The sequence below is a fragment of the Phascolarctos cinereus genome, unplaced genomic scaffold (genome assembly GCF_003287225.1).
Source record: "Phascolarctos cinereus isolate Bilbo 61053 unplaced genomic scaffold, phaCin_HiC Scaffold_7;HRSCAF=346, whole genome shotgun sequence".
NCBI lineage: Eukaryota > Metazoa > Chordata > Mammalia > Diprotodontia > Phascolarctidae > Phascolarctos > Phascolarctos cinereus.
In genome coordinates this window covers 66,315,063-66,443,664 of record NW_027556180.1, presented here as the reverse complement: position 1 = coordinate 66,443,664, position 128,602 = coordinate 66,315,063, and the positions used below count along the sequence as shown (strand labels likewise).

Below are 128,602 nucleotides of genomic sequence, written 5' to 3'. Positions count from 1 at the left end.
TCCATTTGTCTAACCCTCTCTTTTTCTTTTTTTTTTTTAGTAATATTTTATTTTTTCCCCAATTACATGTAAAAACAATTTTTAACATTCTTTTTTTAAAATTTGAGTTCCAAAATCTCTCTCTTTCTTCCCCATTTCCTATGCGATTTGATATATAACACTCTCATTTTAGAGATTAGGAAATCACTTTCCCAGGTTCATACAGGATTTGAAACTGAGTTCTTTGACCCCAAATTCAGTCTTCTTTCCACCATAACATTCTGCCTCTCCACGCCACGCTCAGACTTAGTCTCTCAGGTGGCTTTTGTTTGTTTTCCCCAGACATCCTGACTGTTCTCGTTATTTAGTCAGACCAAGACCAAAGGATGAGCTTATGTCTAATTATGACTCACATTTATATAGGATTTTCTTCACAACCACCCATTTTCCAGATGAGGTAACTGATGCTCAAAAAGGTTAAATGATCTGCTCAAGGTCACACGGCCAAGAAATCTAATACTACAAGGCCAAAACTAGTAGGAAGCTGTGGCCCAAAGAAATAAAGGGGAAGGGAAAAAAATTCACTTACTATGTGCCAAGCTTTTTGCAAATGTCTCATTTGATCCTCACAACAACCCTGTGAGGTAAGTGTTTTTACAGCTGAGGAAACCAAGGCAGAGACTTGTCCAGGGTTACACAGCTATGTTGGTGCGTGAGGCCACATTCAAGTTCCAGGTCTTCCTGACTGCAGGCCCAGCACTATCCCTTGCACACCTAGCAAATGAGCTGCTCAAGGTCACCCAGGTCATCAGTTGACGAAATATCATAGGTTCACAGAATAATGCATGTAGAGATGGAAGGTGCCTTTAAGGTTACCTAGTCTAACTTTTTTCATTTTACAGCTGAAGAAACAGCCCAAGTTCTCTGATTCCAAAATCCAGTGATATTTCCATTACAGCACATTGCTTCTCTGAAGGAGGTGGGGAATGGATCTGGGAGCAGGTAGCTGGCTACACCTATTATCCTCAAGAAACCATCTGATCCAGACTTACCCAATACTCTGAAAACAGTACAGAAAAGTGTGTGTGTGTTAGGAGGAGGGTGGGGGCCGGACCTCCTCCACCATTCTCCGAGTCCTCCCAGCAGCCCATTGGTTGGTACTGGGGGGTGGGGGAGAGCAGAACTGGAAGCTCCTAGGCAGAAAGTTCAGACAGGCTCAGGTCTGGGCACCGAGGGCTCTGTCTGATTGGTCACAGTGGCCCTGTTAATCTCTTGCTATTGGTCGAGTGGGTATACTCGAACTTCACTCAGAGAATTGCACTTTCTGCGTTTATCTTCCCCAAGTGTTCTGCCATTGGGGGTGGGGGAAAGGAGGCGGGGCGGTGTCTAGCTGTCCAGCTGTCGGGTAGCTGACGCTATGAGGGTCCCAGTGGCACTCGGGTTTCCCCCCACGGGTTAGCAGCGACGGCTGAGCCAGCATCCCTGGAGTCCTCGGGCATAATAAGGATCCAGCTCGGGTTGGGTAGGCGAAGACTGGGGTCCCGGAGGGACCAGGGGCTACCATGCCAAAGAAGGCGAGGAGGGAAGATGTATATAAAGCCAGGGGCGCGGGGCCACCTGCCCTCCCCGTCCAGTCCTGTGCTGTCCTGGGGACTCCGCGCGGAGCGCTAACCTAGCCCTTCGACTCAAGCCCTTTCTATCGGTCCCTTTGCCCCCAGCTCCGTGGTGAGTTCGGACCCCCCAGTGTCCCATTCAGTTTCTGCTCTGGAAGGGAATGGCTGGGTATTTGGGGAAGGGTTTCTGTCTAGGCCTTGAATTCCATGATTACCATCTGCTCCCCCAGATGTCCAAAGCAGCTCCGGCCAAGAAGCCGGCGGCCCCACCTCCAGGCTGCACCCTGGACATCAATGACCCCCAGGTGCAGAGCGCTGCCATACGCATCCAGGCCTCTTACCGGGGCCACAGGTGAGGGGGTGGGAATGTCTTGGGGTCGGTCCTGAGTGACCTAGGACGTTCCAAGGATCAGTAGGACATCTCTGAGAAAGCTAGGAGGGAGGGAGGGAGAGAGGGAGGGAGGGAGAGAGGGAGGGAGGGAGAGAGAGAGAGACAGAGAGAGACAGAGGCGGGGTGGGGTGGTCAGGAGAGTGTGTTTGATCTGGGTCAGGAGGCGTCCTACTGAGGACATAGGCTATGACCCAGAGGTCAAATGAAAAAAAGGTTTTTAATTAGCGTATGGGGGTCAATAGTTTGAGGAAAGACTGGAAGAGTAACCCGCCTGGTGATCCGTCTGTTTTGGGGGGAGAATTGGTCTGGAAGTTGCGCAGAAAGGGACGGGATCGAGACTGACGTTGATCTGAACAGGTCCCGGAAAGAGTTGAAAGAGAAGGGGCCAGCACGCGTGCTGCAGCCACTGCAAGATGTCGTGCTGATTGAGGGAAGTGCAGCGAAACTCTCCTGTCGGATCTCAGCTTTTCCTGACCCTTTTATCCGCTGGAGCAAAGACCGCAAGGAGCTCCGTGATGCAAGTACCGCTACGTCATCGAGGACCCCGGCGTGGTGGCGCTGGTGGTGCGCGACGCAGAACTAGCTGATCTGGGCCAGTACAGCATTAAAGTGTCCAATCGCTTCGGCGAGTGCTCGGACTCCGCGCGGATACTCGTGGAAGGTACGACCTTCTAGGTCCCTAGTCACGTCCACCTGCACTTGGAGTTTGTTGGGCATTTCGGGCTTTTCCTTAACACACCCGTTTCCCCTGCATACCACAGCGATCTTCACCACCAGCCTGGAAGGTGGGTGGGGCAGGTAGTGTTACAAAGGTCATTAAAACAGCTTACCCAAGGTCACAAGAAGTTTCCTGACTTCACGTTCCCCCACAGGGACTGAGGATGTGTGCTAACTTTCCGCACCACATTGTCTTCATCTGTAGATACATAATACATATTTTTCGAGCTCTTGAAGATTTTAAAGAGTGCCCAGTGAATTATGTGGTGCAAGTATTAGCATACTCATTTTTACAGATGAGAACCTTTGAGGCTCAGAGGTTGAGTGACTTGCCCAGGGTCACACAGTTATCAAGTGACACGGCTGGGGTTTGAACAAAGATTGGACTATAAGGTCCTTTTCAGCTCCAAATCCCATGATGGGCACGTTCCGGGAGAGGAAGCGGAGAGGGAAAAACTTCATCTCTTTGTCCCCTTATCGGTTTCCTTCTTACATACCCTACAGTCCCAGCGAAGATCAAGAAGGGACCAGACAACACCAAGGCGCGCAAAGGAACCACGGTGACGCTGACCGCAGAAATCCTAGGCGAGCCACCTCCTGACGCAGGATGGACCAAGGACGGGCTGGACATTGATGAGGATGACAGGCGAGAGACAGGGCTCTGGGCAGAGGATGGAGCTCTGGGTGGGGCCTCGGGTAGGGGTTGGGGGAGGTCACCTGGGGCACGGCCAGAACAGATATCCTCTCACCTGCTCTCTTCCAGGGCGTACTAAGACATCGGCAACACTAACACTACGCTGACCATCCGCCGGGCCACCGCTGAGGACAGCGGCAAGTATGAGGTCTACGTGGAGAACAGCCTGGGGATGGACCAGAGTTTCGCCAGCTTGGATGTAGCCTGAGGGGAATCTTCGGACCTTTCATCCGCGCCCCCGGTGTCAGGGCTATCACAGCATCCTTTATTTCTCGGCCTGCGGATAGTAAAGTTATGGTCACTCTGACGTTCCCTATGTCATCTTCCTACGGGGAGCTGGGGGGGGGGAAAGGGGAGTCCCATTTCCCAAGCCAGACCTAGCTCCTCCGCCTCCGTATATCATACTAGTGAAGGTCACAGAATGTCAGAGCTGGAAGGGATCTTAGTATTCATTTAGGCAGCTACCTGGTGTAGTGGAAAGAACACTGGACAGTAGCTTCAGGGGACATTGCTGTGTTACCTGGGAAAGTCATTTAGTGAAGCAATTAGTGGTGCAGAGGATAGAGTGGTAGGCTTGTCAAGTTTGTATCCTGCTGTGTGATCCTAGGCAAGTCACACTAACCTCTCTAAACCTCAGTTTCTCCATCTGTAAAGTGGGAATAATAATAGCACCTACTTCTTAAAGTTATGAGGATCAAATGAAATAGCATGTAAAAATGAAATAACAAAATATGCAAACCATACAGCTATACAAATAGTAGCTATTATCTCCGAACCAAAGTTTCTTCATCTTCAGTAAAGAAGCATTTACTACCTATAAAAGGAGACAAAACAGGTTAACTGATTTCTTTGTGCCTCAGTTTCCTCGCCTGCAAAATGAGGGGGGAATTGATTTCTAGGGTCTTTTCTAGCTCTAATCTATGATCGTATAAAACCTTGGAATAGAATCGAGTTTAAGGTTCCTCCAATTCTATCACTCTCCATCACCAAATGAAAGCCTCAGGTCTAGCCTCTTCTTCCTCCTTCCCCCTCTCTTCCTCCTCTCTCTCCCCTTGTTCCTCTTCTTCCCATTCTTCCCCTTTCCTCCTGCCTCCTCCTCCTCTCCACACTCCTCTTCCTCCTCCTCTTTCTCCCCCTCCTCCCCTTTTCCTTTTTCTCTTCTTCCCTCTCCTTCTTCTCTCCTCTCCTCTCCTCCTCTCCCCTCCTCCTCCCCCCTCCTCTTCTCCCCCTCCTCTCCTCCTCTTCCTCCCCTCACTCCTCTTCCCCCTCCTCCTCTTTCTCCCCTCCTCCCTTTTTTCTTTCCCTCTTCCTCCCTCTCCTCTTCCTCCTCCCTCCTTCTCCTCCCCCTACTCCTTTTCATCCCACTCCTCCTTCCTCTCCCCTCCTCTTTTCCCTCTTCCTCCCTCTCCTCTTCTTCCCCCTACTCCTCCTCATCCCACTCCTCCTCCCCCTCCTCGCCTTCTTTTCCTCTTCCTCTCTCTCCTCTTCCTCTCGCTCCTCTTCCTCTCGCTCCTCCTCCTCTTCCATTAACTCGTGTCAGGCCACCCTTCGTTCACCCCACACGATCTGGGTGGGCTTTTTCTAGCCTTTATCTGCTTGCGTGGAACCTACTCTGTGAGCCCGCATCCCCGCTACGCCTCGCACCCTGGAGGGAGACATGGTGGGATGGCCGAAAGAGCCCTGGGCTGCGTGTCAGGGGACCTGATTAGCTTTGTGATCTTGGGAAAGTAACATTCCCTCTCTGGGCTTCAGTCTGTTCATTCCCCCTCCCCCCCCCTTTTATTTAAGAGGTTAATCTATGACTAGATTATCTAGGAGGTGCTTGACGGCTCCAAATCTACAAATTGCTTTTCACATTTTCAGCCCCCAATAGTGAGGCCCTGCCCTCCTTCGGATTCTCTCCCCGCCCCCTAACTATTGAGGCCCCTTCCGAGGCCGCCTGTCTGTAACGCCCTGTGGGGAAGGAAGGAAAACTACAACTCCCGGCATGCTCTCTGGAGAAGTTATCGCGAAGACCGAGAGGACACGTGTGCGGAAGGATCTTGGAACCGTCGAGGAATCCCAGTGCGACAAATTGATGTGAGGGGCAGTAGGGACTCCGGCGTCGGGCTGCTCCCCCGCCCGCGTGAGCGTGCGCGTGCACACCCCCCTCCGCGCGCACCCACCGGCGCGGGGCGGGGTGTCAGCGTAGGTGGAGTGTGGGATGCGGAACTGGGGGACAGCAGCCTGGGCAGGGGTCCGTGTCGGGGTTCTTTAGGGAGAGGTTGGGAATTTGAAGGGGTCATTCAGTTCCGGATCTGTGGAGGGGTCAGTTTCAGGTTCAGGGTCTGTGGAGTTTGGGGGGTCCCCTCAATTTGAAAAGGTCATTGTTGGGGTTCACGGTCTATACCGGTTGGGGAGTTGTATTTGAAGAAGTCAGGGTTCAGAGTCTGCTCCAAGGGTCATGCTCAGCCTCCATAGAGATGGGGGGGGTCAGAATTTGAAGAGGTTGGTCAGGGTTTGGGGTCAGTGTTGGGGCTCAAGTTCTGTAGAGGTTGGGGTTCACATTCTGAAAGCGTTCACTAGGGTTCAACGCCTCGTGTCTGACAGGAGTCTTTTTGGGGGTTCGGTGGATTTAGGGTTTTGAACTCTAAAGGAATTAGGACGTCTAGCGGAACAGTGTTGAGGTCCAGAGTCCTAGGTTTGGGGCTCAGCATCTGAATGGGTCTGGGTTCGGACTCAGGGTAATGAAGTTGGGGGTCTGTAGTGTGATCACTTTGAGGACTTGGGGGTTCAGGGTCTGGAAGACAGAGACCCGGGAACCTTTGGAGTGTGAACAGGGTCTGCTTGGGGTTTTTAGGGATTAGGAGGTTACCTTCATCATGCTGAAAGCGGTGATCCTGATCGGAGGTCCCCAGAAGGGTGAGGCCCCTGGGGGTGCAGTCTGTCCTGGGTTTCCTCTTGGCTCCTCTCTGTGCCCTCACCGTTGGTGATGCCCTGACTTCTCCACCACCAACAGTCTGGGCTACTTGTAGCCTTCCACCATCTTTCTACCGTGGGAGGGTGGCTGGGTATCCTGGTGGGCCGGAGGCTGAGAGAGGGAGGAACCTAAGGCCTTTGCCCTTTACTCTCACCCCAGGGACAAGATTCCGGCCTTTGTCTTTTGAAGTGCCCAAACCACTTTTTCCTGTGGCGGGAGTCCCCATGATCCAGCATCACATAGAAGCCTGTGCCCAGGTAACCCCCCCAAAGCAGTAGAGACCCCCATACCCCAAAGAATGCTCTTTCCAGGAACTCCCCATATGCTTGAGTGGATCCTTCCCTTCACCTTTCTCTAAGAGTCCAAGAATCTTGCTCATCTGGTGCGGAGTCTAGAGTCAAGAAGACCTGAGTTCAAATATGACTTCAGGATGCTAGTGGTGTGACTCTGGTCAAGTCACTTTACCTCTGCCTCAGTTTCCTCGGCTGTAAAATGGAGATAATAACAGCACCTACATCGAAGGGTTGTGAGAATCCAGTGACAATATTTGCAAAGTGCTTGACACAGTGCCTGGCATACCGTAGGCATTTAATAAATGCTTGTTTCCTTTTTTCCATCCATAGCTTCCTTCTCGGTCCTGCCTTTTTCTGTAACCCTAAATATTTCTCTTCCTAACCTTCTCCCCATATGCCTTGAAAGGTTCCTGGGATGCAGGAAATTCTCCTCATTGGTTTCTACCAACCCGATGAAGCACTGACCCGTTTCTTGGATGCTGCTCAGCAGGAGTTCAACCTTCCTATCAGGTGTGTGTGCGTGCAAGGGAGGGGAGTGGAGATTCTGCCTCAGTGTCCTCCACGTTGGGTTCACTTAGATATCTCTGTTTATCAACCTGAAGAAAAGAGGCTCTGTTGGAATTTTTCATTCCATTGGATTTCCAAAGTCTGAGCAGGAGGGGGTGGTTTGAGTGGAGATGTCCCTGGGAATAAGATGGATCAGGGGCTCAGGCCCAAGGGAGTGAGTGATTCTCATTAGACCTCATCTGGGGGGGGTCCGATCTGGGCTTCAGGTACCTGCAGGAATTTGCCCCCCTGGGTACAGGGGGTGGCCTCTATCATTTCCGAGACCAGATCCTGGCAGGGGGTCCTGAAGCCTTCTTCGTTCTCAATGCCGATGTCTGCTCTGACTTCCCACTGGGCGCTATGCTAGAAGCCCACAGACGCCAGCCCCGTCCTTTCTTGCTCCTTGGCACCACGGTGAGAGAGATGGAAGGGCTGGGAAACGATTCAGAGGGGATCCCAGGGGTCAGTAGTGATGGGGAGGAGGGGAGGAGCTTCACCTTACCTAAGACAGCATAAGGAATTGAAGAGAAGCTAATCCAGGAAAGTAACTTGAGAAGCCACTGGTCCCCTGGACTCCCTCCTGTTGCTCTTCCTTCAGAGTGAGGTATAGGGAAGGCCATGGTTAAGCAGCACCCTTTATTGGGCGGTTGCTTCTTGTGGAAGTGCCGTGGCTGTAAGGGATGGAAGACAAAGAGTCAAGGCTCTCCTCCCGACTTGCTCATGCATCTTTGTCTGTCAGGCAAATCGGACTCAGTCCCTCAACTATGGTTGCATTGTGGAAAATCCAGAAACGCACGAGGTAAGGAGAGGCAAAGATGGAGAGGGAGGTGGAAGCCTGGCTCCTGTCTTCTAGGCTGATGGAGTTCTAGACTTTTCTGTGTCCCTACCCTTAGGGGATTTGGGTTGCATGTTGTTCTCTTAGGGTGCTCCCTTAACCAATTCCATCTGTGGGTGCTTGGGAAAGTGATTCTTTTTTTTTTTTTTGGAGGGGAGGAAGTGATTTTCTTCTGGCTTTGATTTCTTTCCCTAGCTTTTGCTGCTAATCTCAGTGACTCCCCCAGGGGGAGCTCTGCTCCAACCTGAATCCCAGTAGCATCACCAAGGTCAGGGACCCTTAGGGGAGCTTGGCAGTCAGTCCCTTCTCACCATTTGTCCTAAAGTGAAGCCCTTGGTTCTGAGCCTCAAGGACTCCCCATAAATCTTGTGAGCAGCGGTCATCATCCCTTTCCAACCCTTCCTCCCCTCCCCATTTCTTCTCACCACCTTCAGGTTTTGCACTATGTGGAGAAACCAAGCACATTTGTGAGTGACATCATCAATTGTGGCATTTATCTCTTCTCCCCGGAAGCCTTGAAGCCCCTTCGTGATGTCTTCCAGAGAAACCAGCAGGACCAGCAACTGTGAGATGCGTCCCAAGTCCTTGATGCAGACCTTTAGACAGGCTCCGCCTGGTCCTGTCCTGCCTCCTGCTCCTTTTCTTCTTGTCCCCATCCTGTCTCCCCTTGCCCAGCTCCTGCTCTCTCTTCATCTTGTGTGCCCTCTTCCCCTTTGGGTTTCACCCCTTCTTGGTCATATGACATTAGCAGCACGGTACCTCAGAGCCCTAGGATTATCCCTGGATTGTATTGTTCCATGACCTCAGCTCCCAGGGATTGGGGACCCTTCATTCTCCTGGAGGCTTCCTGTGATCCTCTGTGTTGGGCTCCTCACACCCATTTTCTCATCGCACGCAGCCCCTATTTCATGCCTCATTCCTTCACATTTACCATTCTTCCTCTGCCTCATCTGGTTGATCCATCTCCTTTTGCTTCTCTGTTTATTTCGGGTATCTTTTGTCTCTGCCATCTCCCTCTTCATCTTTTTCTGGCCTCACCAGCTGCCTTGATCTGGGGTGAGTGTCTGTCTCTGAATCCAGGGACAGGGGGAGGGATAGAAACTGAGCAGGGCTTTAGGACCTGTGAGTGCATAAGGAAAAGATAACAGAGGTGAAGGGGGATTTCGGTTCTTGGGTTTTTGCCACTCCAGGCTTTGTCACAGGGTTGGGGCTGCGTGTGAGGATAGAGGCTGGGGAAGGAGCAGAATGGATGTGGCATTGTGATTGCCTCACCTCCCTGGGTGGTGGTGTGAGTGCCTCATCCCTAGTGTCCCCAGGGATCAAAGTCAGGTAGAAATAGGGCCCACTAAACCATGTGTAAACATTTGTGTGGCTGCAGCTGACCTAGAAGACCATATAGGAACATTATCTAGGTTATATTGTATTTTTATTTATTTTGTTAAATATTTCCCAGTTACATTTTAATCTGATTTGGATGCACTTGTGGAGTCTTTCAGGCTACAGGCGTGTTTGATATGTCTGATGTATGATTCTAGACCACCAAGTCCTTGGAATGTGCCTAAGTACCTGGACAATTCACACTGGGGCTAGAGAATATGCTTGGAAGAGGGACGGGCTTCCTCAGACATCACATCTTGGTCCCTGATTCCAACACCTCTTCGATTCCCCTTAGGGATGGCTCTTCAGGCAGTTGGCCTGGAGCAGGGACCATCCGGCTGGAGCAGGATGTATTCACAGCACTCTCTGGACAGGGCCAAATCTATGTCCACCTCACTGATGGCATCTGGAGTCAAATCAAGTCTGCAGGGTATGGAGGGGCTAGCAGAGGGAGATTGCTGTTGGAGTGCAAACTGGGGATTCCATATGGAGAGAGCTTGGGTGGAAGGGGATGGGCTCAGGACCTGTTTGCTTTTGACCTCCTCCTTCCCTGTCACCGCAGTTCTGCTCTTTATGCGTCTCGTCTCTATCTGAGCCGATACCAACTCACTCACCCTGAGCGGCTGGCCCAGCTCATTCCTGGAGGCCCCTGCATCCGAGGTAATGTCCTTTTCCTCCCTGGAGTCAGTTCAGATACCAGCCCTCTTTTGATCTATCCCTTATCATCTGAAACATAATTCTTGGTATCTTTCTACGCCTGAGACCCCCAGTCCTTCCCCTTCCCCTTCTTAGGGCTGGTTTGGAATATTTTTTCCCCAGGCTTTCTCTTTTGCTTATAGGAAATGTTTTTATCCACCCGACGGCTAAAGTGGCCTCATCTGCAGTGGTGAGTGGGGTCATAGATTCAGGGAGCCTAAGGAGAGGAAATATCGGGAGGGACCCCTTGTCTCTAATGTCCCTTATGATTTTAGTCCCTGCCTCTGCCACTAACTAGGTATGTGACACAGCTAAGCCCCAGTTTTTCAGGGCCTCCGTTTCTTCATTTGTAAAATTAAGACGTTGTACTTGATGGTCTCCAAATCTAACATTGTGTTCTCTCTGTAGCTTGGTCCTAATGTCTCCATTGGGGAAGGTGTGACTATAGGGGAGGGAGTTCGGCTCCGAGAGTCCATTGTCCTCCATGGAGCAACTCTGCAGGTATGGGGTGGGACTGGGGGCTGTGAGAAGGGAGCTAGGAAATAGGGATGGGAGGGCTGAGTGAAAATCCCATGTTCCCTAGGGTAGAGAGGAGAGGGAACAGTCCTTTTGTACTACTTGATTGAGCCCATGAGGGAATCATGGTCAGGACTAGAGCCTTGTTTCATTGCAGGTTACTGCTAATAACGGCTGCCATACTTTGCAAAGTCCTTCACATATATTATTTCCTTTTATCCTCATAACAGCCTTGTGGATAGGGTCCTATCATTATCCCCATTTTACAGATTTAAGTGTTAAGTAGTTTGCCCAGGGTCACACACACAGCTAGAAGGTATCTGAGGCAGGATTCAAACTCAAGTTTTCCTGACTCTAGTCTGTGATACCTTGCTGCCTCCTACAAGGCTGAGACCCCATGAATTTGAGGCCAAAGCTAAGAACGAGACTGGATAGGAGTCAGGAAGAGGCCACCAAGAAGCGTGAGGCCTTGTTATTGGCATGGAGCATTGGGATTCAACGTTATTGAAACTCCCTCTTGTATATGCTTACTTGTACTTTGTAGCAGTAAACCCTTAGGGGGCCAAAAAAAAAAACCTAAGAAAGATTTTGTGCTGTTTTCAGGGAGGAAGGAAAATGGTTGTGACTTCTCTTTCAGACTGAGCTAGGTGGTGGCAGTGGGCAGAAATTGCCATAGGCGGCACCAGTGAGCTGTGCTGTTGGCCTCACACATAGGAAAGAGGAATGGGAGTGGGAGAGGGACAAGGGCACAGCAAGGCCTGGGAATCTCAACTCTCTGGGGGTCAGAGGGCTGAGCCTTATCTGTTCTCTGCCTGCTTCCTGGATCCTACCCTAATCTTCCTCCCCACAGGAGCACACGTGTGTGCTGCACAGTATTGTAGGTTGGGGGAGCACAGTAGGACGATGGGCCCGAGTGGAGGGTACTCCCAATGATCCCAACCCCAATGATCCTCGGGCTCGAATGGACAGCGAGAGCCTTTTCCGGGATGGGAAGCTACTGCCAGCCATCACCATCCTGGGTATGGGAAATGACTTCCTGTGTCGGAGTAGGACAGAGAGTGGGGAGGAAGCGCTGGTGCTGGGGGAGGCTCTGACTAGGGCTGCTGGTGTATCCCAACGTCCCTGATACTGGTTCGATGAGACAGGAAGCTGCCACCCATTCTGTGGTGGGTGTAGAACTAATTTAAGTTGGCTGAGCAGGGGTATTCCCAGAAACTGCCCTGGGCATTAATACCCTTCTAGGGCGGTTCATTCAACAAACCTTTATTGGCTACTCTGCCTAAGCTGTGGGCAGTGGACTGGGGCACTGATGATATGTGTCACTCCCAGATGCCAGTGGCCCCTGGGCTCTCCCTCTAATGCCTTCTCCCTTCCTTCTCTGACATCTTCTTGTGCCCATTCTACTCACCCTGCAGGTTGCCGGGTTAGAATTCCTGCTGAGGTTCTGATCCTGAATTCTATTGTGTTGCCACACAAGGAGCTGAGCCGGAGCTTCACCAACCAGATCATCCTCTGAAATGGGGGGACTTGGGGAAGGATGTCCCCCCATGTCCTCCGTGAGTCTTCTGCTCAGGCCGACTCCTTTCTCTGGAGAGGAAGGGATGGAGTCAGTTGAGCTGAACCTTCAACTGACTGGTACTTGGGTTGTGGAGGATATGTGGGTGGCCAGGGCACTCCTCCCTTTCTACCTCCCAATAAACCCTGATGAACTGGAAGCTAGGACTGTCTCCCGGCTATGACTGGAGTGAGGGGGGCAGCTGAGTCAGGGCCCCCCCCCAACCCCCCACCCACATTAGCATTTAAATTGGAGTCTCTGGGCTGTAGGCTCATGAATAATGAATCTGGATTCATGGTAAATCTCCCCCCCTTCATCCTCTTCTACTGCTCAGGAGGGAGACACACATTGCCTCATATCCCATCCTATCTTTCCCCTCCCAAAAATTCACCCAATAAACAGCCCATACTCAACGCTGCAACTGTTGCCCTCCCCACAATGCTGAGCCTCCCCTTTGTGGGTCTGTCTCCTTGCTTTCCTCTGTCTCTGTCCTTGGGTCAGGAGCAGAAGGAATTGATTACCAAGGATAGTGTGAACCATCTAGGTTGGTTGGTTGGTACTGGGGAAAAGCTGGGGGCAGGAGATTGAGTCCTGGACCAGTGTGTATGGACAGGCTCCCCCCTTGGTTTGAGCTACACTACAGCCCCCACCCTGCTCCGCTTTGCTAGCTCCATCTGCTACCCAAGTTGCACTGTTAGCAGAGAAGAGATCTTTCTCTATCTCCATCTCTGTGTCCCCGTCTTCTGCTCCTTGGGCTCTGGGTGGTAGATGCTGCCATGGCTGTGTGCCTCCCAGTGGGAGGTACTGTTTAAGAGGGGTGGGGGCAAGGAAGGCAATCATCCAAATTTCAGCAGCCATTATAGTTGCTCTGGTCATCATCTCCTTCTCTGCCCTGATACTTGAGACTTCTTCATCTCCTCACACCAAGGGACCTGAACTCGGGAGAAAAAAAAAACATTGTCCCTACCCTATGTGTTCCCCCCTCTCCCCCTTCCCCCAGCTGTGGGTGCAGGGCTTAGTTGCCAGATGAGCTGGTAATGATCGTAATCTGCTAATTGAGAGGAATCTAATTACCCGAAGAGAATGGGGGGGGTAGGGAGTAGGGAGGAGGAGGGTACCAGCAGCAGGAGGTTGTATGTTTTGGGGAGGGTTACCAATGTGAGAGTCTAAGCCTGGGTCCCTGGTAGGGTTGGGGAGGCTCAAAGAATATGGGCAGTTTTGAGGGACCCACTTGAAGGCCAGCTCTGGGCATCAGGCAAGTGCCAGGTTTAGGGGTTCATAGAAGTTACGCTGCTGTGGAGAGTAGAAAATGTGTTTTCCTGGCCCTTAACCCCTAGAGGCTGCTCATTAAAGGAGAACAAGAAATATCAGCTGCTGTCCCTATCACTGTTTCTACCTTTCTGTTCCTACTTTTGCCTCCTTTCCCTCCAAAACTTGGGGTTTCCACCTCCCCCCTTTTAGGAATGGAGCTATAGTTTTCAGCTTGGTACTTGAATTCCCTCCCAGGTGCAGCACATGTCCCTATGACTGGAGGGAGTTGGGGGGTGCAGTTGGTGGGACTGGGGTCTTGCCTCCCCTTCTGACCCTGCCATTCTGTGTGACTGGTAGAGGCCATGGCAGCTCCGTCATAAATATGATAATTTAATTATTTTCTCAGCAAAACACCGTGAAATCCAATAAGTCTGTGTCAGGCCCTGGCCTCCGGGACAACCCTCCCCCCCCCCGCCCCCATCTCTCTCTCTCTCTCTCTCTCTCTCTCTCTCTCTCTCTCTCTCTCTCTGTGTCTCTGTCTCTGTCTCTGTCTCTGTCTCTGTCTCTCTCTCTCTCTCTCTCTCACACACACACACACACACACACACCACATTGGGGGAAGGGGGAGAGGGTCTGGATATTTTGATGTGTGTGTGTATTGGGGTGGGGGTGGGGAGCTGAAGGAAGGGAATAGGAATGGAGAGAACCTCAAATGTCTTCCTCACACCAGCTCTCTCACTTTAGAGTGGGAGTTGGTGTGGGGGGGCATTATGTTCCTGTGGGGGCAGGACAAGAGCTTAAATGGAAGAGAAAGGCATTGAACAGAGGGCAGAGCATAGACTAGTACAGGAGACATAAGGAGAACATTGAGAAGAAAGAAATCCTTTTCTGGGACCTAGATTCCTTCTTGCTTCCAACCTGGGATTAAATGAACTCTAGGAAAGAGGAATGTTGGGGTGAGGGGAATTTACTAGGCTGTAAAATAGGAGGGAGTGGGTGAGTAATGGAGAGTATGGAGATGGGGAACAGAAGATACTGGGAACAGGGTTGGAAGATGGGGATGGGTAGATTGATGAGGGGTGGAGGAGGGGAGAGGGATGCGGGGGAGGTGAAGCTCTTGCCATTAGAGCTTTTTCTCCTTTTCCATAAAAAGATTATTCTGTAAAGTCAGAGAGGGGGAGAGAGTACTAGTGCGGGAGAGAGGGATGGGGTGACACATGGGGAAGAGGTGGGGACAGGGATTCCAAACAGAGATAGATATGGACTGGCATCAGGAACCAGAAATGGCCATTCTGGCATGGAAACAAACACAACCCAAAAGGTGGGACAGATAGGCCCTGGGCTAAAGATGAAGACTAGAATGGAGATTAGCATGGAAGATAAGGGATGGGGAAGGGGCAGAGCCCGGCCTGAGACTCCTGGGATCCTGCTAACTGAACAACTAAGTTACTCAGCCTGGATCCACGTTCCCTTCCCCCCTCCCTCCCCCAAGCACTTAGCAGCCATTAGCTGGGGAGCAGATTGCAGCACCCCCCCTTCCCCCACCCTGTGGAAGCTGGCACAGCTGGGCGCTCCTCCACATCTGCCACATCAGCACTGAACACAGCTGGATGCATCCAGAGCTCCCCCTCCCCCAAAGGAGGGAGGAGGCCGGGTAGGGACAGTTCTGGGGATATCCTCCCTTTTTTGCTTTCTCCCCAAGACAGAAAGACACACAGAATCACACTATGACACACAGGCACACTGACACACTCCCAGTGAAACACAGATACACCCCCTGACAGACATACAAACACAATGTACTGATAGACACAGATGTGAAAACTGACAAAAACACACAATTACTCTGACAGGCTCACACACCTTCATTTTTCTCTCCCATTCTTTCTCCTCCTCCCCTTTGCCTCCCTCACTAGTCTGTTCCCTGTTTCAGCACCCTCTTCTTTCCCTCTACTTCTTCCAGGACCTGAGCCCTTAGGGAACCAAAGCATGTTCTATCCCTAGAATGAGCCTGCTCTGGTCTGAGGCTGGGGCAGGCAGCGTCCCAGCAGGCTCTCAAATGCAAAATTGCTGGGGAGGTGTCCGAGGCCGCAGAGAGGAATCAAGATCCAGGGAATAACCACTTGCGTCCTAGCCTCCACATGCCATGTAATGGCCAACCAACCCTTCTCCTTGCATGACCCACAAGGCGTATTGAAGAGACTCCCCCCGCCCCACACCCCTTGCTACACCATCCCCATAGGTCTTGACTATGCCCCTGGCCTCACCTTGTGTCTGCCCTTGACTCTGGGCCGTATAGGTGGGGGGCTGAAGTAACCTATTTCCTAGGCTTCTCTATGTCACTTTTCTAGCATGTCCCCTAAGGTTAAGCACCTGCCCCTCAGCAATGTAGGCTCTGTTATCCTTCTTCCTGAGGAATAGCTGCTCTCTGGAGTATGAAACAGTTCAGAGCTCTGAGCTTCAAACTGCCTCCCTTGTCAGCTGCCCTCCTCTCCAGAGCCGCGTGGTTCCCTTTTCCTTAGGTCCTTCCGCAGCAGTTCATCCATCTCCCTTTGGGGCTCTGTTCTGTTTGGGCTGAGGCTGCCCTGGGAGGTTGGAAGAGGGAATTCTCCAAGGTCTGCTACTTAGTGGGGAGAGGCTTTTCCTCTTTGTCCCCTTATTCTGAAGGGCTCCCCACATAACTACAGATCGATTGTCTAACCCATCTCCTCTCCTTTTTTCTTTTCCTGTCCCTTATGATTCTCTCTTCCCCACCCCTGACTTCTCTCTCTCTCTCTCTCTCTCTCCCACACACACACACACACACACACACACACACACACACACACACACGCACTGATTAAATCAAGACCCACCTCCCTCCCCCCATTTTCCCTCCCAGATCTTCACCACTTGGTTTTCCATCCCTCTCCTGTCTTCTCCCTCCCTCCCTTTATCCTTTCCCCTCTCTTCTCCCCTCCCTTTGCTCTCCTGCCCCTTAGAGCTTTAATCCCTCCTGCTGCTTTGCTGCCTTATCTTCTCCCAGCAGCTTTCACTGCTGCAAAGCCCTCTCCCCCTCCTTCTCCATCTCCCTCCTCCCCCCACCTCTATCCTTCTCTTTTTTCCCTTTCTTTGACTCCCTTTGCTCCCTGACCTCACCTCTTTTCTCTCTCCATTTCCCCACCACCTCTGACACTCATCTTGTCCTTTGTCACCCTGGATTTCACTCTGTCCTCTGAACCCGCGTCTCTCTTTGACCTCTGCACCTCCCCTTCCTCTATCTCATACCTTTGATTTCAACTCTGAACCCTACCCCCTCCCTCCACCCCATTTATCTGACCCCTGCACCTCATCTTTCTCACCCTTTTCTGAACCCCATTTTTCTCTCCCTTCATCTCTCACTTCTCTCCTTCTGTGCTCCATGTTTCCCTGTATTCCATCTGTCCCTCCATGCCATCTCTCTGTCATCCTTCTCTGCTTTCCTATTTCTCTGACTCTTCCCATCTGCACTTATCTAACCTTTTCCCTCTGCACCCCTACTTCATATCTGACTCCTCCCTCTGCACTTCGTGCCTACCTCTGCACCCCATTCCTCCCTCCACATTTCTGTGAGCTCTACTTCATTTGAATACCCTAGTCCCTCATTCTCATACCATCTCTGACCTTTCCTTCATCTTCATCCCCATTTCATTCTGACTCTTCCCTCCGCACCCCATCTCTCTGACCTCCATATTCCCCAATGTATACATCCACTCCATCTCTATTTCTGACCTCTTTCTCTCTGCCCTTTCCCCTGTACGATATCTCTTGTCTCTGATCTCTCCCCTCTAGTTGTCCTCGGTTTCTGTCTCTGTCCACCTCCCCCCCTTACCTCCCTTGCCCTGGCTCTTCTCCCCAGCTCAGTCTGGTGGCACCCTTCCCCCACTCCCCAAATCTTGGCTCTAGCCCCTTTCAGCCTGAGTCACTGTGAAGTGGCTAGGGGTTGGGTGGGGGGACAGCGACGGCAGACGTTAGAAGCAAGAGTAGAAGGTTCAGAGTAGAGGATGGGGGTGTTTGGGGTGATGAGGTAGGGCTGTGCGGGACTAGGGAAGTGGCAAAGTGGGGTGGTGTCAGCGTGGGTGGGCTGAGGGCAGAGCCTCTCCTTCCGGGACTTTAACCCTCTTCAACCGCCTCAGATCACGTCCCGGCCTCCCCGCCCCCCCTCCTCGGGACTCTCATTAACCGCTTCTGCTGCCTCGTCCGCGGCATAAATAACCCAGATAAATCAGCCGCCGTCCGCCCCCCGCCCCCCGGCCCCCGCACCGCCCGTTTGTCACCGCCGAGCTCGCCAGCCCCGCTCACCAGCCCAGCCCTTGTGTGCCCCCCCATCCCCTCCCACCCGCTACCCACTCCAGGGTACTGGCTCAGCACCGCCTCTCCTCCCCCCCCCCCTTGGCTAGGTAGTGGGACACACTAGGGGCTGGTGGGGAAGGGAAGTCCTTGGGGGAGGGGTGACTTGAAGGGGGGGGCGGGAATCCTTGGAGGTGAGGAATTAGAGTCGGCCTGAAGAAGGGAGAGAAAAATGAAGCCCTGCAGTGTAGGGGTTTTTCGAGAGTTTTTTTTTTTTTTTGGAGGGGGGGAATGAGGATGGAAATTGTTCTGGTCTTAAATTCGGGGATGTGCATACACAAATCAGGAGTAGGGACCAATTTTGTCACATTGAAGGGTTGGGGAGGGGGACCATAGGCCAAGGGAGGGGCTGGGGGTGGTGGTAGGATAGGGTAGTGTGGGGGTGGGGGGTTGGGGAGGAGAAAACCACATAAATTCTGACAATTGGTGGAGGCTCCCTGTCCTGTGCTTGGGAGGGAGAGGGCAGCCCCAGGGAGGGGCCCTGAGTTTTCCCTGTGAGGGTTGATGGGGTGTATCTGTGTGTATTTGGGGAGGTAGTTGTAAGGGATTGACATGGCTCAGGGGAATTGTATATAGCACTTTGCTGCTGTTTCCCAGGTCACAGGGTCTTCCTTTCAGGCAGCTTGCCAGAACTGAATCACAGGTTTTCTAATGGACCCCATTCCCACTGTGATAAGCCCACCTACCTGCCTGTCCCCCAAACCTGGATTTCTCTGTTCTTACCTCCCTTTCCTCTCCCCACTGATGCTCCCAGTGCTGTCACCCAGCCTAGCTGTGCAGATGCCCCTCCTCTAATCTCTCCCTCTCCAGTCCACTTTCTATTTTCCTTTAATCACTGTCTTAAAGCCCAGTCCATCATCTCTGGGGGGCCTTCTCAGAGGTGGGGTAAAGGGAGGAGGACTGGAATATCTGCCAGCTTCCACAAGGGACAAGAAGAGGACAGGGAAACATACCCTCTGGGCTTGATGTTAACTCCCAGTAGTACTTCAGATCATCTTTCAGGAGATGCTCCCATCATACAGAACCAGGGTCTTTATGATGTCCCTATCTCCATAGCCTAGTCCAAGCTAGGACCAGTTCTAGCTGACTTTGATACCCCTTAAAGAGGTCTCCAGAGATGGGGTGTGTGTGTATGTGAATATAGGACAAGTCTGCATTCATGTGGGGGAAGCAAAAAAGGAACTGGGGGGGAGGATGGGCTATAGGGATTGGGGAGGGGGAGGAATCTGGGCCCCAGGGACCGGCTGGGCAATGAGCCGGGGAAGCAGCCGGGAGGCTAAATGAGGGAGATTATCACCCAACTGCAGCCGGGCAGGGAGAGAGAGCAGAGAGGAGGCAGGGAAGTGGAGAGGGGGGAGAGCGGGAATGGGGGGCTACAGAGGAAATGGGGGAGCAACCAGGGGTGAAGAGTTAAGAAGATGGGGGCTTTGGGAGGGTGGTTTTGGAGGAGCAGTGTGGTGTGGTGGTGGATGAAGTAAATGAGCAAAAGGAATGGGGGGTTGAATAAGTGGGGACATTTCTGTGGAGATGGGAGACAGGTGATCGGAAAACTGGAGAACGGTGGAACCGGTTGGTGGTGCAGAGGTTGTTGAGGGTTGGGTGGGAACTGTTCACAATTGCTTTGTGTTTTAAGGATTAAGAGCTGTCCCTTGCTGGTGCCAGCTCCTCTCCACCACAGAAGCCCCCCCTCAAACATAGTGATACCCCTCTTTTCCATCTGCATGTGGAATTTTACAGCCACATTACTGTTTGAGATAGAACTTTTTCCTGCTTTTCCCTTAGGGGAAAAGAGGGGGGTGACATGGACTTACTATGCATGCCAGTGGGGAACAGGGAAGAGGGGATTTAAGGTTTTGAAAAGACTGGAAATCTGGGGAGCAAGTTAAGGACATATAGGTAATTGGGGATTCAGTATGGGAGACTGTGGGAGTTTGAGCTTGAGATGGGGAGAGGTGGCCAGGCCCCTCATTTCCTTGGCAAAGACCCAGACTGAAGTAACCTTAAAAAAGCAATTAAATCACCTTTAAAAAAACCCAGTAAAGAAAAATCAATACTGGGAGAAAGGGGAGGAAAAGGAGAGAAGAGGGTAGAGGAGGATGGGGGGGTGGTGGAAACGAGGGGGAGAATGGATTGGAGACGGGAAAAAAGGGGTAGTTTAGGACTCGAGGGAGTGGGGCATTGCCAGGGGGCAGGAGGAAAGAAAAAGGGGGAGGTTGACCCATCATTCGGTCACCTTAGCAATATTTGCATTTTCCACAACATATCGCTTCCAGCTCTCTGAGGTCCCCATAACGGACTCCTCCCCGCAAAACCCCACATTCAGCCTTCAGTTAGAAGCTGAGGCCCATGGATCCTGACGGTCCTATCCCTAGGGATTCTCCGGGAAGATCAGCTTGGGGAGCCAGGTATCCAAGTCCCCAGCTTCCATTGCTGTAGATCAGCTTCTTGGTCCCAGTCTCCCTAGCCGGTCAGTCAGGGTACGTTTGACTAGAAGCTGGGGTCAGAGCGCACAGAATAGAAGATGCAGGGTATGCATACTTCTGCATGGGGAGGCACCTGATGTCTCCAGAGAGTGCAGGAGAGACACAAGAGAGGGGTGGAACTGAGCTGGCATGGAACACGGACCATTTCTCCGACAGGGACCCCCGGGGAGACATTCTCTTTTCTCCCTACAGGGGTTGAGTGCCCCTCGCCCCTAGGAATGCCCAGGCGGGTGTAGATGGGCAGGCCTGGTGCATGGGAGGAGGGAGGGGGTGGCGGCAGGCGGGCTTTGGGCTCTAATCCCCAGCAGCTGCCGTTTCCCTCAGATCGATTCCCTTCGCACTTTTTTTTTCTTCTGCTGCTGGTTCCGCGGCGCTGGATCGATGGAGCGGCCTCCCCCCCGCCCCTCCGTGCTTCCTCTCCCTGCTGCTCATTAGCGCTCCTATTAATCAGCCCCCCCCTCCCCCGGGACATGCGCTCCCTCCCCTCTGAAGGCACATGCTCCCACACACAGCTCTTTCTTACCCCCTCCTAATATCCCCTCCCCAAAGCTCATACCGTTCCTTTCTTGCCACCCCCTATCCCTGGAGTGCACATCCTAATGCTCCCAGGCCAGCCCACATGCTTCTGTACACAACTGCTAGGCTGCCTCACTCACCCCACATCAAGATAGCCCATCCCATCGGTTGTTCCCCTGTTAGGGTTTGGGCCATGGCATATTTCTAAGCTTGACCATCTCACTAACACAAGCATTCCTCCCCCCCCCCCCCCCACCTCCCACCTCGGCTCTACCTGGCATTGATGTAATTTTTTTTTTAAACCTTAAGGTGTTGTGATATTTCCCTAGTGCTGCCACAGTTGTGAAGACAGCACCCTCCACCCCCACCCCCCAAAAATGCTTAAAAAGCATTTTCATCTTACCACTTCAATCCCACACCCAGCAATCTCTCTACAGAAGTTTCTCCTCACTTCCCCAAGGGAGACCCGCCAAAGACATCTACACCCACACCCACACCCCCTCATCCAGGTAGGACCTCAGCTTCACTCTCTACCTGAGCCTAGGCAGCACTCTCACCAGCCTTGCCATAACATCTGGGGAGGCAAGGGAGTCACAGCTGCTGCCAGTCAGCGGGGAGGACCCCCTCTGCTGCTGCTGCCTGTGAGGGTCTGGGGACTTGGTGAGGCAGGGGAGGGCCGGGGGCTGGAAGAGACCTGGCTGCTCTTGGGGCAAAGCGTTGTAGCCAGAACCTAAAGGGAGGGAGCCTGAGGGAGGCGTAGAGGAGCTAGTGCGGGATTCCGTACCCTCTTTCCTCCTCTCAAGTTCATGAGATATTCAAACAAGTGGCTCAGGTAAAGCAGCTTGGGAAGCTGAAAATAGGGCAGCTGGGTCAGATGCAAGGCCAGTGGTAGTCGTGGAAGCAGTAGAGATGTCAAGTAGTCCACAGTGGACGTGGGTGGGGCCTGCGGAGTGGTGCTCATCCGTGAACTAGCGTGGGGGCTTCTCAGGGCCACGGCCTCAGGCCCAGCAGGGAATAAAGAGAGCAGGGCAGAGCTGGGAATCTGTCATGTGATTGGGAGTGGGGGTGGGTAAGACGCACCCTGTGGCTGGGGGCGCAAAGAGAGTTTGGGGGTCCTGAGTGAGGTGGCGGGCACACGGAGCTCCCCAGTACTGGGCTGGGGTCCGCTCCCGCCCCTGGCGCTCCCCTCCTCTGGCCCGGCTCCTGCTGCCCGCCCGCCCGCCGGTGAAACGCTGTTGACATGTCCTGAATTATTAAGCGCGGGGTGGGCTTCGGAGCACATGCTGAGCGGCGCGGGCTGAGCGGCGTGGCGGAGCGAGCGCTCGCAGGGACACACGCAGGGGCTGACAGCTGTGCTGCTGCTGATAAGCGAAGCCACAAGGAGACGATCGAGGAGAGAGACAAGCGGCGGCAGCAGCCAGGGCTGCGGAGCTGCTGGGAGTGTGAGCAGCTCCCCTCCCTAGTGCCCCCCTCCCCCTCCTCGGCGGGAGTTTGGAGGAGCGGCTGCTGTCCCCACCACTTGGGGAGAAGAGCCCGGGCTGCTAGGAGGGGAGGGAACAGCGGGCAGGGACTCTCTGGCCGGCCAGGTCCAAGCAGCCAGGGACAGATGCCTATCGAGATAGTGTGCAAAATCAAATTTTCCGAGGAGGATGCAAAACCGAAGGAGAAGGAAGAGGGAGACGAGCAGAGCCTGTTGGGGGCAGCATGCCAGGGGCCGCCCCCGAGGGACCTGGCCACCTTTGCCAGCTCCAGCACCCTACACGGCTTGGGGCATGCCTGTGGCCGGGGGCCTCGAGGGCTGCGCAGGAGCCTGTGGGCACTGGCCCTTTTGGCCTCCCTGGCTGCTTTCCTTTACCAGGCTGTGGGCCTGGCCCGTAGCTACCTGGCTCGGCCTCACCTGGTCTCCCTGGACCCAGCCGGGGTAGCCCCTGCCCTGGGCTTTCCTGCTGTCACCCTTTGCAACATCAACCGCTTCCGACACTCTGCTCTCAGTGATGCTGACATCTTCCACCTGGCCAACCTGACAGGGCTGCCCCCTAAGGACAGAGATGGACATCGGGCAGCAGGCCTTCGATACCCTGAGCCGGACATGGTGGACATTCTGAACCGCACTGGCCACCAGCTGGCTGACATGCTCAAGAGCTGCAACTTCAGTGGCCACCACTGTTCCGCCAGTAACTTCTCTGTGGTGAGTCCCACCAGCTGGCTTGCCCCTGGCACTAGAAGGGGCCATCTGGGTTAGGGTGGCAGAATGGGGCGGGTGTCCTGGAGAAGGATTCCCCATTTCCTTTGCCACCAGAGTCCTTGCTTGGTGTCTCCCCTGGGCTTAGAGGTCCCTCTCTCCACTCCATAGGCACAGAACCACAGCTGTGGAAGCATTGAGGGGCTTACCATGTTCTTGTTGCTGTTGCCACTGCAGCACTGCCATGGTTTGGAGGGGGCATCCTGCTGCCAAGGGGTTTTTTCAGGGCAGGTGTGCACTGAAGGGATGGGGCAGCTCCTGGCTGGAGCACTGTGGGAGGCTTCCAGGTCCTGCCACTCAAGAGAACATTCTTTTTCCAGAAAGTCATGGTCTGTGTCTTCTCCATTCCCCCCCCCAGTTTTTACCCTTCTCTGACTCCTGCTGCTCCCCCCAACCCCCAGTACCATAGTCAAAGGTTAGGAGCTCAAGGGATTGAGAGAATGCAGCTATGGAAGAGTTTAGGGCGGAATTTTGTAGAGCTGGCACGGGCAGCACCTAGAAGGACCTTGTGGATATTTACACAGTGCCAGTGTCTTCTCTCTTTCTCTTTCACACACTCTCCCTTTCATGTTGTCCCCCATGCTCAGCTCTGGCTTTTTCACTCGTTGCCACTGACAGCTCTTTCCCTCTTATAGTCTCTCTATGGCTCTCACTCTCAGGCTCACTCATTCATTCTTAGGTGCACAACTCCCTACCCCACCCCCCTCCAAAAAGATCCCTTATTCTGGCCACAGTTTCTTACACACATTACTACATTCCTGTGTGCTGGGTTTGATTTGTACCCCACATGGATTACTACTCATCTCCATACTCTTATTGTCAGGGTCTTGAAAAAAAGGACAAGGGGGGTCATTCCCTGACTGTCATTCCTTTACGATAACCATGATCTCTCTCAACTCACTCTGCATGTCAGGATCTTATACACACACACAGCAGGCTGGTGGAGATGTCTCTGTATGTGCACATATACAGACTCAGACACCTCACACTAGGAGTTTTGATCTGTTTCTTATGTGTATACACACACCCAGTAGTGTCCTACTGATGATGCATGAAAGCCCTTTGCCCACTTGTTCATGTATGTCTGTCACACATAGAATTAGTGATGCCTTCACCAACATTCACATGGTATCTGATATTTTGGGTGCCACTGTCTCAAGCAAACAGTCCGTGTTCAACTCATACCATGCTGTCTGTATTTTTTCCCCCTGTTTTTACCACCCAGTGTCCACACACACACACACACACACACACACACACAGAGGATCACTCTACTGCCACTGAATCAGCCACAAGATGGAAATGCAGATGGTAGTAGAACTAGGCTTCCCTATGAGGTTCTCCACACAGACCCTGCTTCAGCATCAATGATACACATGCCCCAAATAAAGTAATGTGTCCTATCATGGTTGCAGTCAAATTTGGACTCCTCCACTGCTGTCCAGAGGGGACTATGTGCCATGGGACAATTCTGAAGAGGGACACAGATCAGAGATGTCAACCTCCTTGACCATGGGCACAAACAGAGGCAGCCACAGGGAAGAAAGGAGAATGGGGGTGGGGGAAGAGGAGAGGTTTATTAGGCAGAGAGTGGGTCTAGAGTGGACAAAGGGGATATCCCTGCTTTGAGGTGGGGGATATGAAGAGTGAGATTGAAAAGGGGCTATTCAGGGAAATTGAGGAAGCAAGCTAGTCCTCACTCATTCCCCTTCTCTTATGTGATATATCCCTGAGCCTTATCTCTCTGCAGAGACTGGGAAGGATCAGGAGGTGGGATATAGAGTTGGGAGGGGGAGAAAAAGGGGGGTAACAATTCCCTGTGAGGTTCCCACTCATGTTTGTCATCCCCAGGGTAGGATTCCTTTGCTCTCTCCCTGCCCCCCCCTACAAATCAAGGAGGAGCAGAGACTGGTCCCAGCAGGTGCTGATGGGGGCCAGAAATCAATGGAATCTTTGTGCCTACTGAGCGGGAGTTTGTATCTCAAGGCCTGAGGGGGATGGGAGGGGGGAAAGGGAGGAAAAGGAAAGGGAAGAAAAGGAAAGGGAGGGGGAACCAAAGGGGGAAGATAGAAGAAGAAATGAAGAAGTCAAAGGGAGGGAGGCAACTGGAGTAAAGGAGGAGGGGTAGGTGAGGAGAGAGAGGAAAGGAGTAGAGTGGGAGGGAGAGGAAAGGAAGAGAAAGGCAAAGACAGAAGAGAAGAAGGAAGAAGGGAGGGAGAAAAACTGAAGGAATGAGGCAGAACAAGGAGAGATATCTTGCTGTACTCTGGGAAAGGAGAGCTGGCTAGAGCATTTGGAAGCAGGGGTATCCCTTATTTAGGGTCAAGGAAGCCCGTGTGAGGAATGCCTTGGACTGGTAGGTCTGGTCAGGGTGAGAATGATGGGGGAGGGCTGTATGCAGGGTGCATTTCTTTTGGGTCCTTTTGATATTAGATCATCTAGTGACATGAGGATGATGGGAGTTTTTAGGAGTCTCTTGCAGGAGTGGCTACAAGACTGTAAGCCCTGGATGAGAAGCAGCAGACATGTAAGGGAAAGCCCATTCACCTGTGGAGATCCACTGTTCCTTAGCACTACTTTCCTCCCCCCACCCCCACCCCATCCTCCTCTCTTTTAGAACTGGAAATCCTGAATCTGAGTCTGATTTTTACATTGGTAGGAAAATTATGGGATCCATGATGGGGATTGATCAGTGACAAATATGGCATCTAGAATGGGGATGGGTCCATAATGGGAATGGGGTCTGTGATAAGAATGGATCTGTGAATAATGAAGGGAGTTCTGATATTGATTGGAAACTTTGCAATGAGATGGGTCAGCCAGTTGGAGAAATGGGTCTGAGGAGGGGGTTATTGTCTTGTTTTTTTTTCTTCCCTTCCTTGATCCCTCCTTCCCCATTCCCCCACAATGCTGTGACCTTTCCTCTGGAATCCAAATTAATAAATGTCACATTTTCCAGCCTATTTTTACTTTGGGTAATGCTCCCTCCCCCAGTCCTCCTCAGCTGCTGCTCTATCTAGCTGCTGCTACCACTTCAATCTCTCACCCCCACACTTTGTAACCTCCCCCACTCCCCCAACTCATTCCCCATCTCCCCATTTACTTTTCCCCTCCATCTCCCCTCATACACTTTTACCTGTTCTCACTCTTACCCATAATCGCTGCTATTTACTCTCCTTATCTGGTCTCCTCCATCCTCTCTCAAGCAATGGAGGCACCCAATATTTACCGAGCATCCATTACATGCAGGGGCCCTGTGCCAGACACTCTGAGGGACTGAAAAAGAAGACATAGTCCCTGCCCTCAGGGAGCTTACAGCCTAAATGAATCCCAAGTGAAATAACAAGGAAAGACAACAGATGGTAGAGTATAAGCGATGTCACGAGGCAGTTTTATGATTAATCACCAAATGATGTCGACACTCAGTAAGTGCAACGAGTTCAGAGAAGGCAGAGATCTTGTATAGGTTGGGAAGGCCTGGGAAAGGCTTGAGGAGGCAGAAGCACCAGCTGGGCCTTGGAGGACAGAAGAGATGTGGATAGGCAGACAGGAAATCTCTTTCTGGGTAGGGGGGAGGCTTGAGAAAATGCTTCCATCCACTCAGCTCTTTTTACTCTTCCCTTCTATTAACAAGGCATAATTCTAATGGAGTCTACCCTCTGTCCATCGCTCCTTCAGTGACTTCTACTGCTTGCCAAATATCAGGGTGGGTTTGGTGGGGGACTGTTGCTTGCATTGGGGTGAGACTGAAATTTAAGGAATAATTATAATACTAAACACTGATATAGCACTTTCTATGTGCCAGGCACATAATCTCTGTACAATTATTATCTCATTTGATCCCGATAACTCTGGGAGATAGGTGCTATTATTATGGTCCCCATTTCACAGATGAGGAAACTGAGGCAAACAGGGTTAAGCAACTTGCCCAGGGTCATACAGCTAGTAAGTGTCTGAGGCCGGATTTGAACTCAGGTCTTCCTGACTCCAGGCCCAGTGGTATGCATACTATGGTGCCACTTACCTGCCCCTGCTATCTATGCCCGGGAAGATGGTTGAATTTGTGCATGCCAGTCCCTCAAAGCGCATTTCTTGCATGAAGTAGGACTCAGTCAGGATTCAATAAATATTTTTGGAATTAATAAATCAAACAATAATGATAACACCACCTTTTCCTCCTATTGTACTTCAAGGTTTGCCAAACATTTTCCTCATCATAGCCCAGTAAAGTGGGTAGGGTACCACATATCATTATACCCATTTCATGGATGAGGAAACTGAATCGAGAGAGGCCTATTGACTTGTCAAAGGTCCCATAGATAAGAAGAGGTGGAGGAGGGATTGAAATCCAGGTCTGCTGACTTCCGTACAGTTTTCTTTCTGTTGCACCACACTGTCTTTTCAAGGGCAGCTAGGTGGCCAGGCCTGGAGTCAGGAAGGCTCAAGTTCAAAATCCAGCCTCAGACACTCACTAGCTATGTGACCCTGGGCAAGTCACTTAACCTTGTTTGTCACAGTTTAGTCATCTGTAAAATTAGCAGTATCTCTGTCAAGAAAACACCAAATGGGGTCATGAAAAGTCAGAACTTACTGAACAAGTCTTAAAAGATGCATGACTTCCAAACTTTTAAGGAGCCTGGTCCATGGCTGGATCAGCATTCCAAACTCTGAGATCCACTGACGTCGCCTTCAAGAATGTAGGGTCACTTCTACCTCTTGCTGAGGCCTTGGAGTAGGACTAAGAGGGCCAACTCACAGCAATGACATATGTCTACCCAGCATTTTATACTTACAAAAGTAAGTGTAAAATTTACACCTAAATGATGTCATCTAATTCTCATAGCAACTGTGTGGCACAAGTAAAATGTACATTTTGTAGATGAGGAAACCCCAGCTGAAGATTAGGTACCCTGCAGGGTCCACACGTCAACAGAACAGCAACGAGGGACAGAGACTTAGACCTAACCTGTGTCAGGCTTCCCAGGAGGGTAAAAGTTTCATCAGTGTGGCGATGGACTCTAACACGGGGAGATCTTGTAAACAAGATTTTGGAAGGCTTGGGGGTGGGGTGGACCTCTCTAGGTCTTAGTGTCTATAGCCATATAATGAGGGGTTGGACTAGATGGATGTAAGGTCCTTCTAGTTTCTGAATGATCCTTTTCCTTAGGTGGGGAAACTGAGGCAGGGAACAGAATGAGTTTCCCAGAGGTAACGAGTTCACAATCAATGTTAGAACCAAATGGACTCTGGAGGGGGGAGGTCAACAGATCCAGCCCATTTTACAGATGAGAAAAATCAAGGCCTGGGAGAAGCAAAGAGTTTTGCTTGAAGTCAACTGGCAAGTATCTCAGCCAGGATTAGAATCCAGGTCTTAGGACTCCAAGAACTGCCCTCTTACTATGTTATTGGAGGCTAATCAGACACCAGCAAGAGCAAGAGAAAAAGTTGCCTGCCCCTTTTCTCCTCCCTCCCTGACTAGGGCCCCCTCCTACCTACATTCTTTTACTTTCCTCCTTTGACTGGCATGACTGTTAATCACTCACCTGGTTCTCCTTCCTCTCTGCTAATCAGGCACAATTAGACAAGGCCACTTCCAGCTGGGCAGTCCCCCCTGACTCCCCCTTACCACAGGCTCCTTCCCCCACCTGTCAGGTCAGCTCCATGACAGAGGAGACAAGGCCTGGTTTGGGGCCCTTCTCCCCCAACTTTTAGGCCCCCTAAGCTCTCAGTTCCTTTCTTTTCTCTGTATGTCATTCCATCTGGCAGCCTTAGCGCCTCAGCCTCAGGCCAGCATGGAGACAGGATGTCTGACCCTCTGCCCTGTGTTCCCCTTTTACTACCCCAGGCCTTACTGCCTTTTCCTGGTTCCCCCAATATCCCTCTGCCTTCCCCACCGGGGTCTGTTGGATGCCAGACAGAGACGCAGGAGGCTGCTGGGCCCTGCCTGGTCTGTCAGCCTGTCCAGCTGCAGCTTTTTTTCCAGGTCCCTGTTTTCCTCTGGATGCTGTCCCTTCCCTCCCCAGCCAGTTCCCCCGCCCTTTCCCTCCAGGAACGCTGCCTTCATTTTCTTGGATCTTTCTCTTTGCTATAATCCTAGCTGCACTCACCCCTCTTTTAGGGGGCTTCCTGCCAGGGTGGGATGGGGGTGGCATCTTTTGAAAGGAGTCGAACTCGGAGAGTGACCCTATGAGGTCTGGATTCCTTATTGTTGGAGGGGATCAGAGACTGGAGGGAGACCTGTGTCAGAGGGTGGGAGGTGGCCCTGCAGAACCAGCCCTGACCCAGTCCCACACTGCAGAGGCCCCCGCCGGCCTCTTCATTAATCAGGAATCAACCGGGAGCCCAGCTCATTATCAGCTCAGCTCCTCTGTGGAGCTGCCGGAAGACGCTGATTAGTGTTTGTAGCAATGCTCCCTACTTCTCCCCTCCTGGACCCCCGCCCCTGCTCCATGTCACTCCTTGCACTGCTCCCCACCTGCTCCCCCCTCCCTCTGCTACTTTCCTTACTGTGCAGAATTAACTCCCCAAATTGTCTCCACCCCAACCCCCCTCACCCCACCCCACCTCCTCCCATTGCAGTCCCAGGCCTGATTTGTTAGTAACATTACAAGATCTGGGCTCGGGGGCTAGGAGGCTGGGGTTGGGGGTTGGAGCAGAGGTGGAGGGCTGGGGGGAAGATTTAGCTAGGAGGAAGGAGCAAGGTTTTGGCAGGGAATACCCAGGTCCCGTCTGTGATTTGGTATCCAGTGACGCAGGGCAGCTAGGCTGCGGCCGCTCCAAATCACATCTACTGGGGGATGAAAGGGGGTGGGGTGGCCAGTGGCTTCCAGGAATGAGGGAATGAGGGGGAGCCCAAGGCCCAGGGAGAAAACCCGTGGTTCCACCTGCCTCCTGAATGACGAAGATGCTGGGGCTTCCGTCAGCCAAGTATTCCCCAGTCCATCTCTGAGTCTCTCTGATCTGTCCAACCTCCTGCCGGGCAATAACCAGGAGGGAGGGAGGGAGGGTGGTGGCTTGAGCCCTAAAGGCTGGCCCAAGGAGGGGGTGGGGTGAGGGTTGAATAGGGAAAAGACCTACCTGGCATCTCCCAGGATCAAGACAGGGTCAGTTTGGGGTGCTTCCACTCAGCAGGTACAGTCATTCTGGGCTCTTTCTTGGACCCACCATCCTGAGGGAGGGAGGATGAATATCAGAGAATGAATGATGAATCTGGAAATGAGAGGGGTGGGGAGCATGTGTCTGTGTGTGTGGGGGATGTGTGAGGGGGATGGAATGTAAGGGGGACCCCATCAGGACGGAGAGAAGTAGATACTTCACGCAGGAAGGGTATGGGGGAGGGTTTTAGGGGTGAGTGGGGACTGGGATCTGTTTTTTTCCCCTCCCCACTGTTAAGGATTGGGAAACTAGGTCTCACCAGATGAGTGTGGAAATCCCTCCCCCCCTGCCCTGGCCTTTTCATGTCCCACTGAGGCCTGAGGATGCCCCATTTTGGCTATCCAGGTTGTGAGGGGAGCAGCCCCAGCCCCAGCGACAGAGACAGGCTGCAGTGAGTGAGTTCAGGGAAGAGCCACAGGATGATTAAGGGGAAATGGAGGATTGATTTAGGAGGAAAGATTAAAGCAGCTAAATCTGTGGCGCTTGGCTCAGCGGTGACTAAGCGTGGACAGGATAATAGCTTACAAATGTGTGAAAGGTGTAAATACCAGGCAGGGGGAGGGGAAGGAAGGCGGCTTGGCTGGGGGGGGGGAAACAGAAGGGGCTGGGAGCCATCTTCTAGAGGGGCAGCTTCTGGACCTGTGGCCCTGAGATGGGTCAAAGGGGATAAGACTAGCTATCAGCCTGTCTAAGAGAAGGAGAGACAGTTCTCTGGGCTGGGGAGGTTGTGGGAGCCCTGGACAGAGCTGCTTCCCAGTAGGGGGGTTGCCAAGTGATTTCAGCTGTCCACCACCTTGGCCTCTGGACCTCATGAACAAATGAAGGGAGCCCTGGTTCGAGTAGCTGGATGAAAATATTTATCCTCCCTCTTGCCCTGTCCTCCTTGTCCCCCAAGCTCCCTTCTGAACCTCAAGATCTCTGTCCTGGCCTACCTCTTCTCCCCCTTACGCAAGCCCCCTCCCCCAACACATACATCCTGGTGTCTGTCCTGGCCATCGTCTTTTCCCTTTGAGGCCTCTTAACTCTGTCTCTATTTGCCCCCGCCCCCCCACTGGCCACCTCCTCATAGAGCTCCCCCCTCACTCCGCCTCACTGGCCGCTGTGGAAGCCTCTGGCGCTTCTTGAGCGGAGGTCACTTTGGTGAGGAGCTGGGAGCCTGGGGAATGCAAATGAGGTAAACCCAGAGAGGAGAGAAGGAGAAGAGACAGGAGGGAGGGCGCTGCATGTGTGATGGATGTATGCCAGACCATGTAAGTATTCAGGAGAGAGGGGCACAGTGAGTATGTGTGTAGGGCTGAGTGGGGGTAGGGGTACGGGCTTGTTGGGGGCTAGGGGTGTTCTTAAGTATGCAGGACTGAAATCTGGCTGGGCTGTCGTGTGGAATTATATGGGTGTGAGTGTTGTATAAGGTTGAATGAATATAGAGGTGTGGGGTTGTGTAAGTGTAATTGTGTAGAAAATCATGTGGGTGCTGGGGCATGGAAGCACGGAAGTATGTGAGGCTTGCATGAGTTTAGTTGTATAAGGCTAAGTGGGTTCCGAACGGTAGGGCTAGGTGCATTCAGGGATGAGTGGTTGTGTGGGTGCAGAAGTATAATGGACTGACTGGGTGCTGAGGGGGTTAGGGTGGTGTGTGTGTTTGTTTAAGGCTTAATGGATATGGGAGCGTGGAGAGTCTTGGGAGTGATGATTCCCAAAATGGAATCCTGGCACTCCATCTTGCCCCTGTACTCTTGGGTTCTCTTTACAAGCTATTACCTCCAAGACACAGGGGCTGTCTTGAAGGACAAACTCTATCCTCCCCTGGGCGGCCCCCATAGCCTCTTCCATAGTCAGCCTTTCCTCTCACTGACCTCATTTGCACAGTCTGACACACTGAAGATGGTTGGGGAACAACCTGAGGGGTGAGTGAATTTCAGAAAGGGGATCATTTACTAGAGAGGTCAATGGGGAGAACATGGAATTTCTCGGCTTAGGGGTAGCTTTGGATTTGCAAAGAACTCCTCCCTCCACAAATCCCGTCTACTTCCCTACCCCCATCCTGGAGATCTCTTCCGGTCTCTCACTCAGGCTTGTCCTTGGATCCATCCGTCTTAGTCCTAGGATACCTCATTCCCCTCTTCGTGGAGCCCCCTCATTTCTTGGATGGCTCTAGTTGGGTTACACTGGAGTCAGCTTGGGTGAAAACTCAGTCCATCCCCTCCCCTCTGCTGTCATCATCGTCATCGTCATCATCATCATCATCATCATCATCTTCATCACCTTTTGTCACCTTCATCCCCCACCGATTTTCCTACTCTCCGATTTCCAATTCCCACTTCTCTTTTCTAAAGATCATTTTGCAGGTAGCAATAGCACTCCTGCTTCTACTCATAATTTACATGTGTATGAAAACAAAGACAGTTTCTTCCAAGACACAATTACCCCCATGGGGGTGGAGGAGTCCATTGGGAGGAAGAAGGCCATTCTTTTCCTAAGTATTGGGGGATATTGGGGTAAAAGCTGAGTGTATGTGGGTATATGGGACTGTGAATATGGATGGAATCCTCCTCTGCCTGGATGGATTATGAATATGTTGGAAAAGGAGTTCCTGTCAAGGATTGGTGTCATTTAAACACTAGACCCAGATGTATCTTGGGAAGGGTGTTAAGTCCTCTCACCGTGATTAAACACCTCATCCTTTATTCTGATCAGCCTTGCTCTCTCGAGTTCTCCTGTCTGTCCCCAGAGAAGTGGTAAAAAAGAATGGGGATGAGGAGAACTGAGGATCCGGAAAGCTCTAAAAAGTCTTGGGGACCCCATCAGCCCAGAGTCAACTCAAAGGTGTCTAGAGTCCTTACTCCAACCCAAAGGAGAGAGGGAATATACCGCTACCCCCACCCCACCCCCAAACCTGTCCTTCCTATTCCTCATGGTTCTGAAGGATTTAGGCCCCAGAGCTGGGGAGAGAGAGTGAGGGTCAGAAGCTAAGAATGGGTGCAGCTGGATCCTTGATTGCGGCACTGGGGCTGGGGGCAGCTAGGGAAGTATGAGCTCCTTGGCTGAGGCAGAATGCCCAGAAGGCAGCTGTGATAAAGCCCGGCCAGAAGATTAGCTCTGGGATTAGCCCAGTCTCTGCAGCTCCCTGGCTGCCTCTTATCTCCCGGAGGCTCGGCCCCCTGTCCCTACCAAAGCTCTGAGCCCTGGCCCCACTAATTGCCTGTTAACCCCGTGGGCACTGTGACTGAAAGGAGAGAGAGGAGGAGGGACATTAGGAGAGCGAAAGCACCACCGAGGGCACAGTGCAGAGAGAGCTTTCCTGGGAAATGGGAGCCCAATGGATAGATAGAGCCCAAGGGACTGATAGAGCCGAGCATTGAGTTTAGCTCAGGACAGATCTCTCCAGATCTCAGATTACTGTCTCTTGTTGCAGAGTGGGGAGGAGGGAGTTGGGAGGCTGGGAAATGTGACTGGGCTGTCAAGGGGAAGGAGGGAGGAGTGTCAGATACTGAAGGGCTTAAAAGGCACAGGGTAACGGACAGAATTAGGAAGGTGGACAATCAGGGGCCAGGGCGGGTCACACAGACAGACAGCAGAGGACCAGAGGCCAGGGAGACAGAGCAGAGGTTCATAAGTCAGAGAGACAGAGAGCAGAGGGTCAGAAATCAGGGTTAAGGTTAGGGACCAAACAGAGAGCAGGGATATGCATAGGCAAAGGAGAGGCAAGTAGAAGGGAGAGAGGTGTATGCAGAAGGAAGGAGATGATGGTACATACCAGAGAGTGAGAGAGAGATGAAAAATCAGAGGAAGTGAGGACAGTGACCAGGGAACTGATGGGGAACAGAGAGTCACCTTTGACTTGGGCTCCAATTGCTTGTCATCCGCTGGCATAGGACCTCGTACCAGCACCATCAACTCCTTTGCTTCACCCTCCCCCTTTCTCTATCCCCCTTCCCCACCCCCACCCTGGGCAGTCTGTGGCAAAGGAGACACGGGCAGCCACTGAGATCTTGTGGGACGGAGTGGCCGTGCCGTCTCCATGGAAGAGGAAGCTGGGCTGTGCTGCCACCAGAGTTCTGCCACTTAGGAGCTGGCGGCTCCACCCGCTGCCCGAGCAGCCCCGGGGGCTGTTTCCGGGGCAACGAAGTGGTCTACCTGGTAGTCAGTGTTGCTTGGGGGGGGGGGAGCTGGACGGGCAACTTGGCCTGTCCAGCTCCTTCCCTGTAGACTTCCCTTCCCCGGCCCCTCTCTATCCACCCCCACTTCTTTTTCAATCCATTTCCTCCAGGGTAGGGGGAGGTTGTGCTGGGGGTAGGGTGGGAGGGGAAAACACAGGAATATTTAAGATCATAGGCTTGTAGGGTTTAGAGCTGGAAATCATCAGTCCCAAGTCCAGCATCTTACAGAGGAGAAAATGGGGGAGGGAGCAAAGGTGATGTAACTGGCTCAAGTAGCAGAGCCTGGACTTTCTCTGGCTCTTCTGCCTCCAAATCTAGCCTTTTTTTTTTTTTAAACTGATAGAACCAATGTGCCAGAGGTTCGGGGTAACCTGCACAGGTGGGGTGGGGTGGTGGTTGTGAATGGTAAGGAGCTGCAGAGCCTCTGGGGAAGGATGGTAGAGTCATGCCTCCCGTTCCTTATGACGCCTGTATAGGATGGGCTGATCTCAGTGTTCGTGTGGAAAAGTCTGGGGGCACAGCCTTTCCCCTCTCCTCCTCTCCCTCTCTTCCCCTCTTCTTCCTTCCTTTCCTCTGCTCTCCTGAATTTAGGTAGCATTTTGGAGCCTGGGCACATAATATATGGGCTCCCTATATATGCCCTGACTAATTGATTGAAGGGGGCCATAGCCAATATACACACTCCTGTCTTGGCTTCCTATCACCTACTAAGTAAAGTACAAAATTAGCCTAACATTCAAGGCCTTCCCATACCTGCTGCCACCCTTCCTGTCTGGCCTTATTTCATGACTTCCTTCTACACTCCGTAGATTCCAGCCAAATGGAACTGACCACCCCACAGCCCTGTGCTTTCCCCTTTTTTGCCTTTACTGGTGATATTTGTTCTCTGTGCTTGGAATTGTCTCTCTGAACCAGTTGATTGAATTCCTCTTTTTTTGCTTTTTGGTGAGGCAATCAGGGTTAAGTGACCTGCCCAGGATTGAACAGCTAGTAAGTGTCAAGTGTCTGAAGCTGGATTTGAACTCAGGTCCTCCTGACTCCAAGGCTGGAGCTCTATCCACTTTGCCACCTAGCTGTCCCCCTGCTCATTTTTTATAGACTGACACTTAAGCCACCTCCTCCAGGAAGCCTTCCCCCAAGCTGGTAAAGATCTCTCTCTGCCCTCCAACCTCACAAAGCACTTTTTTTTAATACCTCTAATTCACTTGTCATGTATTGTTTTGTACTGTAGTTATTTATCTAAATTTGCATGTCTCCCAGGGCCTAGCATAGAGCTCTCTGCATGCAATAAATAATGTATAGTCAGCTGAAAGCACACCGAAAGGAGAGGAGGAGGAGGAGCAAGGGAGGAGTGAGGGAAAAGAATGAATGGAACTGATTAGGGTAGAGAGGGCGGCAGCTAGGTGATGCCATAGTGCACAGAGTCAGGAAGGCTCCTCTTCTTGAGTTCAAATATGGCCTCAGACACTTACTAGCTGGGTGACTCTGGACAAGTCACTTACCCCTGTTAACCTCAGTTTCCCCATCTGTAAAATGAGCTGGAGAAAGAAATGGCAAACTGCTCCAGTATCTCTGCCAAGAAAATCCCAAATGGGGTCACAGAGAGTCAGACAGGACTGATGAACTATTAGAACAACAGGCTGGGAGGAGATTGGTCACAACGACGGTCATTGCTGGGTAATGGGGAATGGTTTAACAGAGACTGATGAAGGAAGGGCAGTAAGAAGGGATGGAAGGGTAGAATGCAGAAGGTATGGACTTAAGATTAGAGAGAAAGGAAGAAGAGTATAGTGGTCAAGATTCTATTCCCTTTCTTCTCACTAAAGTGAAAGGTCAGTCTGATTGGCTGTGGGCAGGGTAGCGTCAGACTGAAGTGAGAGGGTGGATGTAAAACATTTTGCCAATCCTAAAGCTCCATGTAGATGCCAGTTGCTGTTGCTTGTGGCTATTATTATTATGTTTTGCCAATGGTCTACTACGGGCCTCCAGTCTGGTGATGACTTTACTCCCTGATCCTTCTACTTCATTCCTGCTGAGCTTGAGCAATGTTTATGGAGGGGTATAGGGGTGTGCTGGTAAATGTTTAACACTACATATCCACCAGGGGAAAAAATGGTACGTGCCTTTAAGATTAATTAGCATTTTTAACATTTTCTCCATTACCTTCTTGTCTAGACAATCAACAAAATCATAGATCAAGCCCTAATGTGTGGTGATTGATTTTTGAGGTATCACTGCTAGCATTGAAAATTTAACAATGGACTTTCCAGTCAGGTAGAGTTGATTGTAGCACATCCATGGGCTATGGGATGGAATCCAGTGGTAGAATGTGTTGTGGGGGAGGTAGAGCACCTAGCAGCCAGTTCTGGGGAAGATAAGGCTGCAGCATCCCACTGAAGGAGGTTGATCATTGAGGGGAAGGCTCTCTACTTCCATAGCCATGACAGCCACTTGAATTCAGGCTCTTGTCAGCCCTCTCCTCGACTACCCTCCTAATATGTCTCCGAACTGCCGGTATCTCCCCTCTTCAATCCATCCTTCACACCACTGCCCATATAATCTTTGTAATGCACAGGGCAGAACATGTCACTTGACTATTCAAAAATCTCAGTGACTCCCCATTACATAAAGGACAATGTACAAAATGCTTCGCCTGGCATTTAAAGCCCTTCACGATCTGACCCTGCCTTACCTTTCCAGGCTGATTTCATGGGATGACTCTACGTTCAGGCCAAGCTGGCCATTCTCTGACCTGGCTTTGCCTTCTCCCACCTTCATGCATTCGTGTCTAGAACAGCCTCTCCTGACATCTCTCTGCCTCTTGAAATTCTTCTCTAGATTCAAGACCTAGCTTAGGGGCTGCTTCCTCCATCGGTTCTTCCTTGGTTCTCCCTTCATCCCATCCTCAGGTAGCTGTCCCTTCCCTCCTCATATTTTTCACACTATGTCTGAGTCTCTGCTTTGCACTTATTTTTGGCACTTAACACTTTTTTCTGCCTTGTCTTATACTTACAAAAGTAGGTATCTGAGCTCTTCCCCTCCTGGCCATTAGAAGGTATTAATTGCTTGCTCTTTGAGGGTTAGACCTGTGTCCCTACTCATATTTTTATTTTCAGCTTCTAGCACAGTGCTGGTTTTAACAAACCTAGCAAGTTCTTAATCTGTTTTTGTCGCATTTGTTGAGGTTAGGAATGTGATACACTGGAGCTGATGAGCAGAAAGGTCTGCTTGGGTCCTGGGAAGGAGGTGAATGAGGGTGATTTTCCAAGGTGTCTCTATTGCTGCATACAAACACTGATATCATGGAGGGTGGTGGCTAAGGGAAGCCTGGTGCTGTTGGGTAATCAATAGACTTGGACCCAGAAGAATGGGGCAGGGCACAGGAGCTGGATCATTGCTATAGGGAAATCCTAAATGAGGGAACTTCCTCTACCACTGCAAGCTCCTGCCTTCTCTGCAGCTTAGAGTTGCTTCCAACAGAGATGTTTCCCTACAGCAAAATACACACCATCTTCCTCTCTTCCACATCCTTCAGTCCAAGCTCAGTTCCCTGGTCCTGGATTTCCCCTTCTCTCTGTCTGTGCTGTATCATTGCCACCTGGTGGATGCTGGGATAATTCCTTGAACATGGAGATAAGAGTGCAGAGAATAGGAGTAGGTGCAAGGAAATTTGGAGGACAGATAAGAATGTGGGGCAAACTGGAGGAGCTGGGCTTTCCCAAAAGAGATGTTGGCTTCTCCCTTCTTCTCAACGGCTTGTATTACCTGAGCCCCAAGTAGGAATGGCAAATGCTATGGTCAGTGGAAACAGCACAGGGTCTGGAGTCAGAAAGACCTGAGTCCAAACCCGGCCTTGGACACTTACTAGCTGTGTGACCCTGGGCAAGTCACTTAACCTCTGTTTTCCTTAATCCACCGGAGAAGGAAATGACAAACCACTCCACTATCTTGGCCAAGAAAACCCAAATGGGGTCACGGAGAGTCAGACACCACTGAACATAGTAACATACTTTTAATGGTAACCTCCCTTTCTCACCTTTTCCCCTAGGTATATACTCGTTATGGAAAGTGCTACACTTTCAATGCTGACCCCCAGAGTCCACGGCCCAGCAGGGCAGGGGGCATGGGTAGTGGTTTGGAGATCATGCTAGACATTCAACAGGAAGAGTACCTGCCCATCTGGAGAGAGACTAGTAAGAGGGGGAGATGGGGGAGTTCCCCCCATTCTTGATCCTTACATTGGTGGTAGGGATGGGGTGAACCTTGGGTTTATATAACGGTGGGAATGCTGTGTTAGGGGTGGGGGTGATTGAAAACAGCTCAAGAAAGAGATTGAAAGTTGCCACATCTACCAGAGCGAGATTTCTGACTGGCGGCTCGTAGTCAAATGAAGGAAATTTTTTTTTTAAATGCTCAGAGCAGAGAGAATAGATTCACTAGAGTTTCGCTTAGGCGTGTCAACCTTTTGAGAGGAGATGTGGGAATGGTCTCTTTGGGGGTGATTGCAAGGGAGCAAGGCGGCTGGACACTGAGCCTGGACCCCAGAGCTCACAAGTATTTCTCATATCCCCATCTCTGGGGTTCTTTCCCTGCAGATGAGACATCGTTTGAGGCTGGCATCCGGGTTCAGATCCACAGCCAAGAGGAGCCACCATACATCCATCAGCTCGGGTTTGGGGTGTCTCCAGGTTTCCAGACATTTGTGTCCTGCCAGGAGCAGCGGGTGAGCATAGCAGGGAAGAAGGCAAGGGTAGCCGATGTAGGACTGCTTTACCCTGAGAAACTTCTGAGCATTCTGGGTTCTCCAAACCCAGTTTGCATCTGCCTGCTTTGGTAGAAGGGTCTGGGATCTGAGGGGCGAGGTCGTATGTAAAGGGTTGTAGGCTGTGTTTTAGGGATTGGGCATATGAGTTGAACTCCTGGTTTTGACCCCTCAGTAGCAGAAAGACTCTAAAGTCAGAAGACCTGGGTTCAAATTTCACCTCTGATAATTATTGTCTGTGTGACCAGCACCTCAGTTTCCTCATTTGTAAAATGAGATTAGATTAGAAGGCTTCTGAGGTCCCTTGCAGTCCTATTGTGACCCCATGATCCTTCTTTCCCTTCTCAGCTGACATACCTGCCCCAGCCCTGGGGTAACTGCAGGGCTGAGAGTGAGGGAGGGGAGCCGGAACTCCAGGGCTATGCATCCTACAGTGTCTCAGCCTGCCGGCTGCGTTGTGAGAAGGAGGCTGTGCTGGCACGCTGCCATTGCAGAATGGTTCACATGCCAGGTGGGTGCCCTGCCCCCTGGAATCACCCTTTCCCTCGCCCTTCCTTTCCTCAGTAGCTTCCACCACAGGTGTGGAGGGGGAGGGCCCTGCATTTGTGCATGCTGGTGTGTCCATGCATGTGTGCGTGTGCTTGTGTGCGCGCGTGTGGTCAGGAGGGTAGGGCTTGGAGAGTGGGGAAGGGACTGTGGACTCCAGGGACAATCTCCTCTCCCCCCAGGCAATGAGACCATCTGCTCCCCCAACATCTACATTGAGTGTGCAGACCACACTTTGGGTAGGTGCTGCCTTCTTCCCTCTTCTTCCTCTCTCTATCTCCATTTCTCCAGTCCCCCATTCTATCACTTACCTCTCTCCCCGTCTCATAGAATCATGGAATTGGAGTCATCCAATCTGATCCCTGCCTGCTGGATCTATCTTCTGTGTACCATTCTTGATAACTCAGCTTTTGCTTGACTATTCCCAGTGACAGGGAGCTTGCCACCTGATAGGGCAGCTGATTCCATTGTTAGATAGCTCTAATAGAAGCTTCTGGGCACCTGTTAAACAAAAATGGGCCTCCTCTTAAATTCTACCTGTTGGTTCTAGTTTTGTCCTCTAGCACTGAGTAGAGTTTTATCTCTCTTTCACATAATAGGCCATCAGATATTTGAAGACAGACACATGTCTATCCCTCATTCCTTATAATCCTGGCCACCTCATCTACCTTTCTTCTCATTCTATATCTGCAATCTTCCCTTTTATTGTTTACCCTGCCTCCCCATTAGCCTAGTACCCCATCTCCCTATCTCCTCTCCATCCAATCTTCCCTCAACCGGGTCTTTCCTGGGGTGGGGGGTGTTTAAGTCTATGGGACTTTGAGTTTGAGACTTTGGAGTAGAGGCAGTATGGAAAGCATACTTGACTTTGCAAGTCAGGAGACCTGGGTTCTGGTCCAGGTTCTGCCATTAACTTACTGTGTGACTTTGGACAGATATTTTAGCCTTTCTGGGTAAGTGAGAAATCTACTGTTGGAGGCATTACCCAGCATCCATATGGGGCAAACCCTGTGTGACCATCCAAGCCCCTTTTTCCTGCTTTCTTTTCCTAGCCAACCTTGCAATATGTGACATTATCTCTCTCCCGGCCTGGCTCCCTCTGTCATACACTAGCTCATACACCAGCTCTCTGAGTCCTGCTCATCTCCTTTTCACCCAGTCTGGCCTTAACCTTTATGGCACATTTGCCACAGTGGGTGAGTCTTGACTTGTCACTGAAATCCGGCCTCTTCCTGTGCTAGCTCGGGGGGATACATTTGGAGGATTGAGACTGCTCAGAAGTGTCTCAGGGTGAGGCAGTCCTAGCTTGGCTACAGTGGGAAGGATCTTAGACCTTTAGGATTAGCTTGGCTGGAAGGGGTAGACTGGTCACTCCCGATGCAAAGAAAATGCAGGAGGAGTAATACCTAGGCCCTTGTTTGGGGAGGTCTTTTTCTTGTGACCACACCCATCTGAAAGGACTGGCATGCCCCACTTCTGCCCACCTATTCCCCTTTAAAGCTCTTATCTTCTCCAGCCCATCCCAGATGGCACTGTTGTGTTGCAGACTCTCTGGGTGGGGGATCCGGAGGCCGGTGTGTTTGCCCCATGCCTTGCAATCTGACACGCTATGGGAAAGAGATCTCCATGGTTCGGATCCCCAACCGAAGCTCAGCCCGTTATCTGGCCAGGAAGTACAACCGAAACGAGACCTACATACGGTACCGGGGTGGTGGTGGGGTCAGCTGTGGTGAGGAGGCATGGGCTGGCTGCAAAGACCTGGCGTGCTGAGGGTGTGAGGTGGGAGTGGAGGAATCTCAGGTAGCTGAAAGAAGACATGTACCCATCGTGGCACAAGGAACGGAGCAGGGAGGGAATATAAGGGTAACTGGGGGACAGAAAAAATAAAATCGCTCAATGTGACCTGCATCCAGGTCCCCCGCCCACCACTCAAAACCAGGCATATAATAGGCATGCAATAAAGGTAAAATTAATTAAATTAACTAATTAATTAATAATTAAATAATTATTAAAATACACCCACCAAGTATTTATCAAATACCTGCTCCATATAAGACAGTGTGCATGAATGAATGCATAAATGAATGAAGGTGTAGATAACACACAGGTGAATAAGACAAAGCCCCCACCCACATAAAGTTTACCATCTGGTTGGGAGGGCAAAACCAAAATTAAATGCTAACTTCACAGAACTGACTAAACACTATAGAAATTGAGAGAAAAGATATTGCCGTGATAGGCAAGGAAGGTTTCGTGGAGAAGGTGAGACTTGGGGTGGACCTTGAAGGATTTAGGTAGGCAATGGGGGAGGGTGTTCCAGGGAGGGGACAGCTTAAGCAATGACAGGGAGGCTTGTGATCGTGCTCTGTTTGTGGCATAGTCAAGAATGGAAGAGAGGGTGTATATTGGAGTACAGTGGGAAGTGTGGTGGCATAGAGACATTGGCATGGGGCTAAGTTAGAGGAGGCCTTGAATGGTAGGCTGAAGAGTTTGGACTTCATCTGTCGAGTAGAAGGGGGCCAATGTAAATTCTGGAATGGATAAGGTGGTATTGGAGATAGTAGGAATGAGGAGGAGCAAGGATCATCCACTTATCAGAATTTTAAGGGGCCTCAGAGATCATTTAATCCAATACTCTCCAAGGGTTAAGACGGGACAGGGGCTTCTGAGACATGTGTGAGTCTGTTCTCTGGGAGAGCGTGGAGGAAGTTCCACGTCTCTTTTTTCCTGACATTATGAAGACACAAGCCCCCCTGGGGGATCTCTGAGGGGAAAGTGGAGGCCACCAGCTATTTGCTCAGCATACCTGCGGCAGCTGACCTATCATAGATTCCAGGGGTGTCCCAGATGAGGGGTGTGCTGGGGTCAGTTTCCCCTGCATCCGCTCTGTGTCCCTCGCCAGTCCGCCTGACTCCCTGTCCGCGTCCTCTGGCCCACCCTGGTCCCGAACTGCTTCCTGCACTGAATCCATGGAATGTTTCCACAGAGAGAACTTCCTGGTGTTGGATGTTTTCTTTGAAGCCCTGACCTCCGAGTCTGTGGAGCAGAGAGCAGCTTATGGCCTGTCTGCCCTACTGGGTGAGACCTGTTCCCCTTGACGGTGCCTCAGATGGCCTTGCAGGCTTTGCCTCAGGCCTGGCCTTCTAACCACCTACTCTTTCCCTAATGTGTTGCTATTTCTGCCCCTAGGTGACATCGGAGGACAGATGGGGCTCTTCATTGGGGCCAGTGTCCTCACCTTTCTAGAGATCCTTGACTACATCTACGAGGCAAGGATGGGAGCCCTGGTGGGGAGGACTGTCCAGATCCTTCAGGGCTAGGAGGGTGAAGGCCTGAGGGGAAGTCAGTCATTGGGAAAACCTGAGTGAGTCAGCTTTTTATCACGGGGAAAGCAGGCTCTCCTGGATGTCTTCACTTCCCTGGGCCTTAGTTTCCTCACCTGTAAAATGAGGGGCCCCCTCAGCTCGAAATCTATAATCCCTATGATTTCCCTAATCCCCTGAATCCACTCCCCTTTTTCCTGAACCCTAACAAGGTGTCCTGGGACCGGCTGAAGAGGACATGGCGCCGCCCCAAGCCACCCCTCAGGACCTCAACAGGAGGCATTTCTACCTTAGGGCTGCAGGAGCTGAAGGAACAGGTAAGGGGAAGCTTCTGAGAACCTGTGGCCTGCCCCTCCTCACCCCCTATAAGGAACATCCGAGTGTCGAACCCCCACCCCACCAGACATTATGAAGGCTGGGCTACTCTTATTCTGACTACTCACCCTACCCGCTGTTGCCCTGCAGAGCCCGTGCCCAGGACGAGGCTGTGCTGAGGCTGGGGGGGCCAGCAGTCTGCTCCCCAACCACCATCACCCTCATGGCCCTCCTGGAGGCCTTTTTGAAGACTTCGCCTGCTAGGACAGTGCTCTCAGAGGAGGGAGACAAGCATCTGGGCCCCTCCATGGTTGCGCTTTGGTGGAACCAGGGACCTCTGCCCCCTCCCCCTTGGGGCAGAATACAGTGACTTCCAGGGGCTGGAAGGGCCAGTGGGAGCTCCCAGGAGTGGCAGGGGAATTAGCTGCTGCCCTTCACCTATCCAGTAGCCCAGGCCTGGCTGTCAGCTTCTTTCTCTTCTCTCTCCCTGCTTCCCCTCAAATCCTCAGTCCCAGAAGCCCAGGCTATCCCACCGTAGCCTAGAACCCCGCTGAGGGCTGGAGGGCCAGGCCTTGGACTGGTTCAGGACCAGGGTAGGGAATGTCCCTTGGAGAGGGCAGTTGGTATGTGAGTAGACCGTCTCTCCCTGAGGAGTGGTACAGATTCTTGCTCAATAAAAAACCAAAACAAAACCAAACCCTCTGTATATTTGTAAATAGCTGGGAGAGTGGGGGGTGGGAGTGAAATAGGGGTGGGAAAGGGCCAATAGTAATCAGAGAAAAGTGGTTGGGCTTAGAGAGTAGGAGCCCTAGATGGGGATCTTGGGACTAAGTAAGTATGTGGGTGGAGGGAGGGTCTGTGCCCTGGGGATGAGGGACCTCTGGGCTGGCCCTAGTTCAGGCTTCTTGGCACAGCCCCATCCTCTGTTAGGGTAAATGGGAATGGCCCCAGCTGGCCTGGTCTGCAGTCTCTGCCCAACTCCCTATCCTCCCCTTCCTAAGGCCACCTTCTCATGCTCCCTTAATATCCATTTTTGCTTCCTTTCAAAAGATCCTAATGAATCTCAGTGGCAGGAGGCCTGTCAGACCGTGACTAAGCTTGGTTGGTGGTGGGGGGGGTGTCTCTACAACTCCCCTCTGCTCCCAACCTTAAGTCTGATTTTCTAAATCTGTGAAACAAATGGAAATAAAAAGTCACAAAGTATTGTGTGTGTGTGAGTGTGTGTGCGCGTGCATCTCAGCAGTCAATATACATATGCAGACATGAATGGTTATGGGCTGTGGGGACTCTCGAGATGAAAGTGGAATATAGACCCTGGTTGGAGGACAGTGAGGTCCCCAGAGAACTGAAGAATAATAATCAGAGCTCACTTCTATAAGTTCAGCTGGTTTATTAAAGGCAATCAGCTTCATCAGGGGATGGGGGGGATTTTAGGTTCTAGGTACTCCTCTTGACCACCCATTAAACTCTATTTGTAACCAGACCCTCATAGCAGGGAGTGACTCTATCCAGACTTTCATCTACAGCTCTCCACTCCTCCTATGCTGGGCCCCCCATGGGAGGAGAGGTGCTGGCGTCAAGCAGACTTTTCTGCATAAATACTTAAAAGGCCATGGCCCAAATATTGGGAGCAGCCGGGCAAGGTGAGTTGGGAGGGCTCTAGCCTCTCCTCCAAATACCCAGATCAGAGAACACCCTCCTGCCTGCAAATCAGCCAGTCTGCTGCTGGCTCCTTCCAAACCCTGAGGCTAGAGGTTCCCCTCCAAAGCTAGGCGCCCAGGGCTGGAGGCAGAACAGCTCTGATTAGGAAGGGCAGGGAGGGTCTTCTGTGCTCCCGGTGGACTCGGGAAACCGAGGCTCCAGACAAGTCAGGTGCTGTTCCCTTGCTCTTGCTCAAAGAGCAGCATGGCTAGCTGAGCTCGGGAGCCCAGGCCCTCCAGGACGCTCTGGCGGCAGTGGTGGTAGAGGCTCTCACTGAGCTGAGCCCCGCAGGGCTGGTGTCGGTAAGGCTGCAGCAGCGCAGGCTCCACGGCCCGCAGCACGTGCAGGCTGGAGAACTTCAGGAACAGTTCATACAGCTCCACGCCCTCCAGAAGCTCCTCTTCCTGCTCCCAAGCCTTTGCCAGCTGCCCTCGGGCCGCCACATAGTCAGAGTTGTAGAAGCAGGCTTCGCTGGCCACGTGGCGGTCAAAGTGACCCGTGTCCCGGCCCAGCTCAGGGGGCCCCGGGCCCTGTGGGGGGGCCACGGCAGGATGGAAGGCTTGGAAGTGCATGGGGAAGAAGGCCTGCCAGCCAGCAATTGCGTGCATCCGGCATCGGTTCAGGAAATCAGAAGTGAGGACTGTGGCCGGCCCAGACAGCAAGAAGAGCGTGTCTAGAGAGTGCTTCTTGGAGAGCAGGTCCAGCAGGCGAAGGGGCGACGGGGCTGCCGTCTGCACGCTGAGCCAGGGCACTTGCGAGCCAGGGTAGCGTCGTTCCAGCTCGGCCACACGGCTCTTTACCGGTGCGAAGACGTCGGCGTAGGTCACGTGTTGGGCTTGCTGCGGTTCGTAGAGCAGGAGCAGGGTCAGTGCCACTGCAGTGTCTCCTGGCTCCAGAGCGGCGGCAGCGAAGGCCTCCAGGAAGTGGGGCGCCAGGTCGATGTCAGCTGCCGCCAGGGGCAGCAGCACGGTGAGGCGGGACGCCTCGGTAACATAGGGCACCGGCAGGATTTCCACCCGGCTTAGCGGCCTCAGGAGCTGGACTCGGCGGGTGAGGTGCCGGCGGGCCCCCTCTGGGGTCAGCGCCTCCAGTTCCAGGTCCAGCGTGTACTCCATGCCCCGGGTGGGGTCAAAGCGGCGGTAACCGTTGAGCAGCTGTTGCTTCCGAAGCTGAAGAGCAGGATGGTAGCGACGGTTTAGCTCTTCGAGGGCAGCCCCCAGCACATCGGCCAAGTCATCTTGGTCAGCTCCTCGCAGAGGGCAACTGGGAGCCCCATCTGCGCAGGAGAAGACATGCTTCTCCGTAAAGTAGTCCCAGCTCAGCACCTCGAATCGAGAGGATGGACGGAATGGGGCTGGGATGCCTAATGGCCAGGATGCCTCCTGTTCCCCATCCACAGACAGCAGGCTTGTGTTCTGGATCTCCAACTGGGTGAGGAAAGATTAGGGCATCACAGGCAGGTTATCACAATCCCTTCTCCCTCCCACTCACTCTTAACCCATGGCCTCTGGGCCCTCACCTGCAGCTCCTGGATCTCCTGATAGGTGCGCTCCAGCTCAGCTCGTGTGAACGCCTTGTGCAGCTTGTACATTTGCACGGGATCCCTTATGGGGTGGGCAGTCAGGGCACTCTGGAAGTGGGGATCCCCCTCCTGCACCGCCTCCCCTGCACTGCCCAGTTCCAGGTAGTTATAGTGCACGCCCTGGGGCCGGGGACAGGGGAAGGAGTAAGGGGGACCATTTCTCTCACTCTATCCCCAGCCCTGGCTGTCCATGCTCCACCCCCCTCCCCTTCCTGAAGGCCCTCCTGCCCAACTCCCCACCTGGTGCTCGCCTGTACAGCTGACCCCAGTGGCATCAAAGATACAGCGGCCCAGCCATTCATCAGGCCGAGAGCTGACAATATCATTTCGGCAGCTCTCCAAGTGTGGCTGTAGTTGCTGCAGGAGCATTCGGGATAACAGCACCCCGAAGCCACTGTGGCAGTATCGACTTGGGGTGGGTTCTCCGATGAATTCTTGGGGCCGGCCCAGGTAAAGGTGGGAGGCTGTGGCCAGGCTGAGGTGACCAGCCAGCCGGGCTAGCCTGTGAGCCTCTGTATAGGTGGTATCTGGCACCAGGAAGAACCAGTCAAAATCTTCCCCATACTTCTCCAAGAGGTGCTGAAGGGCCAGGTGCAGCTGCCCAATAGGCCTCGCCTCCCCCAGCGCCACCACTGACATGCCGGGGGGCTCCCTGCGGCTCTTTCTGCCAGTGAGGAACACCACCTGCTCCAGCCAATGTCCAAGTGTCCGGTTCACTGCCACACCCAGCGAGGGCAGGGTATCCTGGGTGGTGAGCACAGCCACCAGCAGCCTCTGCCTGATGCCCAGCTCTGTGCTGATGTATCGAGTCCTAGGGAAGAGGGAGGTGGGATCACAATGACAACTCCCAGTACTGACCTGTGAATTCCTTGGTGGATGGAACTCCCCATGTGGGAACTCCCTCCACCAGTGCCACCCCACTGTACTTTGTAGTCTTAGCCACTGTAGTTAATGTGTTGTAGAGATGTGCCTGTGGTGTGGGAGGTGAAGTATGAGTCAGAAGGGGGATCTGAACATAAATCTTCCTGACTCCAAGGCTGGCCCTCCATCCGCTATGCCAGAGGTACTGCTATCTGTTTTACAAAGGTTCAGAGAGATCTTGATTTGCCTGGGATTATCCAGCTCCCAAGTGTCTGAGCTGTACCTCTAACCAGACTAATCAATGGAATAAGAAAACTCCAGGGCAAGGAGTACCTCCAGAGCCCTAGGAAAGGAAGGAAGGTGACTTTTGGCAGCAGGGACTGGATGGCCCTCACCTCCCGGCAGGGCCCCACCAGTCCTTAGGGATGCAGGGCCATAGGAAGTCATTGGGGACTAAAGACTTCCTGGCCCAGGCCGGCCCCTTCCTGCCCAGGCTGGATCCAGCTCCCGCAGTCCCCCTCCGCGGCTCCCTCTCCAGTCTCCGCTGGCCTGGCCTGATCCCCAGGTCTGGCTGTTTTTGTTGAGGGATGGGGGGTGGCGAGGCTGCTGGCTTGTCTTGGGGCTGGGTGGAGAGCGGGGCAGGACGGAGGGAGAGGTGTCCCCTACCTGACTGCTTTCTTGGGGATCTGGCTAGAGTGCGTGGGGCGGTAGGGCACCACGCGGGGTTCCCAACTCTCAGTGTCCTCGGGCCGCTCGCGATCCGGGCTGCTCTGCAGCGAGTTGGGCCGGCGGGCTGCGTTGGTGTAACCGCGGAGGGGCAGGTCGGGGTCCCCGGGGCGGGGCGGGCCGGGGCCGCAGGGCTCTTCCACCCAGGTAACGCTGAGCAGGCTCAGGGTGAAGCCCAGAGAAATGCCCACGGCCACGGGCCCCGCGGGCCGCAGCACCGACAGCAACAGCGAAGCCCGCATGGCCCCGGCCCCAGAGACCGACTCAGCTCCGGCTCAGCCCCAGCCCGGCCCAGTCCCCGACCCAGGGAGGGGGAGGTGTGTACCCCGCTGGGGAGGGGGCGCGCTCGGCGGGGGGTGCCCCGCCGGGGGGCTCTCAGCAGGGGTTGCTCGGTGCGGGGCGGGAGCAGGAGCAGGGGCGCGGGGATGGGGGCGGGCTCGGGGCCGGGGAGCAGGGGGGCGGGAACGCCGCGACGGCGCGATCCTCCTCCGTGGGCCAGAGCCCGCCGCCGCAATCCGTCTCGACTCCGACTCGCTCAGACCCGAGCCGCGGGGTAGCAGGCAGGTCCAGCGCCTCCCCGACCGGCCGCAGTCGCCGCCGCCGTCCGACGTGTCACTGGTACGGCCCCGCCCCGGGGGTGGAGCCAAGCGCTCCCGCTCCAGCGGGGGGCGGGCAGCGGGGCGGGACAGAGGACCGCCGACCCCCGCCCCCTCCTCCGCCCGGAAGTGCCCCCGTTTCTGTGCTCGGGGGCCGGCCCCTGCCAAGTCCGTCCCCTCTCCCGGAGCGGACGGTGCGTGCAGGGTGGTGACGTCAGGAGCAGCACTCCTCCGCCTGGGTGGTGCGCCCAGAGTGACGTCAGGAGCAGAGACCGGAGCTGTCCATCAGCACCAAGAGGCCTCGGGCGGGCTGCTGGGCATGGGGCCGTGGCGCCGGGCCTGCCTGAGCCCGAGCTGGAGCTGGAGCTGGAGCTGCAGCCGCAGCCCGAGCCCACGGGAGCCACGGGGCCTGAGCGGGACCCAAGCAAAGAGCCGGCGGAGCAGCGGCAGTGCTGTGCAGGTACCAGCCCTTCCGCCCCTGCCTCTCCACAAAGCACTGTTTTCTCCACCTGGCGTCCCTACCAACCCGCTCTCCGAGGACCCCCTCCCCGCTCCGGAACTTCCCGGCCCTGCCTCGAGTCTCCTACTCCTCCTCCCCAGCTTTAGGCCCCTCCGCACTCGACCCCTCTGCCCTAGGTCCCTTCTTCCCCAACCTTCCCACTTCCCACTATTATTTCAGCCCCTGGTCCTCTTTATCTACAGCCCGGACCCTCTAACCTAAGTCCCTTGAATCTCCTACACTCCTTACTTTCTGTCCCCCTCACCCTTCACCCCATGTCTCTCGGTCTCTCTGTTTCCAGTCCCTCCAGACACAGGACTTTCTTCATTTCCCTTCGTCTCTCTCTGGCCCTTTCAGCACTAGTAGGCTTCTCTCCTCTCCACTCCTACCCCTGGGGTTATAATGGCTTTGGAGCTGGAGAACTAGTGTGCCTCTCCTTTGGTCCTAAGTGGTGGGCTTAAGTGCCCTTACTGTAATTGAGAATGTTCCACTGAGTCCTTTTAGAAAGCCTCCCTAGTCTTTCCCCTACAGTTCTCAATCCTGGATCCCATCCTGGTGACACCAGACTTCTGTGACCCCACTTCCCTCTCTGCCAGGCTGCCCCGGGTGGGTGACCCCACATCTCTTCCCTCCTTGGCATCATGTCCGGCACTGTGGAGACACTACGGTTCCAGCTGCTGCCCCCTGAGCCAGATGAACCTCTCTGGGGTGTCCCCTGTGAGCAGCCCCTGGAGCGGAGGTACCAGGCGCTGCCCTCCCTCGTCTGCACTATGTGCTGCCTCTTCGGTGTTGTCTACTGCTTCTTTGGTGAGGCCCATATCCCTGCGGAACCCCAGCTCATATGGACAATCCCTCCACCCAGACCCCTTTTCTTAGGATCCTAAAGACCCTTCCCTAAACCATCATCTTAACCTCTCATTCCTTTCCTCACACCCCGCCCCCTGGTATTTCCTGATGTCTCTGTGTGGTACTGGAAAGAGAGGGACAGTGGGGACTTTGGTGGTTGAGTTCAGAGCTAGAGCAGGGGACAGGGTTGGTGAAATCTCTCTGCATCTTCCAGTTCTAAGGGTAGCTGAATCTAGGAAGCCAAAACCAAGGCTGCTTCTTGTGTATGCCGCCTCCTCCTTCCCTTCTGTGAATCTATCCCTTTTATAGACTATGTGACTGAATCTTTTATGATAGAGTTGTAATGGGGCTATGAGATGTTGCCCAATCTAGGGGAGTATTTATGAGCTTGGCCAGGTTGCCACTTCTAAGGATGCTGGGCAAATTATAGATGACCTAGGAGATGGCAATCCAGACTATCTCTCCCCCTACCCTTCTTCCATTTTCCCTGACCCCAAATCCAGAAATGTCTACTCCTCACCTTGAATGGTACATATTTGCATTCCAAATTGTGTTCTAAGGGCCTCAACATCACCTGCTTCCAGGTGACACAAGACACCTTACCAGAGTGATACCTACCTTGACTACCTATTGAATCTCTCTGGACCTCAGTTTCCTCATCTATAAAATGAATAGGTTGGATTAAATGACTCCTAAGGTAGTTTCCAACTCTAAGACTGACATCTATGCAATTTCCATATGTTGGGTTCCCTGTGTCCCTTAAACTCTGACATTTCATCCAAATATTCCTACTCCAAGTCCAAAAAATCCCAGTGTTTCCTGGTTTGCAATCTCTTGATTCTTGATCTTTGACCACTTTATCAGTGGATCCAGACCTAGCTCTTAGATTTTGCTGAATTCAATTAGCTTCTAGGGATATTGACTTATTTGGACCAGTATAGGGTACCTTTGCTTTTGAGCCTAGGGTTTTTATTTTTCATTACTTTCTAAATTTACCAGATTACTAAACCACAACTCAAGGCACCACGCTTCCTTAGCCTTCCTGGTTCCCAATCCTGCCTAACTCCTTACGCCCTGAGAGTTGCTGCACCTAAGCTTTAATGACTATTTCTCCCTTCTTTTGCAGTTACAACCATAAATTGGGTGCCCAATTCTGGTATCTACTTTCCCTTTCCTTTCTAACCCCTGCTGGCACAAAGTAGAGACAGCAAGAGTCAATTTCTAGATTTATTTACAAGGGGAAAAGCATATGCAAATCAAGAATATACCCTGTTGTTGTTGTTTCCAGTTGTTTAGGTTGTGTCCAACTCTTTATGACCCCATTTGGGGTTTTCTTGGCAAAAATACTGGAGTGGTTTGCCATTTCCTTCTCCAGATTATTTTACAGTTGAGGAAACTGAGGCAAACAGGGGTTAAGTGACTTGCCTAGGATCACACAGCTAGTAAGGATCTGAGGTTAGATTTAAACTCAGGTCTTCCAGGACTCCAGATTCAGTGCTCTATCCAGTGCTCTGCACCACCTAGCTGCCAAGAATATACTAGGGTAAAAAAAAACCAAACCCCAAACTATTCAGTTCTAACCTGGATGGTACTAGATGGTAAGCTATTCTACCTAGCCAGTTTACTGGGGCTAGCTTGATATATAATTTCATCTAGTTTTAGAATGTCTGGATCCCTTATGGTCTCATCTGCCCAAAAGAATGACCTTTCATGCCAGCAGAACCCTCTCCACTGACTTAGAATTCATCTACCAGGATGGACTTTCAGGGTCCCAAACTTTTTGCTGTGTAATCATTTATCTTCCTTCTGCCAAACATAAAACTGCATCAAAGTCATTGGAATATAGATTTGGAGCTGGAAGAGATCTTAAAGGTAATTTAGTTCATTCCCCTTTCCCCCCTACCCCCACCCCAATTAAAAATATAGAAACTGAAGGCAAGAGAGGTTAAGCCCAAGGTTGCACTGGTAGGAAGTAGCAGAGGTGAAATTTGAACTCAGATTCTCTGACTGCAAATCCAGCCCTCTTTCCACAGCTCCTTGATGCTCCTAAAGAATTAACAATTTTTTTTCTATCACCTCAGAAACAGAATATACCACCACTCCAAACATACACAAAGCCCCTACTGTCAGTGGATTTAACCTTGTTAATGAAACAAATTAATGTTGTTGGGAAGGATCAGAGGAGGCACTACCTTTAGGGCTCCCCAACCTGGCCTTCATTTTGTGTATCCTCATTATTCCTTGCTCTGATCACCATCTCTATGAACCCCCATGACCCCCATTTTTTTGGCCCCAGGGTCCTAGTTTCTGATCCCATGTCTCACATCTCTGATTCCCCCATAACCCTTATATCTGAATTCTCTATAACTTTCCTCTTTGACCAGCTCATGTCCATCTCTTTGAGCCTCCCGTGAGTTTCATGTCTCTGACTCCCTGGACCACTCTCTGATGTCCTACAACCACGTGGCTCCATCTCTTGGGCCATTTATGAGATCTATATATCTGGCCCTTATTCCTTCTGTTGCTCTGAACTCCCTGCTTCCTACCCCCATGGCCTTCACCTCTCTCTACCTTCTATCTGTCTGACCTCTTATAAACTCTGTCTCTCAGATTTACCATTACCCCATCTTTCAGATATTCTGGACACTCCCCCCATCCCTCAGGCAATGGCCTTCATTTCTTTGAATCCCATGACTTCATTTCTCTGGGCCCCCATGATTTCTTGGTTTCTCACCTTTTCATAATGTCATCTCTACGGCCTCTCCATGTAAAGAAATGCCCCTACTGTCAGTGAATTCAACCTTGTTAATGAAACAAATTAATGTTGCTGGGAAGGATCAGAGGAGGCACTATCTTTGCGAGTGAAGGAACCTGGAAAAGGAGTTTGAGGGAGGCCAGGGGAAGGACGTATGACCCTGTGATGAGAGAAGGCCAGGACATGTGGCTAGGTAGCCCAGGAGGCTGTACTAGCCTATTGTGACTGGAGTAGGAGAACATTAGGATAGCATTACTGTGCTCTGTACCTTGACAGGTACTCTGTGAATACGTTTTATTTCTTCCCTTTTCTCCTTAAAGTTTAGTAAAGCACTATGTAAAAAGAAAATCCAACCTCTGGCTTGGGAGCACCAAAGGGGAAGGAAGGCAGAGATTCATATTTAGGCCAGGAGAATTTGGAGCAACTGAGGTGTTTTGGAAGCCGGATGAGGACTGATGACTCATAGTCCACTTTAGTGGCTCAGGAATCAAGGGCAAGGTATGAAGTGGAAAGGGAACTTAAGGACCCAGGTATGGCTGAGAAAGAGTGTCCTTCCTGCCTGGGGTCTGTTTCTGAATATCATATCCCACTGACCACCTCCATGAGCCCTCAGATTTCCCAACTCTCTGGCCCTCCTTCTTTTCCAGTTACCTTAATCTCTTGGATTCTCTGTGACCTTCTCTCCAATCCTATTCCCCTTATTTATCTGACCCCACAGTCCCTTTTTCTGATGTCCCACTAGCCTATCCTTCTGACCTGTCATCTCTTTCACCCTTTTGATCTTCACTGTCTGATCTGTTTCTCATCTCTATATCCCCTGTCTCTCACCCCTGATGACCCTCATCTTTTTGACATCCCATGACCCTTACCTCTCTGACCTGCTCCATGACCTTGGTCTTAGCCCCTTCTCTGCCCCCTACCCATGTTCCCTACAGGTTACCGCTGCTTCAAGGCTGTGCTTTTTCTCACGGGACTCCTGTTCGGCTCAGTGGTCATCTTCCTGCTCTGCTATCGAGAGCGGGTGCTGGAGACGCAGCTGAATGCTGGGGCAAGTGCAGGCATTGCCTTGGGCATTGGCCTGCTGTGCGGGCTGGTGGCCATGCTGGTGCGCAGTGTGGGGCTCTTCCTGGTTGGGCTGCTGCTCGGGCTGCTGCTGGGGGCAGGTGCCCTGATGGGCTCTGGCCCCTTCTACCAGCCAGGCTCTGTGTGGGGGCCACTGGGGCTGTTACTGGGGGGGGGGTCTGCTGTGTGCCCTGCTCACGTTACGCTGGCCTCGGCCATTCACCACTCTGGCAACTGCGGTGGCCGGGGCTGCCCTCATTGCAGCGGCTGCTGACTACTTTGCAGAACTGTTGCTGTTGGGGCACTATGCTGCAGAGAGGCTCCGGGCTGCCCCAGTGCCTCCACTTTGCTGGCGGAGCTGGGCCCTGCTGGCCATTTGGCCTCTGCTCAGCCTAATGGGCGCCTTGGTACAGTGGAGAGTTACAGCCGAGGGGGACTCGCACACAGAAGGTGAGACATCATGCTGGGGGTGGCGGAATGTGTGCTGGAGGCAAGGCAAGAAACAGAGGGAATTCATAGCAAGGATGAACAATGTAGGAGTGGGGTGGTGTAGGGGGACTTATACATTAAGGGTTGGTATATGGCACAGAATCAAAGATTTAGAGCCAGAAGGGATGTTAGAGATCATGTGGTCCAACTCTTTAAGGAAGCAAACTGAGGCCCTGGGAGAGAATACAGCTTCTCCAAGGTCACACAGGTTAGTAAGTGAGATAGCTGGGATTCAAACCTAGGCCCTCTGACTTCAAATCCAGTGTCCTCCATTACAGACCTGAGGGTGGGGGGAGGTCTAGAGTCCATTGTTAGGAGGCAGGTTCTCACCAAATTGGGGAGAGGGGAGATAGAAAACTTGAGAAGGACCCAGGAGGATTGGGTACAGGAACAGACATAAAGGGTAGGGGAGGGGTGGCCGATAAAGGAAATTAAGGTGCTATTGGTAAGGGGGGGCTAAATATGGAGGGATTACGGGAGAGAGGATGGGGGGTAGAGATGAAGGTAGAGAACATCTCCACACTGAGAGTGAGAGACATTAAGGGATGGAATAAACCAGGGGAGAAGTGACCTGGGTTGGGGGGGGGTATGTGTTCCTAATGACTCTTTGAAGTAGGAGAGACAGAAATAGTGCTCTCCATGCTAATAAAGCGCTTTCTTCCTGACAGCCGGCTGAGGTAGGTAAAGTGAATTATTCTCATGTTGCAGATGAGGCTAATTCATTTGTCTGAGGTCACCTGGGTACCTAGTCAGAGCTAGAACAAGAATCCAGGTGTTGAAATGAGAAGTCCAATGCAACCTCCATTAGACTCTAATGGGAAGATGAATTGAGGAATACATCCAGGGGGAAAAATCAGGGGTAAAGGGTAGATTTCAGAAACTTAAGAGGAGCCTGGGTGCCCAGTGGTCACTTTTCCCTCCACCTCTTGCCCTGTCAGTGGTGATTAGCCGGCAGCAGCGGAGGGTACAACTGATGCGAATTCGGCAGCGTGAAGAGCGGAAGGAGAAGCGACGAAGGAAGAGACCCCCTCGGGCTCCTTCTCGGGGGTTCCCGGGCCCCAACAAAGCCTGGCCCTCCTGATTCTGGCTATCGTCGAAGGCCTGTGCCCGTCAAACGCTTCAATGGAGACGTGCTCTCTCCTGTGAGTATCCCTCGTCTAGACATCCCTGCTTGGCTTGGCTTTGTTTGGTGAGAAGAGTGTTCAGAACTGTGGCATCTAGGTCAGGCTGATCCTAGGTTTTGGACACCACAGAGAGATCTGGCATTTTGTTCACTGGCATCAGGGGTCATAGCTTCAGAAAAGAGGTTTCTAAGTCATAGGACCTGCTAGTTCAGGGTCTCATGACCCTAGATTCAGGGGTTAGTGAGGGTGTGGGGTCTTAGGCCTATGGATTTTAGGGGCAGTGTCATAGGAGTGAGAATTGTGGGAAATAGATTATGGATGGGGAGGTCTCCAGAGTGTGGATTTGGAGGGGTGAATCTCAGATTTGTCATTTCTTTTACCTAGAGCTACATCCAGAGTTTTCGAGACCGGCAGACGGGGAGTTCTTTGAGTAGTTTTGTGGCACCCCCAGTAGACCTGGATTATGAATGTGGTTCCACAGTGCCACTGACAGCTGGCTCAGGACCCCCTGTTCGAGTATAGCTCAACCCTCATCTGGTCAGAGGAGACCTTGAAACTTGACTCTGGACACTTCAGACACTGACTTTGCCAGTTGGGGGTGGGGAGTAGCTTTGTCCTTGTTCCATGGACTGGACAGGACCAGGGCTTCTTTCCCTGCCCAAGGGCTGGCCCCCTGATCAGAGCTCCCTGGTGGGGCTAAGATCAACTAGCCTGAGGGTAACCTACTCAGACCCCTCCTTTAGGGGTTACAGAGAGCTCACTTGGCTCATATGAGCCCCCAAAGGAAAAGGATCTGCTTTTGGGGCTGAACTCAGGAGTCGTGTGTTTGTATGTTGGGGGGGGGAGTGAAGGGGACACCTCAGTCCCCTTGCCTTAGATATCTGGTGTGTAGGGCTTCCTTCTCGGGGGACACTCAGCCTTCTCTCTCTCAATGTTCTTGGTCCTAAGGGCCATCCCCCTGCATGCCTATGTTGGTGGGAAAGGCCCACCCTGTCACCTCATCCCCAAACCACGGGCTGGGGCTGCTTTCTGCACAGGCTCTTCCTTCAGGCTGCATCCCTTTTGTCTTGGGGGAGGCTGCAATGCCCTTTGGCCCTGCATCCCCCACCTCTCCTCATCCTCTGCTAGATGCCAGCTCCATTGGTGTTTGGTGGAAGGTGGGCAGGGGTCTCTGGAATTGCCCGGGGTGGAGTGGAGGGAGGGAATGGGGGAGGGTTTGGGGGTGGAGAGATTGGGTGGGTGGATTTTGGGAGCTTGTGCACGATGCATGTCTGGTGTCTTTTGTTTCACTCCAGACACCTCGTGCTTTTGTCTCCTCCTCCTCCTCCTCCTCTCCTCCTTCTTTTCCTCCTCTTGTTTTACATCTTTTATAAATGTGCCAAATTGTAAGGCCTGAACCAGGAGTGGTTTCCCAGCAGCCCCCTGGGGGGAGGTTGAACAGTGAAAGTGCTAAGCACTCAGTGCTGTGTGTGAAAGGTCAGAGCAGTGACCCAACACCACAGAGAGACTGAGGGACCAGTGGGCACAACACTGGGACACATTTATTCCCCCTGCCCCTCCCCCCTGATGCTTCCCAGACCCAGAGGCTGTTTTGGCTTTCCATCTATCCTTGGACATCCATCCGGTGTCTGGGGCTGGTTCTAGCTACCTGCAGAGGAAAAGATTCTTTGTCTACAGGCTTCCCTTTCCCCCCCATTCATTCTTTTTATCACAGTGGGTTATTCACATGGAAGAAGAAGAGGGTTTCCCCTTTCTGTCCATACTTCCTGCCTGTTGAGGCTGTGACGAGAGAGGGGGAGAGGCAAGGAGCAGGAATGTAAGAGAGAAAAATAGTATGCAGGGAGCTCAGGGAAAGTCAGAATGTGGTGGGTGAGGGACACAAGCAGGAACCTAGCTGCCCTGGAGTTGTGATACCTCATAGCCAAAGCTTGGCTTCCCAGGATTGGGGTCCCTAGCCTTTGCAGTTCATGCAGCCCCTCCCTAGCCCCTACGTCCCACCCGCCTCCACACTCTTTCTGGGCATATACCCTAGGAGAGGTATAAGCAGGACAGATAGATACAGGTGGGAAGGAGACAATGGTACAAGGTTAGAGTTAGCAGACTGGGGTTAAGGAGGATTCATGGAAGGGGAGAATACAAATAAAAGGAAAGGGGGCTTTAGCTATGGACAGAGCTGAGGGCTCTTCTCTAGACCGCCCTTCTCTGAAGCACAAAGCACCTCTCTCACATGGGCCCTTGCCCCACCCAGGTTGACCCCAGCCTTCTTCCCTTTCCCCACAACACCTCTTTACAAGCAGACAGCCCTCCAAGACCTTTCACTGACCCTTGTCTTGCTGTGATTCTCTTCTTGCCTGCTGCTTCCCCAGGTTCTCACCTAAGCCCAGCCCCACTACCTCAGCCCTCTTTCCCCCAGCCCAGCCCAGGTCCTTCACTCACTCTCCACTAGTAGATTAGTATTGGCACTGTCCTCTCCAGCCTGGCAGCAGTAGGTGCCCTCATCAGTGGGCTGGACGTTGTGGATGATCAGACTGTGAGTGACTCCATGGCTTCGAAACTCATACTTTGGTCCAGGTGGCAAATCGACCCCCCCCAGCAGCCATCGAACGTGGCCACCCGCCCTGGACACAGTCACTTCTAATGCTGCCCGCCGGCCTGTTAGCACTGTCTTCTCTCGAGGGGGTTTACGACAGATCTGGAGAGGCAGGGCTGGGGGTGGAGGAAAAGGAAAGAAATAGCAGAGGTATGATGTCTCACTGAGAGTTCCCACACAGAACCCTTTATCTCTGCTGCCCTCTTTCTATAGCCTCCAAATCTAGCCTTAAGAATGCCCTATTTCAGGGGCAGCTAGGTGGTGCAGTGGATAGCCTCAGAGTCAGGAGGATCTGAGTTCAAATCAAATGGTACTTACTAGCTGTCTGTGACCCTGGACAAGTCACTTAACTCTTGATTTCCTCACCCCCCCCCCCAAATGTCCCATTTCACCTGTCCTTGGGTAAATCACCACCTCTCTGGGCTCCAGCTTCCCTATTTGTAAAATGAAAGGACTGGGCTAGATTAGTAAGACTTCCAGCTTCTTGGTCTAGTGACTTCTTAGGGGACACCAAAATACTCCATCAGGGTAGGGTGATAACATTATTCTCTTCTCTCCCCAATTGGGGATACAGCAGCTGACTCCCTTCAGAGGCTCAGTACTAGGCAGGTACCAGAACAAACCCTCAAATCTTAGTCCACAGCAACCTCTTCTTCCCCTCAACCTCCCCATGTGGTTCCTCCTTACCCTCAACCTCCAGCTGAGTGGAGCACTTTGCTTGTCCAGCCTGGAATTGGATCTCCCCCGAATCCTCAGCCTGCAGTTCACTCAGCACCAGGGAGTGCAGGTTCCCTGGGGGTGGGTTGGGAGGAGGGAAATGGGGTTCACTGTTGGTCATATGCAAAGTTGCTCGCCAGAAAAAGACTGGGGCATGCATGGGGAGTCTTCCTGGGGTCATTGAGCCATCCAGTCCTTAGGGAGGGTGGGAACTGGAGATGGAGGGAGTGGTCTTAGATACAGGAGGAGGGAGAGAGACATTGGAAAGCGAAAGATTGAGGAAAGGTACGGTCTCAAAGCTGAGGGCTTAGTAGTGTGTGGGGGGAAGAGGGATGGGAGGTCGGAGAGAGAAGTTAGAGAACTGGTTTCCTGCTGCTGGTGGTGTGTGTGTGTTTGGGGGGGGCGGGGTTTCCATTTTTGGGGACTGGGGAGGGATGTCAGCTGTCACACCTTCCTGTCGGATTCGGACACGGCCCCCCCGGGCGAAGGATGCGGCCTCCAAGCTGCCAGCAACCAGGAATACCGGGATCGGACACTGTACACTTAAATGTGGCGCCGTCGCCCTCACGGGCCCTCACGGGCTTTAGTTCATGCAGCACTGACACCTCCCTCTCTGTCGGGCCGGACCAAGGAGCGGGCGAGCTGAGGTCAGGGCACCGCCCCCTCCCCCTCCCCAGCTGCCCGGCCGGCCAGGATGGACACCAAGCTGACCACCGGCGCCCTCCGGCCCCCCCCATCACACCCACTCTCAGGCAGACTCCCTTGGACCTCCCCAAGGTTATCCCCCAGCCGGGATCCCAAAGCACGGGCCCCTACCCCCCGAATTTTCGTAGCAGAGTCGCGGGAGCCCCGGTACCCACTCCGCACAGTGAGGCGGGCAGTCGTAGCTTGGGCGTTCCCCACGGAGCAGCTGTAAGTGCCCGCATCCGTGGAGACGCAGTGCCGGAGCTGGAGGAGCCGGCGGGAGCCGAGAGCCTGGATCCGGAGCCGAGGGCTGGACGACAGCTCCTGGCCGTCCTGGCAGTGGGAGGGGCGCGGTCACTGGGGCCAGCGGCCCCCGCCGAAGCCAGCACCTCTCCCCGCCTCCACTGCTGCGGGCTCCAGGTGCCTCCCAAGTCAGGGAGCCGGGCAGGCGGTCCTGGTGACTCCTGCTCCTCCGCTCTAAAACAGATCTCACCTTCCCACCCGCACCACCAGTCTGCAAACCCGCCCCACAAGCCGGGTTGGCTGGCTGCCTGGCGCTATGAGATCCCGCACCTCCCCCACCCCACTCCCTCCTCTTTCACCCCAGCTCCTCTACTCAAGCTGTAGGCGACCCTTAAACCTTCTTTCCCTTCTTAAGACTGCCTGTCCCTTTTATCTAGAGTTCAGCTGTGTGAATGTAGGTATTTGGGGCAATGCATTTATTACTTGTGGTCCTGAAATGCTCCTTACCTGACACCTCGCCTTCCCCTTCCTTCACTCCCTTCCCCTCTCCACCGCAGCGTCACCCCTCCCCCACATTGGTCCTGCCAGGGGCACGGGATTCACGACAGCACGGAGGTGGACTTTACAGATTACATATAGTCCAACCCCCTTCACTTTACAGATGAAGAAACTTGGGGCCAGAGAAGGGAAGGGACTTCCCAGGGTCAAACAGCTATTAAAAGGCATATAAACATATATATGTACATATACATATACACGTACACATTTGTAAACATAAATGACATAAACATACATGTACACACATTTGTAACTATAAACATTATATAAACATGTGTACATATACACTTATAAGCAGCATATAAACATATGTATATGTACACATACATTTATAAACATATAAAGGCATACAGACAGCTAATACATAGGTCCTTCTTACTATATGACCAGGGGTTCTTCCACTACCACCCACTCTTCTGTGATGGGAAAGGGCTTAGTGGGGGGGAAGGTGTCAATTTGGAAGCATACTGGTTTGGGAGCTGACCTTATCCCATGTGAGGTCAGCCTGGGTTCTGGATAGCTCACACTCAAATGTGACTGAGTCACCTTCCATCACTTCTAGGTCCTGGAGCCCCTTCACAATGGCTAAAGGTATCTCTAAGGGTGGACAAGAGAGGGGGAGACTGTCAGAGAATAGAAACAATGAAATGTGGGGTAAGGTGTGATTGGTAAGAAAGGAGTGAGGCTTTGGGCGGAAGAAGGCCCTCACTGTAGGATGGACACTAGAGGGCAGTAGGATGCTGAGGCAAATGGCCTAAGAGTGGTTGGGGGTGGTGAACAGAGAATAACCCAAATAATGAGGAAGAGAGTGGGGACAGGTGTCTGTGTGGGCTACCAGTGAGGGGAGACAGACCTTTCACTTCCAGCCGGGCTGCGCAGCGCAGGGTGTCAGTGGTGAAGGACACGGTTCCAGTATCGGCCAGGCCAAGACCACTGAGCACCAGCGAGTGGTTGTGGCCTTGGGCACTGATTTGGCAGTTCCGACCAGGCTCCAGCCGGACCCCTCCCCGGGCCCACTCTCCGATCACCCCAGACTGAGACAACTCCAGTTGGAATGTGGCACTGCCCCCTTCAGTGACAACCACATCCTCAAGACGATGCCGCACCTTCAGCTGCTCAGCTGTTGGGAAGAAGGGAGCAAAGACATAAGTAGAACCAGGGTCCCTAGCTGTGTGTGGATGGGGGCATCCTCCCCCACTTCCCATGATGCCCTCAGTTTCATGGAATCCACCACAGGCCTGGCTGAAAAGGAATCATTTTAGCTTTGGATATGATACATGAAATCGTAAATACTACTGGAGAGTATCTGAACTCTTCCCTCTGCCTATGGTCAGGGAGGTACCAGGGCACACTTTGCTGGCACAGACTGGGGGAAGGCATCAGTAAGGATCTTCATCCCTAATCCCTTCTGCCTCCCACCCTGACTTGGTCCAGAAGATACACAGAAGGAGGAACATTCAGGCTTCAAAAAAGAATTTGTGGGGGCTACTGGGGGATTCCTGGTAAGAGGGCTTGCTTGTTGTAGGATAAACCAATATTGGAGTGAGATGCACAGACCTGGCTGAAAGAGTCTGGGAACAGGGGTCAGACTCATATTTCACCCGGAGGCAGGTGTCAGGGGCCATGGGTAAGGATCCACTTGGATAGCATGTTTGTTTGGCTAGGCCTCAGAGGGAATGAAGGGATTCCTGCAGAAGGAGATTACATCCATCTCCTCTACTGAATAGGAAAGGAAGATGTGGAGAACCCTCGATAAGGGATGCCAGACCTCTTCCTGAGCTAGGCCAGGACAGGCAAGTGTCTGAGGAGGTGCTAAGAGGTGGGTATGAATAAGGGAGTTTTGCGGGGTACTCACGCCTCACAATTAGCCGAGCCTGTGTCCGGTCATGGTGGCTCTTGCAGCTGTAGACGCCCTGGTCACTCACCATGACTCTGCGGATGATCAGGCGATGCACTCGGCCATCCTGGACTGCAGAGAACCTGTCGTCTTCAGGAAGAGGCTTTCCCCCTCGAAACCAGCTCACTACTCCTTTCCCCCCAACTCTGCTCGTCTCCACCTCCATACACAGATCCTGACCCTCTTCAGTGCGCACATCCTGTAGCCTCCTCAAAAACAGCAGCTCAGCCTCTGGAGAAAAGGGAAGGGGAGTGAATGCCAGGTTGGTCTAAAGTAGAGGGACAGAGCACCGGCCCTGGAATCAGGAGGACCTGAATTCAAATCCAGCCTCAGACACATGATACTTGCTAGCTGTGTGACCCAGGGCAGGTCACTTAACCCCTATTGCCTCACAAAATAAATAAATAGATAGATAGATATAAATAAATAAATAAAATAAAGTAGAGGGATAGCTCTGGGGAGGGGGTAAGGTAGACTGGGGAAGACAGGAGGGAAGCAAGGAGTTCCTCAAAGCTGTATCACTTTCTTCTAAACTTAGCCCTCTAAACTCATTCTGGTTGAAAGAACATTGATCTGGGAGTCCGGAGTCCTAGGACTTAGTTCAGGCTCCTACACATACATTTTCTGAACCTAAATGTTCTCAGTTTCCTCACCTGTAAAATGAGAATGCTGGGCAAGATGATCTTTAGGGAATATTCTGGGTCTAGCTACAGCCTCTGATTCGATTCTAGGTTAGAGTTGGGGCAAAAGTCTTGGAAAGTAAAACGAAGACCAGTGATAGTGGGAAGGCATGGGGCGGTTTTGTCCATTACCTCTGACATGGAGTCGGGCAGTAGTCTCAGCCCCCTTGGTCTGGGCAGTCACTGTGCCAGAGTCACTCATCCGGCAGCCCCGAAGGGTCAGGGTGTGGTTTGGGCCATTCTGACTCATTTCTACCCTGCTGCTAGGGGTAACTGAAGAGCCATTTAAAAGCCAGGTCAGCTCAGCATCTGGTGGGGAGACCTCGCAGCAGAATGTGGCATCATCACCCTCTTGGATGGTCAGCGGAGTCAGTTCTGAAACTAGCTTCACCTGGGGGGGTTCTGCGGGGAGAAGGGGAATACTGTCTGTTGTGCCAAGGTGGGGAGAGAGTGAGAGTGCCTCCTCCCTCCGTCCCTCTGACCTCCATCCACCCCCACCCCAAGTCGGTCCTCTATCTCCTACTGCCCTCCTCCCGGACCCTCACTTCTTCCCCCTTTTAGGTCTAGCCTCAAGTTGTTGTATCTCCCCCCACCTCCCCCACTCTGGCCCCCACTTCTTCTCAAGATTCTTGTTCACCTCCTACTATTTTGTGGTCTTTGTAAAAACAAACATGACACCATGCAGAAAGCGCTTCCTAGTAAAATTTTTGTGATATCTCCCCCCCCCCACCCCTTTTAATGAGCTGCAGATGGGAAGATGAGGGGAAGGGAGGTTAGATCAGAAGGGAGGAAGGAAGGAAAGGAAAGCCGGAGGGAAGAATGGGATACTAAGGGATTATGAGAGCCAGTGGGGTGGGTGGGGAGTTCAGAGAGCACTGTGGAGGGTCTGGGCTGTATGTAGGGGAGACTCATTACCTTCCACGTTGACGAGGAAGATGCGACTGTCCTGGGAGGCATCACAGAGGTACTCGCCGGCATCCCCGCTCCGTGCCCCCCGCACCCGAAGCACCCGCCGTGCCCCGGCCTCCTCCAGCCGCACCCGCCCCCGGCTGGCCAGCCGCTCCCCGTCTTTGTACCAGCGTACGGCCCCCCCAGGCACAGAAAGACACACTGCCAGCTCCAGGTCCCTGCCTGGGGCGCATCGAACCCCAGTCCGGGATGCCTCAGGTGTCAACACTCTCACAGGAGGCTCTGTAGGGCCAGAGCCCACGGTGTTACGGGGAAGGCAGGGAAAGGGGTAGTAGAGAGGGTAGGACCAGAGATGGTGGTGTGCATGGATGTGTACGTGTGTATGTGTGTGTGTGTGGGGGACGACCTGGCCCCCTGCATTCTGGGGACTGAGGATGCCCACCCCCAGGGGCCTCTGCTCCCCCTCCCTCAGCTCTCCCCACTCCCCATATACTGTCCTCTACTTACCAGTCACTTGGACAGGGAAAGTGAGCGTGGGGGCTCCAGGGTCGGACCCCGCCTGGCACGTGTAGTTCCCAGCATGAGAAGGCTGGACAGCCTGGATGAGCAGCAAGCGTCGAGGACCCTCAGACCGAAGCTCCAGGTTCCCATCCTCTAGGACTGGGCTCCCGTTCAGGCTCCAGAACACCGGGGCACTTGCCCTGGACAGCTCACAGCTTAGGACCAGATGCTCCCCGGGGGACACAGACAGCGGAGAGGGAGCCACCTCAGGGAGGAGGAATTGCACTGGTGACTCTGTTGGGGGAAGTCCAGATTGAGGACAATGTTGGAGTGTCCCGTCCCCCACCCCACCCCGAGCAGAGCACTGACCAGCTAGACGGACGTCAAAGGAGACTGCCTCATCTCGGGTCTCACAGACATACTCTCCAGCATCCTGGGGCCTGGCATGGGGCAGGGTCAGGGTCCGTACTGGCCCCTCAGCCCCCAGTTTCAAATCTTCTGATGCCTCCACCTCGAGCCCATCCTTGTACCAACACACGCGGGCCCCCACAGGGGTCACCTCACAGCGAAGCTCCACTCGGCCGGGGGACCTGAATTGCAGCTGTAGGAAGCGGGCTGATGGACGCACTATCCGTTCTGGGGGTACTGGTGGGAGGGAGGGAATAAGGAGGAGGGAGGAAAGGGCAGGGAGCTTCAAGCTTCCCCCTCAACTCCCATCAGGCACTGTGGCCCCTAGACATCTAGGTATAAGCTTCGATTTTGCCACTCTCTAGCTATGTGACCTTGAACAGGACCTTAACTTTCCTGGGCCTCAGTTTTTCAGTCTCCCAAAAGGGAATAATATTTGACTACCTGAAGTGGTGTTCTGGTAAACGTTTAACAACTGGCTGTCTGGGGGAAAATACATAATACAATATATAATATATAATTATATACAATATATAATTATATATTATATTAAATGTATTATATATATAATATATAATATAATATATAAATGATAAATATAATTATATACACATATATACTTGACAAACTTTTAAGTATAATCTCCATGTGAAGGCCATCTGGTCTAACCCCATCATTTTTACAGATGGAGAAACTGAGGTCCACTTCACCAAGATCTGTGCCTCTGAGGTCCTTCTTCCAGCTTTAAACAGATGATCCTATTAGAGTCTAAGGTCCAGGGACTCTCTCAAAGTCACACGGAGTCAATGTCAAAGTCAGGGTCTGCCTCTAGACAATCCTCTTTCTACTACGCTGGGCTGTCTCTCTTTAAGGCATTGCTGGGGTTTGGGCATAGGGAGAGGAGGAGGACTGAAAGCCTGGGTAGGTCCCTGTTTAGGGTCATAGATAGATGGCAGTTTGGTGGGTAGGAGTGGACCGAGCACTGGAGTGGAGAAGCCTCAGAGTCCGAATCCTGCCTCAGACGTTAGCTGGGGTGGCCCTGGGCAGTGGATTCCCTCACGCTTAACCTTTTGGCCTCAGTTTTCCCCAGCTGTAAAATGGGAATCATAACGGCACCTACTTTACAGAATTTGTTGTGAAGACCAAATAAGATTACCTGTGAAAAACGCTTTGAAAGCTTTAAAAAGCTATAGAAATGCTAGCTATTTTGTACTATTATTCCATGGGGGGATTTTATTATAGGAATATTAGGATATGATTTCTGGGCTCTTGAACTCTTTTTGTTTGCTGTTGTTCACTGGTTTTTCTCAGTTATGTCAGACTCTTTTTGACCCATTTGGGGTTTTCTTGGCAAAGATATTGGAGCGGTTTGCCCTGGGATAATATTTGCAAAGTGTTTTGCAAACCTTAAAACACTGTATAAATGCTTTTTGTTGTTGTTCAGATGTTTTAATTGTGTCTGACTCTTTGTGCCCCCAGGAACTTTGCTATTCTGTTAATGTGGAGACTATAAACCCCATGAGGGCAGGGGTTGGGTCTTGTCTAGACTCTATACCTCCAGTGCTGCCTAACACAGTGCTTTGTACCCAGGAGGTATTGAGTTAATGTGAATTGTATTCCTCCCAAGTTGGTTGCATTTTTATTTCTTTCTCTTATGTGCTAGACAAAGTTCTTTAGATAAGCCAAATTCTGCTTCCATGTGGGCTATGGGAATGCAAAGGGACAAGGGATGGGGTAGCACCCCACTGGCTTTGGGGGTACCAGTGAGTCAAAGTGGAGTATTGAGTGCAGAAGTAAAACTAGGCATTTTGCTGAGGAAGCATGTGTTGCACAGAGAAAATGGGGTGGAAGTAAGCAGCAGGTGGGGCTGGGGCTGGATGGCTGGGAGGGTCTGAGTGGCTAGGGATCCCTTCCCTGCTTAGCGAGCTGTGTCTGAACTAGGAGCTCCGGGAGGGGTTCGGCTTCTTCAAGTGGGAGGTGAAAGGAAGGCCAGCGTCACTCTCATACAGGCTCTGTTCTATGGACCTCTTCCTTCATCTCTCCCTTTCCACCCTGGCGACCTCTGGATTGCTCCAGGAGCCAGTTTCTTAGGAAGGAAATCTCACAGAAGGTCACCTGGGGCTTAGCTGTGAGAGCTGCTTCCCCTCTCACCTGGGCAGCTTGTTTACACGTGGTGGCAAAGGCAGTGTGAGCCTAGGGAAGAGGCCCCTCTACACCAGGGAGTTTAGAAGAGCAGGTCCCATGGAACCTTACAGTGGCCTCCCCCAGCCCTGCCCAGACCCCTGACCTGTGACAGTGACAATGAAGAAGGCTGAGTCATCCCCTGCATCGCACACAAACTCCCCTCCATCCTGGGGCTGGGCTGCAGGCAGGACCAGGCGGTGGTGGGGCCCCTCTCTTTCCAGGACCAGGGCCTCACTCTCCTCCACCTCCAGCCCATCTTTGTACCAGCGCACGGGAGCTCCAGCCCGGGACAGCTCACACCTCAGGACCACGCGCTCTGAACTCACAGCAGCCACGGACACCTCATCCTGGGGGAACAGGATTCTCACTGGAGGCTCTACAGAGGGGAGAAACAGTCGTATCTGGAGATGAAACTGCAGAGAATCAGTCATAACAACACTCTGGAAACAGTCCCAGAATCGATGAATCTCAAGGCGGCAGGGATCTGAAGTCATCTAGCCCAGTCCGTGGGTGGGAAATCCCTGTTGCCCTATCCTGACAGATGGTTGCATATCTCCACTTAAAGGCCAAGCAACTCTTGACATCCTGAGAACTATCCAAATTCAGCACCCCTGGTTTCTTCAGCTGATCTTGGTATGGGGGTAGCCCCTTGGTAACTGCTTTCCTTAATCTCCCTCCCCTCCACCCCCAAAAAGGCTCACCCAGTCTCTCCAGCTAGACTCATACATACATCCTGCTCATCACAGACAGGTAGGTTGATCCAGCCACCCCAACTCCATTACCACCGTCTGATTTCCCCAAGTGCTTCCATAGAAGGGTGGATGTCTCATGAGGTGGTGTGTTCAGTGGGGAAAATGTAGGATTTGGAAATCCTATGTAAAATCTGAGTCTGAAGCCTGCCCTTTCTACTTCCTACCTATGTGACCTTGGGTGAGTCACATAAACTCAGACTTTAGTTTCTCTTCTGTAAAATGAGGGTAGATGGAAGGGGGTTGGGCTAGCTGGAGGTCACATTCTCTGTCAGCTCAAAATCTATCATCTTAAGGTCCTATAGTTATCTTTTCCCATCTTCAGCTGTTCCCCTAATTTCAGGTGTTGTGCTATGCACCTTCTTACCCAGAAATGCCCCATTCTCCCTTTTATACCAACAGCAGGGAGTTGGGGGGGGGAGGGAAGAAAGGAAATCCTTCCTTCATTCTCTAGGTCCGGTCTTGCCTGGTCCCTGACCTGTGATGGTGACGTTGAAGAAGGCTGAGTCTTCTCCGGCCTTGCACACAAACTCCCCTCCATCCTGAGGCTGGGCTGCAGGCAGGACCAGGCGGTGATGGGGCCCCTCACTCTCCAGGACCAAAGCCTTACTCTCCTCCACCTCCAGCCCATCCTTATACCAGTGCACGGGGGCTCCAGCCCGGGACAGCTCACACCTCAGGACCACGCGCTCTGAGCTGAGGACCACTATGGATACTGTGTCCTGGGGGGATATAATTCTCACCGGAGGGTCTGCAGTGGGGAGATACAGTCACCCAGAATCACTGACAGCTGACTTCACATGCACTAGGGTAACACATCAAGCTCTTGTTTTTTAAGGGGGAACTGTGTTGAGCTAGGGCATCCCCTGCTCAAAAGCTTTGTAACGTTTGTCTCAGGGACAGTGACTGGGACAAAGTGGACCCATAGTCTGCCCCGGGAAGAAATGTACAATCTCCTACTTAGAGGGGCTCTGAGATGTAATCTATTCCAACCATGCCTGAACCGCCCTCACAGCATACCTAAAAGGGGTCATCTAGCAGGAACTGATTACTTCCTGAGTCAACCCATTTGGGGTCAGGTCTAATTGTTAGGGAGTGTAGTTAACAAGTCAGCAAGGGTTTATTAAGCATTTACTATGTGCCATACACTGGGCTAGGTGATGGGGACACATACATAAGTTATCAGACTTTGGATTGTCGGATGGTTGTCCTGACCCCTCCCTCAAAATGGAGAGTTTTACCTTTTATGGAACATCCCTGAAAACTGGGCGCTGAATAGCGAGGAACTCACAAGGAGTTTCTTCTTGGTAGAAAGAAGGCCAGATTGTTTTTGGAGATGGTCAATACATTGATGTCCAGCTTGTCGACTCTCTCAGATTTGCCAAGAGTCTCCAGATTGCCACCCAGACTCCTGACTCCCAGACACAGTTACTTTGTGCAGTCCCTGACGTATTCCCTCCCACCCCTCTATGGCTGGGATGTCTGAGAACTGCACCTCCCCCAAACTCTCCACTCCCAGGCCCCCCAATCCAGAGTGATAGAGTAGGGCTGACAACCTCAGGTACCCCCAAATACATACTCCTCCCAGCATCAAAGTAAAGTTGTCAAATGTAATTTACCTCCATTTCTAAGAACCTAGCCTTGGCACCCATTTTCCAAGAACGCCCCTTATTCTGCTGCCCAGAGCCCCAGCCCCACTGAGCCACCTGACCTGTTACAGTCACGGTGAAGAAGGCGGAGTCGTCTCTGGTGCTGCATACAAACTCTCCCGCATCCTGGAGCCTCACGGAAGGCAGCACAAGACGGTGCTGGAGCCCCTCACTCTCCAGAACCAAATCTTCGCTCACTTCCACCTCCATCCCATTCTTGTACCAGCCCACCAAGGCTCCGGGCCGGGATACTTGGCACATCAAAACCACTCTCTCTGAGGTCACGGCAGTCAGGAATACCTCGTCTTGGGGATGCATGATCCGTATAGGGGGCTCTGACGTGGGAGACATGCAGTCATAATCAGGGGGTGTTGTGAAAATCAAATGGGATCAAGCAGTTTACAAACCTCAAAGTGATAAATGCCAGTTATAATTATCATCATTATTATTATTATTATTATTAATTATTCTTAGTCTCCAGTTACCAGGCCTCTAGTCTAGGGATGACTTAATTCTCTGGGGCTTTTCCTGCAGTCCTGCTCAGCTCAAGCAATGTTTATAAAACAGCAATACAGGGGTATGCAGGTAAATGTTTTACAAATGGGCTTATGTGAAAGAGATTCGGAGGTTTTAGGGGACTACCAGCTCAATACACTGCGTGCTCTGAATCAGCATAAGCCTCAAACAAAGACCAACAAAGCTGTTCTGGGCCTTCTTGCTGGCTGTCTGCCATGTCTGGAATGCTCACCCTCCTCAGCTGGAATCCTACCTCCCATATGTATAAGGCTTTTTCCCAGTTCTAAGCCTTCCTCCTCCCCTGATGCCTTTCCTTTGAAATTACTTCCCATTCACATGCTAAATACCTTGGATGTACAGTTGTTTATACACTGCCCTCTCCTTAGAATGTAAGCTTATCCTTGGAATGAGGACGGGGCTGTGTTTTTTTGCTTTCGTTCCCTAAAGCTCAGCCTGGTACATGGCACATATTAAGTGCTTAATAAAAATCCTTGTTGATGAATAGTTATGAACATCTCCATTCACCATGATAAAGACATGAAGGGAGAAAACACCAGGTCCCAGCACAAAATCCCAGAATCTCAGACGTGGAAGACACCCTGGCAGTCAGTCACCTGGTTTGATCCGTAGCTGAGCAGGACACCCCCTCCCCATCCATTCTGGGTAGTTGTCTGGCTTTCTCTCGAAGAGGACCACCAGAGTTCACTGGTTTCTGAAGCAGCCCATTTCACTATCTGATGGCTTTAAAGTCAGGAATGTCTGGATTTTCGGTGTGTGTGTGTGTGTGTGTGTGTGTGTGTGTGTGTGTGTGTGTGTGTGTTTAATACTTGAAGGCAACTCAAGATGGTGAAAGCTATTAAGATCATGTCATGCAAAGATGGGCTGAAGGAAGTGGAAATGTTTAGGCTGGAGAACAGGATGCTCAGGGAGCACCTGAGAGCCAACTTGCAATGTCTGAAGGACTGTCATGCGAAGGAGGGATTAGACTTTTTCTGTCTGGATCCAGAGGGTAGAGCTTAGAGCAACGGCTGCAGGTTGCCTACCTCTGTTGTTGAGAGGCAGATTTTGGTCATCTAACAGAACTGTCTGAGGGGAATATTCTCCTTTGGGAGGCAGTGGGTTCCCCCTTGTTCGAGGTCACCAGGCAAAGGCTGGGTGACCTCCTGATGGGGCCATTGTGGATGCAGCTATGGGTTGGACTAGATGGACTCTGAGGCCATCGAAAACTCTTAAGGTCCTGTGAGCTATCATTCTTTTCCTAAGTCTCCTTTCCAAATTCAACACCCCCAGTTTCTTTAGTTGGCCCTGGTACAGTACAATGGTACCATGACCATTTACCTTGAACCTCATTCAGCCTCCCCAGTTATACTCATGCTACTCCCTCTCAACATACATCCTGCTCATTAGAGCCAGGCTGGTTTAATACAAGACAAATCAGCCCCATTAGCACCATCTGCTTGCCTAGGAAGTGCTGAACCTCTCCTCTCTTTAGCCACTTACCTCACCTCTCGTGTCATGCTTGTATCCAAAAGACCCTTCCCTGTACTAGGCAAGCACTTCTCTGCCCAGAAGACCCCCAATCTCCCTATTACACTAACAGCCGGGGAAGAGCAGAATTGGCTGGACATTCTCCAGTGTGCTTTCATGCCCACCTGTGATGGCGACGTTGAAGACAGCCATGTCATCTCCTGCCTTGCACACAAACTGGCCCCCATCCTGGGGCTGGGCTGCAGGCAGTATCAGATGGCAGTGGGGGCCCTCGCTCTCCAACACCAGGGTTTCACTCTCCTTTACCACTATTCCATCCTTGTACCAGCGCACAGAGACTCCAACCCGGGACAGCTCGCATCTCAAAACCACCCGTTCTAAGCTCTCAGCAGCCACAGACACCTTGTCCTGAGGGGATATGATCCTCACGGGGGGTTCTGCAGTGGGAAACAGTGAAGCTCTTGAGATACATCATCATCACATGGAGACTCAGGGTTAGGTTTTGTCTTATTCTTTAACAAATACCCACTAACGTGGTTACAAACATACTTGGCTGCAGACGGAACCCTGGAGTTTGGAGTACTCACCCCTCGGTACTGTCCTCTGAAGGGTATGGAGTGGGGTGGAAGAGGGAAGCTAAGAACATAGACTGGTTTGAAGCCCCTGTGAAATGGGGAAGCGTGATACTACTAATAAAAGACCCCCAATACGGTGTTAGCCTGAATGTTTGAATGCAGACTGAGGACTATTGTCACGGAACCCTGGCTAGGAACATGAACCACAGAGAGATTATTATTATTATTATTACTATTATTTTTTGACTAGGCAATGGGGTTAAGTGACTTGCCCAGGGTGACACAGCTAGTAAGTATCAAGTGTCTGAGGCCACATTTGAACTCAAGTCCTCCTCACTCCAGGGCCAGTGCTCTATCCATTGTACCATCTTGCTGCCCCCCTATAGAGAGATTATTTAAGACATGTCTCCAACACTGAGTACAGAGCTACAATTCTGAGCCAAGGGCAATATTTGTTGGGATGTGGCCTAGAAGTGGCTAGGTAAGCCAGTCCATCAAATGTAGAACATTTAGCCTGACAGAAGATGCGAAGGTTTTGCTTCTGATTTTTCAAAACAGATAAAACAATTATTTTCCCCTTCTCCTTCCTCACTGCTCCTGAAGCCTGGGGCTGCTCTCTGCAGGTACCTGCTTCTCTCTGTGTCTTTCTGTAGATTTTCAGCTCTGTCTATGTTCCCCTTTGTGAAGGCCAAGGCCAAGTGTTTCTCTTCATCAGCACTGAAGACTGTTAACTAAGGGCTAAGCACCTTGAACTTCCTCAAGGTGAGATCAATCCAATGACAACTAGGATGAGTCCATTTACGGATACATCAGCAATGTCAGAAGAAAGTCCCAAACGTGGTTCAGTGGGGATGTTTATACTTTTTTATGGAGAGATGTCATCCATGCCAGAATCTGGTCATTTCATTTACAGATGGAAGCAACCTTAGTAACTTTAATTAGGAGCCTGCTTGGAACTCCCTGTGTGGCCACAGTTGGGTCCACTGCAGACCAATAGGTCAGAACAGAAATGGAGGATTTGGAATGCAGGCCAGAGCTCAGTTCTGAGCCAGAGGAGAAGATGGAGATCACAGGTGCAAATAAATACATTGTTGAGACTGAGGGGAAGGTAATGTATTTGTTTATCTGCCCAGAGAAGTGAGTCCCTAGAATGAGTTTGTGGCACATAAATTTCAGGGATGAGATTGGGTTAATGGGGCATAGTAACTATTAGAGATCCATGTAAGAGCAATGTTTGATTCTCTTGTGTCTTTCTATACCGTAAGACCATAAGGTTTAAAGCTAGAAGGACCCTTGGAGATTAGCTCATCCAACCCTCTCATTTTTCACACATGAAGGAAACTGAGGCCTACAGAAGTGGCTAGCCTATGGTCACACAGGTAGGATGCACAGGGAGGGAGATTTGGGTAAATTATAAGGAATATATTTCTAACAATCAATCCTCTCTTCCATAGTACTGTAAGCTTTACGATGGCAGCCACTTTTTTTCTCTTCCCTTTTCATATGCTTTGGGTTTTAGCACAATGCTCTGAATAGCAAGTCAAATTAACCAGCATTTATTAAACACTTATTATGTGCCTGGCACTATGCTAAGTGATGGGAATATAAAAAAAGGCAAAAACACCATCCCAGGGCTCACATTCTAATGGAGGAGACAGAAGGCAAATAACTAGATATATACAAAATATGAACAGTATAGATGGAAGGCCATCTCAGAGCAAGGCCCTAGCAGCAAGGGGGACCATGAGAGGACCTCTGAAGCAGGTGTGACCTAAACTGGGTCTTGAAGGAAACCAGAGAGTCTAAAAGGCAGAGATGAGAAAGACCATTTCAGGCATGGTGGAAACTCCGTGCAGATGTACTGAGTTGGGAGAAAGAGTGTCTAGTGCGAGAACCAATAAATAGGCCTGTGTAGATTGATCAAAGAATGTGTGGAGGGGAGGAAAATGTAAGAAGGCTTGAAAGGTAGGGAGAAGCCAGGCAGTAAAGGACTTTAAAGGCCAAAAAAGATTTCATATTTGATTCTAGAGGCAACACAGAGCCACTAGGGTTTACTGAATTGGGGGTGTGACATGGTTAGACCTGCCCTTTGGGAAAACCAGTTTGGAGCTGGGTGGAGGATGGTTAGCAGTGGGGAAAGACTCAGGGCAGGGACGGCAATTTAGGAGGCTGTAATAGTCTCTTGTAATATTGCAACAGTCCAGACAAGAACTGATAGTCTGTGTGAGAGGAGAGAAGGTGATGTATATAACCAAGACTGTGAAGGCAAAAATGACAAAGTTTGATAACAGACTGGCTATGTGGGGTGAGTGTGAGTGAGGAGTCAAAGACAGTGCTGAGGTTGTGATGAGCTTGGGTGACAAGGAGGTGAGTGAAGCTCTCAACAGTAAAAGGGTTACTGTGAAGAAGGGAAGATCAGGGGGAAAAGAGAATGAACATGGAAAGTGAGGAAGAGATAATTGTTGAATTTGTGGCTGAATGCAGTAGTTGCCTTGTTAGACGATGAGCTTGTCATGGCATAGTCAAAGAAATTCTGGATGACTCTTTTGATTTTTTTGGTGAGGCAATTGGGGTTAAATAACTTGCCCAGAGTCACACAGCTAGTAAGTGTTATGTGTCTGAGCCTGGATTTGAATTCAGGTTGTCCTAACTTCAGGGCCAGTGCTCTATCCACTGTGCCACCTAGCTGCCCCTCTGGATGACTCTTACCCATAAAGTGTATTGTAAAGGGAACCCTTGCATGGCAGATAACTTCTAAGGTCCCTTCGAATTCTATGATTTTAGGATTCTTTCTGTTAGTACAGAATAGTGAGAGGGTCCTAAGTCAGCTGTCCTTCTTGCTTCACTATCTGGCCCTGGGCTCCCTGTTTCTGAGTCATCTGTCAAGCTTCCAGAAGCAAGACAGGTACGGGTGGTGAGGGAGACAGCGGGCAGAGGATGGGCTGATCACATGTACCTTCAGTGGAACCTTCCAAAAGGGGCCCCTAGACTGGGCAGGCTGAGAGGTTGCTCCTGCTTTATCCAGCCTGGGACCCTGACACTACAGCCCTCTTGCCCAGAAATCTTAGCGCAATCGGGCTTCTCACCTTTGATGGTGACCATGAAGAAAGCCAAGTCCTCTCCTGCTTTGCACACAAACTCGCCCCCGTGCCAGGGGTGGGCAGCAGGGATCACCAGGCGGCACTGGAGGTCCTCATTCTCCAGCACCAGGCCTTCTCTTTCTTCTACCTCCAGTCCATCTTTGTACCAATGCACGGGTGCTCCAGCCCGGGACAACTCACACGTGAGCACCACGCGTTCTGGGCTCACAGCCTGGACGGATACTTTTTCTTGAGGAAGCACAATCCTTATGGGGGTCTCTGGGGAGGAAAGGCACACATACTCACACACACAATGGTGGAATCATAGGCAGCAGAACCGGACAGCCCAGTAGGCACCCTAGGTATTGATGGGCCTAGGGGACACCCCCCCACCCCAGTGGTGGGGAACAACATGGTGCCACCATGAAAGCACAGGTTTCTGATGTCATGCCCCGCCTATCATATATCGTCATGTGAATGCACCACCTGCCCATACTGTTCTTATGACACGTTCTTTTTGTTTAGAGATCCTGATTAGCAATTTTTTATGTACTACTAAACCAAACATAACTACACAAAGGGAACTTTCCAATGTATAAGTTTGTTGTTGTTGTCCAATAATTTTTCAGTCGTGTTGGACTTCATGGCCCCATTTGGGGTTACCTTGGCAAAAATACTAGAGTGGTTTGCCATTTCCTCTCTCTGGTTCATTTTATAGATGAGGAAACTGAAACAAACAGGGTTAAGTGACTGGCCCAGGGTCACACAGCTAGTAAATGTCATGTGTCTCAGGCCAGATTTGAACTCAGGTCAGGTCCTCTTGACTCTAGAGCCAGTGCTCTATCCACTGTACCACCCTGCCTGTCCATCTTGGACAGACACTGCCGATGGACAGGGACCTGGGCCACCTGAATTGGACAAACACAGTGGGCTGGCGCTGGGGAAACTGCACAGCATTTTCAACAACCCCAAGGTTCTGTCTGTAACAAAATCTCATCTTTTTAACTCCACCATCCATCCGGTGATGCCTTATGGCCATGAGTCATGGAATGATTCACCCTCTAAGGAATCAAAAACATGGGTCAAAGAAAAGGCGATGGGGAGGGGGACGCGTGTGGTGGGCATCAGTGGGCCGCAGGGCACCGCACCTGGGGTGAATTGTGTGTTCCACAATCAGACACAGTAAAGACAGCATCTAAGAGACGTATGGTTGGAAAAGGAAGTGGGTGGGTCATGTGGTAAAAATGAGAGACAGCCCACGGACAGCTACATCAGTAGAGTACAGTCCCCTCAGTACCCCTGGAATGGTAGGTGACCTAAGAGAAGGCTCTCAGTTACGTTGAGTGGGTCCCCCCTTCACCCCAAGTAGGATTGATGGGAGGGCATAGATTAAAGTCTCCCTGGATGAGAAGGTGTGGATGGATTATAATCTGTATTATTGGGCTGAGCTCCAACATTGATCAGAGAGTTGAACCATGGAAATATTGAAGCCTGATAACATATAACTGCCTCTATAACTAATGAGTTTCTAAATTCAGGCACACTGCCAAGATGAAAATCATTAGCCTCTACTGGACTGAGACTTAGACAGTTATGAAATCTCTACCCTCCATTATTTCAGTTCCAGAGCAGGGCAGCTAGGGATGGAGGGGAAGGGGCTCCCACATCTCTCTCTCTCTCTCTCTCTCCAGTGACTTTAAAGTTGGTTGGAATAAACGGCTCTTTTGGATAACTTGGGTTCCAACCTGACCCCCTTGGTAAGTTGGGTTTCCTGGTACAGACACAGAAATGCAGGGGGAATGAGAATTTACTTCAATTTGCCTACCCTCTGACTGATTAAGAACCCAACTTGAGGGCCTGAGGACTTTTGGCCCTTATTCCTTGATTCTCTGTGAGGAAAGGTGTCCAAGGCTGAGGAGACTAGGCAGGTTCAAATTCCAGCACTGCCACAGGTGAGAACAGGACAGGCTGGAATCCAAACTGGCCAGAACTAGCCACGCCAAGAGGGTGTCTTCCTTTTCTACTCTATGCTGGACATTTACTAGTTAGCCCCCTCCCAATGCTGCACTTAGTGAATGTGAGTTTCAGTAAGAATTTTCCTCATCTGTAATTAAAAGCAAAGCTACACTCCCAGGAGTGCTGTGTTGGTAGGCCTTGTAACCCTAAAAGCGTGACACAAATGTCAATCATGGTGATGCCTCCGTCACTGTCACCAGGGTGCGACTCTCTGGGCCTGGATGTTACCTTCTCCCCAGTCAGCATTCCTGCAGATGAAGGCTGAGTTTTACAAAAGTTTTCCCATCATTTGGGAGAGAGAAGGGCAGGGAAAGCACCGAATTACCGAGCGTGGGCCCTGTGTCCTTCCTATTTCCAAGCTGGGCAGATGGAACTTCCTGCTCTGTCTGAGCTTGTCTCCCTCAAGGTCACATCAAAGCCTGGGAATAAATCCTCACCACGCCCTGCTTGAGTTGGACATGCTGCCATTATAATAATGTCTTTCCTGTTGGAAAGACAGAGTGGTCACCACAGCCACAGTGGTGGCATGCTGGACTTGAGGTCGTAGGAGCTTGGTTTGAATCTTGAATCAGGCACTAGCTGTGTGATCACTGGCCAGTCATTTAATCCCTTACTGCCTCAGTTTCCTCATCTGCAAAATGAGGTGGGGAATATCCCTCTTACCTAGTTTATAGGGCTGTTGTGATTTCCTCATTTTCCAAATTTCGAAGCATAGTGTGACTTGTGAGCTATTGTGATTATTATTATTTTCCAGGAACATTGATTTTGAGTTGGAAGGGACCTCAGAAGCTATGTGGTTCAGCCTCTTCATGTGACAGATTGAAAACTGAGGTCCAGACAGCTCCAAGCCCCTTCTCCCTCTTGGCCAGATAACATAGGTATTAAGCGACAGAGCAGGTATTAAAACCCAGTCCTCTGACGCCAAATTCAGAGATTGTTTCTGAACTATACCTTCCCCAAGGTCATGCAGGTAGTAAGTGTCAAAGTCAGGATTTGAACCCAGGCTGTCTCCCTCTCAGGCTAGTGCCTTTCCCATCAACCTGGCTGCCTCTTCTAGTAACAGAGGGGTCCTTTATTTACAATTCCTACCTTGCACGTGAAGCGTGGCAGAGACGCGGACACCAGGGCACAGGAAAGTGATGAGGGCGCCGCTGTCTTGGAGCCTCGTGGCTCGGAGGAGCAGGTTGTGGTGGGGGCCCTCCTGCTGCACCAGGTATCCTTGGGCTTCATCCCTGGACCCACTCTCTGGTCCCCCTGCCTTGAGTTCCAACCCATTCAAGAACCAGGTGCCTTGCACCAAGGTGGAGAGTTCAAGGGAGAAGGTAGCATCATCCCCTTCTTGTACACAGACATCCTGTAGGGCCCTTTGCACCCGAGCCGTGGGCACTGGGAAGGTAAGAAGCGGTCATTAGAGGCAGAGAAAGGGGGCACGGCTTGGGCTCAGGGCACAGTGCAGAGAGACTGAGGGATGAGGAGGTGAGACATGGAGGGCACAGTCTAGGTACCAAAAGAGGGAACTCACCCAGGTGCACTGAGTCTGGAAAGAGCACGTAGGGGCTCTGGCCGTGCTCGCTGATCACAGAGAGCCGGAAGCGATAGTCTCCCTCGTTAGGCACACTGTCTCCTGGCACCTCCACGGCACCAGCTGCTTCTGTAGTGAGGCACTGCACCCAGGTGTCTGCACCCACCTCTTGACGTTCTAGCCGGTAGGTATAGGCTGTGTCAGGGGCAGGCACGGGGGGTTTCCAGCTGAGCAGGGCTGTGTTGCTGCATCCTGTGCCCAGCTCCACTGCCACCGGGGGCCCCGGGGGTACTTGCTTCACACCTAAGACAAAATGTGTCAGGTTCCAGGGCTTTCTCGGTAATCACCTCCCAACCCACCTGAGCTCTCCCCTGGCCGTAGGCTGGACTCAGGCATGTCCAGCAGCTCTAATCCGACTTCCATCCTGCCAACCTCATGCCCTTCCTCTACTCTGTCCTCGTTCCCTCAGGCTTCCAAAATCTCTGCCTTCTGCCCTGGGCCCAAGCTACAGCCACCTTCTCTAACTCTGAATATTTCTCCTTTCCTGTTTCTTGACACCTGACAAATATTCCAGCCTAGTCATTCACCCTCTAGCCCTTGCCCTACCCAATGCCCTCTCACCCTCCTCCCTGGTTTTCTAGACTCTTTCCCCTTGGCCACACCCATCCTTACATTTGACCCTCAGCCTGGCAGAGGTGTGGGAGGAGCCCAGGCTGAAGGTGACCACACCAGCATCCTGGCGTGTGACCCCCACCAGTACCAAGGTGTGTGTGTGGTTGGAACTGGTTTGGATGATTCGGGGTGAGGCTGGCAGCTCCTGGCCATCCCGAGTCCAGTGCCCAAGAGCCTTGGCTCCTCGAGCCTCCACTGACAGTACCGCATTCTCTCCTTCTAGCACATCCAGCTTCCTTGGCAGCCGCCTCGTGATGGGCCCTGGGGATAGAGGAGCCGGGTGGGTGTGTATGTGGAGGTTAGCAGAGCAAGTGAGCCTGGGTTCAGCTTCCCTCATTCCCCCATCAGTGTCCATCGCCCCTGGCCTGGCTGACCTCTGACAGCCACCGTGGCTACCGTCCGCACTCGGCCCCGCATCTCACACAGGTAAATGCCATCATCGTCGGCCTCCAAGTCATGGATGATAAGGCGCCGCACGACCCCGGACTCCCCCATCTCATACTTGGGACTAGGCAGCAGCCGCTGGTCTTCCCGGTACCAGGTGGTGACAATGCTGCGGGAGGGCACTTGACATTCCAGCACTGCATCCCCATGCTCTTCACCTTCCACGTCCTCGAGGGGCACTGCAAAACGTACTCGGGGCTCTGGGACCCAGGGGAGAGAAGGGGAGGGGGAGAGGGAGAGGGAAAGAGAGGGAGAGAGGGAGGAGGGAGAGAGAGAAAGGGAGGGAGAGGGAGAGAGAGAGAAAAGGAGGGAGAAGGAGAGAGGGAGGAGGGGGAAAGAAAGGAAGAGGGAGAGAGAAAGAGAGGAAGGAGAGGGAGAGGGAGAAGGGGGAGAAAGGAAGAGAAGGGAGATAATAAGACAGGAGGGAGAGGGAGAGAGAGAAAAGAAGGGAGAGGGAGAAAAGGAGGGAGAGGGACAGGGAGAGAGGGGGGAGGGGGAGAGAAAGGGAGAGAGAGAGAAAAGGAGGGAAAAGGAGACAGAGACAGACAGATAGACAAAGTCAAGAGATGCACTGAGGGATTTTTCCCCAAAGACCTGACTGAGATGCCTTTCCCCAGGCCTGGAGAACCACATAATCTGGCACTTTTATGCCATATGTATATTGTTTCAAGTGTGACAATCTGGTTTCCCCAACTAGACTGTAGGATTCCCGAGGGCAGGAGCAATGCCTTAGAGTTGCTTAGATGGCCCCAGCATTGGGGGCTCATGCTAGGTGCCCAACACTCCCCTCACTTGGTCAGTGATACTGCTGTGGTTCTGTTCCTACGGCCTCCTTTCTGCAGGCCTCTGTACCTCTGACATGGAGCTGGACTGCGCTGAGTGTGTGCCCTGCGGTGTTGCGGGCCGCACAGACATAAAGCCCACAATCGGCGGGCTGGCAGTATAACACCTTCAGCACAAAGCCTCCGTCGTGGTCCCGGTAGAGCAGGCGGCGGCGCCCGGGGCTCAGAGGATGGCCTTCCCAGTGCCACTCGGTCTCTGGCTCGGGCTTCCCAGTCACATAGCATCGGAATTTGGCGTGTTTTCCCTCGCTCACCCAGAAGCTCTTAGGGGCAGGTGAGCCCTGCCCTGCAGAATCCCTCTGGCCCTGGTGGGGGGAGCTCAGAGGGGTCTCTGGAGAGGGCTGGATTTGGAGCAGGGCAGCGGCCACCGTGCATCCGTGAGTGTTGCTTGCGTGGCACACGTAGACACCCGCGTCTGGTAGTCGAACACCCCTGATCCTTAGCTCGTGGCCAGCCGGGCTTTTTGTCAGACAGAAGTGACCACTCTCCCAGATATTCTCCAGGAGCCGCCCGTCCTTCTCCCAGTGCATTGCTGGTTCTGGCTGCCCCCCTACTTGGCATGTCAATATTACTTCCTCACCCTGCTGCACCCACTGAGATTGTGGACCTTCCAAGAACATGGGGGGACCTTCTGAGGGCTCAGGAAGTAAGCCTGGGGAGCCCTGTGAAGGGGTGTGGGTCTGGGCTGGGTCTGAGGATAGGAATGTGGAAGCTGTGTCCAGAGGACTCAGTGTCCTGGCCATAGGAAGGGGACCCTGCAAAGGGATCAGGTCAGGAGACTCCTGGGCTGAATCTGAAGACCTCTCTGGGGGGATCGGGGCTGCAACCAGAGACTCTTGTACAGTGAGGGCTGCCGCGGCATAGGCCTCCCCAGATGAGTTTTGGGCCCGGCACACATACACTCCGGCATCTGGAGCCCCAGCTTCCCTTACCAAAAGTCTATGTTCAGCCCCCTCTGTCTGAAGACACAGACGGCTGGACGCCTCCAGCTGGTGCCCATCCTTCTCCCACAGGACGGTAGGAGGAGGGGAGCCTGTGAGGCAGCAGCGCAGCACGGCATCGGTGCCACTCACCACCTGGATGGGCCTCGGGAAGCGAAGGAAGCGAGGAGCAGCCCCAACCACACCTATCCCTTCCATGGCCACGTGGCACAGCTAACCCTATGGTGGAATGGGAAGGGAAGGGAAGGGAAGGGGAGAGAGGGAGGAATCAGGAGAGAAGGGGTGCAGTGAAGGGATCGGGATTCTTGGTTCAGCAGAGGCAGGGTGACCACGGACAGCCAGGACTTGTGGGAGGCAAGGTCCGCCATAGTCAGATGGGCAGCGGCTCCCATTCCCTCACCCCCCTCCCTCCAACCCCCTCCTCCTTTCCTCCTTACCCTCTAGGTCCAGCTGGAGATGATACACAAGGGAGGCTATTTTGGGGCCTCCCACTCTCTCTGAAGCCTGAACCTGACAGGAGGTCTGTCTGTCCGTCCGTCTGTCCAGACAAGGGGCCCAGCCTTCCCTACTCACTGCCTTGCCTTGTGCTGCACTGACACACTTTTCCCTCAGACCCCTGCCCACAACCTGGGCCTCCTCCCTCCCCCACTTCCAGTCCTAACTCCCCAGCGGCCCTGCTTGGGGGCCTGAGTGTCACAGACGAGTGCAGCTGCCAGCCCCAAAAATAATCTCTGATGACACAGCTGGATGATAAGACACTAGCCTGGCTCCTCTGGGCTAAGTATAGACCAAAGAGACCACCCCCATTCCCCAGCTCTCTCCCCTAAGCCTGGGGAGCAGCTGCAGTCTGAGAGGGGCCACAGCTGTCTTGGGCCAGAAGATTTTCTAAGGGAACCGAATAATTCTCTCTTTGGGACTGAGAGTTCACCTTTCACCCCTGCTCCCCAACTTTGCCCTGCGGACAATACAGTGGCAGACTCAGGAAAACTGCAGAATTGGGGAGGGGGTGCATATCGAGGGTGACTAGGACACTGGGGCGAGGCATGACCCTTTATCCCACCCCCAGCATTCCAGGCGGGGGTGGGTGATAAGGCTCAGGGCCACAGACATCTGCGTCAGAGATAGGCCTCAATGCCAGCCAGGGACTGCTGGGCGTGGGAAGAAGAGGAGAGGGCTGGCAGGGGAGAGTGGGGAGGGCAGGAAGGAGTGTAGCACCCGCCGTGAGTGGGCACTAAGAATAGTCACCCAGGAGCCGAGGGCAGCAGGAAGCTCGGGTGGGGCATCTCAATGCGGCCCCCGGCCATGCCGCCTCTGCTGCTCGTCCTGCAGCTTCTGCTGCTGATGGGTATGAAGGGTGGACACGGATGCCAGGGCCCAGAACCAGCCAGGGAGCTGGTGCTGGCCAAAGTGAGGGCCGTGGTGCTGGATGCTTTGGGCGCCCCCAATGCCTCCAAGGATGGTGGTGAGCCTGGGGCCCGGCGCCTGCCCCGCAGACATGCCCATGCTGGTGGGCCCACACGCAGAAGCGTGGAAAACGAAGATGAGGACCTATCCCAGGTCATCCTTTTCCCAACCTCAGGTAACATGAGTGTGGAAGGGGACTAGAAAGGGACAGTGGGCATCTGGGATCGGGGCCCCTTCCTTTCCTATCCTTTTCAATCTCTCCCCTCACCTCCTGGCCTCTGTTAAGCCCTAGCCCCTCTACCTCTGAGTGAGGAACACTCCAGAAAAGGTCCAGAATGCAAGAGAGGGGAAGGAGGAACTTTCCAAGGATGACTTGGTAACATTTTGGGGGCACACTTGCCACTTTTATCTTTCCCTTCCTCATGACTTTCCTGTCTTCTACTTTATGAGCCTCTTTGAAAGGTTTTCTCTTTTCTCATTCCTACTAGATACTTACTCGTAAAAGAGGATAGATATTGGCCCTTTCTCATGCATTTCTGTACCTGGTTTGAAGAGGGGAGGAAGCAGAAATTCCATTTCCCTAAGTCTCTCCTCCCTCCCACTCCCGCCAACTGTGGCCACCCACTTTTTCTTCCACAGGTCCCGGCTGTGAAGATGAACCAGAGACTGGGGAGGCTGAGGGCCTGTTCACATACACATTCCGGCCTTCCCTGCACACGCGAAGTCGCCAGGTGACAGCTGCCCAGCTGTGGTTCCACACTGGCCTGGACAGGGGGGGTGCCAAAGTCCACAATGACTCGGGCCCCACCATGACACTGCTGGCCATGTCTTCAGGGGGACCCACTGCAGTGCCAATATTACTGGGCCCAGCCCCACCTCACTGGGCCGTGCTTCATCTGGCAGCCCCTGCATTCACGCTGCTGACCCGTCCCCTCCTTGTGCTGCTGCTTCACTGCCCAAATTGCCCCTGCCTGGCCCGGCTTGATGCCACCCCCTTCCTGGTGGCACATACCAGGGCCCGCCCACCCAGTGTCGGGGAGAGGGCTCGTCGCTCCCCCCTTCCGCCCCCCTGGCCCTGGTCTCCTGCTGCCTTGCGTTTGCTGCAGCGTCCTTCAGAAGATCCAGCTGCCCATGCTGACTGCCATCGGGCTGCCCTGAACATCTCCTTCCAGGAACTCGGCTGGGACCAGTGGATTGTTCACCCGTCTAGCTTCATCTTCCATTACTGCCACGGGGGCTGTGGGCTGGTCCCCTCCCCAGTTCTGTCTCCTGGGGCCTCCCTCATGCCTTCTCAGCCCCTGCCCCTGGGCCCAGGCTCCCGGCCCTGCTGTGCTGCTTTGCCTAGCACCATGAGACCCCTGCGTGTCCGTACCACCTCAGACGGAGGCTATTCCTTCAAGTATGAGACAGTGCCCAACCTCCTCACTCAGCACTGTGCCTGCATATAGGGAGACCCCTTCCCAAGTTAGGGCCTAAACTCCCCGTTAATGCTGGTGCTGGCTACAACCACAGAGAGGAGACAAGGTCAAAGGACAGATTCTCAATCCCTACTCTCATCTCCGAGAACTGGGTCCTCCTTGTCCAAGGTCACCCTCATCGATTGCAAACCAATTAATAAACAGTTCAGCATAACTGACTAGAGAATGGACTGGAGAATGACCCTCCCCCCTTCCCAGAGGTATGTGGGGGAGAACTGGAGCATAAAATTCTAGGGATTGTGTGCAGTTGTAAATCTAACTTGTAAATTCCCAAATCGGAAGCGCTGATTGTGGTAGCAGCGATCAGAATATAAAGAGCTTTGATTATAGGTCTGCTGGAAAGTTGCAGCTTTTTGAGATGATGCACAAGTGAGCCTCATGTTGTCACCTGGATGACAGATAGCATCAGTCTTTAGGGGAACCTAAAACTTTCCTCCCTCCCTTCCCCCCAGGTGGTCCCTGGCCCTTTGTATTGTGGGGTCTCTTTGGCAGAGACCTTCCTGTTTACATATTCTTGAGACCTTCTGGGGGCCTTCCCATTCAGGCCCTGCCCCAGAACTCTTCCCCTACTGAGATTTTTAGCAGGCTCCATGTAGCCCCCAACAGAAGATGCCCACAGGTAGAAATCAGCTGGTGACTGAAGGGCATGGATTTCCTCAAGCTTGTTGAGGTCCCACATTGTTCCTGCTTGGCTCCTGCTCCAGCTTCTTCCCCAACTAAATAGGGAGCAATGCTTCTTGGGGGCCAGGGGGACATACTGCCCTGTGTTCACCCAATCTGTTTGGCCCTAGGGATGTGACGAGACCTAGAAGCTGAGGCTTCCAAAGAAGTCCAGGTACCTCTGACCCATGATAAAGGAGGTCGACCCGCCTCTCACCTTTGCCTTGGTGTGTGAACGATCAATGTGTCAATGCCTCCCTGAAGTGGAGCCTCAGTAACCTGACCTTGGTCTACGGGAGGATAGAGAGAGAGGGAGGGAAGGGAGGGAAGATGCATCTACAGCATGCCGAGCACTGTGCTAAATACCTTACAAGTATCTCATTTTATCCTCACAGCAACTCGGAGGTAGGTGCTATTATTCCCCTTTTACAGTTGAGGAAATTGAGGCAGACCTCTAGAGGTTGTGTCTTGTCCAGAGTAATACAGCTAGCAAGTATCTGAGGTGGGATTTCAATGGAAATATTCCTGACTCCAGCTCAGTGCTCCAACCACTGTGCCACCCACAGCAGCTTGGGCATCACTGAGTCAAGATGACCTCATGCACTCTTCCATTTCTGGATGCAGATTCTAGCCAGGAAGCATTCTTGCCATCCTGATACAGAGGGGTTATAAAGAAGAGGGAAGGTGGCAGCAGTTATGGCTGAAATTGGGACCACTCTCTGGGGTTTTATTACTTTTTGAAATGAACTCATACCTCCCTAAAGCTTGGGCTCTACTAGTCCCAACTGGGGGTGACCAAGGCACTGGGGTGAGACATCCCCCTTTACCCCACCCATTATCCCCAGCATTCCAGGCTGGGGTGGGTGATAAGGTACAGGGCCACAGACATCTGCATCAGAGATGCAGTCCCTTCCCTGGGCACCAGCATTTCCCGAAGCTTTCCTGATCTTGCACTGATGAAAACCCTTCTTCCCTTACGGTGAAGATATCAGATTTTAGATTCTCTCCCCAATAAATAACAAAGAGAAGAATCAACACACAAAACTGAGATGAGGTACCAAGTTCACAGGGCTGAAGTCAGAAAGGCAGAGCCAAGAATTCCCTAAGCCCAGTCTAACCTCAGCTCAGAGCTCAGCCTTTCCCTCTTGAACCACAGGCTCACAGGAACGGGGCTGGAAATCTGTCACTTCAGAGGCTGGATCTCATCTTCTCCCCCACCTCGTAGTACCAAAGCCTAAAACTTCCTAGCACCATTTTGGCGGGCTACTATCTATATCATCAAAAGCTGTGGTACAAAACCATGCCCAACTCTGGGAAAAGCCATTTATTTACCTGTCCTACTGAATCTCTGAGATTCCAGAGCAGCAGATGCTAACTGGCCCTTCCCCAGCTTTAAAGCTCGGACAATTAGTGACCTCAGTTTTCCAGTGAACCTCAGGGCTGTGAGGGAGGGTAGATTACCACCTCATTTTCCAGGTTATGAAATGGATGCCTAGAAAGGTGAAGCTACTTGCCTAATTAGTGTCACTTCCTTGTTTGTTTGCCACTTCTTCACTGTTAATTAATGTTGATGTCTTCCAAAGGCACCCTGCCTCTAGAACAGCCTTTCCCTTCTAGCTAGCACTGGTATAGCGGGGGAGTTAAGGCAGAAAACAGAGGACACAGACACCTGAGTGACAACATCCCTGAGGTAGTCATGAAGTCCAGACACAAGATAATGGCTCATTAATTACTCTAATAACATGATTACTCTCTGTTGGTCACTTTGCCATCCACTTGGCCAACCATAACAAGTGCCCACCTGCCAAAAGCCTCTCTGCTGGAGTTGACTACCTCCCCTTCCCATAGTCCTTCACTCTTTTTCAAGCCAGCTACCGGAATCTCTAACTATTGCTGCTACCGCCCACCCCTCTCTTTACTTTCTTCATCACATTCATCAAACAAAAGGCAAGTCAGTCAGGGATTGGGGGCCACACAGTCGGTGGCAGTGACTTGTACTCATGCCCATGTGGCCTTTCCCTTCCCACGTGTGGTACTGATTGCTGGGAACATTCAAAACTGCAGCCTGTGGAATTTATTATGCAAGTCAACAGGAAGCCACCAAACAGAAAGAAACCTCAGGATGTGGGGATATGGCCAAAAAAAATGACCTCTGAAATGGAAGTTAATAAGAACAGACACAAAAGAATCCCTTCCACACCCTCTGTGATCCAGCTGCTCTTCACACACTTCCCATCTCCAAGCTTTGGCTGTCCCGCATGTTCAGAGTGTTCCCCTTCCTCACTTCTGTGTCATGGCTTCCTTCGAGACTTATCTCAAACCCTCCACTCTGCAGGAGGCTTTTCTCAGTGCCCTCAGCTGCTATAGCCTTCTTCTCTGAAACTACCTTTCATCAACTCTGTCTACATCTTGTATGTACCTCATTTAAATGTTGTATTGAGTCCTTTGAGGACAGGGACTTTGTTTTGGTCTTTCTTTGAATCCCCAGAGCTTAGAACAGAGCCTGGCACATCCTAAGAGCTTAATTGAATAAATGCTTGTTGACTGACTGACACTGACAGGAATCAGGTGCAGTAAATTCTCTAAGAGCTGGTTTGTGGCTGATGTAATGAAAATACTTCCCAGATCTCAGCCGGAAACTATGGATGGACAAATCAGTCTCTTGGGAGTTGGCTTAGTATATATTGGTTTCCCAGAGCTTGAACTGGGTACAAAACTTAAAATATTGAGTTTTAGAAAATGGAAAGCAGAGGATGAGACCCTGGACCTGCAGTGATTCCCCCAAAGTATAGCTCCCTTGTTAAGGCTCCATCAGCAGGAAGCCTCCAAATTAAAAAAAAAATCACTTCTTGACTATAACAATAGTGTAAGAGGGCATCAGAGGATTGGAGCTAGGTCCTGAAGGAGAGGAAGGCAGGTAGACGGTTTCAATCTAGAGCCACTTATAATAGTGAGTGGGCCACACGACTGGTATTTATCATTGGACTTTTTGGATATAGAGTTTTATTTTGAAGAACATACTCCACTTTTGCTATGTTTAAATCTATGTAATGATGACCCATGCAATCATGTAATAATAGATTTCTAGTGCAGTTTTATCCCTTTTGAATGATAATCTCCTTTTAGTGTCTAGGAAAGAACATGACGATAGGAGTCAGGGAACCTGGGTTTGAGTTCTGACTTTTTCATTTGCTGTGACTTTTTAGCAAACTATTTCCCTTTCCTGAATCTAAATTCCTTTTTCTTTTCTTTTTTTTTGCAATTGGGGTTAAGTGACTTGCCCAGGGTCACATAGCTAGTAAGTGTCAAGTGTCTGGTGTGAGTCGGCATTTGAACTCACGTCCTTCTGACTCCAGGGCCAATGTTTTATCCACTGCGCCACCTAGCTGCCCCTAAATTCTTTCATTCTTAAAAAGGGTAGGGTGGTGTAGCACAGAGGCTGGATTAGGTCATATCTAAGGGCCCTTATGACTGGCCTCAAACTTTAATAACTCTTAAAAAAACCCTGATGTTGACTGAAGGCTTAGATGACAGTTATTTCAATTCAATAAATTCAATTAAAATAGACATTTATCATAAGTCTATATATCCAGCATGAAAGGCAGGGCTTCATGGTGGATATGGGGCTTGGCTGTGGAATCACTAAGATCTGGGTTCATGTTCCTTCTGACTCTGATACATACTGTTTGACTCTGGGTAAACTGCTTAACCTTTCAGTGCTTGGGCAACCCTCTATGACTTATGGATGGAGGTTATTTTCACAGTGAAAGAAATCACATGTCCGGACCCCTCAAAATGTCCCAATCACTGTGCTAAGGCACGGTGAGATCGAGATGGAGTAGTAACAAAGAAAAATTAGTCCCTGCAACTCAAGGAAATGTCTATGAGGGCATTAAAGGATCTGAGCTCCTAAAGGGGGGGAGGAGGCAGGTGTCTAGTTGTTTTCTTTTTTTGGGGAGGAGGTAGGCAGAAGGACATTCATTCTAGGCCCATCAGATTTTTAGGCAGTGCTGATTATTCTAGAATTGTATATATTTACAACTGCCATTCATATAGTGTTTGAAGTTCTGCAAAGTACTTTATGGAGTTTCTGATTTCTTCAATTAATTTTTTTTCAAATCAATATCTATCTGCCTCTTCTCCCTCCTCTCCCCCCCCCATTAAGAATGCAAGAAAAACAAAAATATATGCATTTAATTTAGGCTTTGCAGCAACCACTGTGAGACTGGTGCCGGTGATTTCACTGATATAGAGCTCCCAGGGAGGAGCCTGACATTCTGAGGGCAAGTGGCCTTCCCTGGGTCAGGGTCCGAGGTGGGACTCAAAGGAAGGTCTTTTGGACTCTATATTCAGTCTTATCTACTCCACCACCCTCTCTCTCCCCAGTGGTGTCTGTCGTGCTGTGAGACCAATTACTGCCTCTTTTCCTTCAATTAGGCTAGCCCTTCGAGGAGGTAGCAGAGCTTGGCTATGGACATATTATGGTTTCTAAAACCCAGCTGCAGTGGAGATGTGATTACTTGAGATTAACATACTTTCCCACTCCATTATCCTTTTAAGAAACAAACAGAAACACCAATCTATTAAAAATTAAGTATGAATTTTAAATAGTGAAGCAGATAATCCTATGGAAACAAGTTTTCCCAAGACAAAATTTGGTACCTTTCTTATGACCCTGTTTTCTGTTATCTATTGATTCCAACTCTAATTTTATGTATAGACAACAGTTAGAACATCCTTTGGTGACTTAAATCATTCTCCTAATTTAGAGTCAAAATACTTTGGTGCACAAATGATCCTAGGGCTCAATCAGCATTTTCAAATTGCATCAAAATCTTCAAGATTTTTCTTCTTCTGTAGCGACTGACTCTCATTTCTCTAAAGAAAGTAATTTCTATATCTGTTCCCAAACAATCAGAAGAAAAAGGTGGTTTTTTTCTTTCTAATTTCCTGACCCCTTGATTCCTGCTTCTTCACGATCAGCAGAAGTAGGTCTGTTGTTATTGTTCAGTCTTTTTCAGTGTGTCTGACTCTTCACGACCCCATGTGGGGTTTTCTTGGCAGAGATACTGGAGTGGTTTGCCATTTTCCTTCTCCTGCTCATTTTACAGACGAGGAAACTGAGACGAACAGGGTGAAGTGACTTTCCCAGGGTCACACAGCTAGTAAGTGTCTGAGGCTGAGTTTTAATTCATGAAGATAAGTTTCCTGACTCCAGGCCCAGAGCTTTATGGCATCAAAGCATGACAGAATCATAGATTTACAGCTGGAAGGTCATCTAGTCCAACATCCTCATTTTCAGAAGTGCCTTGCTCAGGATCACACTGCTAGTAATCGTTTGAGGTAGGATTTGTACCTAGGTGTTCCTGGCTCCAAGCCCAAGACCTCTGCCCACTAGGCATTCTGCCTCATCAAAAAAAAAAAGAAAAAGAAAAAGAAAACGAAAACAAAAAGACCATAATCAAAAGATTGTTGATAAAGCTCAGAAGTTCAGAAAGGGAAGGATCCTTTCATGTCATCTAATTCATCGACTTATTTTACAGATGGAGACGCTGAATCCCAGAGGGGGAGGGGCCAGGCCAGTGCTACTTCCTGTCTCCCTAGATCCACCATACTCAGCTAAGTTGTCTTCCACAGGAGCCCTGGGTTTCTCCTTGCAGGTTTTTCTGCAAAGCCCCAGGAGGACGTGCTGGGGTCACTGAAGACAAATTTAGGTTCTAGGTGAAACCACATTTCTAAGGGTGGAGCAGGCTCCTAAGGCTGCTGCTGCTACTAAAGGGAGTGAGTTCCCTCTTACTGGAAGTCTTCAAGCAAAGGCCACATAGCCCCTTGTGAGTATGGAGGTGACTCGTGCAGGCAGAGGCTCGCCTAGTGGTGGCCTCTGATATTTTATGATTCTTCTGGGGAAAGGACCTCATAATAGCAGCTAGGTGGGACAGTGGACACGGTGTTGGACCTTGAGTCAGGATAGACCAGAGTTCCAATCCTTCCTCATACACTTAATAACTATGTGGATCTGGCTAAGTCAACCTCTCTGTCTCAGCTGTCTCACTTGTAAAATGGGCATATGTGAGGAGCAAATAAGATGTCTCTCAATATCCATCCATCCATCCATCCATCCATCCATCTATCTATCTATCTATCATTTTGTAAACCTTAAATCACTGGTATACAGATGTTAACTAGTAACTTCCTGTTCGCACCTAGCGAGTATTTGCTTCGGGTTCTCAATCAATGGCCTGGCTCTTCCTGGTATCCAATCTGTAGGCACTTCAAAAAGAAAAGTCTCAGTTGACACCTCCAATTGTTGATCGTTTTACCTCAAAGGCAAAGTTGCTTCTAATCACATTTGAACAGAACACTGAATAAGAGTTTGAAGCCAGCACATAAAGCAGCCTCCTTCTAAACAGTGAAACAGAAGTATAAAACACGGTCCCTGTCTTCAAAAAGCTTCCTGGGCAAACAGGGCATAAACATTAAACAGAGAACAATATGAGAGAATAAGGGTGAAGACAATAAGCATTTATATAACACCTACTATGTGCCAAGTGCTTTACAAGTATTATCTCCAATGATCCTCACAATCCTTGACAGTCGAGGAAACTGAGGCAGGACTTGCCCAGGGCCGCACAGCCTGCAAGTGTCTGAGGTAGAATATGAACTCAGGTCTTCTTGACTCTAGTCCTGGTGATGGGGTGTGGCCCAAGCTGAGGTCTTCGCCCCTTGCCCCAAAGGGAATCTAACTCCCATGTGCCTACAGGCCCCAGCCCCTCACCTCCCTTTGAAAGCCTTAGCCTTACCTTTTAATCTTATTCAGATGCTCCTCTGCCCCTTGCCCTAAAAAGAATCTGGCTCCCATTTTAGATTCCTTATTGACTCCCCTTATCTCCCTTTGAAAGGCCTCACCCTGCCTTTTCAATCTCATTCAGATGCCTTCGAGTTCCCCTTCATTATCTATTCTCAGACCTTCCAATCGGAATTCTTACCTAGACCCTTTTTCCCAGCCCCCTCCTCTGGCCACCCAAAGTCACTTTAGTATATAAGATCTACCCTGGCCCCCCATTCAGATGCTGAGAATCTCATGCCCAAAAGGCTGAGACTTTCTCATGCCCGCTTGTCCTTATGGGCGTCACCTGGCCTAAGTGCTTCATCACTAATAAGCTTTTCCTCCGGCTGGAAAAAGATTTGAGTTGAATTCATTCAGACGGGGCCCGGCATCGCGATCTTGGGGGTTCCCCTAGCAGCACCCCAAAAACCTCTAGACCTTTTCACTGGGACTTTATCCACAGGGCTACCTAGAATACAGGCCATCCTTTGTCTCAATTCTTACCCAGCCCTCAGTCATTGAATGAGTGTGGCCTTAGACAAACCAAGACTTGGGAAAGGCCTTAACTTAGAAAGGCCAAGGTCACCCACTGAATCCTGGGCCATCCCTTTGTCTTGCCACTGGACTTTGATGACTCCGAAAGAGAGACTGAGGCTGACAAACTTTGTGTGGTTCTGCCCCGCTCATACCCAATTCACACGCAAGGCAAGACACTGGTTATCTCTGAGAAGGAAAGACAAACAACAACAATCCAATGATAGGTTTTAGGGTAGAAACAATAAATGCTATAGTAGTTAAAGGAAAAACCAGTTTGGAATGCCCAACTGAGGGAAAATTTCCCAGATGAGGCGGGGCTTGACCTAAATACTGTGTTCTGTCAAACACAAAGATTTCAGTCTATTGATGCTTGACCACTTCACAGGGTAATGGAAATCATTGGAAGGCTCATATGCCAAATGACTGGGTAGCCCTTTGATGGCCACATGATAAGTAGTATTGACAATCAGCAAGGCCTCTGGAGATGCCAGGCTGGGGTGAGAGGGAGGGTCACTCCCTGCCTAATTGAAAGTGGTTTATAGCAGAGAAGCCATGACCAGCAAATAGGTAAAGCTTTCCTCTTATTCTAAAGACACGCTGCCCCTTGTCTTCTAAAAATCAAGAAACCATTTGAGTAAAGTTTTTATTTCAACTGTTTTGCTTTTATTTTTAGTACATTTTCATGAATGAAAGTATTCTTAGCACATAATTTTCAGCAATTTTTTTTTCTAGAACTATACCGACCTCAAAAAGCTTCAATTTTCAAATTTTGGATTCAATTCAACATCCACTAAGTAACTATGTTGGGAAAACTGCTTGGCACACAATGAGTTACACACTACAGGAGACCTAGTCCTGTCTCACTTCAAGGGCAAAGCCGGTTCTAACCACAGTGGAACAGAACATTTAACAAAGTTTTAAACCCAGAATTTAAAGTACCTTTATTCTAAGTCCCTGCTTTTCTGGAGCTTATGAGGCAGCAGGGTGACACAGTGGATAATGCTCTGTGCCTGGTGTTAGGAAAACTTGAGTTCAAATCCAGGCCTCAGAAACTTTCTAGCTAGGACCCAGAGCAAGTCACTTAACCAACGTCTTCAAGCACTTGGTGTTCTAGAATTTGTTTAGAGCCATTTTTTACAGGCATTTGGAGGGGCTTGGGGAACTCTTAAAGCACTGGGCACAGTACCTAGCACACAGTAGGTGATATGTAAAAGCAAGCTATTTTCATTATTATTATTATTATTAGAGTCAGGAAGATCTGAATTCAAATGCTGCCTCAGACACTTACTAGCTGTGTGACCCCAGGCAAGTCACTTAACCTGTTTGCCTCAGTTTCCCCATCTATAAAACAGAGATAATAATGGCACTTGCATCCCAGGGTGGTTGTGAGGACGAGATAAGCTTTGCAATGTACTTAGCAAAGTGCCCCTCACATTATTTATTAGGGGGAGTAAATGCACTATGTAGAATTTCAAGGTCATTGCACTAGAGAGCTGGAAAGAAAACAATATCGTATATGGGATGAGGTAGAGGGGGCATGTCAGTTCCAACAAGAATCTGGGAAGACTTCCCAGAAGTGGTGTCACCTGAACTGAGCAGAAAAAGGGAACTTTATTGTTCTTTATATATTGAAATATTTGTTGATGACTTTTTGCGATAAGATTTTTCACAACAAATTTAAAATAAAAAGAACATTTACTTTATTTTTTTTTAAAGGGGAGGCAGAGGCACAAAGCTGCTCCGAGACAACAACCTTTCCCAGTTCCCCCCAAGACCAGGCCGGCCCAGTGGGGGCTGCAAAAGGAGGTAACAACACCAATACAAGTATCCGTAACACAAAATATACGAACAGAATCACAGTATGCCCTCCAACGAAAATTAAAGCGACACAATCTGATGAGGTACAGAGAAGAGAAGGAGGTGAGAAGGGGATGCAAGCAAGTCTTGATAGTCTGCTAATATCCACGGGGTGTTATTTTTTGTAGTTAAAACTCGTTTGGGGTCTATAGTTTTGTACGTTGCCTTTAGAAATCTAGTTTATCTGAATACTTGTCTATGCTGACAACTGAGCTCATCATTCAAAAAATCTGAAATATATTGAGAATAAGACGAAAGATGCAAAAAGTTGCGTAGTCAGAAGCGAAGTACCTGCGCACGCGCAGAGGACGGGGCAGGTAGCCCAAGTAGCTTGCCAGGCCCTGGGGTCATGAGTCACGGGCCAGAGGTTCCGCCCTCTAGCGGAAGCAGAAAAACCAGGGGCGGCCGTCCGGTTCTCCGAGACCAGCCCTTCCCTCAGCGGGCTCGCACGCCGTTCCCCACTCACCGCTCCAAGGGACCGAAGCTTGGCTCCGCCCCCTCTTCTTCTTCGTCGCCGACGGAGCCGGAAGCCTTGAGGACCAACTTCCGTTTCGGCGAGGCGGAACTTCCGCTTTTTCCTCTCTCCCCCTCCCCCACCCTGGGCCGTGTCCGGCGGCCGAACCCGTAGGAAGGGGTGGGCTTCGGAAGGATCGTTCCGGAGCCGCTTGGGGCCGGCAGCGAGCCCTCCGGGGTCCTGGGACGCCTGCGACCCCGACCGCTCCCTGCGCTGCTTTCTCTTGTTCTTCCCGGAGCCGTGACGTGTCGTTTTGCCGGGCCCCCTCCTCCGCCCCAGCTGACTCTCGGGAGGCTGGGGGAGGGGGGGGCCGGGAGGTGGTCCCGCGGCTTTTCCCTCTGGCTCCTTGGGGTCGTCCTCACCCGGGCCTTTTTCCTTCGGCTCCGCCTCCAAGCTCCCCGTTGCTATGGCGACCAGCTCGTTGGTGTGGAAGCTGGCGGGGTTGCTGCAGGACTCGGGTAAGGGTGCTTCCGGGTCAGGGGGCGCGGGCCGGGGGAAGGGGAAGGGAGTGCGTTGAACAGCTCACGTGACCAGCTCCCCGAGCCCCTGGAGCCCAGCGCTTTTTTGGGTGTCGGGTTCGATAGTTGTTCTCGGCCTTGAAGCTGCTTCGTTTTGGGCCGCTAGGGGGCGCCGTAGTGCACAGAGGCCCCGGCCTGGAATCAGAAAGACCGGAGTTCAAATGCAGCTTCACAGCACTTAATAGCTGTGTGACCCTGGGCAAGTCACTTCACTTCTCCCTGCCTCAGTTTCCTCAACTGTAAAATGGGAATAATACTAGCACCTGCCTCACAGGGTTGTTGTGACGATCCAATGACATTTTAAAGTGCTTACTTAGTACAATGCCTGGCACATAGTAGGCATGCTATAAATATTAGATGTCATCGCTAACATTATTATTATTTAAAGAGATAAAAATTGTAAAGTGCTTAGCACAGTGCCTGGCAACACGGTAGATGCTCTATAAACATTAGCCATCATCATCATTATGATTATTATTGTTAAGTGAGAGAATAATTGTAAAAGCTTTTAGCATGGTGCCTGGCACATAGTAGGCACTATATAAATGTTAGCTATTATTATTACCGTCATTAATAGAGATTACAATTGCAGAAGCACTTGCAGCATGGTGCCTGGCACACAGTAGGGGGTATGCAAATGTTCTCTAAAGGTAACACACCCTCTCTGAGCCTCGGTGTCTTCCTTTGTCGGAAGGAGGTGATATGCCCCTTAACCTCAGAGGTGGTGGTTGTAGGGAAAGTGCTTTGCAAACTCTAAAGTGCCCCAGATATGTGAATTTAAATAGCAGCTTGTGTTTCTATAGTGCCTTAAGGTTGTGAATCTCTTTATATATTTTCTAATTTGATCCTTACAACCATCCTGGAAGGTAGGAGCTGTTCTTATCCCCATTTTACAGATGAGGAAATTGAGGCTCAGGTTAAGGGAGTTGGCCAGAATCACACAGCTAGTAAGTGCCTAAGGCAGGATTGGAACTGTGGACTCCAAGTTGAGCACTGTCTCCCACTGTGTGGTCCAGCTTCCCAGGGTCAGCAAGTTATGGGGTTACATCTGTTCTTAAATTCAACCCATTCCTACATACCTTACTTGTCCAGAGCTGAGTTAGGTGTGGTAGAGCACAAGGCTCAGCATCCTGGCTCTCCAGGTACCTCTGGCCTTGTTTGGAGGTTGGCCATCCCAGGCATCATATAGTGAAGAGTTGCCGGGAATGGTATTGTAAGGCTGATGAGAAGACAGTGAGTGGTCACTTGGTCCTGGGGTGGTCAGAGAAGGAGGTTTTATGGAGTTGCCAGGAATGGTATTGTAGGGCTGACGAGAAGACAGTGAGGGGTCACTCAGTCCTGGGGTGGTCAGGGAAGGTGGGTGTTATGGAGTTGCCAGGAATGGTATTGTAGGGCTGATGAGAAGACAGTGAGGGGTCACTCGGTCCTGGGGTGGTCAGGGAAGGAGGTTTTGTGGAGGAGGAGCATTGAAAGATGGGAAGAGTTAGGTTGAAAGGGAAGTCCACCTGAAAGGGGGTCAGGGCCAGGAAGGATGGAGAGAAGCATAATGACCAAAGCTTGGAAAGTCCCCTCCTCTCCTCTCTTCTGGAGCCGAAAGGCACACAGCATTCCCCATACCTGGAATGCCCTTCTACTCCAGCTTCACATCCTGGAATCTCTAGCCTTGGTCAAGGCATAAATGCCACCTCTTAGAGGCCTTTCCTGAGGCCTTTCTCTGAGGTCCCCTGAGGGGCAGGAAGAGGAAAAGAGGACCTCCATCTTCTGCTGTGCCGCAGGGTCACCTTCCTTCTCCTGGTGCCTCATCTCCAGCCTTTGGAGGGAAGAGGAGTGGAACCTTCCACCTCTGCTTCCCCCTACACATCCCAGTGATTCTGAGTTCCTGAATGCCATTCCTCATCTGCCCATCCCCCTCAGCTCTCCCACCCCAAAGTCCCAACCAGATGTCACTGATCCTTTCCACTGTGCCCTCTGAAATGCCTCTTCCGTAGGCAACAGGCTTCCTTCACCCTAAGTCTCTTCCTTTCATTTTCCTTCCATCTCTTGCAACCACTGAAAGCTGGCTCCCTGGATGACCTTGTCCAGGACTGACAGGCCCTTCACTCATTGCCATTGGCCCACTGGTCAAAACGTGGTAGCTGAAATACTTTTTGCTTCCCATTTCCACTTGTTCTCCTGCCTCCGTTACTCAGTGCCTCTCGTCCTTTGGGGTTCATGCTATTCATCTCTAACACCCACTCCAACTCCTGGTAGCTGTTGTCCACAGACCCCCAGGTCGTTCCCCTTCCTCAGTGAATTTGGTACCTCCTAACCTCATACTTGGGGACTTTCAGCTTTCCCCCAAACCCTTTTCTCCAACTTATTCTTCCACTCCAGCTCAGCCACAAGTGATGGTCACACCCTTGGTCTTGGCATCACCAACAAATGCACCACCTCCATGTTCGAGAATCCCCCAGTCTCCGTATCTGACCAGAGTCTATTGGTTTTCTTCCTTTCCCTCTCTCTTCCCTTACCAAACCCTGCTCTGTCCTTGCCATAGCGGCAGTAGGTGTAGAAAATCATGCAACCAGCCATTCTGACAGGGTCTGCTACAGCATGCTATTACCAGCCTGAGCTGGTTCCTCACTGCTGCCAGGCAATCCCGCTGTTCTTTTTTTTTTTTAGTTAAAATTTTTTTTAATATTAAACATTTATTAATTTATTTTATTTTTTTAGTTTTCAACATTCACTTCCACAAGATCTTGAGTTCCCAATTTTCTCCCCATCTTGCCCCTCCCCCCACCCCAAGACAAGGGAATACCCCTTCCCGTAATCTGTCCTCCCTTCTATCACCCCCCTTCTCTTATTCCCTTCCCCTTCTATTTTCCTGTAGGGCAGGATAGATTTCTATGCCCCATTTCCTGTATATCTTACTTCCCAGTTGCATGTGAAAACAATTTTTAACATTTGTTTTTAAAACTTTGGGTTCCAAATTTTCTCCCTTCCTCCCTCCTCACTCACCCTCATTGAGAAGGCAAGCAACTTGATACAGGTTATAAATGTGTAGTCATGGAAAACACTTCCATAGTAGTCATGTTGTGAAAAACTAACTCTATTTCCCTTCATCCTATCCTGCCCCCTGTTTATTCTGTTCTCACTTTTAACCCTGTCCCTTCTCAGAAGTGATTGCTTCTGATTACCCCCTCCCCCAATCTGCCCTCCCTTCTGTCATCCCCCTTCTCTTATCCCCTTCCCCCTATTTCCCTGTAGGGTAAGATAGAGTTCCATACCCAACTGAATCCACTTCATCCACTTATTAAGTGGCTCTTCCAGAGCTTGTCATCCCTCCTCAAACCTGCCATAGCTCCCTCCCCCCACTCTGCAGCTGAGATCCTTGCGTCATATTTTATTTTTAAAAATGGAGGCCATTCCTGTGAACTCCCTCTTCTCCCCTGTCCCTTGTGTCTGATCACTCAGTTGCTTTCTGCTGCTGCCTCCTCTTTCCCTGTCTCCCAGGAAGAATCCCCTAAACTCTGTCCCCTCTTCTCCCTTCCCTGTTACTCTAGAGGGCATCACCATCCTCCCGACCATCAGACTCACAACCCGTGGGTCAGCCTGGATGCCTCATTCTCTCTCACCTCCCATATCCGAGCTGTGCCAAGGCCTGCAGATTTCACTTGTGCAATATCTCTTGAATACACCCCCTTCTTCTTCTGACACTGCCACTCATCCTCTAGTGCAGGCCCTCCTCATCTCGCTCTTGGACCTGGGTCTGCCCGTCTAACATCTCTCCCCGCTCCAGGCCATCTTTTATTGGGCAGGTCTGACCGTGTCACCCCGTGCTCTGTAAACTCCAGTGGCTCCCCGTTGCCTCCAGGATCAAATCCAAGCGTCTCTATTTGGTGATCAGAGTCCCCAGTTGTCTTACATCTGTACTCCCCAGCATTTATTCTTTGGTCCAGTGACTCTGGCCTCTTGGCTCTTCCACCAACAAGACAGTCCATGTCTTAGCTCTGGCCATTCTCTCTGGCTCTCCTCCATGCCTGGAACACTCTCCATCCACATCTCTGGCCCACTGGCCTCCCTCAGCATTTCCTAATCCCTCTTAATTCTAGAGCCGTCCCTCTTTTAATTAGTTCCCATTTTTCCTTTATATTGTGTATTTGTACGTATTTGTTTGTTGTCTCCTCCGTTAGAATGTAAGCTCATGAGGGCAAGGACTGCTTTTGCCTTTTTTGTATCTTCAGTACTTAGCAGTGCCTGGCACATAGTAGGTGCTTATCAAATGTTTATTGGCTGATTTTCTCCCCTCTCCTTTCCCTGTTTACTTTGTATATGTTTTGTACCAACTTATCTGTATACGGTAGATTGTAAGCTTCCTGATGGCAGATTCTGCTTCATTTTTGTCTAGTCGAAGGGGTAGGGAATCTGCATGTAGCTTTCTAGGACCTTGGGTGAGGCCGTTTGACTGAGTCCACGTTTTATAGAACAAATCCTTTTATTAAGGAGTTTGTTCTGTGACGTCTGTAGTCAGCCAAAGGGCCGAGCTTGAGGACCTGGAAGGCCACGTGTGGCCTTGAGGCCGACGGTTCCCCACCCTGTGTCTAGCACGGTGCCTGCTGCTTTGTAGGATCACAGATGCGTGGACTGAGAGCTGGAGGCACCTTAAGTGTCACCTAAGTGCCGCGTCCCTCATTCTGTGGGTGAGGACAGGAGGCCTCCCTCGACGTGCCTGGTGGTTGGCTCAGGGTTGAACAGTGAGAAGCAGAGGTGGGATTGGGGAGCGTGGTGTCTTAGTGGATGTAGCATCCCAAGCTCACTGTGTGTGCCTTCTTCCTCGCTTCTTCTCTCCTTGCCCTCCCCGAAGGTGACCTGGTCCTGTCTGGCTGCAGTACGCTGACGCTGCTGACCACTACCTTGCAGCAGCTGAATCATGTGTTTGAGCTTCACCTGGGACCCTGGGGTCCAGGGCAGGCTGGCTTTGTGGCCCTGCCCTCCCACCCTGCTGACTCCCCAACTATCCTGCAGCTTCAGTTCCTCTTTGATGTGCTGCAGAAAACACTCTCACTCAAGGTTTGGGGACTGAGGGGAATCCGTATGTATTGGGAGGAAGTGGGAGCTAAGCTTGGCTACGTCTGAGGGGGACTGGGCTGGGGCCTGGGGGGTGGGGGATGGGGTCCTGTACGAAACCTGTCGGCTCAGAGTCTGGGTGAGAGTCATCCCGTATAATTAGGGGGCACTGTGCTGAGGGAGAGGCCCATCACTCACTCCCTTTCTCTCTCTTAGCTAGTACATGTCCCAGGCCCTGGCCCTCAAGGCCCCATCAGGATCTTCCCCTTTAAGTCCCTGAAGCAGCTGGAGGTATGACGAGATGGGAGATGGTTGTGTAAGAAGTGCTTTGGGGATCCGGGAGGGGTGTTCTTTGTGGGGGTCATGGGGGCTGCAAGTGCCTTTCCTCTGTCCCTCTGCCATGCTCTACTTAATTGACCTATCGTGGGTCCCTAGTCCATCCTTTTATGGTCCTTTTATGATCATTCCACTCCCCTGTCTTCTCCCGTGTTGATTCCTCTGTCCCTTTTGTTTATGGAACCTTCTCTCCAGCTACGAGCTGTCCCTCTTCACTGTCTGTGTGGCCTCCGTGGAATCTACTCTCAGCTCGAGACTCTGATCTGTAGCAGGAGCCTCCAAGCACTAGAGGTGAAGGAAGGTTGAGGGTGTGGTGGTGGCCTTACTCAGAGACGATGTAGTTCTGGTGGTGGGGAGTAAGAGTCTTGGTGTGGGAAGTAGTAAGCTGTGGCCCTGGGGGACCCTTGGGGTCGGGGTAATGGTGTTGATCCTTTCTCCCTTACTAGGAACTCCTCTCAGCTTGTGGAGGGGACCTCTGCTCTGCCCTCCCCTGGCTGGCTCTGGTTTGTGCTGATTTTAGCTATAATTCACTGACAGCCTTGGACCGATCCTTGGTGAGTGGGGCACGAAGACGCCAGAGGGCCAGGCAGGGAGGTGGGAGGAAGGAGAGCCCCCGAAGTGACCCCTTCCCAACCTGTTTCCCTCAGCACCTCTTGTCAGCTCTTCAGATTCTGAATCTGAGCCACAACCAAGTCACGGACTGTGAAGACTTCCTGACCGTGAGTCTGAGGCTGGAGGGTTGGGGAGAGTACAGTGACATCTGCCTCCTGGGCCTCGCTTGGACCTAAATCTGCCCAGGTAGGCTGTTGCATAACATTGTCCCAGCCTCATCACGCTGTCTCTGTCCTCCAGGCATTGTCCGAGTTGCAGCATCTGGACGTCTCTTATAACCGCCTTCAGTCGGTCCCGGTGATGGGCCCCTCTGGGGCTGTGCTGAGAACGGTGGTGCTGAGGGGCAATGAGCTTCGGAGCTTGTGTGGTGAGTTGGGGACGGCTCTGAGGAGGAAGATGGTGAGGACGGTGTGAGCCTGCTCAGTGGTGTGGCCATAAGTGTGTCATGCTGCTTGTCTTTTTATCCTGGTTCTCCCCACTCAGGGCTGGATCAGCTGAGGGGCCTTCGGCACCTGGACCTGGCCTACAATCTGCTGGAACAACACCGGGAGCTGATGCCCTTGAGGGTGCTGGCCGAGCTTCAGAGAGTGAGCGGACTATGGGGGATGGGGAATGAGAGAATGTGAACTAGGGCTGGAGGAATGAAGGCGAGGGCGGGCGCAGTGTTCCTCCTGGCTTAGGGCCATCGTGCTTGGGGCTTTTGATCTCCCGTCTCCTCCATAGCTTCACCTGGAGGGGAATCCTCTGTCGTTTCACCCTGATCACCGAGCGGCCACTGTCCAGTGTCTGTCACCGCAGGCCAGGGATACTTCTGCCCCTGGGGTAAGCTGTCTGCCCCCTTCCCCCCCATATCTGCTTTTTCCCTTTCTTTCTCTGACTTTTTCAAAACATTTTTTAAACAGATTTTTTTAATTGATCTCTTCTGTTTTTGCATTGCCTTTTTTTCTTCCCGTCCCTCCTTTTCCTTTCTGAGAACCATCCTTATTACAAAGATTTCTTTTTAAGCAAGAAAAGGACAAAGAAGAGAAAGATCAATGATATTAACACATAGAGTGGCCTCGAGCTCTGGAAGGAGCAGTGTCTTCTCAGCTGTTCTTTGGGGGGGCACTCGTTCTTTTTAATTTCATAGCATTCAGTTTGGGTTGTTTTGTTGTGCTTTGCATTTCCCTTGTTGTAGGCTTGTGTCTGCTTACTTCACGTTGCATCCATTCATAGTTTTCCTGCTTCTCCGTATTCATCACGCATATTGTTTCTTATAGCACTGTGGTCTTCCATTACATTCATTAAATGCCACGTTGTTTCTCCATTCCCCCCAAAAAAGGCCATCTGCTTGACTTTTTAAATTTTAGAAGTCTTCCCAGTAATAACGCTCTTGTTTTGTGTATTTATGTCACCGCTACTTCCCAGTGACTTCCCTTCCTCCCCCATCCTTCCCAAGAAAGCCTCTGCTGTCCCAAGGATAACCAAGCAAAACAAAGCAGCTGCAGCACACTGGCCATGTCTGAGGGCCTCTTTCCACTTGTCCACGAGAGGTGGGAGGAAGTGATGCCAGGGATTCTCCGGAGCCACACTTGGTCATTGCGCTGACCCAGGAGCTGAAGTCTTAGGGTTACCTTCTTTTATATCCCCGTGGTCATTGTGTAAAGGCTTCTCACGCTTCTGCTTACTTTGTTTCTCCCAACTTCCTGTTCCCTCTTGTCCCTTGTCTCCCTGGGTAATAGGGTTGTAGGGCCTGTGGAACATGATGTGTGCCTGGTGTCTCTTTTGTTTATTCTCACCCAGCATTGGTAACATTGAAGGAGACACTCTCAGCCTCCGGGGCCTCTCATGGTCCCACCTCTCCTTTCTTCCAGAGCTCGGGGGCAGGATTATGTGCTCGTGTCCCATCTGCACCAGCTGCCCTCCTCCCCAACACACACTGTTTTCCTTTCAGTTTCTTCTTGATGGGGAGCCGCTGTCACCTGCTGACTTACAGGTCAGTCTGGTGGGAAGGATTGGGCAGGGATTGAAAGGGTGGGGCAGGCAGGTTAATGGGTGCTGGAGAATGAACTCGGTGGGGCGGTGGTGTGTGTTCCTGCTTATAACCCTGTTCCTTACCATGATTGGGCAAGGAAGAGGAAACACTGATCCTCTGTCATCCTTAATAAAAGACCTGTTCTTTTTATGTGCTTCCAGCCTCCCACATCTTCTGGGCTTTGCTCCTTGGCCCTCCCTCTACCCTCTACAGGTGGAAGTGCCTCAGAGACCTCATATGGCCCTGACTTGAGTGACAGTCCGTCTTCAGGAGGTGTCTTGGTTCGCCCTCTCCCTCGTAAGGCTAAGGTGAGCTGCCGTTGCCTTGTGACTGGGGGCTCGGGGTTCTGGCATTGTTACTATGCCAGTAGTGAAAAGCCTTCATCCTTATCCGTGGCAGTTTTTGGGTTTGGGGGAGGGTGCTACCTAGAGATGAAGGGTTAGGTGTCCTGGGTTCCCACTTAACTCAGAAGGGGACTTCCTTTTGTCATTTTCAGAACCGCATCCGTGTGAGGCAGGCTAGTATCTCAGAGCCGAGTGATACTGATCCAGAACCCCGAACTCCAGAGCCCTCCCCTGCTGGTGAGACCTGGCCCTTGATTTTTCTTATCTCCCTCAGATTTTCTGTTTTGTGCTTTCTGTCCCTGCTGACTATTTCTATCTTCCTTACTAATCTCCTTTATCTTCCAACCCTTCTCTAGTTTCCCACTTAGGAAAGGCATCCTTCACTAAAGTCCTTCTATGATGTCTTCCTCGTTGTGGTGTGGGATTAATTCTAGGTTGTCAAGTCTGTGCCAGCCCAGAAGGGAAGCTCTAATAGGTCCTACCAAGCTGGAAAGGCTTTGAGGACCAGCCTAGCCATGAACCATATGCATCACCTAAGGGCCAGCCTAACCTCAGGCTTGTTGCTAGACTGGCCAGAGGGTGATGATTTCTCAGCCTTAGCAGCCCACAAAGAGCACCTTCTAAGGCACTTGAGGAATTTCACCCTGCACTGAGGAAGGAAGGACCCCACCCCCCCCACTGAAGTCATAGATTCTTGGAGCATGGAAGAATCATGAAGGGCATGGAAAAACATTGGAAGACATGTGGCACCGCTGCTCACCCCATATTGTATCTGTTCTAGGCTGGTTTGTGCAACAGCAGCGGGAGCTTGAGCTTATGAACAGTTTTCGGGAGAGATTTGGTAATGAATGGCTGCAGTACCGTAGCCACCTGGAGACCCCTGGGACACCTCCTCTGGGGACCCCCAAGACCTCTGACTTTGGCACAGTCCCCTTGGACCCCCCAAACCCTAAGAGCCTTTCTAGCTCACTGCAGCTGGGGGAAGGAGCCAGTAGTTTAGATGAATCCCTCCTGATTGGGCCAGGAGAGGACAAGATTGAAGAGGAGGTGGCTAAAGAGAAGGAAGAGGTGAAGGAAGAGGTAGCTGCAGAGGAAGATGCCAAAGAGGAAAAGGAAGGGGAGATAGAAGATCAAGAAGTGGAGGGTAAATGGTCTCTTGGTGTCTTACTCTGAGGTCTAGCAAAGGGAGGCTGGGGAGGGCATGAATGGTGTTTGGGGGTGGGAGGCAGTGGAAGTTGAGCAGGGGGCTCAATGTATCTCAATGTTGATAGAGTCTGAGTGCCTTGCATTGGGGTTTCTCTACAGCGGAGCTATGTCGTCCCATGCTGGTGTGTCCCCTAGAGGGGACAGACGGGGTGCGTGGCGAGGAGAGGTTTCTGCGGGTCACATCTGGGCATTTGCTGGAGGTAGAGCTGCAGGCAGCAAGGACGCTGGAGCGACTGGACCTTCAGAGCCTTTGGGCGGCTGAGTTAGAGATGGAGGCAGAGCCTCAGACCCAGAGCGGGGCAGTGCCTGCGGTGAGAGCTGTAACCTGGGAGAATGAGTGGGATTTGCAGGTTGGAACAGGAGGGAAAGGGCTCTTGGAGACAGTCAGACACCCAGGCTGGGAGAACACGTGTGGTGGAGGAAGAATTTTGTTCTGGGTCATATGGTGTGTCTCCCCTCAGCCCTGCTAACATCCATCAGGAGGGTGTGCTATGTCCCATGCCCTCAGAGGCCTTCCTTCCCCTCTTCTGTCCGTGTTTGCCCCCCAGGACTCTGATCATGCTCCTTGTGGCCCGATTATTGCCCTGCGCTTCTCCTATATCCGTTCTGACCGGCGGCTGCGACGGTACTTGGTGGTGGAGCCCGATGCCCCTGCTGCTGTGCAGGTGACAACCTGGTGTTGGGCATGGGGGGGTGTTCAAGGATCAGAAGAAGGAGGGGATTGTCAAGGAGGAGGACCCTCTTCTGGGATGCATGTCCATTTCAGGAACTGCTGGCTGTCTTGGCCCCAGCAGCAGCTGCCTCGAGGCTTCGGGTGGGGGCAGCCGGAGGTCCATCAGGAGGCCAGCTTCGGTGCCTGCGCTGTCATCAGATCAGCATGGTGATGACTCCTCAGGAGGAGCTGGATGCCCAGGGCAAGTGGACACCAAAGACCGGTAGAGAGCCCTGGCCCTTTCTCCCTGCACAGATCTGGAGGCTTTTCTTCCCTCCTGTCTGTCCCCCCAGCTTAGGGAGGGAGTGGTCCCTGCAGAAGGTGTTGAGGAGGGGTTTGACAGAGATCAGAGCTTCGAGGGATGGTGTGGGGACAATAAAACTTCATGGAGAATGAACCAGGGGTGCAGAGGAGCTGGGGGAGTGGCCAGGGCAAGAGAATGGATGTAGGAGCCTTATTGAAGGCTGAAGGCTGTTGGTGTGGGAACTATATGGCCAGCTCGAGGTCCTACTCTCTCCACAGATGGCCCGCTTCTGTGTCCCGTGTGTGGCAGTGACCACGTGGTGATGTTGCCTCAGCATGATGAAGCCCCCAGAGGGGAGCAGAAGGAAGGGGAGCAGGACCCAGCTTCCTCCGCCCTCCCCAGAGCCCCTCTGGGCTCTCCAGATGAGGGTGATGGCGATAATTCCAGCAGTCCTTCCCTCCAGGCCCTTGTGCCCCAGGACACTGACAGCTGGGGCCTTTGTCCTCGTGAGTATGGCACAGACTTGGGGGGAAGTTAAGTGAGGAAAGGCACTGGAGTCAGAAGGCCTGTTTCCAGAGTTCAGCCTCTGACACTCAGCTAGCTGTAGGCACCAACAACCTAGCCTTTCTAAGCCTCAGTTTCCCTATCCATAAAATGGGAATACTAACACACTGCCTCATAAGGTTGCTGTGAGGAAAGTGCTTTGTAAACCTTCAAGTGCCACACAGATGTAAGCTTATTATTATTTATTATTGCGAGGATCATTTGGCAGGTTTTGGGGGAGGCATGAGGGGACAAAGGAGGATGTGAGATTGACTGGGGCAGGGCATATCCAGTTAGTAGCTGTCTAGCTGGGCTTACTCTGTCCCTGGCCTTTAGCTTCTGACCACTCTGGGCTGCGCTCTGTGGATCACCGACTCCGACTTTTCCTGGATGTTGAGATATTTGAAGACGTCCAGGAAGAGTTTCAGTGCTGTCTCAAGGTGGGGCCCCGACTCTCCTCTGGTCTGTGTAAGTTCCCTCGCCCCCACCTCTGAGTCCTCCGCAAGACTCCCTGCCCTGTTCCTCCCCTTCCAGGTGCCGGTGACACTTTGTGGCCAGTCCACGGAGGTTCTTTCCCTTGTTGTTGTATCTGATCTCAGGCTTTATGTGCTGGAGGTGACTGGGGAGATACGGTGAGTGGGGCCCTGCGGAGGGACTGGGGAAGAGGGGACCTCTGTGTGGGAAAGTGCTTTCTCCCTCGGCTCGTCTCCCCGATCGCTCTGTCCTTCCCTCTTTCCACAGAGGTCAGCCTTCTAGCTGGCTGCAGCCGCGCTCAGCTGTCTCCCTGCAGGACCTGAGCTGCCTAGAACTCGGCCTGGCCGAGCAGAGCCTTCGGCTGGAGTGGGCGGGGGGTGGAGGTGGCTGCCTTCTGCTGCCCCGGGAACCCCGATGCTGCCGTGCATTTCTGGAGGAGCTCAGTGGTGAGGGAGAGGGGCCTGTGTGGCCCACGAATTTGGGGTGGGGCGGGGCTGGAGCATTGAAGCCACTCAATGATGTCACTGAAAGCTTGGAACTTGGGAGTGTGAGTGGTGAGGGGTGAGGGGTGATGGTGGCAAGAGCTCAAGCCTGACACCCCATTTGCCACTCCCAATCCCACCCTATGGCTCTCTCTAGCCACCCTGCAGCTGCTGCCTCCTGGCCGAAGGCCTCGTGTTACTGCTACCAAGGAGGAAATGACGGGTCAGCACCGACTCTGGTGAGTCCTACACGGTGTCTTCCGAGTCCTCTCTATCCCACTTTCCCAGCTGTGAAAATCAAGTTGGGGTGTGGGGTTAAGAACCACTCTATAGACCACTTTCTGTGGTCAGACCTCCCAGAGAGAAAACCCTGCTCACTTCTGTCCATTCTGCCCTCACCCAGCCCACCTGTCTTGCTCCCCATGGGTCATCTTCCTCCATGGGCCCCTGTAGTCCTTTCTCTCTGTCACTGTACTTCACCCCTTCCCCCTCTTTCATACCCATATTTTCCCTGCCCCTCTACCTAGCCTGCCACTGATATCCATTCCTTCCCATGGCCCCTGCCCCTCAGGCCATTGCTAGACACCGACTCCAGCCCTGAGGACCCTCAGTTCTTCTACCTGCGGGCGTTTCTGGTTGAAGGTACTACATCTGGGGGGTGAGGGGAATGGAGCTCTTGGGCAAACCCCTCCTGACACTGTGGGCGTACTGTGATGAAGGGACCTTGTCTGCCTCTACTCTGGGATTGAATCATAGTTTGCTGAGGTGGGCTGGATCTCTACTCGCTTTAAGTCTGTACTCTTCCAGTGGCCTGGTGGGACCCCACTTCCCACCCTCACTCCCACCCCAAGGGGAATAGAGAGACATCTGGCTGCCCTTTAGTGGGCTAAAGAAAGTAGAATGTAGCTACCCTTCACCTTATTTTTGCCTGGTGGTGGAGAGGATCTTGTAACTTGCTGGGCTCGTGACGGGACCTTGGAGGTTCTGGAAACCATGGATTTCTTTGGTTTTAGAATGACGGCTGTAGCACCAGGAGAAAGATTGATTAATGACTGATGATAACATTATTATGTCCACTCTCCCCAATGTTGCAGTGCTGGCTTCTGTCCTTTTTCTCCCTTTGGGGGCAGGGAGCTGTTCATAACTGTCTCAGGTCCTGTGTCTTTTGGCCTTCATCCCCTTGTCTTCAGGCTCTACTTCCTGCCCAGTGTCCTTGTTGATAACTCCATCCACCTTGTATCTGCTGGATGAAGATCCCATGTGGTCCCAGGCTGGGCCTTCTCCTTTAGAGACAGCTGGAGAAGCATCCATAATGACACTTCCCTCAAGACTGGATCCTTCTGTCCATATCCATGAGCAGCAACCGCTCAGCAGCCTCAACTCCATACAGGTTTATCAAACAGCCCTGATGGACTTTCGTCTGGCACTGTATGATGAGGTATGTGTGTTTGGAGGGGAGCTGTGAATGGTTTGGGGAGAAAATAGGCAGTCCAGAATGGGGTATGAAGGTATGAAGACTAGAAGAAGTAGGGCACTTTGGAGAGGGCCTGGCATCAGGAGGGAAAATGAGGGGTGGACCAGAGGAAGATAAGACCTGGGGAGAGGTAATTAGGAATTCTGCTCTATCATGAGTGATCGAGAGGATCAGAGGACGAAGGCCTAGGGAGAAGAGGAGTGAGATTGTAGGGCTGGGGAAGGAAGAAGAGAGATGTGGGGGAGTGGCTTTTCCTCCAGGGCCTCTCCCCGCTAGCATAATCTCAGCCTCCTATGTGGTGGAAAGGTCACTGACCCCTTGGCCCTGTAGGTATTACGACTTGAGAGTTTTTGGTCTCTTCGTGTTGTGTGTCCGGAGCAATTGACTGCGCTGTTGGACTGGATCCGAGGTCCCTGGGAGGAGCTATTTTCCATTGGACTGCGAGTGCTGACCCGGGAGGCCCCAGACACTGATCCATGAGGCTGAGAGCCGTGCCCTCTGGGAACTGAACTGACTTGTTGTGCCGTTCATGGTCCGGTCGCCTGCCCCAGATTTGCCCAAGGGAAGGACATGAGTATGCTGCTGTGGTCCCTGGGCAGCTCTGACCAGAGGTGACCGAGCTGTCAGCAGAGATGATGGTCCAGGGATCAGCCCACTTAAGGCCTTTGACAATGTGACATTGACTGTTTCTCAGGTGCCAATAAAGCTTATTTCCATTCCTGATTTCATGGCTACAGCTGGGTAAATGGAGCTGCCAGGCAGTTGGTTGGACTGTTGGAGTCTAGGTCAAGCTGTGCTGTAGTATAGGGCCTGTTTGCCAGATCCCCAGTGTCCAGCAAGCCGGGGTTTGGGGGGCTGGGGTGGGGAGATCTTGACTTTCCTTCTCTCTTCTCGGTTGAGGTAGTGATGGCAGGGTATGTGGAGTTGCCACTTCAGGGAGGCTGACATCATCTCCAGGAAGTGAATGAATTTCCCATTCCCGTTTCCATAGTGGGAATATCATTTGTCTCATAGGAGATTGGAAAGCTAGAGAAAAGCTATGGGTTTCTTCCCCTTCCCCAGTGACCTGCTGTGTCTCCTTGTTTCATCTGCCACAAGGGGGCAGTGGGTATTCAGCCCTCCTTGGAGGTCCTTCTCTTGCAAAAAGGCCTTTTCAGGAGCCCAGGTGATCAGAGTGGCTCATTGAGTGGTTAACTCTGGTGGTTTGCAGGCTAAGTTAAGAAGTCCAAGGCCCAGCTTCAGGGCCCTGTGGGTCAGTTGGTGCTCTGCTCTATCTGCCTCAGCCGTCCCCCCCAAACCTGGCCAGCCCTTCTCCAGGTGTCTGGCCACAAAGGGCCACAGTGTGTGGGTGGGTCAGTGCAAGTTCATCACTAGCCCTGGAACCATAGCCCAGAGTGCATGCCCTCCTCAGCGTGAAACGGCATTCTTCTGGGGCTCACACGAGATCATGGACGCAAAAGATTTTTTTAACCACAAATCACCCCACTGATATGAGCCATTGCTATTAGGTTGTAGGGGAGGGGACAAAATGGGGGTTTGTGTTGACTCACTGTGGACCTTGCACCTCTTAAACTCCATCCTGGGAATCACCATCCCCATTGTCTCATAGAAGTAACGGTCATAAAGGTTAGTGCTGGAAGTGACCTAAGAAATCATTTAATACAGGCTCCTTATTTATATACAGTGCTATATGGTTTACACATATTAATCTCATTTGAGTCTCATAACAACCCTGGGATGTAGGTGCTATTATTATCCCCATTTTACAGATGAGGAAACTTGAGGCAGGTAGAGGTGAAGTGACTTTCCCAGGATCACATAGCAAGTAAACGTCTGAGGCAGCATTTAAATTCTGGTCTTCTTGGCTCCAGTTCCAGCACTCTGGACCACGGAGAATGGGAAAGGTAGGTTGGGACCAAGCTCTGAAGAACTTTAAAAGCCAAGTAGAAAAGTTCACTTTTCATCCTAGAGGCAACAGGAAGTCGTTGGAGTTTAATAAGTAAGGAAAGTAACACAGACTGCCCTGTGCTTTAGGAAAATCACAATGATAGCTGTGTGGAGAATGGATTGCAGTAAGGAAAGACTTCAGGCAGGGAAGTCACTAGAACAGTCCAGCTGAGAGTTGAGGAAGGCCCTAACCAAGGACGTATGAGTAGAAGGGAGGGGATGCTTGCAAGCAATATGGAGGTCAAAGCTTCTGGATTTGACAAGTCATTGGATGTCGTAGGGGAAGGGAGAGGAGAGGGAGAAATCAGTCAATCACTGACTTCAATGAGCACTGTAGCGAAGTAGAAGTTTATGAGATGAGCTAAAGAATCACCTAGTGGGGCCTCGGGAGAAGTCAGTTTGAGGGGATGAGGTTGGAAGCAGAGGTATAGAGTGTGAGACGCTGATGAATGAGGGTATTGGGTAATGAAAGGGAACAGAAAGGAGGCTAGAGATGCTCCATAAAGAAACATCACCTACTTTGGTTTTGCCTAAGGCAGGCCCTGAATGCCTCACTTGTTTTTTTTCCCTACCTCAGTGAAATTTTTTTTTCTTTTCTGTTTTTTTTAATATAAATTTATTTATTTTCAGTTTTTAATGTTACTTCCACAAGATTTTGAGTTCCAAATTTTCACCCCATCTCACCCCTCCCCCCACCCCAAGATGGCATGCATTCTGAATATCCCCCTAGTCTGTCCTCTCTTCTATCTCTTCCCCCCTACGCTTATCCCCTTCCCCTTCTATTTTACTGTAGGGCAGGACAGACTTCTGTACCCCATTTCCTATATTCCTTATTTCCCAGTAGCATATGAAAATATGTATTTTTTTATTTTTAAACACATGTTTTTAAAACTTTAGGTTTCAAATCTTCTCCCTCCCTCCTCACCCACCCTCATTGAAAAGGCAAGCAACTCAATATGTTATACATGTGCAGTTATGCAAAACACTTCCATAGTAGACATGTTGTGAAAAACTAACTCTATTTCCCTTAATCCTATCCTGCCCTCCCATTTATTCTAGTCTTTCTTTTGACCCTGGCCCTCCTCAGAATTATTTGCTTCTGATTACCCCCTTTCCCAATCTGCCCTCCTCTCTGTCATCCCCCCTGCTCTCTTGTCCCCTTCTCCCCCTATTTTCCTGTAGGGTAAGACAGATTTCCTTACCCAATTGAATGTGTATGTTATTCCCTCCTTAAGCCAAATCCTATGAGAATAAGATTCACTCATTCCCTCTCACCTTCCCTCATTTCCCCTTCACTGTAAGAGCATTTTCTTGTTTTTTTTTTTTGAGATAATTTACCCCATTCTACCTCTCCCTTTCTTCTTCTCCAATATAGTCCTCTCTCATCCCTTAATTTTATTCTCCAGATATGACCTCTTCATCTTCAACTCACCTGTGCCCTCTATCTATCTATCTATCTATCTATCTATCTATCTATCTATCTATCTATCTATATGTATAATTTTTTCCCTCCAACTACCCTAATACTGACAAAGGTCTCATGAGTTATAAATATTATCTTTCCATGAAGGAATGTAAACAGTTCAACCTTAATAAGTCTCTTATGATTTCTCTTTCCTGTTTACCTCTTCATGTTCCACTTGAGTCTTGTATTTGAAAGTCAAATTTTCTATTCAGCTCTGGTCTTTTCATCAAGAATGCTTGAAAGTCCTCTATTTCACTGAATGACCATTTTTTCCCCTGAAGGATTATACTCAGTTTTGCTGGGTAGGTGATTCTTGGTTGTAATCCTATCTCCTTTGCCCTCTGGAATATTATATTCCATGCCCTGCTGGTCCTTTAATGTAGAAGCTGCTAAATCTTGTGTTATCCTGATTGTGTTTCCACAGTACTTGAATTGTTTCTTTGGCAGCTTGTAATATTTTCTCCTTGACCTGGGAACTCTGGAATTTGGCTACAATATTCCTAGGAGTTTTCCTTTGGGGATCTCTTTCAGGAGGAGATCGTGGATTCTTTCAATTTCTATTTTGCCCTCTGGTTCTTACTATCAGGGCAGTTTTCCTTGATAATTTCTTGAAAGATGATGTCTAGGCTCTTTTTTTGATCATGGCTTTCAGATAGTCCAATAATTTTTAAATTCTCTCTCCTGGATCTATTTTCCAGGTCAGTTGTTTTTCCAATGAGATATTTCACATTGTTTTCTAATTTTTCATTCTTTTGGATTTGTTTTACAGTGTCTTGATTTCTCATAAAGTCACTAGCTTCCAATTGCTCTATTCTAATTTTTAAGGAAGTATTTTCTTCAGTAGTCTTTTGGACTTCCTTTTCCATTTGGCCAATTTTTCTTTTTAGGGCATTCTCCTCATTGGCTTTTTGGACCTCTTTTGCCATTTGGGTTAGGCTATTTTTTAAGGTGTTATTTTCTTCAGTATTTTTTTGGGTCTCCTTTAGCAAGCCGTTGACTTGTTTTTCATGATTTTCTTGCATCACTCTCATTTCTCTTCCCAGTTTTTCCTCTACTTCTCTTACTTGCTTCTCAAAATCCCTTTTGAGCTCTTCCAAGGCCTGGGACTATTTCATATTTTTCTTGGAGGCTTTGGATGTAGGAGCTTTGACTTTGTTGTCTTCTTCTGGTTGTATATTTTGATCTTCTTTGTCACCAAAGTAAGATTCTATGGTCTGACTCTTTTTGCGCTGCTTGCTCATGATTCTGGCCAATTACTTGAGTTTTAAACTCTTTGTTAAGGTAAGAGTCTGCTTCCAATGTGGAGAATGTACTGTCCCAAGCTTTGGGGGGTTTATATAGCTGTTTTCAGAGATACTTGTAGGAACCCGTAAATTTTCAGTTCTTGCAAGGTGGTATGATAAGGGGTGAGGTGTTTCCTCCTTTCCTGGCCTGTGCTGTGGTCTATTAGTGACCACAAGCACTCCTTTCTATCCTGGAACTATGAGGAAGGTTTCCTGTTCACAGCCACTACAAGTTCTACTGTGCCAGTGCCCCTCCTCACCCTGGAACCCCTGTCCAGAATTGTGACCTAGATTCAAGCACGGGCAAAGCAAGAGATTCCTGCCTCAGCACCAGCAGAGAGATCCCTGCAATCCCTCTCTGATCAGCCACTCGATTCCCCCTCAGTCTATGGGCTGGAAGCTTGGGAAGCAGCTGCCCACCCCAGGGCCATGCTCTGAGCTCTCGGGGAACTGAAGCTGAGACCCTGCCTTCCTCTCTCAGCACCGCAGAAACAGACTTTTCCCACTGATCTTCTAAATTGTCTTTGGCATTCGTGGATTGAGGAGTCTGGAAACCACCACAGCTGCCCCCCAATTCAGTCCTCTGAGGCTTGCTCCAGGTTTGCTGCAGTTCTGATCAATCATCCAGGTTGTCTTGGGCTGGAAATTTGATTCACTCTGTCTTTTTGTGGGTTCTGCTGCCTTAGAATTTGTTTAGAGCCATTTTTATAGGTATTTGGAGGGGTTTTGGGGAGAGCTCAAGCAAGTTGCTGCTTTCACTCTGCCATCTTGGCTTCCACCCCCCTGGACTTCCTCAGTGAAATTTTAATGAACAAAATTAAAACCTTCCTAAAATATTAGCACACATTTAGTAATATGTGCAGATAGCATCTCTTTTTGCTTCAGTGATTTTGTAGGGAGAGAGATTGGCCCAGTAATTTTATTGGGTTAGGTGAGTTATCTCCCTTTATCAATATAGGTCAGCACCATGTATAGTCTTACAGAGTTACCTAGAGGGCATGGAGAAGTTGAGCTACTTACCAGGATCACACAGCCAATACATATCAGACGACAATGTTGGACGACAGATTGTATGTAATTTAGAAACTAGAGCAAGCGTTTCTCATTGTCAGAGTCTTGCCCTGCCTCTCAAAGCTACCTTTAAAAACGAACTCATTTGAGATCTTGTGATGGTCTGCAGATTATAGGATTCAGAGGAAGGAGAAGCCTCAGAGATCATCTGATATTGCCATCTCATTTTTTACAGATAAGAGAACTGAGGCCCTGAGAGGGTAAAGTCTCTTTTTGCCCTAAATCAAACAGTAAGCAACAACAGCTCCAAGGTTAGAAGCTAGATGCTCTGACTCCATCCCAGGACACTTTCTATGCTACACAGCGAGGCAGGTAGGATCAGAGAGTCTGTGTGATTCTGGACAAGTCACTTAATCTATGTGTAAATGTCTCAGTTTCCTCATCTGCAAAATGGGGATAATAGTACCTACCTTATAGGGTTGTTCCCTGAGGATTAAATGAAATACACATGTACGGTATTTTGCAAACCTTAAAGTGTTAGGTAAATACTAGGTATTATTATAACTGCTATTAAGAGAATAACTGTAATCTGATAGGACAAGATCAAGTATTGTGACCCACAGAGGTAGCATATTGCTTCTGATTTGCAAACACTTAAAGACATCAGTGGTTGGCTTGTTTGAATAAGAGCTATAGCCGTTCCCTTAGTGGTCAGATTCCTCGCAAATGTCTTCAGTTTCTTTAAGGTTGGGAAATGGCCTCCCTGCATTTGTTCCATGAGGCATACTGCTGTAATAGGGGTGCGCTAAGAAATGTTTAACAACCGGCTTACTGGGAAAAAATGTACGCAGGACACACTTTTAAATTTAATCTGTACGACTTAAGTCTAGACAATCAACTAAATAATAATTCAATCCCTGATTAGCAGTGTTTTTAGATTTCTGAGGGGGTAAATGTTCACACTGAAAGTTTAAGCTGAACACTCCACAGTTCCTTAAGACGATCCCTATATAGCATGGGCTTCAGTCCTGCCCTCTTCTGGGTGGCATCCAGTTTAATATCCTTCCTAAAATATGGTGGCCAGACCCTTCAGATGTGGTTTGGCCAGGGCCAAATGCAGCAGGACTACCGCTTCTCTTGTTCTGGATGTTATAACTCTCTAAATGCTGCTTAGGCTTAATCTAGCTTTTCTAGAGGTAATGTCAACGTGGTTGATCCACGTCAAGCTTGGAGTCTACTGAAACCTCCGGATCTTTTTAACATAAACTGTCATCTTGTCACACTTCTCCTGAAAGACTATTCTGATGGTACTCCATTTTGTTATTCAGCTAATATTTATTGAGTACCTATTGTGTGCTCAGCACTGTGCAAGGCTTTGGGAGCTCCAAGGAAGTAGGCAAAATGCTCCTGAACCAAGAAGCTTTAAAGCTCATAGGATCTTGATGCAACACATACAGGAAGTCATCACATAACAATGGGAGACTAGAACAGTATGTGCTGCAGGGAGGTCAGCAGGACAAGTGTCTGCTCAACTTCTGAGAGCTGAAAAGCCTGTTATAAATCCTCTTGTCCAATTCTTGAATTTTACAGATGAGGAAACTCAGTCAATTGGTCAGCCAATAAACATTAACATCCACTATGTACCAGGCACAGACAGGCCCAGGGAAGCTAGTAGCGACTGACAGAGCTTTTCTTGGTTCTAAGTCCAGGGCATCATCTCCGGAGACATGTGAGATGTGCAATGAGGTATGACATTACTGCTGCTTCCATCTACTGTCATTTCCACAGACATTTTTAGTGACTTTGGAAAATATGGTTCCTTAATGTGGTTTGTTGCTGCCGTGAATTCAGTCCTGCCCCTTTTGGCTCCGCATTGCAGTATCTCCTGAGATTAGATCTGTGATTTCATTGCTATAGGGAACTCCCAGTAGAGCAAACTCACTCCACCAGGGTAGGTTTACACCCTTTCTGCATCTTGGCTTCAGAGAGTTACTAGAGGGCTTTAAGTGACTTATGAAAATGTCAGTGTGTGTCAGGGGCAAGACTTGAAGAGGCAAAACTCAGGTCTAAGTGGCTTCAAGGATGCCTCTCTAGGATGTGTTCTGGTATCTACAAATCACAGCTTTTTTTTTTTCATCTTCCTGATGTTGCCTTGTAGTGTTTGCAGCTTTGCAGTCAGAAGGGGAGATGTCTGAATCTTGATGCCCTCAAAGTAGCATGACTTTTCAGTCTGACTCTTGGTTTATTTATTTGCATGCACAATGAGTCATTTTTGTAGTGATTGTCAAACTGATTTGCACTGGAGAGACACTCACCACATTTTCCCATTTTGTCTTTTGATTTTTTCAGAGCTGCTAGGCTGTCCTGGCTAGTCCTGTAAGTCCTGCCTTCCATATTACAATTCTTCAATATTCACTTGTAGGCAGTCCCATCTTATGTGACTTATAGTTGGGTGGCCCACAGAACTCCATTTCCTTTCTTACATAGCAATCAAAGGGTTTCAGAGCAGAAGGTATCTTGGAAATCATCTACCAGGCATTCTTTAATATAGCATATTTATTTTATTAAATATTTCTCCATTACATTTAAAAAAATTTAACATTCATTTTTTAAAAATTTTGAATTTCTAAAAATTCTCTCCCTCTCTCCTACCCTTCCCTTGAGAAGGCAAGCAATATGATATTGATTGTACATGTGAAGTCATGCAAAATATATTTCTATAATCTACCAGTGATTCTTCATGTTTTTTGTGTGATGGTCTCCTTTGAGAGTCCGATGACGCCTATGAATCTCTTCTTAGAACGTTTTAAGGGCATAAAGTAAAGGATCCCAAAGGAAATCAATAATATTGAAGTACAATGTGTGTATATATATATATATATATATATATATATACACACACATATACATATACATATATACATAAATAAATATACACACATATATATTATATCTATATACATATATTCCTACTCTTAAGATTCTCATTTTATCCCAATGCCACTCTAGAACTTGTTCAGATAACCAGTTGTTCAATAATCAAACAACAAGTATGTTTTCTTATAAATAGTGTTTTACTTTTTCTAATTACATGTAATGATAGTTTTCAACATTCATTTTTTATAGAATTTTGACTTCCAAACTTTCTTCCCCCTTCCCCAAGATGGCAAGCAGTCTGATATAAATTATACAGGTGCAATCATGTGAAATGTATTTCCACATTAGTCATGTACATCAAGCACTTGTTAAGCACTTATGATGTGTCAGGCATTGTGCTGAGCACTGGGTATAGATACAAAGTCAGAACTGGAGGAGAACAGGGAAAATCTCTTGAGCTTCTTCTTCTCTCCACAGCCTTTAAGTCTCCTCCAGGCCCTGGGCTGGTCTCAAGGCCAGAATTTGCTTTTCATCTAATTTCCTTAATGCTTCTCACTCAGAGCCTATCTAGTCTCAAGCTAGATCCCCCTCTCAACTGGAGAGGGTTGAGGGGGGAAGAGAGGAAAGTTTGAGCTTTTCCCTAAATGTAGACCGCTTTGTTGTATACCCCTAGGACCCTTTCCCTGGTCTTTGTTTTATCCCAGGTGAAAAAAAAGTTAAGCCAGAAGGTGGGGTGGGATCAGGTAGGAGTGATATGAGGAAGTGGCCAGGAGTTAAAACTTTTATTTAAGAAGCCCCAAAGGGCCCTGGGCTTGCTTTAGGGATTGGAAACATGGGAGGCAACCATGAGACTGTCTTCATTTCTGCAGTGGGCCAGAGATGAAGAGAAAGGCAGATGGAAAATAACAGGTGACAGCAAACAAGTGAGACAATTACTTTTGGAACCAGCTCTGTTTCCAAGTTAGGAAACTGCTTGAACGTTCAAGATGACTTTGTAGGTCTCTAAACCTTCTAATCCTGATGCTAACTCATATATTCCATTCTCCTATGCTCCCTCCTCCCCATCTGTTATGCTCCCTGTTCTATTCCCTACAACTACACAGTTTTCTTTATCCATTTCTTCCTCCACCTCTCAGCTGGATAAGACAAGAGACAATTATAGAAGAGTGGATCTGTAATCAGAGACATTACAAAATCAAAGGATGTTAGCATTGGAAAGGAAGTCTGAGGTCATCTAGTCCAAGTAATGCTTAAATAAGAATTGCCCTTTCTATGATGACCCAGAAATGGTTAGGCCGCTTTTGATTAAGGCCTTCTGGTGAAGAAGACTCTTCATCTGACCCTATCACACGAAGCAAGGTGAATGAAAAAATTTATGGTTGGAGCCAAGACGGCAGAGTGAAAACAGTGACTTGCTTGAGCTCCCCCCAAACCCCTCCAAATACCTATAAAAAATGACTCTGAACAAATTCTAAAGCAGCAGAATCCACAAAAAGACAGTGAAACAAATTTCCAGCCCCAGCCCAAGACAACTTGGATGGTTGATTGGAAAGGTATATTGTGCATGGCTGGAAGAGGAGCAAAGTTTGGTGTGGGCACACAGGCCATAGTGAACCTGGAGCAGGCCTCAGAGGACTGAATCGCAGGCAGCTGTGGCAGTTTCCAGACTTCTCAACACATGAATGCCAAAGACAACATAGAAGGTTAGTGGGAAAAATCTGTTTCTGCGGTGAGAGAGAAGCTAGGCTTTAGCCTCAGTTCCCAAGCACAGCTCGAGTTGGTGGCTGCGTCCTGAGCTTCTGGCCTACAGACTGAGGGGAAATCGGGTGGCTGATCAGAGGGGGATTACAGGGATCTCTTTGCTAGTGCTGAGGCAGATATCTCTTGCTTTGCCCGTGCTTAGATCTGGGTTGTAGTTCTGGGTGGCAGTCCTGGGGCAAAGAGGAGCGCTGGTGTCATAGAGCTTGTAGTGGCTGTGAAGAGAAAATCCTCTTCACAGTTCCAAGACAGAAAAGAGTGCTTGTGGTCACTCATAGACTGGAGCACAGGCCGGGAAAGAAGTAAACACCTTGCCCCTTCACGTACCGCCTTGGAAGAACTGAAAATTTACACATCCCTAGAAGTATCTCTGAAAACAGCTGTACAAACCCCAGAAGCTTGGGACAGTACATTCTCCACATTGGAAGCAGACCTCCACCTTAATAAACAGTTTATAACTCAAGTAACTGGCTGGGATCATGAGCAAACCTCACAAAAAGTGTCAGACCATAGAATCTTTTCTTGGTAACAAAGAAGATCAAAACATACAACCAAGAAGAAGACAACAACGTCAAAGCTCCTACATCCAAAGCCTCCAAGAAAAATATGAATCAGTCCCAGGCCTTGGAAGAGCTCAAAAAGGACTTTGAGAAGCAAGTAAGGGAAGTAGAGAAAAACTGGGAAGAGAAATGAGAGTGATGCAAGAAAAATCATGAAAAACAAGTCAACAGCTTGCTAAAGGAGACCCAAAAAAATACTGAAGAAAATAACACCTTAAAAAATAGCCTAACCCAAATGGCAAAAGAGGTCCAAAAAGCCAATGAGGAGAAAAATGCCCTAAAAAGCAAAATTGGCCAAATGGAAAAGGAAGTCCAAAAGATTACTGAAGAAAATACTTCCTTAAAAATTAGAATAGAGCAATTGGAAGCTAGTGACTTTATGAGAAATCAAGACACTGTAAAACAAATCCAAAAGAATGAAAAATTAGAAAACAATGTGAAATATCTCATTGGAAAAACAACTGACCTGGAAAATAGATCCAGGAGAGAGAATTTAAAAATTATTGGACTATCTGAAAGCCATGATCAAAAAAAGAGCCTAGACATCATCTTTCAAGAAATTATCAAGGAAAACTGCCCTGATAGTAGAACCAGAGGGCAAAATAGAAATGAAAGAATCCACTGATCTCCTCCTGAAAGAGATCCCCAAAGGAAAACTCCTAGGAATATTGTAGCCAAATTCCAGAGTTCCCAGGTCAAGGAGAAAATATTACAAGCTGCCAGAAAGAAACAATTCAAGTACTGTGGAAACACAATCAGGATAACACAAGATTTAGCAGCTTCTACATTAAGGACCAGGGCATGGAATATAATATTCCAGAGGGCAAAGGAGATAGGATTACAACCAAGAATCACCTACCCAGCAAAACTGAGTATAATCCTTCAGGGGAAAAAATGGTCATTCAGTGAAATAGAGGACTTTCAAGCATTCTTGATGAAAAGACCAAAGCTGAATAGAAAATTTGACTTTCAAATACAGGACTCAAGTGGAACATGAAGAGGTAAACAGGAAAGAGAAATCATGAGAGACTTATTAAGGTTGAACTGTTTACATTCTTGCATGGAAAGATATTTATAACTCATGAGACCTTTGTCAGTATTAGGGTAGTTGGAGGGAAAAATTATATGTATGTATATGATATATAGTATAGATAAATAGATAGATAGAGGGCACAGGGTGAGTTGAAGATGAAGGGGTCATGTCTGGAGAATGAAATTAAGGGGTGAGAGAGGATTATACTGGGAGAAGGAGAAAGGGAGAGGTAGAATGGGGTAAATTATCTCACAAAAAAACAGAAAAGAAAAGGCTCTTACAGTGGAGGGGAAATGGGAAGGTGAGAGGGAATGAATCTTATTCTCATAGGATTTGGCTTAAGGAGGGAATAACATACACACTCAATTAGGTATGGAGATCTGTCTTACCCTACAGGAAAATAAGGGGAGAAGGGGACAAGAGAGCAGGGATGATAGAGAGGAGGGCAGATTGGGAAAGAGGGTAATCAGAAGCAAACACTTCTGAGGAGGGACAGGGTCAAAAGAGAGAATAGAATAAATGGAGGGGGATAGGATTAAGGGAAATAGAGTTAGTTTTCATAACATGACTTCAGTGGAAGTGTTTTGCATAACTACACATATATAACCTGTATTGAGTTGCTTGCAATGAGGGTGGGTGGGGAGGGAGGAAGGGAGAAAATTTGGAACCCAAAGTTTTAAAAACACATGTTTAAAAAAAATGTTTTCACATGCAACTGTGAAATAAGAAATACAGGAAATGGGGTACAGAAATCTATCCAGCCCTACAGTAAAGTAGAAGGGGAAGGGGATAAGAGAAGGGGAGGAGAGATAGAAGCGTGGGCACTAGGGGAAGGAATATTCAGAATGCATGCCATCTTGGGGTGGGGGGAGGGGCAAGATGTGGTGAAAATTTGAAACTCAAAATCTTGTGGAAGTAAATGTTGAAAATTAAAAATAAATAAATTTTTAAAATTTACCTTTTTAAGGTACCAGAAAAGAAATATAATAATATCTTTTTAAAGATAAATTAATACCACCAGAAAAGGCACATATATGCATGTTTATTTACATAAATATATACATATATTTATTTACACACATATATAGTGATTTTAAAAGGTAAATTAATTCCATCTGAAAAGGCATATATAAGCATATATTTGTTTTATACACATATATGGCGACTTAAAAAGGTAAATTAGTAGGTGTAACTAGGTATATTAGAGTTATAGAGGTATATAGTAGATGGATAAACACATATGAAAGGAATACATAGATAGAATTTTTGTTGCTGTCATATTTATATGTAACACTAAACTTTTGTACTGTTCAAGGTAAAGTGCTTCATGAAAAAAATACAATAAAATCATTCAGCATAAAAAAAAGAAAAAAAGAAAAATTTTATGGTGATCTTGCTTCAGTGGGAAGAGCAGAACAAGAAAGAAGAGCTAAAACTGACTGAGAAAGAAATTGTGAGGGTGTTTTGGAAGAGTTTGGACTTGTGAAGAAGGCCGGGAACTGATTTTGGAGAGAATAAATTTGGAGAACTTATTTTTTTGTGGAATAGTCTCCGGGTCCGGATTCTGCTGTTGACAACTATAAGAGAAGTTTGCAAAGTGGTGGTTGTTGTTGCTTTAAGATGGTGGTGGTAGGGGTAGGCACGTTGGTAGGCAGGAGGCAGCGAACCAGTATTAGGGAGAGATAGAAGGTGTTTGTGTATGTGTGTGTGGGATATCATGGTGGTAGGAGTGGTCTGGTGGGGAACATGGTGAAGGAAGTGTTAGTCACTCGACATCTCTGTTCAATAGCCTCACTTTCCTGTCTAAGTCACATAGTTCTTCTTACTTGACACAATATGTCAAGACACTATTTTCTCAATCAGCCGCTTACTTTCCAAATCTGTCTTTTTTTTTTTTTCCTGAATCCTTTGCCTTTGGTGAGCAGGAGACATGAAGAGACCATCTAGTTCCCCCAGTGTCTTCTATTTCTTGTCCAAGACTACATAATATTTAGCGATACTTTTAGGTTTTTTTTAGCAGCATCTCATATATGTCCATGTGAATCACTAGAAATGGGAGGGGTTTTCATCAGATTTGACAAATCCATGGTGATTCTCTGTCATGTCTAGATACATACCCTCTTCATTATTTTCGGTTCAATAAATAGATGCCTTAATACCACTTATCAAGGACTCGCCTGTTATTACTTCTCTTCCTGTCTGAGCTCTCAAATGAGCGTGTGGATGACTCTATAACATCCCATTCCTCAAATAAGTCTTTAGGCTACAGCTCCCTCCCTCTTTGGAAAGATTCTCATATCCATTTTTTTTTTTGGTTTTAAGTGTCCAATGCTCCTTTTTCCTTTTATCCTGTGACATTTCTTCCGCTCTCTAATCTTCTGACATGAGGATTTCTCCTTTACTTCCTTTTTCATCTTTATCATAATATTGAAGACCTTCTGTTTTTTTTCCAAGACTAATTCATTCTCCCTGATAACTTGGAAAATGGAGTTCCATTCCTTAAATCTTTTACCTTCTTTGCTAGGCAGGAAATCAGCCTGTACTTTGAGAAAATGGTGTCTGAGAATGGGATTTGGATGATATATGGTAGTCAAGTAAGGAGAGTTATGTGGCTTAGATAGGAATGAGAGGCTATTGAACAGAGATGTAGAGATGTAGAGGCCACAGGTAACATGGTAGAAATAGAAACATCTCACCTCAATTCAGGTCATTAAGTTCTTCATGTTGTCCATACTTATTGGAAGTGAGTGAGATCCTTAGTCCTTGTCTTTCTTATTAGTAGCTCCTTTGGAGAACTGCACTGGTATAATGTTTGTTGGGAGTCTTCAGCTCTGGAATGGAATCTTGTTCATGTTTGGACAACCATATCCAACTTTCTTTTTCTTCTTCAAGTAACTCCTTACCTTCTCCAAGTAACTCCTTGTTTAACCAACTACCTCCTTTTTCTGCTGAAATCCTCCCCCTTCTGATCCTTCTTTTCCTACAGCTTATATCATTCTTTTTCTGTATCTCCTTATCTTTTGGGTCCTTCATCTCTTCTTTCTTTTCTCTTCACCTTCCATATTTCCCCTTCCTGAATTCATTCTTACCTTTTTTATATTTCCAGAGCTCTCCAAATTACCTTCACAATTCCTCTTCTCCGTCTTTGGCTCAAGACCTTCTGATCGTTCTCCAACACAACTTCTCTCAAGGAGGCTAGAAGTAAATGGATTGGATTCGACTTAGGGTCGGCTACTTTGGACAAGTCACATGATGTCTCTGGCTCTCAATTTCTTCCTTTACAAAATGGAGGAGGGGGTAGAGATTTGATTCTTAGGTCTCTTTCAGCTCTAAACACTGTGAGCGTTTATTCCCTGTTTTTCCCTCTTGTCGTGGATTACCTCATGACATGCCTCATTTGAAGATTCCATTTTTAGGCATGCTCTGTCTCCTCTCCCCTACCAAGAGCAGTTGCAGGATTGGAAAGTTAAAATCCTCAGAGTCTTAAGGATGTGATTATGGATGAATTCCTTCTTCTCTCTGGGCCTTAGTTTCCTCATCTGTGAAATAAAGGGGTTTGAATTAGTTGACCCTCTACAGTTCCTTCCAACTCAAAGATTCTACAGTTTTGAATCTGTCATAACTGTGCTGTCTCTGGTTTAGACTCCATCCTATTTGGAGTCTCTCTGGCAAGATTTCCAATGACATCACATCTCACTGTGGAAAAACAAACAAACCTAAATATCAATAACAACAACAAAAACCCCAAGTACACACATGAATTCTGCGCTTTGGGGAATAGGGGAGAGCTCTGGCAAGATTTCCAATGACATCACATCCCACTATGGAAAAACAAACAAATAAACCTAAAGAACAACAACAAAAACCCAAGTCCACACATGAATTCTGTGCTTTGGGGAATAGGGGGAGTGCTGCTTGGTGGTGAGAGAGATCACAGGGAGAGATGTTGTGTTTTCCTGCAACAGGATTTATTTCTGAAATCTGAGTGTGGGCTTAGTGAGTGGACAGACACCTCTAAATGTTGTGGTGAATAGACTGAACTGTGCATCACAGGAATGGTGAACAGCAAATCTTGTGTTACTATTCTAGGCAAGTGGAGGCGGGCATCAGTCACTGTTAAGAATTGGGGACTCCAGCTCAGTTTACTGTAGCAGAATCAGGAGCTTTACCTGAACCCTTTCCCTAGGCGTCTCCTGGAAACTGCTGAACTGGGAGAGTTATGGGCAAGTGAGGCAAAAATTGATTGGTATATTAACCTGGAAACCACTGAATCTGCCCAGGGAGTGGGTGAGTGCCTGTTTTCCCTTTAGACTACTATAGCACCTATTTTGCTACACTACACATAAATGTCGCTTTATTTCTGTTTTGGTGACTTGTTAGAAAGCCAGATAGGGTGGCAGATACCTGTAATCCGTGCTTTGGGGGAGGCTAAGGCTGGTGGGTTCCTTGAGTCCAGGATTTCTGAGCTGTAGTAGGAAGTCAGTTGGATGTCCACATGAAGTCTGACAGCAATACAGTGGGTCTCTAGAAATGGAGGACTACCAGACTGCCTAAAGAGGGATAAACTTGATCAGTCTGGGATAAAATTGCAGGTTAAAACTTCCACGCCCAGTGATTTAGGGATAGGGTCAGTGAGCCAGGGCAAGACAGCAAGAGCTAGCCTCTAAAGAAAGCAAAAAGAAAAGAAAAGCCAACTGGATTTAGTGAAATGAGGACCAGATTCAGAGTCAGAAGATCTGAGTTCAATTTCTAGCTCTATCATTTACTAGTTATATGAATTTGAAGCAAGTCATTTCACTTTTCTGAGCTTTTTATGGGTTTTCTTCTGTAAAATGGGTATAACAGCCTTTGTACCACCTGCCTCCCAGAGGAGCAATAAAAATCATGACTCACATTTCTTACATACTGATTTAGGGTTTACAGAGCAAACAACCTAATTAGGGAGGAAGAACCTATTAGGTACTTGTAGAGTAAGCACTTGTGAAGTAAAGGGCACTACTGAAATATGATCATGTCAGATATTATTATTGGTGGTGTGTCTCCCAAAGAAGATTGCAAGCCACTTGAGAGTAGGTGCCGTGGTATTTCATTTTTGTATCAGAAGGATGCAAATACCTGTGCTTCTCTTGGGCGGCTTGTGGCCTTTCCCCACCTTGGACCTCACAGAACCCTTTACAATATTGGAATAGAAGATCCATGAGATCTGTACTGTGCCTTATCCTAACTTTGTATCTCTCCCAAGGCCTCTCCTGGATCAAAGACCCAGTCATGCTTGCCTTCGCTCCCAACTCTCTGGATCTTCTCCTTCTCCTTGCCAACTGCCTTGCTCCCCTCATGTTCCATTGACTCTGCCACGATTTCTGTATGGAGCATGGAACTGGATTCCCCTAATGCCCAGGTCCAACTCACCATCCTTGAAACAATTTCAGACCAGAATGCCCCACTCCCTGACCACTACTCCATTTGAATGTAAGCTCCATGAGGACAGGGAATGAATGGATAAAGCATTTATTAACCACTTCCTATGTGCAAATCTCTGTGATACAAATAGAAAAGTAAGAGAGAGCTCTTTTCAAGTAAGAGTGAGCTCCTTTTCTCAAGGAGCTCACATTCTGATGGGGGAGACAACAAATAGGCAAGGTTTCAGCAGAAAGCCTTATAGAAAGGTCCCATGGTGGTTAGGGTGTGCTGGCAAAAATGGATGTCAGTGCCTCTTTTTTCAGTGTCATTTCCATTGATAATATCATATCAATTTCTGTATCAAGTGATTTGATATTGTTCATGATTTTGGTGACAGGCAAACTAAGTGACGCAGAAAATAGAACACCGTGTCTGGAGTCAGGAAGACTCATCTTCCTGAGGTCAAATCTGGCTTCAGACACTTACTAGCTGCGTGGCCCTGCGCAAGTCACTTAACTCTGTTTGCCTCAGTTTCCTCATCTGTAAAATGAGCTGGAGAAGGAAATGGTAAACCACTCCAATATCTCTGCCAAGAAAACTTGCAAATAGGGTTACAAAGAGTCAGATATGATTGCAAAATGACTGAACAAGAAGAAGAGGATTTTGGTGGCAAGAACTTTCTCTTCTGGACTTTTCTGTCCACCTACGGGAGCAGTTACCAGACTGCAGCTACATAGAGTTTGCCTCCCAGGATGATGTCTAGGGGCGCTGGCCTGGAAACCTTGCCATTGTCAAGGCTCTTGGGGTCAGGGCCCTGGGCTGCCTCCATAAAACACCATGACAGCCCATGGGCTGTCATCAACATTTGACGGTCAAGATGGCGGTGGAAGCCTGATTTGCCTTGCAAGTCATCTGCCTGCCTTCTCATCTCTACCCCAGGGGACTGATTATCTTGCTTTTGCATTTGTATGACCAGAGTTTAAGTACAGTGCTTGGCACATAGAAAGTCCTGAATACATGCTTTTTCATTCATCCATTCATCCATCCATTCATTCACCCATCTGTCCATTCATTCATCCACTCATTCACTCATTAGTTTGATAACATTGCTTCGCACAGACCTTCTATTTAACGAATCTTTGTTGAATTGAGTTGTAAGCTCTGTGATTGATGCTAGGAGTCATATAGAATTTGAGCTAAGATAGACACCAAAATTGTGTCCTTCAGAGAGGCACAGTGAGAATTGGATTGTGATAATGATAATCAGTGTGGAGTTCTGGATAATACCAAGCATCCCAAGATAAGCCAAAATTTCCCAGTGTCAAACCAGGGAGAGCTGATTGATATAATGCCAAAGGAAGGGAAGGGAAAAGAATCAGCATTTATTAAGCACCTACTATATGCCAGGCACTGTGTTAAGCACTTACAAATATTATCTCATTTGATTCTCACAACAGCCCTGTGAGGTAAGTGCTGTTATTATCTCCATCTGACAGTTGAGGAAACTCAGGCAAACAGGTTAAGTGACTTGCCCAGGATAACCCAGCTAGCAAGAGTTTAAAAAAATAAAAGATATTGTAAATGAAATGAGAGATCCAGATTTTTAAAAGAACTTTTAGGGTTATATTCAGTTTTGTGGGATGTTATTCTTGATTGTAAACCTCTATTTTTTTCCCTTTCAGAATATGTCTTCTAAGCTCTCCTCTTCTTTAGCTGCTAAATCTTTTGTGATCCTGACTGTAGCTTCTATGTACCTGAATTTTTTCCTCATGGATTCTTGGAGTAATTTTTATTTGACCTGGAAGGTCTTGATCTGGGCAATGATATTCCTGAGAGTTCATTTTGGGATTTCTTTCAGGAGGTAAAAGGTGTATTTTTTTTCATTTTCATTTTGTCCTCTGGTTCCAATAGGTCTGGGCAGCTTTTTATTCATGTTTTCTTGAGATATGGTTTCCAGGCTCCTTTTTTTTGGTCATGGTGTTTGGGTAGTTCATTGAGCCTTGACTTGTTTTCTAGGTTAATTGTTTTTGACATGAGATACACTAAATTTTCTTCTATTTTCAGTTTCATGTAATAAAAATGATCTAGTTTATCTTTTGTTTGGTTAAGAATACATCTCCTCCTGCCCATTGCTGTGAGGTGTATGATTTCATCTAATTTTAAAAATTATGTGACCTTTAATATTAAGGTCACCTATCCATTTAGAACATATTGTAGATTATGTTGTAAGGAGTTTGTCTAAGCCTAATTTCTGTCAGGCTGCTTTCCAGTTTTCCCAGCCGTTTTTACCTAATAGGGAGTTTTTTTAACTAAGTAATTTATGTTTTCTTGTTTATCATTTTTATTTTGTTTTAATATTTCTTGTCTCACAGAGTCATTAACTTCTTTTTAGTCCATACTAATTTTCAGAGAGTTTGTTACTTGGGTAAGGTTTTGAACCTGTTTTACTAAGCTGTTAATTCTTCTTCCAAGTCTTTTCTCTTGAGCTTTTATTTTTCTCAATGATTTATTCTGGATCTCTCATTTCATTTATAGTATCATTTTTTAAACTCTTGTAACATTTCTTCCATTACCTGACCTTGTAACCAATCC

General features: G+C 50.1%; 8 protein-coding genes across 11 annotated transcripts; 6 read left to right on the top strand and 2 right to left on the bottom strand.

Moving 5' to 3' along the window:
• Window positions 1–1,267: 1,267 nt before the first annotated feature.
• On the top strand, window positions 1,268–3,701 carry SPEGNB (SPEG neighbor). Its single transcript, XM_078147645.1, is given in 6 exon segments — window positions 1,268–1,704; window positions 1,823–1,944; window positions 2,341–2,498; window positions 2,501–2,644; window positions 3,205–3,346; window positions 3,464–3,701. Coding segments are annotated over 5 exon segments (705 nt in total). The 5' UTR covers window positions 1,268–1,704; the 3' UTR covers window positions 3,603–3,701.
• A 1,667-nt stretch (window positions 3,702–5,368) lies between these two features.
• GMPPA (GDP-mannose pyrophosphorylase A) lies at window positions 5,369–12,331 on the top strand. Of its 2 annotated transcripts, XM_021002828.2 has the most exons (13): window positions 5,370–5,473; window positions 6,234–6,295; window positions 6,513–6,610; window positions 7,053–7,156; window positions 7,420–7,606; window positions 7,932–7,991; window positions 8,462–8,592; window positions 9,700–9,834; window positions 9,967–10,064; window positions 10,244–10,290; window positions 10,509–10,601; window positions 11,467–11,635; window positions 12,032–12,331. In XM_021002828.2, the coding sequence occupies exons 2-13, from the start codon at window positions 6,256–6,258 to the stop codon at window positions 12,130–12,132; spliced, it is 1,263 nt and encodes a 420-aa protein (XP_020858487.1). In that variant the 5' UTR covers window positions 5,370–5,473; window positions 6,234–6,255; the 3' UTR covers window positions 12,133–12,331. The 2 variants fall into 2 exon arrangements, with proteins under 2 accessions (XP_078003770.1, XP_020858487.1); XM_078147644.1 differs by lacking the exon at window positions 11,467–11,635 and having other exon boundaries at window positions 5,369–5,473.
• Window positions 12,332–22,239: 9,908 nt separating this feature from the next.
• On the top strand, window positions 22,240–44,475 carry ASIC4 (acid sensing ion channel subunit family member 4). The gene is made up of 10 exons (XM_021002705.2): window positions 22,240–22,977; window positions 38,392–38,536; window positions 38,939–39,066; window positions 39,454–39,616; window positions 39,834–39,890; window positions 41,198–41,351; window positions 42,638–42,729; window positions 42,841–42,920; window positions 43,187–43,291; window positions 43,440–44,475. The coding sequence occupies exons 1-10, from the start codon at window positions 22,396–22,398 to the stop codon at window positions 43,551–43,553; spliced, it is 1,620 nt and encodes a 539-aa protein (XP_020858364.1). The 5' UTR covers window positions 22,240–22,395; the 3' UTR covers window positions 43,554–44,475.
• A 184-nt stretch (window positions 44,476–44,659) lies between these two features.
• Window positions 44,660–48,764, bottom strand: CHPF (chondroitin polymerizing factor). Its single transcript, XM_021002900.2, has 4 exons — window positions 48,100–48,764; window positions 46,813–47,383; window positions 46,510–46,692; window positions 44,660–46,417 (listed from the first exon to the last, which is right to left on the bottom strand). Exons 1-4 carry the CDS (start codon window positions 48,399–48,401, stop codon window positions 45,158–45,160), a joined length of 2,316 nt encoding a protein of 771 aa, XP_020858559.1. The 5' UTR covers window positions 48,402–48,764; the 3' UTR covers window positions 44,660–45,157.
• A 360-nt stretch (window positions 48,765–49,124) lies between these two features.
• On the top strand, window positions 49,125–56,340 carry TMEM198 (transmembrane protein 198). The gene is given in 7 exon segments (XM_021002901.2): window positions 49,125–49,215; window positions 49,851–50,061; window positions 53,791–54,086; window positions 54,088–54,367; window positions 55,345–55,451; window positions 55,453–55,548; window positions 55,915–56,340. Coding segments are annotated over 6 exon segments (1,083 nt in total). The 5' UTR covers window positions 49,125–49,215; window positions 49,851–49,895; the 3' UTR covers window positions 56,053–56,340.
• A 695-nt stretch (window positions 56,341–57,035) lies between these two features.
• On the bottom strand, window positions 57,036–82,009 carry OBSL1 (obscurin like cytoskeletal adaptor 1). The gene is given in 24 exon segments (XM_021002897.2): window positions 57,036–57,178; window positions 57,967–58,236; window positions 58,808–58,912; window positions 59,288–59,315; window positions 59,317–59,450; window positions 59,698–59,854; window positions 60,807–60,919; window positions 61,176–61,442; window positions 62,178–62,450; window positions 63,032–63,301; window positions 63,815–64,090; window positions 64,316–64,603; window positions 64,679–64,954; window positions 67,005–67,277; window positions 68,129–68,401; window positions 69,362–69,634; window positions 71,468–71,740; window positions 74,965–75,237; window positions 78,064–78,360; window positions 78,497–78,799; window positions 79,169–79,429; window positions 79,543–79,812; window positions 80,465–81,614; window positions 81,833–82,009. Coding segments are annotated over 23 exon segments (6,090 nt in total). The 5' UTR covers window positions 81,594–81,614; window positions 81,833–82,009; the 3' UTR covers window positions 57,036–57,170.
• A 442-nt stretch (window positions 82,010–82,451) lies between these two features.
• INHA (inhibin subunit alpha) lies at window positions 82,452–84,431 on the top strand. Its single transcript, XM_021002902.2, has 2 exons — window positions 82,452–82,974; window positions 83,439–84,431. The coding sequence occupies exons 1-2, from the start codon at window positions 82,683–82,685 to the stop codon at window positions 84,245–84,247; spliced, it is 1,101 nt and encodes a 366-aa protein (XP_020858561.1). The 5' UTR covers window positions 82,452–82,682; the 3' UTR covers window positions 84,248–84,431.
• Window positions 84,393–109,399, top strand: STK11IP (serine/threonine kinase 11 interacting protein). 3 transcript variants are annotated; one of them, XM_021002899.2, is made up of 25 exons: window positions 84,393–84,477; window positions 94,017–95,129; window positions 100,033–100,238; window positions 100,452–100,526; window positions 100,767–100,862; window positions 101,018–101,125; window positions 101,219–101,290; window positions 101,424–101,550; window positions 101,667–101,770; window positions 101,907–102,005; window positions 103,117–103,158; window positions 103,359–103,505; window positions 103,694–103,778; window positions 104,323–104,685; window positions 104,847–105,058; window positions 105,296–105,412; window positions 105,514–105,661; window positions 105,982–106,209; window positions 106,583–106,686; window positions 106,781–106,878; window positions 106,988–107,166; window positions 107,360–107,441; window positions 107,774–107,844; window positions 108,393–108,640; window positions 109,007–109,399. In XM_021002899.2, exons 2-25 carry the CDS (start codon window positions 95,078–95,080, stop codon window positions 109,154–109,156), a joined length of 3,213 nt encoding a protein of 1,070 aa, XP_020858558.1. In that variant the 5' UTR covers window positions 84,393–84,477; window positions 94,017–95,077; the 3' UTR covers window positions 109,157–109,399. The 3 variants fall into 3 exon arrangements, 2 of the variants coding, with proteins under 2 accessions (XP_020858558.1, XP_020858557.1); XM_021002898.2 differs by having other exon boundaries at window positions 105,514–105,682; XR_002327655.2 differs by lacking the exon at window positions 109,007–109,399 and having other exon boundaries at window positions 105,514–105,682; window positions 107,730–107,844; window positions 108,393–108,421.
• Window positions 109,400–128,602: the final 19,203 nt, after the last annotated feature.

Bases quoted from the DNA above. Each gene is read 5' to 3' on its own strand.
- GMPPA (XM_021002828.2), top strand. From the start codon at position 6,256: ATGCTGAAAGCGGTGATCCTGATCGGAGGTCCCCAGAAGG. The intron at 6,296-6,512 runs GTGAGGCCCCTG...CTCTCACCCCAG, and splicing joins GATCGGAGGTCCCCAGAAGG to GGACAAGATTCCGGCCTTTG. The intron at 6,611-7,052 runs GTAACCCCCCCA...ATGCCTTGAAAG, and splicing joins ACATAGAAGCCTGTGCCCAG to GTTCCTGGGATGCAGGAAAT.
- ASIC4 (XM_021002705.2), top strand. From the start codon at position 22,396: ATGCCTATCGAGATAGTGTGCAAAATCAAATTTTCCGAGGAGGATGCA. The intron at 22,978-38,391 runs GTGAGTCCCACC...CTTTTCCCCTAG, and splicing joins CCGCCAGTAACTTCTCTGTG to GTATATACTCGTTATGGAAA. The intron at 41,352-42,637 runs GTACCGGGGTGG...ATGTTTCCACAG, and splicing joins CGAAACGAGACCTACATACG to AGAGAACTTCCTGGTGTTGG.
- CHPF (XM_021002900.2), bottom strand. From the start codon at position 48,401: ATGCGGGCTTCGCTGTTGCTGTCGGTGCTGCGGCCCGCGGGGCCCGTG. The intron at 46,693-46,812 runs GTGGGGAGTTGG...CCCCGGCCCCAG, and splicing joins GCTGTACAGGCGAGCACCAG to GGCGTGCACTATAACTACCT. The intron at 46,418-46,509 runs GTGAGGGCCCAG...TTCCTCACCCAG, and splicing joins AGGAGATCCAGGAGCTGCAG to TTGGAGATCCAGAACACAAG.
- INHA (XM_021002902.2), top strand. From the start codon at position 82,683: ATGCGGCCCCCGGCCATGCCGCCTCTGCTGCTCGTCCTGCAGCTTCTG. The intron at 82,975-83,438 runs GTAACATGAGTG...TTTCTTCCACAG, and splicing joins CATCCTTTTCCCAACCTCAG to GTCCCGGCTGTGAAGATGAA.
- STK11IP (XM_021002898.2), top strand. From the start codon at position 95,078: ATGGCGACCAGCTCGTTGGTGTGGAAGCTGGCGGGGTTGCTGCAGGAC. The intron at 107,845-108,392 runs GTACTACATCTG...CCTTGTCTTCAG, and splicing joins GCGGGCGTTTCTGGTTGAAG to GCTCTACTTCCTGCCCAGTG. The intron at 108,641-109,006 runs GTATGTGTGTTT...TTGGCCCTGTAG, and splicing joins GTCTGGCACTGTATGATGAG to GTATTACGACTTGAGAGTTT.